Source organism: Lathyrus oleraceus, chromosome 3 (assembly GCF_024323335.1).
Source record: "Lathyrus oleraceus cultivar Zhongwan6 chromosome 3, CAAS_Psat_ZW6_1.0, whole genome shotgun sequence".
NCBI classification, from domain to species: Eukaryota; Viridiplantae; Streptophyta; class Magnoliopsida; order Fabales; family Fabaceae; genus Lathyrus; species Lathyrus oleraceus.
This window is the reverse complement of record NC_066581.1, coordinates 75275314-75419492: the sequence shown is the minus strand read 5'-3', so window position 1 is coordinate 75419492 and position 144179 is coordinate 75275314. Positions and strand designations below refer to the sequence as shown.

At 36.9% G+C, this 144179-nt stretch overlaps 2 protein-coding genes and 1 long non-coding RNA gene across 5 annotated transcripts; all 3 read right to left on the bottom strand.

The window, feature by feature from the left end:
• Positions 1 to 18290: 18290 nt before the first annotated feature.
• Positions 18291 to 19172, bottom strand: LOC127129758 (uncharacterized). The gene has a single exon (XM_051058884.1). It carries the CDS (start codon positions 19170 to 19172, stop codon positions 18291 to 18293), a length of 882 nt encoding a protein of 293 aa, XP_050914841.1.
• A 26258-nt stretch (positions 19173 to 45430) lies between these two features.
• On the bottom strand, positions 45431 to 47284 carry LOC127132674 (probable E3 ubiquitin-protein ligase BAH1-like 1). 2 transcript variants are annotated; one of them, XM_051061634.1, is made up of 6 exons: positions 46892 to 47284; positions 46547 to 46791; positions 46210 to 46464; positions 45981 to 46118; positions 45837 to 45895; positions 45431 to 45762 (listed from the first exon to the last, which is right to left on the bottom strand). In XM_051061634.1, exons 1-6 carry the CDS (start codon positions 47079 to 47081, stop codon positions 45657 to 45659), a joined length of 993 nt encoding a protein of 330 aa, XP_050917591.1. In that variant the 5' UTR covers positions 47082 to 47284; the 3' UTR covers positions 45431 to 45656. The 2 variants fall into 2 exon arrangements, with proteins under 2 accessions (XP_050917591.1, XP_050917592.1); XM_051061635.1 differs by lacking the exon at positions 45431 to 45762 and having other exon boundaries at positions 45837 to 45879.
• A 20878-nt stretch (positions 47285 to 68162) lies between these two features.
• On the bottom strand, positions 68163 to 108074 carry LOC127132672 (uncharacterized). 2 transcript variants are annotated; one of them, XR_007806792.1, is made up of 3 exons: positions 108041 to 108074; positions 107810 to 107831; positions 68163 to 68453 (listed from the first exon to the last, which is right to left on the bottom strand). It is a non-coding gene; the product is annotated as an uncharacterized LOC127132672 (long non-coding RNA). The 2 variants fall into 2 exon arrangements; XR_007806791.1 differs by lacking the exon at positions 107810 to 107831 and adding an exon at positions 96668 to 96689.
• Between the last annotated feature and the right edge of the window lie 36105 nt (positions 108075 to 144179).

Sequence of the window (144179 nt, the reverse complement as noted above, 5' to 3'; positions counted from 1 at the left end):
TCTCGGTGATGAGCTGATCGGCGATCTTCTTCTAAGCACCGGAAAACTGAGGGATACTAGAGGAAAATAAATTATATACCCTCTCTCTCTCTCTCTCTCTCTCTCTCTCTCTCTCTCTCTTTCTCTCTCTCTCTCTCTCTTAACTGCACGATCTTCTAGGATCTCAATAAGTGCATCTTTGTTTTTCATCTCAAGTTGCAAATTTACTTCCTTTCGATTCAAAGCATGGAACCTTTCTTCCCAAAGGTCCTTCTCTTGCTTCATCTTAGCTAGTGCGTCTTCCAACTCCTTTAAGTCTTGGTTAGGGAGAGTTGATGGCTCAACCACAACCATAAGTATAGGTCTTTCACAGGCATATGACATCTTAAGCTCTAAGGCTCTCTTCTTCACCCAACTAATGTAAGGTTCCAAAGATACGCAATTGCACGGTCCAAGCTCGGCTCTTCCCTTCATATGGATACTATGCCAAGCACGCACCATCCTACCCTTCAAGTTTTGGGGATCTTTACCCTCTTGATAGACCATACCTTCTAACTGAATGTTATTAGGTTTATCCTTCAAGGGGAACCCAAGTTAACTACGAGCCAAAGCAGGATTGTAGTTGATTCCTCCTTATGTAACAATGAGAGGCACATTAGAGAATTCACCACAACTATCAATAATCTTCAAGCCATCGCATATAGAATTATACCAAGTAATATCATCATTAGTGAGGGTCATAAGTCTTTGGGACCACCATAGACATTGCTTGTTCTATAGGAAGACTGGCGTTCGAGGCAAGTGTGAAATAAACCACTTGTACAGAAGAGGGATACAACACACAATGGTTACACTACTCTTAGAATTCCTTAGATGTAGGGAGAATTACATGTCACCCAACAAAGTCGGAACAAGATTCCCAATCAAGAAGATTCTAATGACATTAATATCGACAAAGTTATCAGTGTTAGAGAATAATGCTAGACCATAGATAAGTAATACGAAGATAGCCTCGAAGGTGTCCATACTACCGGTTTGAGCAAAAATGGCAGCTCTCGTAATTAGAAACTCAGAATTCAAACCTGGGATACCTCATTTCTTCGTCATATTTGCATCAATCTCAGACTTCCTCAAATGAAGAGCATCAACTATGACTTGAGATCTCGTAATTTCCTCTAATCCACTAAAAGTCACTTTTTCAAATATGGGTATACCCAAGATATAAGCATACTCCTCCAACATAGGCATAAGGTGATAATCGGGAAAGGTGAAGCACTAATAGAGAGGATCATATAATTGAACCAAAACTCTCAAGAGTCCTACAATAACTTTGGTAGATAGCACAAGCAAAAACTTCTCATGACGTTCTTTAAAATCTACAGGATCAACTATAAAAGGATGCTAGCTTCCTTAACTCTTTCAAATTTGGACATCTGAAACCATATTTCTTAGTGTTCCTTCGTCCATAATCCATGGTTTGAAAATAATTGCAAACACGACCTTAGTTCTTGGAAATTTATTTTTGTGATGAATACTATGATATGCATGTATGCATGAATGCAACAATCACACACAAGGGATCACACATAAGGCAAACACAAACAAAGGTCAAAGGATGGATCAAGTCATCGTCAAGATCAATCATCCATTTTGGTGGATTAGGGTTTTCACCCCATCAACACCCAAGATCCATTGATATTGATGGTAACTTATTGGATCAACCAAGAATTAATAGGTTTGTTGTGAAGAACCATCACAAAGGAGTGCACTAAGGATAAAAACCTATAGAGAATGTTTAAAAAAGTTCCTAGAGTCGTGATCCCATCTATCAGATACTATAGGTTTGGATGATTGACTCATCAACCCACAATATTCTTAAGAGAAACTTGTCTGAGTGTAGTATCGCGTAACAACTGTTATCAAGTCTACACTCGAATAGTCTTTGCACTACATCCTAAATAGGTTAAGTCGGGTTAAATGTTATATGGTTCTCAGCTTCTCAGACTCCCGGGTCAGATAAAGTAGTGCATATCCACGACTTACTCGCGTGGCACCAGTAACTCAAAAGGGGTCTCCACTGAGTGGGGGATATGAAATCAACTTTTTTAGGAATGACTCCATCGAAGCCAATATTGACTATACCCACTATCCTATCTTAGATTGCACTTAAGTTCGGATATATAACTTATCTTACCACACAGAGATCACCAAGCACAACACACATAAAATATCATACATACAATATATACAAACATACAAACATCAATAATCAACAAATATAATACACATAAAGTAGGCTAAACCCACTTGGGACTACTCCCCAGCAGAGTCGCCACTTTGTTTTCTGTAGCGGTAAATTCATGACCACTGAGCTATTGGTTAACTCAACGTTAATAAAACCAGAGTCGCCACCGCGCTTTTATTATTTCCAAAGGAAAAGGGAGAAAGTACGAACAAAACCCAAAGATAAGAAGTTTTTAAATCAAAACTAATAAATGTTAGAGATTACAAGTAAGGGGGTTGGTTACACATAGGGAAGGTATTAGCACCTAAAGTGTCCTAAGTACTTATAGGGAGCCATTTTTGTGTGTACTTGTTTTGGTTGAAAAGATGTTTGTTTTAAAATAGAATGAGGGGATGAGAAAAGAATTCATTATTTACATTTTGTGTCTTTGATAAGACTTTTGGTCTTATGCCTATGTACCAACATAAACAAGGGATCAAAACCTCGTAGTTCATGGTAAAAATTTCAAAGATGGGTGGATTGTGTCGCATCTCGAAAAATACGATTCCTCGCGATGGTCGCGAAAAAAATCATGTTCGAACAGAGTCGCCACCGAACTTTATTTATCCTAACAAAGGGATAGGAAAATATCGATAAAACCTTTAGGAAATGGAATAATGGTCGTCGCAACCATATTCGGATTCAGGAGTGAATTTACGTAAAGGGAAGGTATTAGCACCTCTTACGTCTGTTGTACTTAATGGGAACTGTTTAGTTCTAATTTGCGTTTCGAGTGTTAATTTATGTTTGTTTGTTATCTTTGGATTATAAAATATTGAAAATAGAAATGGATGAGAACCTCAGAAAGGGAGAGGGGAGGGTTTTTTATTAGTGTGCTCGCCAAGATCTAACAATCTCGTGCCTACGTATCCTTATAGTGTAATAAGAAAGTCAGAGCATTCGTAGTTCGGGAAACTACGGTTGGTTGGTGTTTTTTTTATGAACAACTGTTTAGATTATATCCTAAAGGCTAAACGTTGGCTTGTCTACTCTCGTCGGAGGCTTAAGCACTGGTTTGTTATGCACATTAGAAAAGATTAAATGGTGTTCTTTTTTAAAAGAGTTTAGGTCACACGGAGATGACAAGTTGGATTAACATGTTGGATGTTTTGATTGGTTGAGATGTTTTTTGGTTGGATGACGATTACTCGGATAGTTGAGTAAGACAACTCATATCCTAACAGTCGGGAAAGGGAATAGAAGACTGTAGACCACTTTCTTTTTCATCCTTAATCATATAAAGGATTTAATAATAATTAAGGTGCTTTGAATGGATGACGAATACTCGGATAATCGAGTAAGACAACTCATATCCTAATAATCGAGAAAGGGAATAGAAGACTCTAGACCGCTTTTTGTTTCATCTGAATATTTATGAAAATAAGGTTGTATAAGGTTGACGTATTTTAGAATGAACGACAAGTACTTGAATGATTGAGTAAGACAACTCATATCCAAGCATTTGAGAAGAGGAGTTGAAAGCTCAAAACCATCTCCTTTTTCGTATAGTTTGTTAAGAAAATGATTTGATTAAGTTGTATGTGTGCGAAAAATGACAATTGTTCGACTGACCGAGTAAGAGAACTCGTATTCGACCAACTGAGGAGTGAAGTTGAAAACTCAAAGTCAACTCCCTTTTCATTTAGCTTACTGTGAAAATATTTTGATTTAATCGGGGTTTAGAGGTTTGTAGAGGAACAACAATTATTTGACTAACCAAGTAAGAGAACTTGTATTCAAATAGTCGAGGAGAAAAATTGAAGACTCAAAGTCATCTCCCTTTTTATTTCTTAATGTAAAAGAATTTGATATATTTGTCCTTAAATGGATTAGAAATGATGATTATTCAATTAATCAAGTAAAAGAGTTCGTGTTTAAATAATCGAGGAGAGGAGTTGAAAACTCAAAACCATTTCCTCTTTTATTCCTAAGTGAAATAGTATTTAATTGTGACTAGGTATTTTAATTTAACTTTTATAGAGAATATTCGATGTCGGATCGAGGTTTAGAATTTGTATTTTGTGAGTGAATTTAGTGAGTAGTTCATTTGATCGATTAATTAAAACCGAATAAGTCTCATTGTAAGAAGGCCCAAGAGTAAGGCATGTGAGGTTGATGGCGATGCTTTTGCAAGCAATCGACTTACAAAGGTGTTTTGAAAATGGGCTCGACTTTGAATCGAGAAATATGTGATTTATTTTTGAAATTGGTTCGAATTATTTTAAATCGGTGAAAACGACATAATCTTGTCACAATTGTAACACACCATACATACGCATTCAAGACTTGATACAAATAAGTAGCTACAAAATAATAATGCACACACATTCCACAAATAAGTAATTATCTAAATTATAAGTGATAGTAATAAATATAATTATTTGATTAAATAATTAATGGATTATTTGATTAAATGATATAAGTAATTAAATAATAATAATATAAACAAATAATTAATTAGGTATTAATAATAATATTAACAATATATATATATATATATATATATATATATATATATATATATATATATATATATATATATATATATATATATATATATATATATAATTTTTAAAGATAGAAAATGAAAGAAAAACAATTATAAGTGATAGTAATAATAATATAATTAATTAATTAAATAACTAATAGATTATTTGATTAAATGATATAAGTAATTAAATAATAATAATATAAACAAATAATTAATTAGGTATTAATAATAATATTAACAATATATATATATATATATATATATATATATATATATATATATATATATATATATATATATATATATATATATATATATATATATATATATATATATTATATATATATTATATATATATATATATATATATATATATATATATATATATAATTTTTAAAGATAGAAAATGAAAGAAAAACAAAAAGAGTGAGAATAAATGGGTTTGAAATGAAAAGCCCAAATATCTGGACACTACTGAACAAACAGGGGGTTTAAATAAGAGGTAGTCCTTGGGCCCAATCTGGATTGGCCCAGAACGAATCCAGCAAGGCCCTTAAGGCCTGGTCAACGGTTGACCTTGTGTGGAGGTGTCTGGACCACTAGATCTGGGGACTTGGTCTTAGTCAACAGATCAAGAGGAAGGCTTGAGCAGATGCACCAACATAATATGGGGAGATCCACACAGGACCCCCTGGTTGACTCAATAGTCAACCGCGCGTGGCGCCTCCTGGAGAGGCCACTTGGCCTCCACGCGTCACCCTTAATCATCATATAAAAACAAACATTTGAAAGAGAGAGAGAGAGCATCATTTGCTCGTTTCATTCTCTCTCTTCACCTAAAGAACAGAGTTGCTTTGCAACTATCTCTTCCCTCTTCCGTCAACTCCACGACCATCACCTGCCAGAGAAGACGGTGGCGGCCAGCCAACCGTGGCGGCGCCACCTTCTTCTCCGGCTAGCCACCTCTCAAAACCAAAATGTCAAAACACAAACCCTACTTATTTTTGGCCTCTGAACCCAAATTCGACCTCATTTTTTTTCAAAATCTCTTTTAAATGGCCGGATCGTACCCCCCTCAAAATGGAGATTCAAATCTCTGTTCGTTTCTCAATGTCAAACAAGCATGGCAACCACTAATGGGTTCGACACGGTGCGGTAAGAAAGCTTTCAAGAAACCCTAACCCTAATTTTAATTTAAAAACCAACAATTACTTATGATTTTGAAAAATTAATAAAGCGATTTCGTTTGGTTTACAGTGATGAACAAATGACATGTGGATTTCAAGCAAGGAAAGGAAAGAAGAGAACCACTTGGCCTGAATTGCGTCCGACGACGTGAGCTTTTCATCGCTATTAAGATAAGTTCTTCTTCCCCTATGAATCTCTCTCCGTCTCTTTCTGTTCTTTCTTCTTCCTTTGGATGTTGTTGTTGCTTTGTTCGAATGTTAGGGTTTTGATGTTTAACAAATTATTTCTGTTTGCTTCTTCTTCGATTCTCCTGTTGGATGTTTTTTTTTGTTTTTTTAGGGTTTGATGTTAACAAAAAATATTTTGATTGCTTCTTCTCGGATTCTAAAAACCGTCTGCTACTGTTAATTTGTTGTTGATATATATGCTGAATTTTTAGGTCTTTAGATAACTTGTTAGGTTATCTTTTCCAGATTTTATGGGATTGTTATTCTATGGATTTAAAGTGGTTTGATTTGGTGTTCGTTATGGCCTCTTGGGCAAAGCTCTAATCTGTTCAGATCACCAATTTACTTTCCAATTGTTTCCTTTAAGTGCTTATTTGATAAGTCCTTTTAATCTCTAAGTTGGTTTTTGCAGGTTACACAAAGGTGATGTGACCTCTATCAAAAGGAAGTTATGCGCCAGTTTTGGGAAATGGATTTGGGGGCGCTGTGAGTTTCAAAAGGAGTTTTTGGCAATGTCTTTGAAGAGTTTGTACTCAACCTGCTGGATTTACAGCAATTTCTACTTTTTCAAATTTCTTCTGATGTAACATAGAACTTTTGGGACGTATTGTATTAATCTTTGGGGAATGTTTGTAACATGTACAGTTTTAATTTGAGACCTCTTTTGGATAATTATGTAACTATTTTGGATTATTATGTGCACTTGGAATTATTTGTAACACTTTTAAACTTTATGCAATTAATCTCCTTTTTTAACATTTTAAGATATCTCCATATTTTATTTATGTTAATCAGTTAAAATATTTAAACTTTATCTCAATTTGAAAATGGATTGGGCCATAATACAATTAAATTGGACTTTCAACTTAGTCACCTTTAGCACATTACTACTAACCAAAATAAAATGCGATAACCTTTAGCACATTACTATTAACCAAAATAAAATGTGATAAACGGTCTAAAATAAAACATGCCACAAATATTGCAATTTCAACCTTAATCACAAAACCAACACATATACATACATATGGTGACTTGATCTAAACCAACACATGCATACTTAAAAAAATGCAAATTTAGTTTAAGGAGTTATAAATGGTTTAGAAATTTGGCACATATATTTGAGATGTGAAAATGAGCTTAATAACAATTGATCATAAAAATAATCATGTCTCTTAATACTTACTGGTAATCAAATGGACTTTGGATCAGTGATGTAAAAAGATTTGAACCAAACTTTGCAATATTAATCATGGACATGTTTATGTGAATGGACCTTTTTAAAACCAAGAGTTCTCATGGATAAACCAAAATGGGCCTTGTTAACCAAAAAGTCCCAAAATGCACATACCATCCCATGCTTCAGTTAACAACAATAAGAGACAAATGCAACAGATATCTTCTTAAGGATCTCAATAGATGAAAATGTCAGTGAAGACTTGATGTCACTAAGGGTTGAGAAACCCTAAGATAGAACTTACGCCTTAAGATAGAGTTCATGCCTTATGACATCTGGTAGTGAATGCTGGTGAAAGATTTTTTCTTACCCGGACAAAATTGGGGTATGACAGATGCCCCTATTTAATTACCTCAAATTGGGAAGTAAGAATGAGAGCAGTCTTCGTACATTCACGGTGGGAGATAATTAAATAAAAGAAATACCCAAATTTTGTCCTAGGAAATGTAAAGAAGAAAATACAGGAAGAAAATGCAATGAGAAATAGTAAGAGAAATTATCCTAAAGTAAAAATGGAACAGCCAAGACTTTCTGGGAGTCGTCAGAACAGTATCGTGGATGTCATAGTCGAGATATGTTAGTAATGGAGTGACATCCCTAGCTAAATCTCAAGACTTTTTCCAGGATGCTAGAGTAGTATAAAGAAAATTTGGCGTGAGACTCTTCATTTTGATGAAGCAGCATCTCAAACAGTAAAAGTGAGATTCTCTGTATCGAGTCGAAACATCGTCTTATATGATAGAACTAAGATATTCCAGTAAGGAAAAGATACCTTAATTGAATCTAAGACTCTCAGAGGATATTAGAGCAGTATCTCTAAAAAAATCTGAAATGAGACTCTTCATATTGATGGAGCAGCATCTCAAATAGTAAAAATGAGATTCTTTGTATCGAGTCGAAACAATATCTTATATGATAGAATTAAGATATTCCAGCAAGGGAAAAATACCTTAATTGAATCTAAGACTCTCCGAGGATATTAGAGCAGTATCTCTAACAGAGAAATGAGATTCTTCAGATAAATGAAGTAGCATCTCAAACAAATAAATGAGATTCTTCAGATAAATGAAGCAGTATCTCAAATATTCGTCTGTTGGGGGAAATATGTAAGAAAGGACTCCTTTTGAGGGAGATTTACTAAAAATGCTCTACAGGGAGAAAAGCTCATAAGATACTTTTTACGGTAACCTCTGCTTGGGGAGCGATGATTATAAAGAAAAATGATGGGAATATCATTATTAATCATAAAGTTGAAAAATATTGGGGGGAAATGATCCCACGAGCATATGCAGGGTAATAACTTCATTTGGAAATGAGAAATGTCCAAGATACACATGAATGACCCTGGATCCTAATATTTTATATTTGATTTTTGTATGACGTTCCACTTTAGGTGGGAATTCCATGCATGGGATGGTGCATGGGATGTATGCAAGTACACAATTTGCTGGGGATATTTAGGACGTGTATGTAGGAATGCGAGTCGTATAAGGCTATGCATATGTATGCCAATGATTGGTATGATTATTTCTTGGTGAATTTTCCTATTTGGTAGGAAGATTATGTATGTAATTGATGTACATGGCGCATGTGATGTATGCGGGTATGCAAATGGGTAATTGGGATATGTCCCGGTTAAGACGTTTTTGCTTTGAGGAATGATGCCAGTAGTGGACTTTTGTTATTGGGGTGATCTAATGAAGATCAAGCTTTGATGTCCCATTAGGTGATTTTGGGAATATATTTGGGTTGCTCCAAGTTACTGAAGGGTTCAAACTTCTCAACACGCCATACTCCATCCATGATTTATTAATGTTTCTGCTGGAAATGCTATACCATGAGTACATTTATGAGAGGCGTGAATTAGTGGTTGAAAGGAACATAGGTATCTGCAAACAGTCCTACACCTTTATGAAGAACAAGAAAGAACTTGGAGACTAAAGGATTCAGCCGCTTACTGTTTCAAAAGCAGTTTTACCACTTTATTCAAACATGTGTTTTATTTTCTCCAATAGTTTTTTGAAAGTGATGTTTATCAAAAATAAAGGTGCTTCGCAAGCAAACAGATAAAAATACAAAAAATTACTCTGGCACACTTTTGTTGAGAAAATTTCTCTTTTATTGATTTGACCCTTAAATGGGCGATTGTACATAAAGATGCAATTCCTTAATGAGGTAATTGTTGTGCATAGAAACAAAATGGAAATGAAAATTGAGTTCTTATTGAGTTTCCACACTGCTATGATCTTTATGTCTTTGATAGTCCGAGCACTTTGCTTTTTAAAAGTGAGGTAGATTGATTCTTTGTCTTCGAGGGTATGTCAGATGTCTGTAAGTACAACTTTTTGCCTTGGAATTAATCCCTAACTTTTGCCTGGACCGCCCTTTCGGGTTTTCGATCCACCGGGATACCTATTTTTGCCTGAATCGCCCTTTCGGGTTTTCAATTCAGTGGGTCAATTCTTTTATTTTTATCCCTAATTTTTGCCTGGATCTCCCTTTCGGGTTTTTAATCCACCGGGGTATCTATTTTTGCCTAAATCGCCCTTTCAGGTTTTCGATTTAGCGGCTTTTATTATTCCACTTTTTTAGGCGAAGTACTTTTTAACAACATCAGTATTGGTGGGAAGCGGCAACTCATCACCGTCCATAGTTGCTAGGATCAGAGCACCTCTGGGAAAGGCTCTAACCACCACAAATGGGCCTTCATAATTTGGTGTCCATTTCCCTATGGAGTCCTTATGTATGGGCAAGATTTTCTTTAGCACCAAATCTCCTTCTTGAAACACCCTAGGACGAACTTTCTTGTCGAATGCCTTCTTGAGACGCCTCTGATAGAGTTGACCATGACCTAACACTTTCAAGCGTTTCTCCTCAATAAGGTTGATCTCGTCGTACCTTGATTGAACCCATTCTGCCTCGTCTAGCTTAGCCTCCATCAAGACTCTCATCGAGGGGATCTCCACTTCTATAGGGAGAACTGCTTCCATACCGTATACCAAGGAATAAAGGGTTGCCCCTGTTGAAGTTCGTACTGACGTGCGATAGCCATGTAACACAAAAGGTAACATCTCATGCCAATCCTTGTACGTGACAACCATCTTTTGGATGATTTTCTTGATATTTTTATTCGCAGCTTCAACAGCCTCATTCATCCTAGGTCGATAGGGTGATGAGTTGTGATGCTCGATCTTGAACGTTGTGCATAACTCCTCCATGGTCTTGTTGTTTAGATTGGACCCATTATCAGTGATGATTTTGTTAGGAATCCCATATCGACATATGATGTTGTTTTTTAAGAAACGGGCGACTACGTGCTTCGTGACATTCGCATAAGATGCAGCTTCCACCCATTTGGTAAAGTAATCTATGGATACCAAGATAAATCTGTGTCCATTTGATGCCTTGGGTTCTATCATTCCAATCATGTTGATGCCCCACATAGAGAAAGGCCAAGGTAATGCTATGACATTCAGCGGGGTAGGCGATACATGTGTTTTGTCAGCATAGATTTGGCATTTGTGGCATGCTCTGGTGTAATGATAACAATCAGTTTCCATCATTAACCAGTAATAACCTGCCCTTAGGATTTTCTTTGCCATGGCATGCCCATTGGCGTGCGTACCAAAAGACCCTTCGTGTATGTCCCTCATAAGCTGATCAACTTCGTGTTTGTCCACACACCTCAACAAAACCATGTCATAGTTTTGCTTGTACAATACCTCTCCATTCAAGAGGAATTTTAATGCCAACCTTCGGAGGGTCCTTTTGCCAAGGCTGGAAGCCTCTGCCGGATATTCCCGCTTCTCCAGATATTGTTTGATATCAAAGAACCAAGGTTTACCATCTGGTTCTTCTGCTGTCGTCAGGTAATGAGAAGGTTCGTCAAAACGCCTAATTTCAATGTGAGGCTGATGGTTGGGCCATATTAATTTGTACATGGAAGCCAAAGTTACTAAGGCATCTGCCATCTGATTCTCTTCTCGAGGAATATGAGAGAAAGTGATTTTGTCGAATTTTGGGAGTAGCTTTAGCACGTAATCTCGGTATGGAATTAGGTTAGCATGTCTTGTTTCCCAATCACCTCTAATTTGATGTATGACTAGCGCGGAGTCCCCCGAATACTTCTAACACCTTGATCTTCAACTCAATAGCTTCTTCCAACCCTAATATGCAAGCTTCATACTCGGCCATGTTATTTGTGCAGGTAAAACAGATTTTTGCGGTGAACGGTAGATGGAAATTCTTGGGAGACATCAATACTGCCCCAATTCCATGGCCTATTGCATTTGAGGCGCCATCGAACATGAGAGTCCAGCCTGCATTTGGCTCAAGACTTTGCTCTAATTCGGAGTCCTCAACATCCTTAACAACCATGATGTTCTCATCTGAGAAGTCAAACTTCAAAGATTGGTAATCCTCCAGTGGTTGGTGAGCAAGATGGTCTGCTAATATGTTTCCTTTGATTGCCTTTTGCGCAACATATTGGATATCGTATTCTGACAACAACATCTGCCATCGGGCAATTCTACCAGTGAGAGCTGGTTTCTCGAATATGTACTTGATGGGATCCATTTTAGATACCAACCAAGTCGTGTGAGTTAGCATGTACTTCCTGAGACGCTTAGCGGCCCATGCTAGTGCACAACAAGTCTTCTTGAGTAATGAATATTTGGTCTCACAATCATTAAATTTCTTGCTCATATAATAGATGGCATACTCTTTTCTACTAGTCTCATCTTGCTGTCCCAATACACAACCCATGGACTCGTCGAGCACGGTTAGATACATGATGAGAGGTCTCCCTTCTGCAGGGGGCATCAGAATCGGTGGCTCTTGCAAGTATTCTTTGATTTTGTCGAAGGCTATTTGGCAGTCATCGTTCCACTCCATGCCTTGATTCTTCCTCAGGAGCTTGAATATTGGTTTACATGTTGCAGTAAGGTGAGAGATAAACCCGGAGATGTAATTTAATCTCCCCAAGAAACCACAAACCTCCTTCTCAGTCCTTGGTGCAGGCATGTTCTGAATGGCTCGAACCTTGTCGGGATCTACTTCAATTCCTTTTTGGCTTACGATAAAGCCTAAAAGCTTCCCAGATCGAACCCCAAATGTGCATTTGTTAGGATTAAGTCTCAATCTAAACTTCCTCAGACGAGTAAACAGTTTCCCCAAGTTAGTGATATGTTCTTCTTCTGTCTGGGATTTGGCAATCATGTCATCGACATACACCTCAATCTATTCATGAATCATGTCGTGAAAGAGAGCCACCATGGCACGTTGAAATGTTTCCCCAGCGTTCTTTAATCCAAACGATATTACTTTGTAACAAAAGGTGCCCAAGGGGTAATGAACGTGGTCTTCTTCATGTCCCCGGGATCCATTTTAATTTGGTTATATCCAGAGAAACCATCCATAAAGGAAAACACGGAGAATTGAGCCGTGTTATCCACCAACACATCAATATGAGGTAATGGGAAATCATCTTTGGGATTGGCTCTGTTTAAGTCTCGATAGTCTACGCACATGCAGACCTTCCCATCTTTCTTTGGTACCGGTACAATGTTGGCAACCCATTATGGGTACTTGGCGACTTCCAAGAACCCAACGTTAAATTGCTTTCTCACCTCTTCTCTGATCTTGAGAGCCATATCTGGTTGAGTTCTTCTCAGCTTTTATTTGACAGCAAAGCATTCTTCTTTAAGGGGAAGCTTATGAGTCACAATATCAGTATCTAATCCAGGCATGTCTTGGTATGACCAAGCAAACACGTCGTCATATTCGTGAAGGATCTCTATCAATCTTGTCTTCACTATATCTTGAAGTGCGGCGCCTACCCTCACTTCTCTCTTATCTTCTTATGTTCCCATATTAATAACTTCAACGTCTTCCTGGTGTGGTTGAATGACCTTCTCTTCTTGTCTGAGTAATCTGGCCAACTCTTTAGGGAGTTCGCAATCTTCCCCCACTTCGTCTTCAGCTTGGTAGATTGGACAATCAAAATCACATTGGACCTTAGCAGTGTCGTTATCAATGGTCTCGGTGGTGTTTCTGCATGTTATGACTTATGTAGTTTATTTAGAAAGTGCGTGCATAAAAATTGATGCCATTTTTGTAACTAAATAAAAACGAAAGGAAAGGAACAAAAATTTGGATGCAAATTGTCATTTCATTGATAAAAACTCTTGAAAAATATAAAGGAGGCCCTACAACACGCCACTGTGCCTTGGGCAAAGCACAAGGTTTTGTCTAAAATAATAAAATTACTTTTAAAATATTTGGGGAACTTCCACAGCCTTCCAGTTTATCAGTTCTTCATTAGGTGCGGCCTGTCGCATCCAGCTAGACACCCCCTCTTCACGATCTCCATCACTGATCATCGCCACCTGTTTGCCAAATATGTGGCCAGCAATGGTGAACGTTTTCTCTATAGAAGGAATCTGCTCTTTGTCATGTTGGTTACCGACTTTATTTGATGACAGGTCATACCCTAGGCCAAACTTGTCTCGTTTCTCTTTCACTTCCACCACTTTGCCCCAGTCTTGAGCATTTTCACTTTCCATAACAGCCTTAGCTCCTTGCCACGAGGCCACAGATGGTCCTGATTTCGGGGTCTCCAATGTCTGTTGGATGGCCATCATATGTACCACTTCCAAGGATTGGAATGGTGTCTCAATTATATCTCCATCCACCTCGATATATCAGAAATATGTCAAGTGGCTAACTAAGATATCCTCCTCTCCTCCAATCACAATCATCTTGTTATTTGTAATGAATTTCAACTTTTGATGCAAAGTGGAGGTGACAGCGCCTGCGAAGTGAATCCAGGGTCTCCCAAGTAGGCAACTGTAACCGGGATGTATGTCCATGACCTGGAACGTGATATTGAAAATAGTTGGACCTATCTTGGTTGGTAAGTCAACCTCTCCTATCACTGCTCGCCTTGAGCCATCAAATTCCTTTACGATTAGGGTGTTGGGCTTCATACTTATCCCTTCCATTGGCAGCTTTATCAAAGTTGTCTTCGGCATGACATTCAGTGAGGAACCCGTGTCCACTAATACCCTTGATAGTATAATGTCTATGCATTTCAAGGAGATATGCAGGGCCTTGTTATGGTTATTTCCCTCGATCGACAATTCATCATCATTAAAACCCAAGAAATTCCCAGTGGTCACACAAGCTATCACATCGTTAAACTGTTCTATTGTTATGTACTTCTTGAAATGTGCGATGCTCAATACTTTCAACAACGAATTCCTATGTGCTTCTGAGTTGAGCAATAGAGATAACATGGATATTTTTGAAGGTGTTTGATTTAATTGGTCCACCACTTTATAATCACTCTTCTTGATTATCCTCAGAAATTCCTCGGCCTCTTCACGAGTAACTGCAGCTTTAGGAGACAGGTGCATGTCTTGCATTTCTTGATTAGGGACGGGGATCTGGACAACAACTTCCTTCCCTTTAGTCTTTGCAGAAGTATCAGGAGTTCTTGACACGAACACTCAGCCACTACGTGTCATTCTTGCTGGCCCCACAATTGAAGTGACATTTGGTTCGTTGATCATCAAAGGTCGGTCTTCCTTCCCCTGCTTAAAAGCTCTGGGCTAATATATCCACGGGACTGCCTTCTCATCTTTATATGCGAACAATGTTGGAAACTCTATCACCAATGAGCTTATAGGTATTTCTACTTTAACCTCATCATAAGGGATGTCCACCATGGCTACCTCTTCCTGGCGCTTGCTATTGACACGACAATTTATCTGTAACTCGCCTCGATCCAGCATTTGTTGTATAAAATTCCTCAACTTTTTATTGTTCTCTTCAACAACTAGCTCCTTCGGGATTAGACCACTCTTCAGCAACTCTGCTCCTATCTTGGTGATAAGGGTTTGAATCCCTTCAACCTTACGGATCAATTTGCCTTGATCACTCTCCTCAATGGCACTGACGGAAGCATCCTTATGCGTTGGCATAGGATTGGTGTTCACGTTCGGGCATCTCGGAGTGAATGAGACGGCTTTTGCTTCGATCAAGTCTTGTACCCGATTTTGAAATGCAAAACAATTCTCCAAGGTATGACCAGGTGCTCCCATGTGAAACTCACAATGGGCGTTAGCATCGTATCCGGGTGGATATGGAAAAACAGCTGGTTTTAACTCCCTTAATGTTAGAAGGCCCTCCTTTTGCAGATATGGGAATATCTGGCTGTAAGGTATTGGTAGGGGATTGAGTTGCCTTCTTGGAGGTCTTGGCTTGAATTGCCTTTGTGGCACGGTATTTTGTTGATGATGATGTTGCTGATGTTGTGGTTGATACACCTGTTGTTACTACATTGGTTGTTGATACGGTATGGGTACCACAGCAGCGACTTGGCCATATGAAGCCTGTTGCTTCCCCTTATAGATTTTGGATATAGCGTTTGTTTCACCTTCTCTTTTCTTCAAGAAGCCTCAAGAATACTTCTTCGGTGCGCTAGGGGCTGCCACAACTCCTGGAATCTTTCCATCCCTCAACCCTTTCTCTATGCGATCTCCAATTGTGACTAGATGTGCAAAGTCGGACGCCGCACTACTCACCAATCTATCAAAGAATGGGTCCTTCAAGGTGTCTACAAATATTCCGGTCATTTCCTTTTCAGACAATGGTGGCTCTACCTGAGCAGCCAACTCTCTCCACCGCTGGGCGTATTCTTTGAATGACTCATTTTCTTTCATGGCCATCCCTTGTAATTGCATTCAGTCGGGTGCCATATCTAAGTTATATTTGTACTGACGGAGAAATGCATCAGCCAAGTCCTCCCAGCTTTGAATCCGCCCTTGCTCTAAGCTCATGTACCATCTCAGAGATGCTCCACTCAGACTGTCTTGGAAACAATGTACAAGTAGTTTTTTGTTTTCGGTATGAGCAGCCATCTTCCTGAAGTACATTACCAGGTGACTTCTAGGACAAGTTTGTCCTTTGTATTTCTCGAAATCAGGAGTTTTAAATTTAGTCGGGATGACTAAATTTGATACCAAACGCATGTTCATGGCAGAGGCACCGAAGATATTATTTCCTTCTATGGCTTTGATCTTCTTTTCTAGGGTACGGAGCCTATCTGCAGCAGGATCTGGAAGTATCTTAGGCTTTGGTTGATCAGGCACATAGAAAGCATCGTACTGGTCATCTCCAATTTCGGATCCATGATGAGTAGACATATCAGAAGGTTCTGCACGATCCCCATCTCCTTTGCCTCCTACTGGTATCTGAACCAATCTCTTCTTGGTGGGGACGTAACTCTCATCTTGGGGGTTCAAACCTGGTGTGCCATCATTCCTTTTTGCCCTAGCTTCTTCCTCCTCAATCCTCTCTCTTTGAGCAATTGCGAGCATTGTCTCCAACAGTTGATCCATTTTCTCTTGGATCGTATTGATGTTTGTCCTCATGGTAATTTGGTTAGCCTCAACTTGCTCTAACGTCATCTTGTAGTTGCTTCGCGTCTCGTATCGGTGTTGATTAGTCAGTGTGGCTGGATAAAGGGTAAAAAGATTGGGTAAGTTTTTTTTGAATTTTTATGAAGCGTGGTGCATAATGAAGATGCGAATGTCATGCGTATTTTATTTTCAGGGAATCATTCGATTTTCATTAGTTGTTAGTAATTCGAAGAAACAAGAAATGCTTAGAATAATAATAATTGAGTGATTTTTAAACGTCATTCATTCAAGTACATAACATAAGGGTCCAAAAAGGCCATATTTCAAAATACATTTGTTTAAAGGAACAATATAAGACATAAGAAAATTAAACTGCAGGCTTTCTGGCTTGAATCTCTTCTAGTTCCTCCTTGAATCTCTTCAGCAACCCTCTACAGAGCAGAATGAAACTGATTATGGCTGGAGGAGTGTTATCTTTCTTCAATTCTTCGACTGCGTCTCTTAACTTCCATGGTAATTCTTTAGCCGCCCAATTACATAACCCCACTAGCCCATCGAGCTTTGCACGGAACTTATCCCTATCTCCTTGCAAGAAGTTTATGATCTTCTTAAAGGATTCATAATCTTCAATCACATAGTCTTGTTCCTTCAACCATATGGAGTTGTCTCGGCGTAATGACTCTAACTGGTTCTTCCAATAGCTGGCAGACTCTTTTGCATCTCTTACTTCTCGACACTTCTCCTCCCATATCATGGGTGAAACCCTAGAAGCTTCGGTGGCTATGTTCTTGAGTCGGTGTTCCTGATCTACTTCAGCCTTTACATGACGAACAAAATTGGTGAGTTCTTTTATCTGAGCCCCAAGTGTATCTCTTATCGTCTTGTTTTCCTTTGTGGCTAGATGCCACCAACGCTCATTGTCTTGACATTCTTTCTGAGCTCGTCGTAGTTGACCCTTAAGAGTATATAAACAATGGTAAGCTTGTTCTAATCCCACTTTGATATTTTTCCTCTTATGCTCCTCCTTGTTGAATGTTTCCACATGTGCTTGAAGTTGTGCATCCTTTCTCTCAAGCTCCCACTTCATGGTGTTTTTCTCATTGGTGATTTGTTGGAGTTTTATCTGCAACTCTTCATTCTCTTTTTCTAGCTTTGCCATGGTGGTCTTGAGTTCCTCCACTTCTTCAATAGGGGCATGGGTAAGCTTAGGTTCAGGAAGAGGTGCAGGTGTCCGAATGACAAATGGAATTTTAATCATCTCCATCCTTTCCTTTACCCAATGAAAATATGGTTCTTTAGTAATCCCATTTGCTCTCCCCAAATCAGCTTTCCCTTTTCGATTGACATTCTTCCAAGCCTCTTTGATTTGTTGGAACAAGCTAGGATTCTCAATCCCAAAGTCAAGTAACAAGAAAGCTTCCAAAGACCTCGCCTCTGGAGGGCCTTCCATTGGGTAGCCAAGTTATCTGAGTGATAGAACCGAGTTAGCATTCACACATCCTTGAGTTCCAATAAGTGGTAGATTTGGGAAATCCCCATAGCTGAGTATGATGTCCATGTTGATGTATTCTTTGGAATACCAAGAAAGATCTTCGGATCGGAGTGATCCCAATCTCTGAGGCCAACTAACATCTGTCTGTTCAACCCAAGCACCTGTCTTCGGAAGATGTTCGAGGAACCACTGATATAATAAAGGAGCACAACAAGCAATCATTCCTTTCTTCTTAGTGTACCTATGGCTCATGTAATAGTAAACATCAGCTAACAAGGTGGGCATTGGGTTTCCAGTAAGGAAAACACAAATAGCAGCCATGTCTATGAAACCATCCATATTTAGGAATAGGATGATACCATAGATGGGTAACGCAATAGCAGAGTAACAGGCGTCCCAACTTTCTGCTTTTAATAGGGTATGAGCTCTTTCCAAGAGAAAACTTAGCGAAAATCCTTTGGTATTCCCTTTGGTCTCTAGGTTAGCCTCTGCTTCCTTTTCATCCATGTGAAGCGTGCTAGCAATGATCTCAAGGGGCAAAGATTCATCTATCCCTTCAAATAGTGGCTTGTTCTTCATAGGAGTCCTAACAAGACGCTCGAATTCTTCCAACGTTGGTGCTAGCTGGAAGTCTTGGAATGTGTAGCATCTTAACGGTAGGTCATAGAATTGGGCCAAAGTGATTAAAGTTGTATGGTCCACTTGTTGATTGAGGATGTTGAGCAGATTGCCATAATTCTTCCCAAAGTTGATTATGTATACCGAGTGCATCTGAGAGACCAAGTCACGTAAGCTCCTTAGATCGTGATCTTTGAACTTGAAAGAGTAAATGTTTCTTTTGCTTGATTCCATGTTTCTTGAATTCCTGCAACTCATGACACTCAGATCCCTTAGAAATAAAATAATATGAATGTTATGTTATGAATGATGTTATGCATGCCACAGGTAGGTCAATATACATGTCATGAGAGCGGGTATCCTTGGTTACTAAACAAAACCCTTTTGGGAGGATGCTAAAGTTAAGAGGTTCCCAAAGTCATCAATCACTATTTAGGAAGGTTATTGTCATGACGAAAACTCATCTGCAAATAACATCCTCAAAAAGAGTTTCTTCTGGGTGAGGCCTTCGTATGGTCCCAAAGAGGAAGACTCCTAGTGGGTCCATACTACACAACTCTCGAGTCCAAGGTTCTAATAAGGTTCTCAGAGTCCTATATCGAGGTTGGGAATACCACTGTAAGGTAGTAATACGCCCACGGGATCTCATCTGATTGGGGCTTTCGTATTAACCCAATAAGTCTGGGACTTTTCAGGTAAATACTACATAACCACCAGATATAATGGGTTAAAAGGTCCCTAGAGTCATTGATCCAACTTGAGAATACCATCGTCGTGACAAAAACTCGTCGGACAATAATATCTAAAGAGAATCTCCTCTAGGCGGGGTCTTCATATCCTCCCAACAAGGAAGACTCCTTGTGGGCACCCACTACGCAACCACCAACTTAATCTTATGGTTTTTCTCAGACTCGGGTGGAGAGCCTATCTCACAAAGTATCACCAACCAGAGAACCCCAATGATACATTGCCAATAAAAACACCAACAAATGACAGCAAAATAATAACAGAATAAATAGCAAACAAGTAAACAAAATTAACAGACAATACATCAACTAAACTAAATTAGGCTTCACTCTCTTTTGCTTGGAGCTAGTCCCCAGCAGAGTCGTCATCTGTCTCATCTCGAAAAATACGATTCCTCGCGATGGTCGCGGAAAAAATCATGTTCGAACAGAGTCGCCACCAAACTTTATTTATCCCAACAAAGGGATAGGAAAATATCGATAAAACCTTTAGGAAATGGAATAATGGTCGTTAGAACCATATTCGGGTTCGGGAGTGGATTTATGTAAAGGGAAGGTATTAGCACCCCTTACGTCCATTGTACTCAACGGGAACCTTTTAGTTCTGATTTGTGTTTCGAGTGTTAATTTATGTTTGTTTGTTATCTTTGGATTATAAAATATTGAAAATAGAAATGGATAAGAACCTCAGAAAGGGAGAGGGAAAGGTTTTTTATTAGTGTGCTCGCCAAGATCTCGCAATCTCGTGCCTATGTATCCTTATAGTGCAATAAGGAAGTCAGAGCATTCATAGTTCGGGAAACTACGGTTGGTTGGTGTTTTTTCTATGAACAACTGTTTATATCATATCCTAAAGGCTAAATGTTGGCTTGTCTACTCTCGGCGAAGGCTTAAACACTGGTTTGTTATGCGCATTAGAAAGGATTAAATGGTGTTCTTTTTTAAAAGAGTTTAGGTCACACGGAGGTGACAAGTTGGATTAACATGTTGGATGTTTTAATTGGTTGAGATGTTTTTTGGTTGGATGACGATTACTCGGATAGTTGAGTAAGACAACTCATATCCTAACAGTCGGGAAAGGGAATAGAAGACTCTAGACTACTTTCTTTTTCATCCTTAATCATAGAAAGGATTTAATAATAATTAAGGTGCTTTGAATGGATGACGAATACTCGGATAATCGAGTAAGACAACTGTATCCTAATAATCGAGAAAGGGAATAGAAGACTCTAGACCGCTTTTTGTTTCATCTGAATATTTATGAAAATAAGGTTGTATAAGGTTGACGTATTTTAGAATGAACGACAAATACTTGAATGACTGAGTAAGACAACTCATATCCAAGCATTTGAGAAGAGGAGATGAAAGCTCAAAACCATATCCTTTTTCGTATAGTTTGTTAAGAAAATGATTTGATTAAGTTGTATGTGTGCGGAAAAATGATAATTGTTCGACTGACCGAGTAAGAGAACTCGTATTCGACCAACTGAGGACTGAAGTTGAAAACTCAAAGTCAACTCCCTTTTCATTTAGCTTACTGTGAAAATATTTTGATTTAATCAGGGTTTAGAGGTTTGTAGAGGAACGACAATAATTTAAATAACCAAGTAAGAAAACTTGTATTCAAATAGTCGAGGAGAAAAATTGAAGACTCAAAGTCATCTCCCTTTTTAATTCTTAATGTAAAAGAATTTGATATATTTGTCCTTAAATGGATTAGAAATGATGATTATTCGATTAATCAAGTAAAAGAGTTCATGTTTAAATAATCGAGGAGAGGAGTTGAAAACTCAAAACCATTTCCTTTTTTATTCCTAAGTGAAATAGTATTTGATTGTGATTAGGTATTTTAATTTAACTTTTATAGAGAATATTCGATGTCGGGTCGAGGTTTAGAATTTGTATTTTGTGAATGAATTGAATTTATTTAGCGAGTAGTTCATCTAATCGATTAATTAAAACCGAATAGGTCTCATTGTAAGAAGGCCCAAGAGTAAGCCATGTGAGGTTGATGGCGATGCTTTTGCAAGCGATCGACTTACAAAGGTGTTTTGAAAATGGGCTCGACTTTGAATCGAGAAATATGTGATTTATTTTTGAAATTGGTTCGAATGATTTTAAATCGGTGAAAACAACATAATCTTGTCACAATTGTAACACACCATACATATGCATTCAAGACTTGATACAAATAAGTAGGTACAAAATGATAATGCACACACATTCCACAAAAATAAGTAATTATCTAAATTATAAGTGATAGTAATAAATATAATTAATTGATTAAATAATTAATGGATTATTTGATTAAATGATATAAGTAATTAAATAATAATAATATAAACAAATAATTAATTAGGTATTAGTAATAATTATAACAATATATATATAATTTTTAAAGATAGAAAATGAAAGAAAAACAATTATAAGTGATAGTAATAATAATATAATTAATTAATTAAATAATTAATGGATTATTTGATTAAATGATATAAGTAATTAAATAATAATAATATAAACAAATAATTAATTAGGTATTAATAATAATATTAACAATATATATATAATTTTTAAAGATAGAAAATGAAAGAAAAACAAAAAGAGTGAGAATAAATGGGCTTGAAATGAAAAGTCCAAAAATCTGGGCGCTACTGAACAAACAGGGGATTTAAATAAGAGGTAGTCCTTGGGCCCAATCTGGATTGGCCTAGAACGAATCCAGCAAGGCCCTTAAGGTCTGGTCAACGGTTGACCTCGTGTGGAGGTGTCTGGACCAATAGATCTGGGGACTCGGTCTTAGTCAACAGATCAAGAGGAAGACTTGAGCGGGTGCACCAGCATAAGGTGGGGGGATCCACATAGGATCCCCTGGTTGACTCAGTAGTCAACCGCGCGTGGCGCCTCCTGGAGAGGCCACTTGGCCTCCACGCGTCACCCTCCATCATCATATAAAAATAAACATTTGAGAGAGAGAGCATCATTTGCTCGTTTCATTCTCTCTATTCACCTAAAGAACAGAGTTGCTCTGCAACTCTCTCTTCCCTCTTCCGTCAACTCCACGGCCACCACCTGCCGGAGAAGACGGTGGCAACCGGCCAACCGTGGCGGCGCCGCCTTCTTCTCCAGCGAGCCACCTCTCAAAACCAAATTGTCAAAACACAAACCCTACTTATTTTTGGCCTCTGAACCCGAATCCGACCTCCTTTTTTTCAAAATCTCTCTTAAATGGCCGGATCGGCACCCCCTCAAAACGGAGATTCAAATCTCCGTTCGTTTCTCAACGTCAAGCAAGCATGGCAACCACTAATGGGTTCGACACGGCGCAGTAAGAAAGCTTTCAAGAAACCCTAACCCTAATTTTAATTTAAAAAGCAACAATTACTTATGATTTTGAAAAATTAATAAAGCGATTTCGTTTGGTTTACAGTGATGAACAAATGACATGTGGATTTCAAGCAAGGAAAGGAAAAAAGAGAAGTACTTGGCCTGAATTGCGTCCGGCAACGTGAGCTTTTCGTCGCTATTAAGATAAGTTCTTCTTCCCCTCTGAATCTCTCTCCGTCTCTTTCTGTTCTTTCTTCTTCCTCTGGATGTTGTTGTTGCTTTGTTCGAATGTTAGGGTTTTGATGTTTAACAAATTATTTCTGCTTGCTTCTTCTTCGATTCTCCTGTTGGATTTTTGTTTTGTTTTTTTAGGGTTTGATGTTAACAGAAAATATTTTGATTGCTTCTTCTCGGATTCTAAAAACCGTCCGCTACTGTTAATTTGTTGTTGATATATATGCTGAATTTTTAGGTCTTTAGATAACTTGTTAGGTTATCTTTTCTAGATTTTATGGGATTGTTGTTCTATGGATTTAAAGTGGTTTGATTTGGTGTTCGTTATGGCCTCTTGGGCAAAACTCTAATCTGTTCAAATCACCAATTTACTTTCCAATTGTTTCCTTTAAGTGCTTATTTGATAAGTCCTTTTAATCTCTAAGTTGGTTTTTGCAGGTTACACAAAGGTGAAGTGACCTCTATCAAAAGGAAGTTATGCGCCAGTTTTGGGAAATGGATTTGGGGGCGCTATGAGTTTTAAAAGGAGTTTTTGGCAATGTCTTTGAAGAGTTTGTACTCAACCTGCTGGATTTACAACAATTTCTACTTTTTCAAATTTCTTCTGATGTAACATAGAACTTTTGGGACGTATTGTATTAATCTTTGGGGAATGTTTGTAACATGTACAGTTTTAATTTGAGACCTCTTTTGGATAATTATATAACTATTTTGGATTATTATGTGCACTTGGAATTATTTGTAACACTTTTAAACTTTATGCAATTAATCTCCTTTTTTAACATTTTAAGATATCTCCATATTTTATTTGTGTTAATCAGTTAAAATATTTAAACTTTATCTCAATTTGAAAATGGATTGGGTCATAATACAATTAAATTGGACTTTCAACTTAGTCACCTTTAGCACATTACTACTAACCAAAATAAAATGTGATAACCTTTACCACATTACTATTAACCAAAATAAAATGTGATAAACGGTCTAAAATAAAACATGCCACAAATATTGCAATTTCAACCTTAATCACAAAACCAACACATATACACACATATGGTGACTTGATCTAAACCAACATACGCATACTTAAAAAAATTGCAAATTTAGTTTAAGGAGTTATGAATGGTTTAGAAATTTGGCACATATATTTGAGATGTGAAAATGAGCTTAATAACAAGTGATCATAAAAATAATCATGTCTCTTAATACTTATTGGTAATCAAATGGACTTTGGATGAGTGATGTGAAAAGATTTGAACCACACTTTGCAATATTAATCATGGACATGTTTATGTGAATGAACCTTTTTAAAACCAAGAGTTCTCATGGATAAACCATAATGGGCCTTGTTAACCAAAAAGTCCCAAAATGCACATACCATCCCATGCTTCAGTTATCAGCAATAAGAGACAAATGCAATCGATATCTTCTTAAGGATCTCAACAGATGAAAATATCACTGAAGACTTGATGTCACTAAGGGCCGAGAAACCCTAAGATAGAACTTACGCCTTAAGATAGAGTTCATGCCTTATGACATCTGGTAATGAATGCTGGTGAAAGATTTTTCCTTCCCCGGACAAAATTGGGGTATGACAGATTGATTTTAACAAAAGCTTAAAGATCTTTTGCTATCAACAGGAGAATACTCAACCAAACATCCACCGATAATGAGGGCTTTACAACATTTAAGAGGGAAGGCTCCAACTCGGATTAAATCAACAAGTATGCCTCTAACCCCTAGTAAATGGAAAGTCTTACACTAAACGTATCATGGAATGGGAGAATTAAATCTCAACCAAGGATAACTCAAATCTAAATGCTTTATTTTTGAAAAGTTTAAAAGGAAAAAGGCACCAAGTGGCCAAAATGATTAGATGAGGTTATTAGTTATTTTTGGTATTTTTGAAAATAAAGTCAATATGATTACGTCTTTTTACAAGTCTGATTAAGAAAATAGTTTGAAAATCAATGGCATAAGGCCAAGGTTTCTATTCATTAAAACAAGTCTAAGTTGAAAAATAACAATCAAAGAAGTTTTGAAACTGAGAATGAGATTTTGAAATTAAAGAAGAAGAAGGTGGAGATGAAGAGGTTATCCTAGACAAGATTAAGAGTTTTGAGTTGAAAAGATATAACCCATGAGAAGCATCCACAAGATAATAGTATCAGATAAAAACCATTTCCTTTGGATTGTCAAGCAAACAACAAATCCATAATCACCCAAGTAATTAATAAGAAACCCAATGGTATCAAATAAAGATAACCAACGAATCATCCAAGCTAGCACTCCAAAGCAAGCAATCTTCTATGTCCTTTATGTGTATCAGATGAAAAATCCCTTGAAACATACTTAAAATAGAAAACATCAAATAATACAATAAGATCAAATTAACAATTTAGACAAAGAGAAAGAGTGTATCGGATAAACCCAAGGGAGTCTCTCAAGCTTGTGTCAGATGAATGACATTGGCCATGTTTTGGTCTTAAATTAATTGCATTGGCCAAAATTTTCTTCCATAGCTCAGGAATGTTGCCTACTCTAAATCCATAGGTCCAAATCAAGTCACAGACAAAGCCAATAGTCCACCAATGTGTTTTTTAGTATTTTTGTTTTTATTAAGTTATTTAAGGTCCTAAGAACACAAACAAAATATGATCACAAGCACAAAATATAATGACTCAAGTGAGCAAAATGAAAATAACTTAAGCATAAACATAGGCCCAAGTGGGCAAAGAGAAAATGACTTAAGCATAAACAATTTGCATGAATGCAATGACAAGGAATGATAAAGTGCAAGAATTTAAATTGCATTAAAGTAAATGACAAGAAAATTAAATGTTACTTATCAAGTTAGTATGTTAATTTGTGCCTTGAGGCAAATTTAACGCTATGTTAAGCAATCGTAAGTAGGCTTATGTAGAAGTCATACCTATCTGAGACCGGTCAGTAATAATGTTGGTATTAATGCATGCTAGACAAGGTATCCAAGACCAAGCTCCTAAAGCATACCACACACAAAAATAAGATAGGATGGGCATATCTCAATCAAGCTTATGTTGATTCATCTGACACAAGGTCATTGATGAATTAACTAGCTAATGATCCATGAGAAGTCATTGACCAAGAGATGATTTGGGAATAAATGAGATGAAAATGGAGAGATGAAATGAAGGAGATCCCAAATTGGTCAAGGAATGAACTTCACTTGATCAATACCATTCATTCATCTTGAGGGATGAAGTTTTAAACTTCATTAACCTCCTAAATCCAATGGTATTGACCAAGTTCATGTCCAATTTAACAAAGACTAAAGCCAAATAGAAGTAAGGTCAACACAAGGTCAATACAAAAACTCATCAAAGCATTAAATCAATTAAAATATTTTAAAACATGTATTAAAAATGAAGAAAATAAGTTTTCAAAGATCAAAAACCTAAAACCCCTTAAAAACACCAAAGAAATGTCCAAGGGATTTATCATAGGTCAAGTAAGGTCAAAGGACCATTGACTAATTTTTTTGGCATTTTTCAAAAGTCAGAAGTAATTAAAAACTAATTAAAACAAGTTTAAAAAATCATAAAATTCACCAAAAAATATCAAACTTAATCCAAAAATTAATTTTAAATCATAAATGGAAAGAGGAAAATATTTGTGAATTTTTGGTGTTGGTCCCATAATTTTTCGATCAAAAGTGAATTTATGGTGAATTTTAAAAGAAAAAGCTAATTAAAAATCAAATTAGAAAAATAAAATAAAAAGGAAAAAACCGGAGCCATCAGATCTCCCTCATTAATTGAGGTGGAAAATCTGATTTTCTAAAACATGCGTTCCACATATGCCATAGTCAACGCGATCACACGTGTGGTAATCATGACCAAAGGCCTTGATTAGAAGATGGAAGTGAGATCCAAGGGTGGGAGCAATGCCACGCCACCACCGGAGCCATAGCTCCGATCTTCTTCTTCGGTGAGGGTCACCGAACTGTCAAGCATAAACTTGACCAGAAATTTATGGATCATACATCACTTTAAAGGAAAATTGCAAGGATCGCGAATATGGCCTCCATTTATTCCATCTCTCACTCTATAATCAGAAAAGTGAAGATGAAAACCGAGGTGTCCAACCTGAGTTGCTTCAAATCAAGCTTAAAATAACTTACTCGTGTTGCCTACATTGGTAGGACTTCAGCCAACACAAAATTTAGTTCAGATCTAGAGTGTGGAGGGAGAATCAAAGAGATGAAGTCTTGAGAAATTCACCTCCTGTGAGCAGCTTTTGCGCTTGATTCTTGATGCAATGGTTCGTGCTTTCTCTTTCTCTTACTTGCAGAACCTTAATGGAATGGAAAAGGGAATGAACCTTTAGAGTTTCTGTTCACAAACTCGAGTTGAAAAAAAACTTTATTTGAAAATAAATCTTCAAAGAACTCTATGGATTGAGGTTATTGAAATGGCTAGCAAAGCTTGGGCAGTGTTCTCCTTCAATTTTAAGCAAATGCTCTTTGATTTATAGGCCAAGCAATTGATCTCTACGCCTTTCAAAATTTGAATGAAATTGAGAAATTCTTGGTGAATGGGTGCATGTACAGGCCCAATTCATGATTGAAATCCACTCCAAATCGTGCAAGAATGTTTCTGAAGTCATCACATAAGGCCATGCAAAGGTGTGCAATGTTTGGAGTTCAAATCTTTCCAAAACAAGCCATAGAAAGACCTCATACGCAAGTCCCTCATTTCTCATCTAAATGATGTGATATTAGACTCTTTAGAAAGATATAATCATAGGTAACAACTTTGATGTTGTGACCTTTTCAATTTGAAGCTTTGAAAATGGAGAAAGTTGGCCTTGAAGATGGAGGTATCAAAAATACTTAGAAATTTTTCTAAGTTATAAGCCAAATGATCTCTCTTTCCACCTTGAATAACTTTTGATGTGAGCTTCAAATGAACTTGTCTCCTTCTACAAAGTTGTATCTATTTCAATTATATTCAATTTTACCATAAATTTGGAACCCTTTGGAATTTTTATGATGGAGTTATGGATTTTAAAAGTTGAGGAAATTTGCTTGTTCAATGATGAGGACCAAAATTGACCTATAATGTTTCCTCATGGCACATGACTTTTCAAGTAGAATTTTATCTTTATAAAAGAAGAAAAGTTGAATAAGACATCTTTAAATTAATCATGAAACTTGGATCGTATTCATATCATAAAAAATAAGGAAGTTATGGCTCTTGAAAGTTGACATTCTATCTAGGACACTGACAAAATGACCTATAATCTTTCACCATAATAAATGGCTTTCCAAGAAAAATTAGATCTTGAGGCCAACATGAAAGATGTTTGGAATGTCATATAGAGTAAATTTGATCTTGGAATCATTTTCATATGACAAAATTATAGAAGATAGGGTCTAGGAAACCCTAGATTTGACTAGTTGACTTTTCTGGTCAACTTCCTTGAATCAACTTGCACACTTGAAATTTCTTTGCTCTTAGGGGCTCATGGAGGATAATATATAATTATGATGATGTAAAATGAAGTATCCCTTGACATATTTGACCAATTGTTGAAGAAACTTGCTGAGGAAGGCACACAAGATACCCAAATGAATTATGGCTTCCTTGACAAACAAGCTTCAAACTCTTGATGAACTCTTGATCAAAATGACAAATAAAGAACATGGGGATTCATATATTATGTTTAGAACCGATGTGGACCTTTGCTTGCTTGATCTCTTACATTAAGGATTGTTAGATGCCCAAAAGTGCTTAGTCTCAAACCCTAGTTGTGGGCTTGGTGGGGCATAGATAGACACACTCACTACGTACAAAAGAAACAAATCTATACTAGACATATTTTTGTATTTTGGTTAGTAAACAAAGAAAATAAAGTATGATACAAACATATATGCTTGTTGATTGTTAGGGACCAATTAGTACTACTTTTTATATAATTTTATTGGTCCCTTTTACCAATTTTTGATGTAATTACACACTTTTATTCTCACTATTTTGTATAAATTCAATTAGGTTTAATTGATGTTGTTTGAGTAGTTATTTCACATATTTGTTAGTTTTGTAGAATTTTTGGGCAAGAGAGCTTCAGAATGCATAATCATAATTTGGAAGAAGTGTTGAATGCAATTTGGAGGCCTATTTTTGAAGATTAATATTTGGAAGAATCATTGGGTGATGCTTGCAAGGCAAGGAAGCTGAAGTAGCTTCAGTTCGCGCCGCGAACCTTGCGAATCCAACAAGCTGTTTTGGCCAAGTGTGATGTTTTCAATGCCAACTGTGTTTGACAATTTTGTATCTATTTTAGGGGGCTTTTCAGTTTTAGATGAAGATGAGCATTTTAGGAAAGGTCAACCCTTTTTAGAAAACAGAATGGAAAATGTTCATTCATTCATTCATAGTTTGATAGTTTGTAAGAGAAAAACAGATTTCTTATCATTGCCTTGTGCTTTCCAAAATGATGATGAGGAGCTAAACCCCATTTTGTCAAGATTGGAGGTAGAAGCTATTCCTATTTGTTTATGTATTTCATTTGACTCTTATATATGATAAAAGATTATTGATGTATTGAATGATATTTTTGCCCTAAGTTGAATATTAGATTTGAGTAGTTGTTGAAAGAGATTATTTAAGTCTTGACATAAAATATATTTTCAAGTAGTGAATAAGTTGTAGAAATAGATTTATTCACTACTCTTCTTTTGTATCAACTATTAAAGATTGCTATATTGATAGTTAGGTGGAGAAATCGTCTAAAGATTAATATAGTGATTATCACAATATCATTTAGACATAAATGATATTGAGAGGATACTTGAACATCATCAATAATCTTAAATCTATATAATTGTCATAAGGAATCATAAGCAATTTGAATAGTGAACTCCAATCTCTCCAAGCCTTTTACATTTTATTAAAACTATTTCATTATTTTAGTGACATTTTACTCAAAAGATAACTTTTCAAACAAAACAATTTGGTTACTTTTTAAACTTATAACAATTTGGATTATAGAACGGCGGTAATAACAACCAATCTCTGTGGATACGATATTAAAATATTTTCTGAAAATATACTTTTCAACAAATTGGCGTCGTTGCCGGGGATTGGTGTTCGATATTACAAGCATTGCAATAATTCATTGTTCTAAGTTTTGTTTCTTTTATTACTATCACTCTTGCGTTTCACTTGGTTTGTTAGTTTTGTAGATTCTAGTGCATGCAAGGAAAAGCTACCGAGGAGCAATTTCAATTCGATCCCGAAATTGAAAGAACACTTCGAAAGCTCAATAGCAAAACACGAAGAAGAAGGAAACTAGCCGAAGAGAGGAACCGAAGAGAAGAAGCATCTACTTCCACACTTGTTCAAATCGAAGAAGTGGTTGTAGAGGCTTGTGAAGGAAACATGGCGGATGACACTCCTACCGAAATGTCCGCTAATAGTCCAAGAAGGAATGCTCAATTTTCTCGTGGAGGAAGGAATACGGAGATGAAGACCGGAATCCTCCAACTTCTTTATGCAAATCCATTCACCGGAATGGACCATGAAGATCCGTATACCCATTTCATCAAATTCTATGAGATTGCGGGTTCTACAGGAATAGACGAAGCGGGTGAAGAAACATTATTCAAGAGAATGTTCCCACACTCCTTAGTGGGAAAGGCAAAAGAGTGGTACCTTGATCAAGCACCAAGAGTGATGACGGATTGGAATTTGCTAGAAGAAAAGTTCTTAGAAAGATATTTCCCTCAATCCCGATTGATGGAAGCCAAAATGGCTATTACGGTATTCACTCAAGGAAGCAATGAGTCTCTACATGAGGCTTGGGAAAGATTCAAGTCAATGTTGAGAAAATGCAAGGGCCATGGTTTTGATGAGCTCACTCAAATCCATATTTTTCTAAATGGGCTCCAATCAACTCACAAAACACTTTTGGATGTTACCGCGGGTGGTTCTCTTATGTCAAAGAATGCGGAAGAAGCAAAAGTCATTATTGACCGGATGACACTCAATGATCGTCAAAGTCAACATGACCGTAGTCCTTCACAACGGAAACCGGGAGTTCTTGAATTAAATACCAATGATGCCATTCTTGCTCAAAACAAGCTACTTTCTCAACAAGTGGAGTTGCTTACTCAACAAATGGCCAAGCTTCCACAACAAATGAAGGAAATTCAAGTGTCTCAAGTTCGACATCAAGTAGCATGTTGCGAATTATGTCAAGAAGATCATCCAACCGGTTATTGTCCTCCACTAGAAGAAGTGAGTTATGTGAACAATCAAAATCAAGGCTATCAAAGACAACCTCCACCTAACAATAACTCATATCAAAGGAACAATCAAGGTTATCAACCATCAAGGTTCAACAACCAAAATTTTCAGCAGCAAAGTCCTTATCAACACCCAAATTCTCAAGAACAACAATCGCAAGGAGGAAATTCAAAGCTAGAAGACACTCTCCAACAATTCATGCAAGCCTCCATGGCAAATCAGAAGAGCAACGAGGCAGCAATCAAGAATTTGGAAAACCAAGTAGGTCAACTTGCGAAACAATTGTCAGAACAAACTGCGGGATCCTCCTTCTCCGCTAACACTCAAACTAATCCAAAGGAGCATTGTAAAGCAATTTTTACTAGAAGCGGTAGAGAGTTGACAAGTGGAAAAAGTGAGGAGATTACAATAGAGAATGAGATGGATGTTGTATATGAACACGAAGGTGTGGATTGTGAAAAGGAGAAAGTGGCAGAAACTGTTCAGTTCGCTCAGCGAAAAAAGCAGAACCAGCAATTGATAGCAGAACAGTAGTGTGAAGCGGAAATGAAGAAGGAAATCGAACCGAGAAAAAAGAAAAAAAGAGACAAAGGAGTGAATGTCATTCCAGTTCAACATCAACCCTATCCACACGCACCATCAAAGAAGGATAATTCTAGACATTATGCATGGTTTATGGACATATTCAAACAACTTCAAATCAATATTCCATTTGCCGATGCATTAGAGAAAATGCCACGGTATGCAAAGTTCATGAAGGACATTCTCACAAAGAAAAGGAGACACGTGGAAGACGAGACAATCTTGCTTGATGCACGTTGTAGTGCCATCATTCAAAAAACTCTCCCAAGGAAGGAATCTGATCCGGGCCGAGTCGTTTTACCGGTGACCATTGGAAGCACCTACATTGGTAACAGTTTGATTGACTTGGGATCTAGCATCAATTTAATTCCCCTATCCATTGTCAAAAGATTGGGAAATGTTGAGATCAAATCTACAAGGATGACTTTACAACTAGCCGATAAATCTACCACTTCACCATATGGAGTTGCTCAAGACATGTTAGTGAAGGTGGACAAATTCTTGTTTCCGGTAGATTTTGTGATAGTAGACATGGATGAGGATCGTGATGTTCCTCTAATTCTTGGAAGACCATTCATGAAAACAGCCTGAATGATGATTGACATTGATGATGGACTAATGAAAGTAAGGGTGCAAGATGAAGAGGTAGCCTTCAATCTTTTTGAAGCCAAAAAGCATCCTAATGATAAGCATGATTCTTTCCAAATCGATGCCACCAAGGAGGAACTAGTGGAGGTCGCAAACCAGGTTCATGTTTCTAATCCATCAGAGAGATCTCTTATCGGAGTCTACAAAGTTTCGACCGAAAATGAAGGAAAAGAGATTAAAGCAATGTTGCATGAATTAGAGTCTTGTGGAGAGCTTGTTTATCATGAAGAGACAAACGAAGGCTTGGATATGACAAAGAAAGTGGAAGAGCCAAAACTAGAGCCACACTTGAAGTATGTGTTCCTTGGTGATGATTATACTAAATCGAAGATCATTAGCAATACCTTATCCACAAAAGAGGAGAATCAATTGATACGAGTGCTGAAAAAGAAGGAAGTTGTCGAACTATTGGAGGTCGGGATGATTTGTCCTATCTCCGATAGTGAATGGGTGAGTCTAGTGCAAGTAGTTCCGAAAAAGGGTGGTATCAGATTTTATCGAAGGTTCATCAAGAACCTCTTGAAGACAACAAAACCCTTGAGTAAGTTGCTCAACAAAGCCGGATCGTGAAGAGAATCATTGAACCGTCGAGCTCAAAACGATGTTAAACAAAGCGGTTGTTGGGAGGCAACCCAACGTTGTAAGTCTGCATTTTAAATTTTGTCAATTATGTTGTCATGATATTCTGTTGTGTTCATTTTTGTGAAACTTGAGTCTGTCCACTGCAAATTATTTTTTTCAGAAATTCCTTCAGTTCGCCCCGCGAACTGAATGGAAAGCTTCAGTTCGCACCGCGAACAAAGTTCTCCCAGCGAACTGAGCGTGGCAGAACCACTTAAGTTCTATTTAAGTTATTTTCTGTCCACTCTTATTTTCACAAAACAATAACTCTTCTTCAACAACCCCACTTCCAAAACTTCCAAAACTAAAAAATTTCCCTCTCCATCTCCCAAATCCCAACTTGTTAACATAGAATCAAGTCAACTTCAACAAGGTATGTTTGTTCATTTCCTCTCCATTCCTTTTGGGTTTCTCACTTAGGTATGAATAGGGTTTTGCAAAGATTGGAATTTGATACTTGAAATAACCTTGCATGTCTAAAGTGGATTCAGATTAGGATTAGGATAGGGATTGTGATTATGACTGTGGTGGTGCAAACCTTAGGAGCCCTAGAAGGCTCCTGGAATTTTCCTAGTTCGCAGGGTTCGCGCCACGAACGGGCCTTCACGCCGCGAACTGGGAAATTCCAGTCTCATGTTTTATGCTTTTGATTGCTAACTCCCTTTATGGTTTGTTGTGTGGTTGTTCTGATTTTTATTGCAAATGTCTAAAAGAACAAAAACCATGTATTCCAGCCCTTCTCGTTCATTGAGACGGTTCACAAGTGATGAACATGAAGAAATATTTGAAAAATTAATCAAGCAAACCATCCAACCCGAGAGATTCATCCGATTGTCGCCGGGTGGAACTTATCAGAATTTGGTATCAAATTTTGAGAGGAGAAGATGGAGCAAACTGTGTGAACCAGAGTCGGCAATAAACTACAACATTGTGCGAGAGTTTTATGCCAATGCTCTGCATCTTGAAGAGGGAGTAACTTTCCATTACCAAACGAGAGTGAGAGGCAAGATTATTTCTTTCGGCAGAGATACAATTAACACATATCTTGGTAATCCTCTCACCTTGGGAGAGAATGAGCGGTGCGAGTATCGTACCAAGGAATTGGCCAACGATTGGGACCTTCCAACGGTGAGCGCTACTTTATGCCTTGAAGGAAGGACATATGACTTAAATGATCAGGGGTTTCCAAAGTCATGGAAAAGAGAAAATCTTAATCTGGAAGCAAGGGCATTTTTGGTGCTGCTGTTGAACAATATCCGGCCAAGGAGCCACAACACCACTATCCCTTTGGATGTAGGGTGTTTAATGTATTACATCATGATAGGAAAATCTGTTGATATAGCATCCATTATTGCGGGGGAAATGCGCAAGATGGCTATAAGCGGAACAAAGTTTGGTGGAAAAGCAGGTGTTCTTGCATATCCGGGGCTGATTATGGGACTTTGCCGAAGAGCGCATGTTCCCATTCCGGATGAGGTACATTTGTCTATCACTAGTGTTATTAATGATGCTTATTTGAATAGGTTATGCCAGAGCCAGATGGACAGAGCCGAAGGAGCTGAGACTTCGTCCTCTAGACTCCGAGCCCGCACTACTCCAGTATTCTATCAGATGGCGTTTGCTAATTATTGCTGTGAGAGCTTTGACGCCTCTAGAAGGTCTCAATCATTCATCTTTGATGCTATGCAGCAACAATTTCAGAACACTTTCCTTGCACCTGAAGCCCGCACATTTCCTTCCCAGGCGAAATATGTTGCTTATGCTAATTGGCCTGAGGGCAGGCCAACTTTTATGGGGGGTGCAGGAGGTGGTGCAACCCATGACAATGAGATGGAGGACATCCTTGGATCTGTTGGTGGTGGCCAAGAGGAGGAAGATTGAGGAGTTTGTTGAATTTTAGAGTTTGTTTTTATTTTGAGTTTTCTTTGTATTATCATTGCTTTTGTTAAATTTTGATTGTACTTTTGGGTGGCTCTAGTTCACCAAAACTTTGGTTTATTAATTTGTCTTGTTAATTGCATGAATACTCTGTGAAATTTAAGTGTGTTATAATGAATTTGGTTTACCAACATTTTTTTGTTTAATTGTTCTTAATCTTAAGTCAAGCTTAAAACAACCAAGAAATATTCGCAAAGAAAGAAGCATAAGACACTTCGAGTGGTGATGATAAGAATTAGTGTCGGCATTTCAAGGTACACTTTATCGCTTTCTAGACTTAACATGAGTAGTTTGATGGTGTGTTGCAAATTCCATATCATAAATTCATTGAAATACATGTCATTTTTGAATCAAAATAGGACTTAACCAATTATGAGGAGGCTTTCCATTGTACACTAAAATGCGGGAAACCGAGCATTATTTCAACTCATTCTTATCATGCTAAATCATGCATCAATCTATTTTTGTGTGAAAATATTGAAAATGATAGAGGCATTGTTTGTTGAGAAAAACCACTTGACCAAAAAGTTTTGAATCAACGAACCTTGTGAGGAGTAATCCTTAGTTAAACCCCCTTTGAGCTTACTTTAGGATTCATTTGATAGATAAGTGGAAAATTAATTGAAAATCTTGTGAATAAATGAATTCTAATTTCTTTCGTGTCAATTGAACCCTCAAACCGAGTTGTTTGCAAATTTTGCCTTTTGCTTATGTCTAAGTAGGGAGCATTATTGAATAAATTTGGTTTTGGAATCTAAAGTTGGGGGAGTAAAGTAAATAAAGTTGATTAGAAACTTGAAAAAGTGAGTTTTTATGAAAGGGTGGAAATATGAAAAGAAACAAGAAAAAGAAATCACCCTTGAAACCATAAAGCAAAGAAAAAGAAAAGAAAGAAAAAACAAAGAAAATGTTCATGGTTGTGTGGATGTAAAAAGAAAAAGAAAAGAAAAAGACGGGGATCAAAGAAATGGAAATTGTGTAGAGTTGAATGTATGAGAATGCTCCCTTAGGATAAGCAATTTTGTTGAATTCTCTTAATCATATCCTTTCTTGTAACCCAAGCCACATTACAACCCTTGAAAGACCTCTTGATTCTCATTTTTCACACGATTTGGTATTTGTTTTGATGATCTCATGATTTGAGTTGTTGTTGATTTAATTGCTTGGATGAGTGAAAGTAAACCTTCATGTTTATTCATCATTATTATGATGTGTGTGTAGGTTTGATTCAATTTTGACATATATGGCTTTGAATTCCTTGGTATGATTTTTGCACCCAACCATTGCTCTTATTCATATTTTGTCTAGCATTGAGATAGGTGGATTGATAAAGTGCCATACACTTTTGAACCATTTGAATGTCCTTGGTTAATTCTTGTTTCAATCTTTTGTGTCATTGCTTTGGTTGTGTTGGTGGAAACTTTTGTTTAGGGACAAACAAAATGCCAAGTTGGGGAGAGTTGTTAGGGACCAATTAGTACTACTTTTTATATAATTTTATTGGTCCCTTTTACCAATTTTTGATGTAATTACACACTTTTATTCTCACTATTTTGTATAAATTCAATTAGGTTTAATTGATGTTGTTTTGAGTAGTTATTTCACATATTTGTTAGTTTTGTAGAATTTTTGGGCAAGAGAGCTTCAGAATGCATAATCATAATTTGGAAGAAGTGTTGAATGCAATTTGGAGGCCTATTTTTGAAGATTAACATTTGGAAGAATCATTGGATGATGCTTGCAAGGCAAGGAAGCTGAAGTAGCTTCAGTTTGCGCCGCGATCTCCCTTCGCGCCGCGAACCTTGCGAATCCAGCAAGCTGTTTTGGCCAAGTGTGTTGTTTTCAATGCCAACTGTGTTTGACAATTTTGTATCTGTTTTAGGGGGCTTTTCAGTTTTAGATGAAGATGAGCATTTTAGGAAAGGTCAACCCTTTTTAGAATACATAATGGAAAATGTTCATTCATTCATTCATAGTTTGATAGTTTGTAAGAGAAAAACAAATTTCTTATCATTGCCTTGTGCTTTCCAAAATGATGATGAAGAGCTAAACCCCATTTTGTCAAGATTGGAGGTAGTAGCTATTCCTATTTGTTTATGTATTTCATTTGACTCTTATACATGATAAAAGATTGTTGATGTATTGAATGACATTTTTGCCCTAAGTTGAATATTAGATTTGAGTAGTTGTTGAAAGAGATTATTTAAGTCTTGACATAAAATATATTTTCAAGTAGTGAATAAGTTGTAGAAATTGATTTATTCACTACTCTTCTTTTGTATCAACCATTAAAGATTGCTATATTGATAGTTAGGTGGAGAAATCGTCTAAAGATTAATATAGTGATTATCACAATATCATTTAGACATAAATGATATTGAGAGGATACTTGAACATCATCAATAATCTTAAATCTATATAGTTGTCATAAGGAATCATAAGCAATTTGAATAGTGAACTCCAATCTTGCCAAACCTTTTACATTTGATTAAAACCATTTCATTGTTTTAGTGTCATTTTACTCAAAAGATAAATTTTCAAACAAAACAACTTGGTTACTTTTTAAACTTATAACAATTTGGATTATAGAATGGCGGTAATAACAACCAATCTCTGTGGATACGATATTAAAATATTTGCCGAAAATATACTTTTCAACATTGATCTCTCCCAATGCAAACCCAATGAATGATAGGTGTGGAGAATACCAAGGTGTGATCCTAATGCCAATGCAAAGCTATGAGATGGCATGAGGGACCTTAGGGGTCAAAATTGGGGTCTTACAGTTCCCACCTATTTCAAAACCCAGTTGCAATCTGGCAAATCATTTCAAACCCAATTATTGTATGGAAAACCATCTAAAAGCTCAGTTCCCGGCTGACTAAGCCTAACTTCCCCATGATAAACCATGTTTAAGTCTGGTTATCACCTGACAGTCAAATCAATTAAAGACCACTTCTCGCCTGGCAAGAAAATCATCAATTAGCCCATGCATTTCATCCTACACATCATTCTAACAATAGGCGTGCATTAACAAAATCATCATCCCAAAGCATATCATGCATCAATACCATGCATCGACATGCATACATAACATGGATACATAGCATAGGCTAAGACTTAGTACCCATCATAAGATTCTAGATCAATCCCTAAATAAGCCGATAATAGATATCTATCCAAGCTTCTCCCTAACTCTTTCCTCGTTATACATCCCATTAAGTTAGTCTTAAGGACAATCCCCCAAACAAGTATCCTTGGAACTCATTCCTCAAGAAGAAAATACTTAGCAACATTGTCCTTAGTATGCCCTAAGGATATACAATTCCCTCACCGGATCCTTGCATGGATTTCTTAGGACTTTCCCTGACACTCACGCTCTTAGGGAACCTTGCCTAGAAGCATATTCCCCAATAGACAATCATCTTACGTGACACCAGTCTTTCCTAGTAGAGACATCAAGTTCTTCTACCAATCTCCTTTTTACTTCGCTCTTCTGGAAGAACTCTCCATCAGAAGTTCTTGCTCTAGTACCATCCATGATAATATCCCCATCCCTCTCCATGATACTTTTATTTCTTGAGTACCACAGTAGTGAGAGGTTGGTTTAGGAGTCCCCACGAAATTCCAATAGGGATCTCTCCCAAGTATACAAGTACCTTGATATATTGTTGTTTTTATTTCTGGTTCTTACACCACCAGTCACTTCGGTTCTTACACCGTTGTCATCTAGTCACTTTGGGTCTTACACAGTTGTCATCTAGTCACTTCGGTTCTTATACTGTTTCCACCAGTCACTTTGGTTCTTACACAATTGTCATATATTCACTTCGGTTCTTGTACCGTCGACACTCAACTAGGTTCTTATATCATGGTCACTACTTTGGTTCTTACACCATTATCTTCGGTTCTTACACCATCGTTCGTTTCGGTTCTTATACCGTTGGTTTATATTTTGCGATTCTTACAACATTTGTCGTTTCATTTATGATTCTTATACCACTGTTATTTCTTTCGGTTCTTATACCATTGTCACTACTCTTGGGTCTTACCCCAGTTTTCTTGCTGGTTTAGCATCAGTTTTTATACCAATGACGATTGAATTCCAATCCCCAACTATACCAGTACAATCCCGAGTAGGAATGCTTATTGGTCTTCCCCAGTAAGTAAACGTCTTCACAAAGTCTTTTCAATAAAGGATTTCTCCAGCAAACTCACTTATGATGATTCTTCAAGAGAACCTATCCAGTAGCAGGTCATCCTGAATGATCGTTACCAGCCAGTGAGCGGGTTTTCACCTCTCACATCCCCAGCTTAATAACCCATCCCTCAAATATCATAGTTTCATCAAACAACGACTGGAGGATCGTCAGAGTCCTACCAAAATTTAAAAATGATTCGATGATAATAGGAATTGCAACGACCGGAGGATCGTCAAAGTCCTACCAAAATTCTAAAATGATCGAATGATCGTAGGAATTGCAACGACCAGAGGATCGTCAGAGTCCTACCAAAACTCCAAAATGATCGGATGATCATATGAATTGTAACAACTGGAGGATCGTCTGAGTCCTACCAAAATTCCTAAATAATCGATGATCATAGGAATTGCAATGACTGAAGGTTCGTTAGAGTCCTACCAAAATTTCGTAAAATGATCGGATGATCATAAGAAGCAACGAGCGGAGGATCGTCATAGTCCTACCTGATTCCCGTAAAACAATCAGACGATCATATGAATCGTATACAAGTTTCAATCAGAGGGGTTGAAACTGATCAAAAGGGTTCTACCAGGGTTTTATCAAACAACGACTAGAGGATCGTCAGAGTCCTACTAAAATTCCATAAAATGATCGGATGATCATAGGAAGCAACGCTGGAGGATCGTCAGAGTCCTACCCGATTCCCGTAATATGATCGGATGAACATAAGAATCGTATGCAAGTTTCACCCAGAGGGGTTGAAATTAATCAAAAGTGTTCTACCAGGGTTTCATCAGAGTTCCACCAGGATTTCATCAAGGTTTCATTAGTAATGACCACAGGATCGTCAAAGTCCTACCTAGATTCCGTCAAGTATGATCGGAGGATCATTGGAATCGTATGTGGATATTACTAAGAAGGGTTGAAACCTATCAAGTATTTGGGTTCCATCAAAGTGTTGCATGGATTCTCCAAGGAACGGTCCATAGATTGGAGTTCCACTAAGGGTATCATCCAGGTTCCATCAGATTGGATATGTGTTCATTCACACGGATTCCATCAAAGGTTGGTTTGAATACTAACAGAGCACTAGAAGCACTGAGTCCTTATTAACCCCTCATAGTTTACTAACTCTGTGATCAAAATTAGGGTCCCTCTCTATATTTAATCATCTTCCACCATGAGAGGATGAAGACTCACCGTCATCATCACTTCAGTTCAAAGGTGATTAAATAGAGCCAACTGTCGTACCCTAAATTTTGCTCATTTTTCATATGCTTTCTAGTGCCACTTTATTTCGAATGTGTGAACATCACAATTGATAGAAAAGCATGTGTAAGGAGTTACAAGGGTGAAGTCCTGAGTTCGAGTCCCGTCTTTCATATCTATAATGCTTTTCTCCTTTTTTTTTAATTTTTCTAGACTTTTTGCATTTTTCTTTTTAGAATTATATTATTATTATTAGGATTATTTTATTAGCGTTATTATATTACTAACATCTTTTTTCACTAAAAATAGAATTATAATAGAATTATTTTATTATTACTATATTTATTTAAGTTTTTACTATTAATATTATTATATATGTATCTATTATAGTTATTGCTGTTATTATTAAAAAAATGCATTTATTATCATTTTATTTAATGTGTATTTTTTAAAATTAAGTCATTTTCACTTTTGTTTCACTTTTTGTTCAAAAAATATAAAAAAAAAGGATAAAAAATATACTGTGATTATCACAAAATAGTTATCACAATATAGTTAAAAATCAAAAGGGTTAATTGTAATTATAATTATAATTTTTTTATTATGTTATTTTATTAATTAATTTTTATTTTTTTATGTTTTATTTCATTTTTGGTAATTTTATTTTAATTTAAAATCATAAAAATCAAATATTTTGATTCATGGTATAAAATAAAATAAAAATATTTCTATGTTAAGTAAGAATTCATTTATATTAATTATTTATTTTATTTTTGATTTAGCTTTTAATTTTATAATTAAATATTTTAACCTAATAATTTGATATAAATAGAAAAAAGATTTCCACATATTGAACTTTCTCCATTTTTAGAATTTTTCTTCTTTTTATGTTTTTACCTTCACTTAAATTATTTTAAAATTAAAATTTATACTTTTTTAGTTTTTCATTTTAATATTCGAATTTTTTATTAATTTATTTTTAATAATTATTATATTATTTATTTTTCATGTATTTTAGTCTAAAAATCAAGAAAAATTAATATAAAATAAAATAAAGATTCTTTTATTATTACCTTTATTACAATATTTCTCATTATTATTATTATTTAATAAAATTATTAAAATCAATTTTATTTAATCATTTTTGCTGTTACATTTTATCTGAGCCAGATTCATTGGCTTGGTCCCTAAAAAACAAATAAGATCAAATCAAATGAAAAACCTTCTTAATCCGACAAATCTCATTCAACTCTTGACCTAATTCTACCATATAAAAAATTCGACCCTTAAAGATTGTTGCTCTTCACACTCAAGAAGGAGGAGGGAGAAAAGTACAAAGAAAAAAAATAAAGGAAGGAAAAAAGACGAAACTTAAATTGGTCATGACACTGCAAGCTAACAACTTTGACCACTTTTATAGTTCCAAATGACGTGTTTGGATTATCTGAATTTTGGATTTGTTTGTAAATTCATTTTTTGTGTGTGTGAATTTTGATTTTATATGATAATGATATTAATTGTCTTTATATATATATATATATATATATATATATATATATATATATATATATATGTTTAATATTTTTTTGTTGATATAATTCATTTAGTGTTTAGGTTTCTTTTTTTCCTTTTTATTTTATAGTCAATTTTTAATTATTATCATTATTAAAAAACTACATAAAATAATAATAACCTAATTCTTTTTTTAATTCACATAACCAATTTCAAATCAAATTCAACTAAATTTACAAATCAAAATTTTAAACTAATCACAAATCAATTTAAAAAAAAAACATAAATCAATTTTCTTTCAGTGAGATATCCAATTTTTTAAGACTAAATCCTAACATAAAACCATTCAATACAATACCTTAGTAAAAGTTTTTTAAAACAAAAAAAAAATCATATCAAAACCAATAACTTGTTTCAAACTAAAATCATATATCAACCTTTTTTTTAATATCATGAAACAATTTGTAAAAATCAATTTTATTGTTTTTTAACAACTCATTTAATGTCAGGAAGGCAAATTTCTAAACCCTTATTCTTGATTTAATTAATTTAACTTAATTTAATTTAATTTAATTTAATTTTAGATTTTATTTTATTTAATTATTTTTGATTAAAATTCCAAATGAATCTTCCTCTTCATATACAAAATACAAAAAACATGCTCTCTTGTTTTTATAACTATTATTAGTATCATCATTATTTTTTTAAATTTTTTGTCTTAATTAATAAATTAAGTTAATTAATTAATACTTAATTCTCTTAATATATTGTTTAGTCCGTTAACAAAAATTCTAAAAATATAAACAAAGTTTCAAATATTAAAAATACAAAAAAAATGTCCCTTTTACTTCTATTAGGATATTTAGACAAAAAAAATATTAATTGTCCCATTTAATTAATTTAGTGTTGATTAGTTTTTCTCTTTTTTATCTATGTTATTTTATTTATCATAAAAATGACAAAAAAAATCTCTTTCATCTTTTATACCTTGTATTTTTTTCATTAATCTTATTTAATTTTAAATTCACAAAAGAACAAATTTACTTCTCTTCTCTGTAACTCAATATTAAAAAACAATAAAAATAATAATTATAAAAATCAAATGGATTGACTGGTGTCACACCTTATCAATTAGAGAACAATCTAAAATCAATCCAAATCTACCTAATTAACGTGTTCTCTACCCTTGTGCATTGTGGCTTTTTCAAACAAACTTTTCTCTGTCCCAGACGCATTGAAATATTTTCACAATTAAAAATAACAAACACACAACATTTTTCTAGATGAATTACGGTAGATAGACATAGAGTTGAAACACTCTATCAAGTACCATTATAAAAAACTTTTTTTAGTCCCTTTTATAATTAAATCATCTATTTCTTAATAAATAATAAAATAATCTTCTTGAAACAAAATAAAATAAATTATTATGCAAGAATAAATAACATAAGTAAACTCACATTAAGCAAACATAGTTAATCCTAGAACTAGAGAAGACTCCCATTGAGTATAATAGAAGTGATGTGTGCCTAACACCTTCTCCTTACTTAACAGACTCCTAAATCCTAGGTCTCACCCTTAACTTTTAGGTTTTATCAATATTTTCCTGTTGCTTAGGAACGAATAAAAGATGATGACAACTTTGTAATTTTTCAGTTGCGATACTATGTTTGATTGTTGTTGAAGGTTCTAGGGCTGATCCTTTAAAAACTAAAGTCTGATTTTAATGGAACTCTCAAGAGGAAATTCTTAAGGAAAGTAGTAGAACAAATGGTTAGACCGAAACTATATAAATCTCAGATGTCTTCTCTCTAAAGTCTTCTCTCTTTAATTCCCATTGATTATTTTATGTACGTTGTATATCTCTCTTCATCTCCATCTTTCTTCTATCTAATTCATAATTTCTAAGGTAAACGTTTTCAAAGATAACACTTTATATATATCAATCACAAATTTTGAATATCATAGCTCACCGTCTCCCACACTATTGCGTTTGGAGTCACTTGGTTAGGAAAGTTAACTACTATTATCTTTTCATCTTTATTTTTCTAATGTACCACCTCCCTGAAAGATGCGTTGTCATCATAAAAAAAAGGAAGAATGTGGTTGTATGTGTTGGGCAGGTTATAAAACCTTATATGGTTTTGATGACGACAAAAGAACAAAGCTAAGTCAATCATAAACATCATCAATATAAAAGATAGAAGTTATCAAAAAGTGAAGTTGATCAAGTTTCAATGTTGAGAGCAAACATAAGTTAAGTCAAATTCAAATATCAACAAAAAAAATTGAAGTGAAAACTCATTCGATTTGGCGCTTTATTGTTTTATTTTGTTTTGATCAGTAATGTGTAAAATAAGCAATAGTAACTCTTGAAGTACCAAAGCAATACACACAAACTAAATATTATTTTCAAATCTCTTGAAAATTGCTTTTGAAATTTACCTAATCAATTATGGTCTTTATCTAATCGATTAAAGATGGGTTATGACCAAATAGGAAAGCAAAAATTGTTGTCTAATCAATTAGAACTTGCATCTAATCGATTAAGGAGCAAACTCGTCTCCTAATAGATTAGAAAGTGTCATTGACTTAAATATTTTTCATTTTGCTAGATCTAATCGATTAACACCACATGCTAATCAATTAGAGAGCAGCGATTAGAGTCCATGAATTGTTTCCTTTTAAAGTCAATTATTTTCCTATATAAAGAAGTCTTGTGTTCATTTACAAAACACGATTTTTCTAATTTACCACTCTCCTTTCTCACTTATTCTCTTATCATAAATTGTTTTTATTCACTATAAATAGTTTTAGTACTTAGAAAGCGAAAGATTTATATACAAAGTTGTGGAAAGAAAATTGTTGAGTGATCCTAATGTAAAATTTCAAGATGTTTTAGTGAAAATCTTTTAAAAAAAATTTATGGACAAAAGTAAACAACATGGTTTAAGATCGAACTATTATAAATTTCTGATATAATCTTTTTATTTTTATCATTTATTTTTTTGATAACTTATTTTCCGCATTTTCCATTCCTTAATCTCTCCTTTTTTTTCCTTCAAAATCAATCAACCCTAAAATGAATTATTTGAGAATCTTTTTCAAAAAATCAAATAACATAATTCACCTCCTTTAATATTTGAATTGACTTGATTAACACTTCCACATCTAAAAGAAGCAACAAAGCTAAAAGTAAGAGAGAAGATTGCAACAAAACCACAGCAACACGAAACTCATATCACATGTTTATCAAGTCTATGCGAGAACAAGACATGACAAACTCCAAATAGATAGTTTGAAAGCATACTAATTATTAAACACATAACACATACAATCAAACAAATGTGTATTCACAATTTCAGCCCATAAACCACTCCTGTACACTACCATAGAAGTTTGATGATTTTCTCAAACGCCCATAAAAGCTCTACACTGTGAATCCCAGTGTGCCTTTATTTGCTTAATCCTTTCTACCCTCTCAGATTGCAGCCTTTGTTCCCAGTATTCCTGGCAGCTGTAAAACCATCCAAATTATCAGAAACAGTATGATTATACAACATTTAAACGCGATCGATCGATCAATCGTACCTTCGGCCTAACAGAATATTTAGTTCTTCCAAATGCACAGCACCTTCATAAGCCGCACGCTATGATCAACAAAAGTATAACTATAACTTGTTATTATAACATTCAAATGGTTCCTATCATATCATGTAGCTTAATTAATATTACCTCGCGGCATAGAGGACATTTTTCTTTAGGATTCGCGGCCTTAAGTCCATCGACAATCGACACCGATGCAGCCGAGCAAGCGCAGATGTAACAGAATATATGACCACAAGTCAGAGAAACTGGATCAAACACTGTGTCCTGTCATAAAAGATCCAAATGAACAATGTCAACATAATGTCATCATAATCTCTTAACTTGACTAGATCTTCATCTTCCAAAATTAACTTACCAAGCATATAGAACAAGTCAAGTCAATATCAATTTTGACAGAATCAAAAAGCTCACAAGTAAGTGATGGTTTTCCATCCTTAAATGTTAGAGAACATTCATCGAACAAAGCTGTTTCCTTCCTTGAGTCCACCTTAGTTTCTCTCAAATTGATGTGAAAAGCCATGAGTTCACAAAGCCATGGACTTTGAAGAATTTCCTTATGCATACTTTGTACCTGTGACTTAAACAATTGACCTTGTTTCGAATAATGAACCTGCAATCACATTAGAAGACCAAATTAATCTGATATTCATTCATCATCATCGTTGTCGTCATCATCGTCGTTATGATCATACCTTATCATATTTCTTTAGAATTTTTCGAATTGCGGTGGCGTTGATGAGTGCATAAGTAACAAGATCTTCACCTTCTTGAATAAGAGCAGTGTGATTCTTATGAAATTTCCCTTTGAACCATAAAAGATACTTTCTGAAACCAGAAGCAAGATGAAGCTCAAGCAATTTCTGTGCACGTTGATTAAAGCATCCAACTATCTCAGACATTTCACTGAGAAGCGAAGGGAAGAACGTTCCATCACACACTGAATAACAAACCATTACACCAAATTATAGATCCAATACTTTTGAAAACAGATTAATCATGATATTCAGAAAGAAAAAAAAATCAAACTTTTTGATAACCTGAGCACTGGTTGGGACAGGTTTGAGATGCTTTATGGGATTGAGATTGAGATTGAGAATGAGAATGAGAATGAGAATGGTCGCTACGGCACTTCTTCAAGATCTTCTTGAGCTTCTTGAATCCAACTTCAGGAAGCTTCTTGTTCTCCTGGCCTTGCATGTATTGCTGGTATTTTTTGCAGAACTTCATGTTTTTCAAGAAACATTAATCAGCGATCCTGTGTTTTTTTTTGGTTGAAAACGATGAATCTTTCACATTAATAAATGATTCAGTTTGTGTTGTGTCTATATAGTGAATTTGTTGTACTTTGGTTTCAAGTTTGTAGTGTTGCTTACGTTAATAATAACAAAAACATTTTAATTATGTGAAAAAGATAAATTCCAATGAATCGAATATCAGATAATGGTGAAGAAAAGAAGAAAAAAATATAGCCAAAATTTATTTTTTAACTATAAATTAATGTGTAATTTTAATAAAATATTAATATTTATTTTCTACCATATAATCATTCAACATAAAGGAATAAAAGTACCGGCAAAAAAAAGATAAAATTAAAGTGGTATGATGTAATTATAATGCCGTCTACTTTTATTATTTTATTAATTGATTTTGTCAAAAGAAGAAAAGTGCTAAATTGTTAATTTTATATTGTTCGATGAATTGCTGGCTAACTTTATACAAAGCGTGTTTATCTTCTAGTATTGCAGAAATAGCAAAATAAACCGAACGATTATTGAAAATGTATAACTTTTTTTTTGTTTCTTTCCAAAATATCAAAAGAAAAGCATCTGTACCAACTTGAATGTATAAAAAATTAAAATTAAAATTTATTACATATGTTATCTATTTTATTGTTTAAACCTTACGAACAATACTATAAATATTTTTTATGAAACATAATTTTTCGATAATATTATGCTACTACTTATACAAAAAATATATAAGTAATTATAATTTTTTTATTTAGTAATTTAGTGATAGGAATTTCAACTCTAAAAAATGAATAATTGAAAAATCACGGGTGTAAAACTATTGAAATCCCCCAAAACCATGAAGAATTTCAAGCAATCTTAATGAACAAGATTGTTATTATCCATACAATAGCAATGAAAAAAGAAGAATAATGGAGAAAGAAAAAATGTAAAGAACGATGAAGGAGAAGAAGAATTAAAATTATGCATAGTTTCTCTCTGTCCACAATCTGTGGAAAACTTCTCATTCACTTTGCAACTGCAAAATAATGTGAATACAATGTTATGAATACTCTATTCACTTCATTACAAATTTATAGATTTAGGTTAACTTGGACCTCAAACCAAAGTCCAAAACTATAAAAGCCCAAAAAAGCTAACACTACTAAAATAGGCCTAAGTCGAAATCAGGTGTGAAGCAATGCTTCGACACTTCGACACACTAACACAACTTAATACACTGTGGTTCGACACTTCCTTGTTCCTGTTGAGCAACATGCTTCGACACAAGGAATTATAATTCAACACACCACCTAATTCATTGTATCTAAGCTATCTACATTCATCATAGCTCTTAGTCTTCTGAACACTTCGACATGCACTCCCTTCGTCATGATGTTTGTAATCTGATTCTCAGTTCTGCAGTGTTCCACATTCATCTTCCTATCTGCTATATGCTCTCGAAGATAATGGAACCTTATTTCATGTGCTTGCTTCGACCATGTGCTATCGGATTCTTCGCCAGATTAATAGCTGACATGCTGTCGATCTTCATGGCAATTGCTCCATGACTCTTTGTTGTTATCTCTTCGATCAGATTCACCATCCACGTTGCTTGACATGCACAAAGAGAAACAACTCTGTATTCTGCTTCGCACGACGATAATGCCACTACTGGCTCCTTTCTCGAACTTCAAGCAACTGGTGCACCACCTAGTATAAACATATAGCCAATTGTGGATTTTCGATCCTCCGTATCACTACACCAACTTGAGTCAGTGTATCCCACTAGTTTGCATTCTTTTCCTTCATCAGCTGTAGGAAACAAAATACCATAGTCGAGAGTTCCTTTCAGATACCTTAATATCCTCTTCGCTGCTGCTAGATGTGATGCCTTTGGCTTCTGCATGAACCTACTCACCATACCTACATTGTATGCTAAGTCAGGTCTTGTATGACAAAGGTATCGAAGTGACCCAATAAGTCTTATATATTGGGTTGTATCAACATCATCTTCATCTGAATCTTTCGACAGTTGTAATCTGGGCTCAGCTGGAGTCGAAGTTGGGTTGCATTGTTGCATCTCAAATCTCTTGAGTATTTCGCATGCATACCTTCTTTGGTGTATCATCAAACCTCTACCACTCTTGTAGAGTTCGATTCCAAGGAAATATGAAATGTCACCTAGATCTGACATTTTGAATTCCTTGTTGAGATCACCTTTGAAGTCGTCGATCTCCTTCTTGCAGCTACATGTTATCAACATGTCATCGACATAAAGGCACAGTATAAGAAATTCACTCTTGCTTATTCTTACATATACTCCACGTTCAGATTTGCACTTCACGAATTCCTTCTCCCTTAGAAAACCATATATCTTCTTGTTCCAAGCTCTTGGAGCTTGTTTAAGTCCGTACATGGCTTTATGCAGCCTGTACACCTTTCTTTCTTTGCCATGTTTCACAAACTCAGCTGGTTGTGCAACATAAACTTCTTCTTCTAAGGGGCCATTAAAGAATGCACATTTTACATCCATATGACACATCTGCTAGTTGTTCATGTTTGCTAGACCAACAACCATCCTAATCATTTCGATCCTAGCAACAGGTGCAAAAACTTCATCTAAGTCGATTCCTTCTTTATGAAGAAATCCTTTCGCCACAAGTCTCACCTTGTGTCGAGTCACTTCTCTTTTGGGATCCAACTTCACCTTGTGTACCCACTTCACATCGATTGCCTTCTTGTCTTGGGGCAATTCGACAAGTGACCAAGTGTTGTTGACTTCGATTGACTTCGGTTCTTCGTCCATTGCTTTCATCCATTTCAAATCTTTCAATGCCTCAGCTAAATTGACAGGTTCGACATATGCGTAGAAAGCATAGTATACCATCTCACCTTCTTCATCAACCATATCATCTGATGTAATCACACATTCTTACAACCTTGTAGGTATGCGTCTTGTTCTTTGAGGTTTGCTTGGGCCTACTTCACCTCTGACTTCTTCCTGACGAACTTCTCTTTCGACTTCACTAGCTGGTTCATCACAAAAGATTCTTACTGAACCTTTCTTGACATTCTCAATCGAATCCCACTCCTTAAGCTCATATATGATCATGTCCCTGCTGATCACCACTTGCTTATTCACTAGGTCGAACAACTTGTATCCTCCAGTCAAATGATATCCTATCAGGATCATCTGATTCGACTTGTCATCAAGTTTTCTTCTCAACTGATCTGGCACATGTCTATGTGTTATAGATCCAAACACCTTCAGATGAATCAAGCTAGGCTTGACACCAGACCAACATTCTTCTGTCGTGATTGCTTCTAGCTTTTTTAGACAATAACTAGAATAGTGACCATACTTCTGACAATTGTAACACTGAATGTGACTCTTGTCTGGCTTTTGACCACCACCCCTTCCTCTACCTGCAACACTACCTCTTTGGTTTCCTTGGTTCCAGGGTTTTCTCTGATTTAACCAGTTTCCTTCTTGCTGATTTCGACCAGTTGAATTGTTGTAGCCTCATCTGCCTTTGTTGCCATTCCAGCTTCCTTTGCCTTTCCTTTCTTTTGCTGATTGAGCCTCCAAAGCCATGTCACTCTTCGACTTTCCTGCAACTCTTTCAGCCATTCTTTGTTCATGAGATTCAAGTGTCTCTTGAAGCTCTTCCTTTGTCAATTTTGACAAATCTTTCGACTCTTCTATGGCTACTACCACGTGGTCGAACTTTGGAGCCAACGACCTCAAGATCTTTCCAACAACAGATCTTGATTGCAATACTTCTCCACATACCTTTATTTAATTCACCAGTTTCGTAACCTTGGTGAAGAAATCCGTTATGCTTTCATTGTCTCCCATCTGAAGCAATTCATACATTCTTTTGTGAGTTTGTAACCCCACCTCTTTCACCTTTTATGCACATCCAAACGATTTCTCCAGAATTTGCCATGCTTCTTTCGCTGACTCTGCATCACTAACCTTTTCAAAGTTATCTGCATCAATACATTGATGGATTATAAAAAGAGCTTTATAATCTTTCTTCTTGAATTCTTTATGTGCAACCTTTTCTTGATTTGTCGCGTCTTCTACAAGTGTTGCTACTCCTTCCTTCACAATATCCCAAAGATCTTGATAACAGAACACAATATTTATCTGCTTGCACCAATTCTCATAATTGTTGTTCTTGAGAATGAGAAGATTTGCTGGAAAATGCCCGTTTGGATGATTCGTTGCCATGTGATTTTCTTCCCACGAGTCGATTAAATCGGAGCTCTGATACCAGATGTTGGAAACCCCCTAAAGCCTATGGAGAATTTCAATCAATCTTGATGAACAAAATTATTATTATTCACATAATAGTAATGAAAAGAGAAGAACAATGGAGAAAGAAAGAGTGTGAAGAACGGCGAAGGAGAAGAAGAATTAAAATTATGCAGAGTTTCTCTCTGCCCACAAACTGTGGAAAACTTTTTATTCACTTCGCAACTACAAAATACTGTGAACACAATGTTATGAATACTCTATTCACTTTATTACAAAAATAAGAGTTACTCCCTTTATTTATAGATTTAGGTTAATTTGGACCTCAAGACAAAACCCAAAACTATAAAAGCCAAAAAAAACTAACACTACTAAAATAAGCCTAAGTCGAAATCCTGTGTGAAGCAATGCTTCGACGCTTCGACACACTAACACAACTTAACACACTAGGTGGTTCGACACTTCCTTGTTCCTGTCGAGCAACATGCTTCGACACAAGGAATTACAACAAAAACCAACTCCAAGTAAATGGATGTCCTTGAGATTATCAATTTAATTTAGTTGTCTTAACTAGATCAACAACTTATTCATCTATAAAATTGTAATGAATTTTATTTAATATATTTTTATTTTAAAGTCAAAACTAAATTCATTTCAAAAAAATAATATACAAAAAATATAAAATCAAATAACATATATTATATCAAACAAAATATTCACTTTAGATTTTGGAAGACTTAATTACAATTTTAATTTTTTATTTGATCTGATTTATGAAATTGATCATGTTGTATTAAATTTAAATAATTTTTATATCCCTATTTTAAATTTAAACAATTTTGATGTTATCATTTTTTCAATGATAAGTTATTTATGAAACATAATAAATCATCATATATAAATATATTGTTGAAGTTTATAGATAAAAATATAAATTAAAATATTTCATCAATTTTTATAAAAAATGTGAAAGAAACTAAAATTATTTAAATTTGAAATATAAAAATTAAAGTTATTTAAATTTAAAATAGATGAATTAATTTTGTAAAACATCAAAGAAAACAAAACCGGAGACCAAGTCTATAACTTAACCATTTTTGAATGAAGTAATTGTATACATATTTAACCTTTTGGAATAATCTATCCAAATATATCCTTAGCGTATTTTATTCGGTCAACGTTTTTAATTTGCATTAAATAATTATTTAGAAGAACTTTCATGGTAATATACTAAAGTTTTAAAAGATTACCACATATAGCTGAAAAATATTATTTTTATCATATATAGCAATTTTTTTGTACAACATACTTCATTATCTTTTTATATCATTTTCCCAACATTCAATGTATTTAGACATTTTTGTCAAGAATACATGTATTCAGACATAATGTTCATTTTGTGAAACCATTGTTGTTATAATTTATCGAGTACTACTTTACCATATCTATAGCAAATTTGATTATATTTTAGGAGATTTTATAATTTAACACACACACACACATATACATATATATATATATATATATATATATATATATATATATATATATATATATATATATATATATATATATATATATATATATATATATATATATATATATATATATATATATATATATATATATATATATATATATATATATATATATATATATATATATATATATATATATATATATATATAATTTATTGAGTATTATTTTATTATATTTATAGCAAATTTGATTATATTTTAGGAGATTTTATAATTTACCATATATATATATATATATATATATATATATATATATATATATATATATATATATATATATATATATATATATATATATATATATATATATATATAATTTATTGAGTACTACTTTATTATATCTATAGCAAATTTGATTATATTTTAGGAGATTTTATAATTTATCACATATATATATATATATATATATATATAAAATTTATTGAGTACTACTTTATTATATCTATAATAAATTTGATTATATTTTAGGAGACTTTATAATGTACCATATATATATATATATATATATATATATATATATATATATATATATATATATATATATATATATATATATAGATATAGAACATCACGTAAAAATATAAGATGTTCTTAGTTTTCGAAAATATTTTTTCAAATGCAATTTATGTATACATAACTCATTCGTTTTTGAGTTATAGTTCAATTTTATAATTAAATTTAGTTCAAATATATATTTTTAGAATTTTTCCAAAAATATACTTCCTAAAACATATTTCCTAAAAATATATTTTTGAATTTTTGTCTGATGCTCTAGTAATATATATGGTGCATTAAGAAATTCATATATTTTACCGTTGAGAAATGTAGTTGAGTGATGCTCTAGTAATATATAGCGTGCATTAAGAAATTCATATATTTTACCGTTGAGAAATGTAGTTGAGTATAGAAGATTATATCTAAAATAACTTATCATAAGCATCTTGGTATTGCACCCTTAAAATAATCTTTAGACGCGTGCCGATGTGACCCACTCTGATACCTGCGAGTACAAGCTCTCAACAATATCCTCTAAGTATTTTATTATGTACTTTATTATTTTAGTTTTGATAATTTAGAATATAAAATAAGTGATTAATATTTTGATATTTTGATTTTGTATTTATTGTTTAAAATATTTGTATGAAGTTTTTTGGGATTTATTTTATTTTATTATTTATAATGTAATTTGATTTTGAAAAAATAAATATTTTCATTATAAAAATTGATTTTATTAAATAGATTGTGGTGGAGATACCAAAACCCAACCCGAACCCGTTTGGGACGAGTTTGAGTTTTAATTCTCCATCCTTAATGGAGATTGGGACACAAAATGGTGATTGTTTTAGGATTCTGGTTTGGGGGAGATAAAAATCATCTCTGACCCGCTTTCTTGCCATGCATAGTTGTCATTGGTGCTGACAAATTCCAGTAAAAAGAAGGAGGTTCTCATCTCCAGGTGACCTTGGTAGTGATTGTATGTAAGGCTACGGACTAGGTGGAGTTCTTCTTTAATCTTTTGACAACTCATCGCTCAAAAATTTGATGGGATCAATGGGTGATTGCCACAAACAAAGACTGTGAGTAGATTGGTGAAGCTGGAAGATTCAAGAAGCGATAGTCGAGTAAAGATTTCACATAAGATTTTGACATTAAGATGTATACAAGTTAAGATCCAGATATCCGATTTATTTTTCTCGGCATTATTGTGCATTAGTGCATCAAAAGTCAATTGTGCCATGAATGACTTCTGAGTCCTTTCCTTCCATGATGTGCATCAATTCAATAGTCATAGTCTGGATATGAAATGGAGAGATTTCCAAGAATTAGGTCAAAAAGTCAACTGTTCCATGATGTCTTTTGTTCCAAGTAAACCCACCAAGAACCATATCATCAAATGGAATTCACAATATCTTGTTCCATAAGTAACAAAAAGAGCGTCAATCATAGTTATCTGATCAAATCCTCAATATCCCAAATGTCGAAACAATCCAGTTGAAATCATGAACCTCTTGAACCAATGATTTTACCTTATGCAAATGAATGAAAATGAATGATTTCTAAATGAATGCTTAAGAGGACTATGTAGATGAATTGGAGACCATGCCAGATAAAATGAGAATCGGTGGGATAAAATTTGGGGTATGACAAATATCAAGCAGGCGAGGCTCTTTATTAAGAAGAGAACTCGGGGTCGAGTTCTTCAGAGGTGGAGTAGACAGATGTAGGAAGAGTGGTTGCGCGTATCGAAGAAGTCGCACACCGAAAAGGTTCAGCAAAAATTGTACAGGTTTAGCATCCGATATCAGAATGACTATTATTATACCTTTCTGCATATGGAATCGACTCACTAGTCCAACACACTGATTTGATGTGATATAGGGGTCTTTTAAGGAAAGTCTTATTTTATACCTCTACTATTATCCTTATACCCTAATATTTATCAAAATATTCCATTTCTATCCTTTTTATTTATTAATTAAATTTTTTAAAATTGAAATGTTTTTAACTCCTACATTAGTTTACCGAAATACTTGACAAAAGAGTTTCAGTAGTCAATTTTTAAATCTTTAATATACCAAAACACTTGACAAAAGAATTTCGGTAGATAGATTTTTAATGTACCAGATCACTTGGCAAAATAGTTCTGATAGTAAAAAAAATTTAGTGTATCAGATAACTTAATTAGACTGTTCCGGTAATTTTCAAAATCTTAACCGAACAACTTAATTAAAGTGTTTTGGTGTTTTTTTTTCTTCTCAAAATTACAGGTTTTATTAAAACCGTGGCTGAAAACTGTGTAATTAAAATTTTAGACGATTGTTCACTTTAGACAACGATTTTATTGTGGCGCCTAGACTCATAATGTTTTATCAAATAACTTAATTAAAGAAATCCGGTTAAGTTTGTTACTTTAGTTACACTGAAAGTGTTGCTAAAAGACTAATGTTGCATTAACTCATTTTGTTTTATCGGAATGTAATATTTTTACTTTTCTAAACATAATTTATTTATTTAAGGATATTTTAGTCCAATTATATGTATTGTAGAGGTAGGGAAATAATTGTTGGGGGTATGAGGTAAAATTTTCTTTTTTAAATCATCCAAGTTTATTTCAAGCCTAAATATGATATTTTTATATTTTTCGTAATTTTCTATTTTATTTATGTTTTAGATTAAGAGCCCACTAGATTTTTTCTTTTTTATTTTGGATTAAAAGCCCATTAGAATTTCGATTTATGAATTTAAACATCTTTTGGTATGGCCGTCAATGTTGTTTTTGATTCTTTCTAATGGATTCCAGAACATTATCTTTGTCATTTGCAAACTTGTTTTTCGTTTCAGGTTTACGATTTCTAATCCTTCGTGATTCTGACTTTGTCAACTTCAACAACAACAAAAAAAAATAACAATTAATTCCTAAAATGGTTTCAGTTTAATTAAAAATCAGTTTAGATCAATTTATAATCTGTTTAAATTTATAAATTGGTGTTGTATTTCAATTATTTTTAGAATTTATTTTTCTAATATATATATATATTCAATGATTTTTTTCCGTTTCATTAATTTAAAAAGTAATTTTGTTTAAAAAATATTCAAGTAGTAAATATTTTTTTTTATTTTTCATTTTTAAAAAAGTTTTTTTTAAGAATATGAATTTTTTAATAAACAACATATTTTATTTTCAGAATTTTTAAAAACTTTTTCCAGAAAAGAAAAAACATTTTTTTTTTGTTTTTTTCAAATAAAATATATTTTTCTAATGTTTAAGATATAACTATTTAGTTAATAGTGTGCAAAACGTCTAAAGTACATGATATCACATTTTCTATAGTTAACTATAGTTAAATAAAGATAATAGAAAAATTATAACCAAATATACCATAGTTATTTTGTTACAATTGAATAGTAACTAATCAAAAGGTTTTTATTCGTCGGTGCACTTTTTGGTATGACAATCACCTTTGTTTGCTCTTACATTGCGTCCACGAAATCTCAAAGGTTTTTATCTTTTTTAATGGTTGCCAACTTTAATAGGATCATTGACATTTATTGTTCTCATCTCAATTCATGTTTATCTCGTTTTTATAGTTCTATCTTCACATGCAAACCAAACATGTCAATCTTTCAATCCTCACAAAAAATACTATTTCATATCTATCATAAAAAGAACATTTCTCTTTTAAGGATAGTAAATTTCAAATTGGTCCAAAAATCATTAATAAAATTCAAGAAAAATTATAAATAAAGAGAAAAAAATAGTGCAACCGACGGTTTAAATTATTATCAGCCAATAACAATAATGTATTCAACCAAATCAATCTATACAATTTAAATTATTTATATAATTTAACATTTTAAAAATATTTTGATTATATTATATGTAATATTTATTTATATTGACCGTGTACATTTATTAAACTCATAAATAAAATAATATATTTATTCAAACATGTGTTGATTAGTTGATGAATTAGGTAATAACCCTCTTGTGAATATTTGTATTTGAAATGACAAAATTCATAACCCTCTAGTGATTTTTTTTTTAAAAATTCGAAAATAATAATTTTTTCAAAAAAACATCAAAATAACCAAGTTTGGTAGAGGATGCGCCAAATAAATTGGCGCACCCCATACCATTAAGAGGAGGTGCCAGTAGCATTGGCGCACATGCGTTGGGCCTCATGAGGAGGCGCCAATGCTTGTGGTGTCTGCATTGGCCCTCACGAGGAAGCGTCAACGCCTCTGGCGCCTGAGTGTATTTTGCATGGTGGACGCCAATTCATCTGGCGCTTGCATGTGATGGTCATATGGGCGCCAATTCATCTGGCGCCCACGTGGTTTGTCCAATACATGTTCCGTCTCTATAAATACCACGCCTTGTATACAATTATTTTCACTCAAATTCATCTCCTAATACCATAAGTTGTCTAGTTCAACCATCGATTTCAATTCTCTCTGTTTCAACAATGTCTGTATACGTTCAGAAACGAAATACTGATGTAATGTTTTTTGCCGTTGCGGCTCTGATACAAGTTTGACTTTGGAACACAAATACGTTTGAATGTCTTAATCGGACGTTGTACAGTTGGCTAGAGGGAGAAATTGGAGAGGGTGAACGGATTAGAAGAATACAATAACTTGTGTCCACGTTCAACTAACACAGAGAAGTGCGCGAATGGATGGATATTAAGACCGACCAAGACGCTCGTAGGATGATGCATTACATGTTCAAAATTGTTTTGATGGTTGTAATCGCATAGTTTTTGTATTCTAGTTGTTTTAATTGTTTGTGTTATTTTTTATGAACAACTATCTTTTCGTCACAGACGTCTACTATGAAGTAAATTTAGTTTTCCATATATTGCAACAGAGGTACTATGAAATAAATTTAGTTTTTCATATATAGAAACAGAGGTACATCTGAATTTATCTGATTGTGCTCGTTCCAACACTAGGACAGTTATTACGATTGTGACCTGGTTGACGGCATGAACTACATAGTCTAACCATTTTGCTCGCCGTATCCATTTCGGTTCGAATCCGGGTGCTGTTAGGGCGACCCTTTTTCTTCCTTCGCATAACTTCGTTGTGTCAGACGATGTCCCCTTGATATTCTGGCCAATAATCCTCTTTTGCCACTACCGAAAAACTAATTTTATAAACATTTAAAAGACTGGCGACTTTGTAAACTTCAGATAGCAAGTATGATGGATCCCTTCGAACCTTTGAGCACGCTGCAATGACATGGGAGCAGGGGGTACGAAAGGTTTGGAACCTTCCGCAATCACACCAACCTCTATCTAGTTCGACTTTGTACTGTCCCATCGGCATGCTCTCATTGTGATCCATGGACTCGGCAACACTAAACCAAACTTTAGTTTGGTCAAATACCGTAACCATGCGTGTGTTTGCTCTGGTTGCTTCATGTCTAATGAATTTCATTGAAGCATCACTGAACAATTGTCCAGATTGCAACACTGAACTCCATTTTGAGCGTCTGGTTTCAAATAACGCTCCTAGCCTGAAATATGTAGCCTGCACCAAAGCGGTTATTGGTAGGTTACGGATGCCTTTGAAGACAGACTTCATTGATTCCACAAGATTTGTTGTCATGTGGCCCCAACGCTGACCGTTGTCATATGCCCTAGTCCACTTCTCCAACGGAATACTATCGATCCACCGTACCGCATCTTTGTTCGACAATCTTATTTCCTCGGCGGTAGTGTTTGAAAGAAGGTTTTGATAATGCATAACCTGCATTGACAACCTTCTTACGCAACGTCTTATCTTTGATTTCCCACATGAAATTATGAGAAATATGTCTAATACAAAAGACATGCGTCGAAGGAGGATTTTGCCAGACATTGTCAATGTTATTATATGCACTGATGATTTAGGGGTGTCTATCAGAGATCAAACACAAGTTAGGTTGAGGTGCAACGTGCAATCGGAGATTTCTTAGGAAAAAACTCCATCCCTCAGCAGTCTCCCTTTCAACTAGGGCAAAGGCGATTGGAAAAATATTGATGTTCCCATCTTGTGCCACTGCCATCAGTAATGTTCCTTTGTATTTTCCATATAACCATGTACCATCAATTTGTATAATTGGTTTACAGAAAGAAAAACCTATGATACACGGTTGATACGCCCATAATAGACGGTGAAATATTCTATTTCCAACAGCACACGTACCATCTGGTGTATATGCGGGTAATGTTTCCATCTTGACAATTGTCCCGGGAGCATAGTGTTTTAGAGCCAACAAATATTTTGAAAGTTGTTTGTAAGACTCCTCCCAATTGCCAAACACTTTTTCAACAACTTTTGTTCTAGCTATCCATGCCTTCCTATATGATGGAGTGTACTCGTACTCTGCCCTAATATGCGAGATTATTGTACTCACCATTAAACATTGTTTCGTACTCGGTGGACTACAAGTTCATTTTGGCTTTGTTGGAGAGGTGGAGACCCGAGACCCACACATTTCACCTTCCGATTGGTGAGTGTACCGTCACACTTGAGGACGTGTACATGTTGTTGGGTCTCCGTATAGACGGAAAGGCAGTGAATGAGCGAGTTAACCAAGACAACAATATATGCAATGAATTATTGGGTGCCCCTTTGTTAGACGACGAAACTGAGGGAGACACATCCGGTCAAGCAAGGGGGCAATGTATAAATTTAAAATACCTAAAATAATATTATGCTAGTATAGTATTGTCCGACGATTCAACCGAGTATGAGAAAATAATAAAAGCTCGATGTTATATTATGATTTTATTTGGTAACTTTTTGTTTCCAGAAAGTACAGGTAATTCTGTGAATATAATGTATTTACCTTTGTTACGCAACATTAATAAGGTAAACACTTATAGTTGGGGTTCAGCTATGTTGGCCCATCTATATAGTGCAATGTGTAGAACTGCAAAAAATAATACCTGTACTTTTTTTCATGTGCTTATTTGCTTCATGCTTGGGGGTGGTCGAGAATGCCGTCGCTCGCCCCGATAAATGAGCGCTCATTCGTGTTCCCGTTTGCAACCAAGTAAGTCTAACACTTTACCATTCACTATTTAGTTAATTATATTTATTATTATAATTAACAATAAATAATATTTTTCACTTCTTTTTATTATCTTAGGTGGTCAGTAAGGGGAATGAACTACAATAGGTGTCTGAAATACGCTATTGTAGTCTATTGAAATCTATTGGACCACATTGGACATGACGATGTAATAATCCTACAAAACTATATTTTAATTTAAAAATACTTCTCAAATTATTTTCCATCTAACCATTTGGTATTGTTTTACAGTTTGTTTGGAGGCCATATCTAGGTCTGAATCATGATGTGAACCATGACGATGCTGCAGTTTGGACAACGAAGACACCGATTATCCGATTCACTACGGTGGAAATGCACCAAAGTGATCGAGTCAAACTGCAGTTCGGAATGCTACAACAAATTCCATAATCTCCCACGTGTTTGGGGAATTGGCATCAAAAAAGGGTCGATGCACAGTGGGATTATTCTGACTGAAGAGACTTTGCAAAAGACATGTGTCGTCAATGGAGGAATCGACGACAACACATCTTGAACGAACCAGTCACCCAAGGTGCAAGACCCACTCAACAATATATGGCATGGTTTAGGTCTGTAACAACTCAGCAATTTGTATCTGAGCCGCGGTATTTGATGGATCCACGCCAACTTGCTTCGTCATCGTATGCCCCACATCAATTCACCACCCAACACCAATGTGAACTCACCCAAACCCAACAACCAACCACACAACATCAACCGACCACATACACACAACAACCAAACACCCAACATCGCAACCCGTTCATGCCAACCACCCAACAACCAACCATCCAACGTCGCACCCCGTTCATACCACCCACCCAAACACAAAACCAAGAATCAAACCCCGCATCCACAACCGTCTACAACCCAGATAATTCATATGGGTCACTTCATCGTAGCCCCCCACCAATGAACACCCAACCACTGTTTAATTATAGTACGCCCTAGGAACCATTGCTTCGTTTTCAAAACGACTCAATGGCCCAATTTGGGCAACTATACCGTCCCCAATTCACCCAACCCCAATGCCCTAACTACGATGCCATGGGCACCAAACTCCATTACGGAAGCGCCGTTGGTCAGAGCCCCTCCGGATATTGGGAGCAAATGATGACACATCTATCAAATACCGCCGGGACTTCCGCCGGACCTTCCAACCAGCCATCGCTCGATCAGGTCAGCACCCGAAGACCACAAACACCTCAAGAAAATCGTGGGAGACCTCGGAGACAAACTAACACACCGGGATGTGGAACCGGAGGACGTTATAATCGGGCGGGTCATTACTTTTTTGTCTGCCCAATATAACCAATTATTACATATTTAATGAATTAATTTTTTTTCATTATTATTTCTTATGTATTAAATAATAAATATTAAATATTAAAAATAAAAAAGTTAAAAAAATTAAAAAACTAAATAAATATAAAAAAATGAAACGCATACACCCACCATGCAAAATACACTCAGGCGCCAGAGGCATTGGCGCTTCCTCATGAGGGCCAATGCAGGCGCCACAAGCATTGGCACCTCCTCATGAGGCCCAATGCATGTGCGCCAATGCTATTGACGCCTTCTCTTAGTGGTACGGGAGTGCGCCAATTCATCTAGCGCATCCTCTACCAAACTTGGTTATTTTGGTATTTTTTTTTGAAAAATTGGTTATTTTTTATTTTGTTTTAAAAATATTGGTTATTTTGAAAAAAAAAATCCAACTAGTAAAATAGCGAGTAAGTGACTCAGTTTTTATTAATATTATAACTATTTTAATTTTGTATAACTTTTTTTACCACTTGCTCTTTCTTTTGCTTTTAATACTAGTAAAGTAGCAAATTCGTGCCTATATGGGGTGTTTTTTTTGGGTGGAATATGACTTTAGACGCACATTCATTTTCAAACTGTAATAAAAATAAGAAGTTAATTTAAAAAAAATAAATAATAAATTTAAGTTGAAATAATAATTAACATAAAAAATAAAATGTAATTAACAATATTATAAATAATATGATTAAAAATTGTATTAAATAAATTAATCGTTTTAGTTTTTTATAAATATATTTATTTTATAAGAGAGAATATAATTTTAAAATATCTATTTAATATTTTTAAAGCTCCCTTAATTTTCTCATATATTAAAAATAAATGGTCGATAAATTTCTATTATTCAATATTTGAATCAGTATTAAAGTTGTTCTTGTTTATAATATTAGTATTTTTTGTGTATATAAAAATATTTGAATCAACAATTTTTTTCTTCCGTATATAAATATTATTTTTGTTTAGATATTATTTATAAAATTATTTGAATCAATAGTAAAGTTGTTCCCGCATATAAAAATATTTGACTCAACAATATATATTTTTTCATATATAAATATTTTTTTATTTTAAAAATATTTATAAAAATATTTGAATCAATAGTAAAATTATTTCCGTATATAAAAACATTTGAATCAATAGTAAAGTTATTCACATATATAAATAATATACTTGTTGATGTGTTACTTCCAGATATGCAACATTTATTTCCATGTCATTTTTAATTATTTTTTATTTGCAAATGGTCATAAAAATAGGAAATTGAATTTTTTTTTAATAATAATGATAAATTAAAATTAAAATAATAATATATGTAGATGAGTCTTCCCCATTCAAAACATATATGAAATCTTTTATATCAAGTTTTTCATGTAGAAGAAGAATAATAGGCTTAAATTCACTTTTCGTCCCCCTTGTTTGGGTGTTTTAGATAATTGGACCCCTATTACAAAATCAACGATTTTGGTTCTTTAATTTTGATGGTCTTTGGATTTTTGCGATCCCCCTCCATTTTTGCATATGTGACAATGATGATTAGAATAAAAAAAATATTTTTAATTACCTGTCATTGACTAAGATATTTTAATATTTAATAATGTTCTTAATTAATTTAATATTTTTAATAATTTTTTAGAGAATTCATAATTTAAATTGATATTTAATTAATTAATATTTTAGAAAAGTATCCAATGCCTAAAACTCATTTCATTGCAAGATATGGTTAACTTACAAAGCCCCACTTCCATTGCCAGCAACTTATGCAATACACTATATTTGATAAAGCTTTATAAACCCTTCCGCAATATAAGAAGAAAACAATGTGGGACTTTGCAAATACATGAGTAGTAGTAGAAAGCTTGGTTGGATGATAAATATGGCATAGAAAGGTTGTTATGCTTCACTAACTGAGGGCATAGTATAATAAGGCATTTCAGCCATTAATATATTACGCTGAACATTGAGTACTAATGCATTGTAACTTCTAGCATGTTCCTCGTTAAAATCTAGTAAAACAACTTTCTTGATGCATGGTGGAATACTTTGTAAATCTATCTTTCTAGAACTAATAAGGCATTTCTGAAGTAAATTCAACAGGCGAGATCGACCTTCTTCCATCTCTGCCTCAAACAGCTTAAGCACGCCGGTTGTAGATGTGTAAGTTGGATGTCATGAGTCTTAGGTGTTGGAGTTCCAATTAGTATCCATCGATTTGAAGTAACCAGTGAAATAGCCATTTGTAACTTATTTGTTAAGCTCCAGCTTGAGTCAAGACTATGTCCCTCGTCTAAAATTATCGTAAACCAATGCATTTGCATTAAAGCACTCATCTTACGTGGCCCCCACTCTGTACTCAAACGACTAAATATAGTGATGACAACATCATAATCCCAGGCAAGAGAGTGTGCAGATAGTTTTTGATGATCTTTCCAAACATAAACCTGCAATTAACCAGGACTAACATGCTTCACGAGGTTTAGTGATTTGTTTTTGTAACACCCCATACTGCTTTCAGGATTATCGACTAACCCCACAAACTAACACGGGCCTTTTCAGCATGTTTCTGTCCCCACTCACATGCTTTCTGGGAAACTTCCCAGAAGGTCACCCATCCCAATACTACTCCAAGTCAAGCACGCTTAACTATGGAGTTCTTATTGGTTAGGCTACCGAAAACAAGATGCATCTTCTTTTCGATAGCCTAACCAATAAGAACTCCATAATTAAGCGTGCTTGACTTGGAGTAGTATTGGGATGGGTGACCTTCTGGGAAGTTTCCCGAAAAGCGTGCGAGTGAGGACAAAAACATACTAAAAAGGCCCGTGTTGGTTTGTGGGATTAATCGATAATTCTGAAAGCAGTATGAGGTGTTACAGTTTTCACCTACAGAACATGATTAACAGGGTTTAGTGATTTCCTAACAAGGATTTAACAACATGGCACTTTTCGAGGAGTAATCATGGTTCTCATTATTTTGGCACACATCCCTCTTACCTCCGCAAAAATCTTTGATGGCAGGAACTTCCTGATGACTATATCATCGGATATAGTATTTACATGAAAACTAAAGCCATCGTCAGTTGAAAGAGCTACATATAAAGGTGATAAAACAAGGTGATACAAAGGACATAAAGCTTCAACCAGTCATTTCCAGTAGCATTTGCAAAGTCTCGCATCATTTTCTTCTTGTATTATGGAAGAATTTATAAAGTTTGATCAAGTATAGTGTATTACATAAGTGGGTTGGAATGGAAGTGGGCAAGCATACCTTGCAATGAAATGAGCTTTAGGCCTTGGATACTTTTCTAAAAATACTAAATTAGTTTAAAATATTATTAAATATTAAAATATCATACTCATCAATAACAAATAATTAAAAATAATTTTTTTATTCTAATCAGCAGTGTCACGTATGCAAAACTTGAGGGGACCATAAAAATTCAAAGACCATCAAAATTAAGGGATTAAAATCGTTGGTTTTGTAATACGGTGACCAATTATTTAAAACACTCAAACAAGTATGACCAAAAGTATATTTAAGCCACAATAATAATTGATTGCATGCCATCTATTACTATAAAGTTTAATATATGCGTAACAACGCATATGAAATAATTCTCCATTCAAAACAAATCTATAAGGTGATATCCTATCGAATAAATGATCAATCAATCATCATTGGTGCTACAATTATCAACCGTTAATGTTAACAATTTCCTATCAATATTCCAATCCATCAAACAAGGTACCAAAAAATCACAAAAGACTTCGGTAGTGTGTGGTGCTGGCACATAAATAAATTGTAATGAACATCACATACGATAACCACATTTTAATAATAGCATAAACTTTGTCAAAAAAATAGCATAACTGGAGTAAATATAAATTATAATACCTACCTGATGATTCGATTATGTAAAATTCAATTTTCATCGATGTAATGAGTTATAACGGTCATATATCCTTTGTTCTGATTGCTAGAAGTCCACATGTCAGTTGTTATAGCTATGCGACTTTTGTTCTTTGCAAGTAACTTCATTTGCTTTGTCTTCTCACTTTCAAATGACTTCATTATATCATTCTTTATGGTATTGCAAGAAGCTATCTTGAACATAGGTTGAAGAGAATGTATAACATTTCTAAAGCCAATATGGTTAACCATCATGATGGGATACTCATGCAATGCATGCAAATGTATTTGCAAGTTGATTCCTAGAAACATCTTGATTAAAAGTGTAATTTCCAGACAAAAACAATTCTCGTCTAGGTTCCAATGCTTGTTGTCGCACCTCGAAAAATGGGGATACGACTTTAAGCGAAGACGCGATCGCACGCTCACAATGATGGACTGAACAGAGTCGCCACCAAACATTATTTATTCCTAAAAAGGAAAGGGGAAATATCGATAAAACCTAAGACAAATCGACAATGATTATGGTCGTTGCAACCAATATCAGGGTTCGGGAAGTCGGTTACGCAAGGGGAAGGTATTAGCACCCCTCACGTCCGTTGTATTCAACGGGAACCGTTTAGTTAGTTTCGTTTTGAATGTTAGCTTATGTTAGTCTTCTCAAGTTATGATGAGGGAGAGAAAGAATAGAAGAGAGGAGAATATTTTTGGATTTTTGACGAAAGACTAAACCTAAGTTTTTTATTAGTGGGCCTGACAAGATTTACAAATCCTGCTCCTACGTATCTCAAAAGAGAAATCAAGGCTTACGTAGTTCTGGGTAGAAAAAATATTTGTTTGTTGGTCGATTTTAGAGAAATCTATATTGTATTAATCGACGAAAACATTATTTTACCCAAAACAGATGAGGAGCAGACGTATACCACATATCGAATGGATTTACAAATCGACATTCGGAAAAACGTCACTTATCTCGACTCAATAATTGTGGCCGAAACATTGTTTTGCATCACCTTAAGACAAATATATCTTTCATTTATGAAAAAGGTTTTCTGATTAGTCGCACGACGGCGAGAAAGAGTTTGATTGGTTGAATTTATTTTGAGTAATGGCGAGAACTTGGATGAGCGAGATATCCATCTCGAATCCTAGCCTCAGGAGTGCACGGTATACACCATGTTCCATTTCCATTTTTATTGAAAGAGTGTTTAATAAAGATTAAGTGTTTTGAATTTGATTGAGAAAGGGGTTTGAAGAAACCGCATTGACAATTTTAGACGATGGCGAGAGCTAAGATAGGCAAGGCATCCGCCTTGAATCTTAATCTCAGGAGTGCACGGTATACACCATGTTCCATTTCCATCTTTATTGAAAAAGTGTTAAGGTAGGAATTAAGTATTTTTTTTTAATTTGAAAGACGAATGTTTAAGAACGAGACATAAGCCTCGAGATCAATAATTCAGGGTTCCACCGGAATGCTAGATTCCAATGGTCCTTTTTCATTCAAATTATTTAAGAAAATTATTTAATGAACGACGAACACTTGATGAAAATCAAATGTTCAAAGGGTTACGCCAGAATGCTTGATCCCAACGGCCTTTATTTTTGAATTTATTTAGAAAAAGGTTTGGATATTGTATTTGATTTTAAGAAATATATCTCAATATGTGATCAAGGATGGATTCACATAAATGATTTGAGACAATTTGACTTGGTTACGGAAATTATTTGAAGTCGAAATTGAAATGGTTTAATGGAAAATGAAAACTCAATAAGAACGAGACATGTGCTTTTGGACTCAATTGTTCAAGGGTTACACTGGAATGCTAGATTCCAACGGTCCTTTTCTTTCGAGTTTGTTTAAGAAAAGACTTTTGTAAGTTATAGTAAGAAATTATAAAAGATATAAATAGAACAACAAGTATAAAAAATAACACAAATAGAAAAAAGACAATTGAATATTACACTTGGTTTAAGAGAGGTCAATTGGTACCTGGTCAAGGTTTAATTCAAATAAATTGAGACAAGATTTAAATTGAAATTGGAATGGTTTAAAATGAATTGAATTTAGACATGATTTAAATTGAAATTGAAATGGTTCTAAAATGAATTGAATTTAGACATGATTTAAATTGAAATTGAAATGGTTTTAAAATGAATTGAATTTAGACATGATTTAAATTGAAATTGAAATGGTTTTAAAATGAATTGAATTTTAGACATGATTTAAATTGAAATTGAAATGGTTTTAAAATGAATTGAATTTTAAAATAAATTAAAATTGAAAAAATAATTTAATTTATGATCAAAATGAAACAATGACCTTAATTACTCATCTTGGCGATTAATAATTAGTTATATGAATTAAATAACCTAATTGAATTTTTTTAATAAATTGGAATGGTTTAAAAGGTTGGATTTTTCAGTAAAGTCACCATTAGGCATATCAATCAACATGTTAATCTAACAGTCCTATTCAATAAATCTAACAATCCCAATTAACATTTGCATCATCTAATTAACCAACATTCACTAACCAATGCTTGGTACAACAACTTAACATAGGATTAACATGATAGAAGTACAAATTAACGACATCACCACAAATCAACACCAAGTCAACTTACTAAACCAAGACCTGCAGCAAGGAACTGGTTGCAGAACTGATGCAACCTATGAACCTGCAACAAACATGTTCTAAACTCAAACCAAACTTGTAAGGTCCAACTTGCATCAATCCAAACCTTTAAAACCTATCTCAAGCACATTAGCACACTGCAGTCATTAAACCAAACAAGTGAACCAACACCATATGAACCAGATCATGGCAGCAGTATGCTATTTACAAATCAAACTCATTATATTGCTATGCATCCAATAACCAGATCTTAACAAGAATGCATGATTGAATCGAACAAACAAGTCGAAAGTATTGGCAGCAGCAATAAACAAGTCAAAAGTATTAAAACGTGTGAAACACCAACCTAGGTTTCTCGTGTTTGTTGTTAGAGTAACGGCGGATTTGACTCGTCGTCGGGGAGCGAGCGTTTGAAGGATGTCTTCGGGAGAGTTCTGTATTGGCGGAGATAAAGAACGTATGTGCGTGAAGTTAGCTTTGGGGATATCGGCGACGAATGGTTCGCTGGATGGCCTTGGATGGTCGAAACAGGTGATGAGCTTTCCATTTAATCCACAACCCCGAGCCAAAATCGCCGAAGTGATTTGACCTGTAAAAAAGAAATAAATCTTAAAAACCAGTGTCATTCATTCACAGCTGTCATACGGTGAACTGACTTGGGGTATTTTGCTTTTTATCGCAATGTCGCGGATAGCAAGAGTCGCCACCGACTTTTCTTTTATCCAATAAAGAAAGGTGGAAAAGAACAGGAAAGACCTCAATAGATTTTGGGTTCGGGAGGTACATTATACAAAGGGAAGGTATTAGCACCCTTTGTATCCATGGTTATCCATGGGCTCTTAATTGCTGGATCACTTATATTATTGTTCTTGTCTGAAAAAGTGCTTGTGAACGGCTTAGAAAAGGTTTTGAAAAGAGAGTTTAACTTTGTAATGATTCTCGTATGAATGTATACAAAGTGGTTATCTCGTTTAGTTTTGAAAGTTGTTTGAAAAAAATATAACTCGGTAATGATTCTAGTATGAATGTATACCCAGTGGTGATTTTCCAAAAGAGGTTTTGAAAGGTGTGAGGTGTTGAAAATATTTTAGGTTATGATCCAGTAATTGAGAGTTATACCTTCCTAAGGTCGTTATGAACGTTTCCTATCCTTATAAGGGTAAAACTGTCCTTACTATTGAGAAGTAAGTAATTTTACCCTTTGGATGTTTAAGGGTCATCGTAGGGTCATCGATAGGTCATTGAAGGCAACAGTTGTAAGGATACCTTAGCATTCGAAGGGACGATCATCATTTAACCGTAGGCTACACCGAAGGGTCATCGAGGGACAAAATCGTATTTTCGAAGGCAACATCCGAGGGACTATGATTTATTTTATGATGATTTAATCGAAGGGCCATTGCTAAGTGTATCCCCACATTCGCGGGACATGACCGTGGTACCGTAATATCGTAAGGCAAAAGAGAGGTCCAAGATCACATATTTAAAGGCCATGTTTTAAAGTTAATTAGGTAATTAGGGTGAATCTCCACATTAAAATCAATACATTAAAAATAATACATTAAAAATAATACATTAAAATTAATACATTAAAATTAATTAAGCAATTTAGGGCAGCTCTTCTCAAGGGTATCCCACAAATAAAGTGGAAGACCTAAACAACAATCTTTTCCTGGGGTGTGTGAACCTTTGCAACATTCAGCAAACGGGTTAGAATACCAAATCAGGGTGCAATCGAGGATTACACCGCAAAAGAAATCACAACAGTAATATGATCAAATAAACAATGCCTGGCTATGATAAAACATGAATGAAAAATCAGAATAGAAAAGTCGGCTACTGTCAGGTTCGCGCCTGCCTCGCCTAGCGAAGGCTTAGCGAATACTCGCTGCATGCTCGCTTAGCGACGTGCTAGCGAGCGACTGCGGATTCTGGTTTTGATATCAGTACAATTTCAACCAATTTTATGCCTTATGGCTTTCATTACAGCAATTATATGGTTAATCATTTAAGGTATTCAAGTGCACGCTACAATTCACATGACAAACTTAAGATATTTTCATAAATTTAATCATAATGCCATATGCAAATTAAGAACATAAGGTAGTAATAGCAATGCCAACCTGTTTGTAATCGAATTGTAACCTTGAATTGGCCGACCGAATCGAATTGAGCGGAAGTGACCTTGCTGCCGCCGGCTTTTCCTTCAGGGTTTCTCGGAATTCTTAGGGTTAGCCTCCAGGGTTTTCCGTCTGTGAGCGCGAGGGTTTGCTTGCTAGGGTTCTACTTTCCTCCTTTTTCGTTCTCCCCTTTCATTACTGAAGTGCTGGTATTTATAATGCTCTTTTTTGTGACCTAATGGGCTCAGAATGAAGCCCAAAATTTTCTGTTGTCTGTCAGCTTCGCTAGGCGAGCTGGTAGCGAACGCGTAGCGAACGTTCGCTAGGCGAGTGTGTAGCGAACAGGCCAGTTTGGGCCATTTTCTGTATTGGGCCATTCGTGAGCTGAGCCTTTGTTCCTTTAAGATCAGTGTCATAAAAATGAGTCGGAGTGCCCTGAAAAATGTCTTGAAATATTAACGGGCAAATTTTGGGGTATGACAGCTGCCCCTGTTCAATATTCTTGAACCGAGAGAATCAGAATGGTATGTACGCCATTCGTGGTCTGGAGGTGGAAGATTATTGAACACTTAGAACGCCCCAAAAATTTGCACTTGTCAATTAGTTAGTCTTGATGGAGATGGGCTTAAAGATGCCATCTAGGAAGTTTGATGATGAGAGCTTCAGAGTGCGTCGTACGTTAGAAGATATCTGAAGTCATGGGTGTCACTGGGTCATACGCCAGACCGTATAGTGAGTCATTCATTAGGCCGTCGACTTCACTGGGGAGTTAGAATGGGTCATATGCCGCTGGGGATAACAGATCAGAATGGATCATACGCTAGATCGTATCTGAGTTGCAGAATGGGCCGTCTGTTAGGCTGTATCTGACGAAAAGTAGTCGTACGCTAGACTACACCTCGGGATGTACCGTACGCTAGGTAGTATCTGAGGAATGAAGATCCGAATGGGTCGTATGCTAGACCGTATCGGACTTGTTGGAGGAGTCGTATGCTGTGCCGAATCAGGATGAGATAAGAATCCGAATGAGTCATACACTGCTGGGGATAAAGGATCAGAATGGATCGTACGCTAGATCGTATCTGAGTTGCGGAACGAGCCGTCCGTTAGGCTGTATCGTTACTGGGGGTGAAGGATCAGAATGGATCGTATGCTAGATCGTATCTGAGTTGTAGACTGAGCCGTTCGTTAGGCTGTACCTGATAATGAAGGGGGTAGTCATACGCCAGACTACACTTCAGAATGTACCGTACGCTAGGTAGCATCTGAGGAGATGAAGGTCTAACTGGGTCGTACATTAAACTGTATCTGAGCAGAATCTGAGGACTTGAAGGTCTAACTTGGTCGTACATTAGACTGTATTTGAGTGGTTGAAGATCAGAATGGATCGTACGCTAGATCGTATCTGAGTTGTTGAAGGTCAGACTGGATCGTACGCTAGATCGTATCTGAGTTGAAGGAGCCATATGTTGAGCTGAATCAGAATGAACCGTACGCTAGGCTATATCTGTTAGTATTTGTATATGTTGTATTTGCAATGAATGTCTGGGATGTACTTATAGATGCCACCGTTAGGAAGATGTCAGAATGAATGTTGACACGGAGTATATCTGAAAGATGTATCTGAAGAAGAGAGTAGTCGTACGCTAGACTGCACCTCGGAATATACCGTACGCTAGGCAGTATCTGAGGGATATAGTTAAATCTTGAATGTAATAGATAAAGATGCCCGTCTGAATGGACCTTTGTTTTGATTGTGTCAGGAGGATAATTGACCTGAAAAATAAAGTTAGCTTCATGCTATGTCATGATGCATGAGATGTTTTATGCCTGCGAACATAACTACGAACGATGTATGCATGCGTATGCTGTGAAATGATGTAATGAATGAATTATGCATCTGAAAAGTTCTTCCAGAGGACTCTACTGGGGAAAACAAATCTCAATCTTCTGGTTGGGAGATACTGGTATCGATGACCCTTTCTTAGCCGGGGATGCTTGATTTCTGTCTGATGGTAGAAATGTTCAACAGAAGCCTGGCCGGGGGTGGAAGAGATGACCCATTTGTCTAGTAATGCCACTCTCTTCTGGGAACGACTGGCTTTGCTGGGGAATAGGATTAGCAACGGATTCCTTGGAAAGCATGATTAGACCTTCTCCTCGATCCTGAAGCCTCGTAGTAATCGCTATTTCTATTTTAGGCACGCATTTTTGGTAAACATCGATCATATCCAAATGCATATATTAATTCGAATTAAATCAATGGACGTTTATGCAAACAAAACAGAGAAAGTAAAGCAAAAGCATTTTTTTTTTTGAAACTAAAATTATATTGATTTCGAAAGAGGGCCTATAAACAGGCAATTTGTGTACAAGGAGACAAAAAATCCTAGTAAGAGGAAATTGTCAAGAAAACAAATAGAAAGCTATGCCGAAAACGTCCTATTGACTTTAATTCCACTACTGCCATTATGTCTCCAAGCCTCTCATCTCCTGCTGTCGGATAGAAGTGATTAGCTTGTTCAGTCCTTTGAACTTGGATGAAGCTGTCTGAGAACGAGACATAGTCATACGCTTTGATCCTTAATTTTTGCCTGGACCGCCTTTTCAGGTTTTCAGTCCACCAGGATACCCCTTTTTGCCCAAGCCGCCTTTTCAGGTTTTCGACTTGCCGGGTGTACATTTTTTTTTATGTTTATCCCTAAATTTTGCCCGAACCCTTTTGGTTCGCCGGGATGCCCTTACTTTTGCCTAGATACGTCGACCTAGCGGGTCTCTTTTATGCGTAGTATCTTTTGACTATGTCTGCGTTCACGGGATGCGGGAAGTCTTCGCCATCCATCGTAGTAAGTATCATGGCTCCACCAGAGAATACTTTCTTAACCACAAATGGCCCTTCGTATGTGGGAGTCCACTTGCCTCTGGGATCACCTTGTGGTAGAATGATACGCTTGACCACCAAGTCGCCGATTTGATACACCTGTCTCTTGACTCTTTTGTTAAATGCCTGGGTCATGCGCTTCTGATATATCTGTCCATGACACACAGCCGCAAGTCTCTTCTCATCGATCAAGTTTATCTGGTCGAGTCGAGTCTGAATCCATTCATCTTCATCTAAGCCCGCCTCTTTCATGATTCGTAGAGAGGGAATCTGAACTTCCACTGGTAAAACGGCTTCCATTCCGTAGACCAAAGAGAAAGGAGTTGCTCCTGTCGAAGTGCGTACTGAAGTGCGATAACCGTGAAGAGCAAACGGTAATATCTCATGCCAGTCTTTGTACGTCACCGTCATCTTTTGTATGATCTTCTTGATATTCTTATTAGCAGCTTCTACAGCGCCATTCATCTTTGGTCGGTACGGAGAAGAGTTATGGTGTTTTACGTTGAACTGCGTGCAGAGTTCAGTAATCATCTTGTTGTTCAAATTAGTACCATTGTCAGTGATAATTCTTTCAGGGATGCCATACCGACAAATGAGATTATTCCTGATGAATCGTGCCACCACATTCTTGGTGACAGAAGCAAATGAGGCGGCCTCTACCCACTTAGTAAAGTAATCAATAGCGACAAGGATGAAGCGATGTCCATTAGAAGCAGTAGGTTTAATCTCCCCAATCATATCAATGCCCCACATTGCAAAGGGCCAAGGTGCGGTCAACACGTTCAATGGAGCAGGAGGTGCATGTACTTTATCCGCATATATCTGGCACTTGTGACAGGTTCTGGAGTGATGATGGCAATCAGCTTCCATGGTAGACCAATAATACCCTGATCTCAGAATCTTCTTGGCCATCGTATGTCCACTAGAATGAGTCCCAAAAATACCGTCGTGCATATCTCCCACAATCTTTTCTGCTTCCTTTTTATCCACACAGCGAAGCAAAGTCGAATCGTGGTTACGTTTGTATAATATTCCATTACTCAGAAAGAACTTAGCGGAGAACTTCCTCAGGATTTTTTTGTCATTGATGGATGCCCCTTCAGGGTATTCCTGAGCTTCTAAATATCTTTTTACTTCGTGGAACCAAGGTTTTTCCCGTACTCCCTCAGTGTTAAGTTCATAACAGTATGCCGGTTCATCTAGTCGCTCAATGGTGATCCTGGGAGCTTCATTGTCCCATCTGACTCTGAACATAGATGACATGGTAGCTAATGCGTCTGCCAACTGATTCTCTTCTCGTGGGATATGCTCGAATGTAATCTCTTCAAAGTATGGGATTAATGTCATCACCCGTTCTCGGTAAGGGATGAGATTCAGATGCTTAGTGTCCCATTCTCCTTTGATCTGACTGATTACTAATGTTGAGTCTCCGTACACACTCAAAAACTTGACCCGCCGGTCTATAGCAGCCTTGAGTCCCAAAATACATGCTTCATACTCAGCCATATTATTGGTACAATGAAAACATAGTCTAGCAGTGAAAGGTGTATGGTAACCCTCGGGAGAAATGATTACCACACCAACACCATTGCCCAATGCATTAGAAGACCCATCGAAAACCATAGTCCATCGGAATCCTAGTTCGGGTCCTTCATCCGGTTCAGGTTTTTCATAATCAGTAACAAGCATGACATCCTCATCTGGGAACTCAAAATTCATAGATTGGTAATCATCCACTGCTTGATGAGCCAAATGATCGGCTAGCACGCTTCCTTTGATTGCTTTCTGGGTAGTATACTGGATGTCGTACTCTGTTAGAATCATCTGCCATCTTGCTATTCTTCCGGAGAGAGCGGGTTTCTCAAATATGTATTTGATAGGATCCATTTTAGAAATCAATAAAGTGGTATGATTCAACATGTATTGTCTTAGTCGGCGAGCAGCCCATGCCAAAGCACAGCAAGTTCTCTCGAGCAGTGAGTATCTTGTTTCACAGTCGGTAAACTTTTTGCTAAGGTAGTATATGGCATGCTCTTTTCGACCAGACTCGTCATGTTGCCCCAACACACACCCCATTGAATTTTCTAACACGGTCAAGTACATGATTAAAGGTCTTCCTTCAACTGGTGGCATCAGAATGGGAGGTTTTTGAAGATACTCCTTGATTTTGTCGAAAGCTTCTTGACATTCATCATTCCATATCATCTCTTGATTTTTCCTCAGTAATTTGAAGATGGGTTTGCAAGTAGCGGTCAAATGGGAGATAAATCGAGCAATGTAGTTCAACCGTCCCAAGAAACCTCTGACTTCTTTATCCGTACGGGGAACTGGCATTTCTTGAATAGCCTTCACCTTAGCCGGGTCAACCTCAATCCCTTTACCACTGACAATAAATCCCAGGAGTTTACCGGATCTTACTCCAAAGGTGCATTTGTTCGGGTTCAATCTTAGCTTGTATTTCTTCAACCTCTCGAACAATTTGTACAAATGATCGAGATGTTCCTCCTCAGTATGAGATCTGGCTATCATGTCATCCACATATACTTCTATTTCATGATGGATCATATCATGGAACAAAACCACCATAGCACGCTGGTATGTTGCCCCTGCATTCTTTAAACCAAATGGCATTACTTTATAACAGAACGTGCCCCATTGCGTCACAAACGTAGTTTTCTCCATGTCCTCAGGCGCCATCTTAATCTGGTTGTAACCTGAGAATCCATCCATGAATGAGAACACCTTGTGTTGAGCGGTGTTATCTACCAGAACATCAATGTGCGGGAGTGGAAAGTCATCCTTGGGACTCGCTTTATTCAGGTCTCGGTAATCTACACACATTCGCACCTTACCATCCTTCTTTGGCACTGGTACCACATTAGCAACCCATTGAGGATAAGAAGTAACAGCCAGAAAACCTGCATCAAATTGTTTCATCACCTCGGCTTTGATTTTCTCAGACATTTCAGGACGCATGCGACGAACCTTTTGCTTAACAGGACGACATTCTTCCCTCGTTGGCAGTCGATGCACTACTATATCGGTATCCAGTCCTGGCATGTCTTCATAAGACCAAGCAAAAATCTCTACATAGTCATGCAACATCTGAATCAACCTTCTCTTGACACTGTTTTCCAAGCCTGCTCCTATTTTGACTTCTCTCTTGTCCACTTCAGTACCCAGGTTTACAATTTCGATTGACTCTTCATGCGGCTGTATAGTCTTTTCTTCTTGCAATACCAGTCTGGCAAGTTCTCCAGGTACTTCACAATCTTCCTCACTTCCATCTTCGGCTTGGTAGATCGGATTTTCAAAGTCATAATGGACAGTAGCGGAACTATTATCAACAGGATCCAGAGTGGGTATGGATCTGCAATTCGTTACGTGAGTGTGTGTAAGAAAACATAGCTCGTTTGGAAGATGACGGAAAAGATAAAGAGCGCAATATTTGAATGCAAAAAGTCCATTGATTTATTGAATATGAATATGCTTATGAAGATGACAAAACCCTTAACAAATTAGCTATTGTGTCCCGGGCATAGACACAACGCTTGGAGAAGTTCAATTGTAAAAAAACAAAAATTTGCAACACTAAAATAGACAATAACAATTACTCCTGACTAAAGGAAATCGGGATAGTGTCTTCAACCTTCCAATTATTGAGTCCGTCACCAATTGTTGGGAAAATCCAGCTATCCAGATCGCAATCGCTATCAATATCTTCTACAGCATTGATTTGACTCTTGTCAGAGCTGAACCCCAGGCCAAATTTGTCAGACTTGTAGGGTACGTTGATCAGTTGACCCCAACCAGTACGACCACCATCTTCAACCACAGCTTGAGCGTCCTTCAGGGAGATCATAGCAGGAGGAGTCCGAATAACCTTGGGCACACCGGAAGTTGGCTTAAGGACAGGATTGGTCGGAGGAACTACTTCAAATGACTGACAAGGAGTCTCAATGAATTCACCATCCATCTCGACGTATCTGAAGGTATGCACACTACTGACAATGTACTCTTCTTCTCCACACACGGTGACAATTTTGCCCTTTGTGGGATACCTCAACTTTTGATGGAGAGACGAGGCTACAACGCCTGCCCCATGAATCCAAGGGCGTCCCAGCAAGCAGGAATAGGCAGGACGCATGTTCATTACATGAAAGGTAGTATTGAAGACTTGAGGTCCTATCTTGATAGGGAGGACTACTTCGCCATGGACAACACTCTTCGCACCATCGTAAGCACGTACCACAATGTCACTAGGTTTCAGTTCAATGCTTTTACAATCCAGCTTATCCAGCACAGCTGTCGGCAGCACATTCAAGGAAGAGCCATTATCGATCAACACATGAGACAAAGTGATTCCCCTACACTCAATGGAGATATGCAGGGCTTTATTGTGATTCTTTCCCGCTGGTGTCAGGTCAGCATCGGAAAAGCCTAGGCCATTGTCAACAGCCAAGTGAGCAACATAATGTTCGAACTGATCGACAGATGTCTCCTGAGGTACATGAGCGGTCTTCAAGAATTTTATCAATGCATTGGCATGAGATTCAGAAGATAACAGCAAGGATAACATCGAGATCTTAGACGGGGTATGCCCCAACTGTTCTACCACATCGAAATCACTCTTGCAAATGATTTTCAGCACTTCTTCCATTTCTTGTTTGGCAACATCTTCGGGAGTAACTTCGACCGGTGTCTCTGACTGAGAAGGATTGACTGGTTCCTTTCCTCGAGTTTCAAGGACAGGAGGTGAGATTTCTGGAGAGAAGATCCTTCCGCTTCGAGTAATTTTACTAGTCCCAACAATGCCACTAGTATTAGCAGCATTATCCACTTGCTTCACGCCATGGATGTAAACATCACCGCCATAATTCCACGGAATAGCTTTGCTTGAGGAATACGGGATCGGGCCAGGTGCAGTGATGATTAGGGGAGCAATCCTGGGCTCAGCAGTAATCTTCACAGGCGCCCTAGTAGCGGTAATCTTCACTGGAACTTTGGACCTAGCAATCACAGATATTTCTTCAATAGGGTTTTCCGCCTTAGGAATCCTTTCGAAGAGAACTGTACGATCGTCCATCAGCCGTTGAATACCATTCTTCAATTTCAAACAGTCCTCGGGCCGGAGTATGCAGAGATTGCAATCTTCAGCACAACCTGGAAATAAACCAGCTTGCAATAAATTCCTCTTTATGATCGGGAGAGGAGATGTTAAGTCCGCCACATTGGAAATGTGAGAATCGTCATCCATAGCATTAACAGTCTTGTCATGGTTAGGCATAGGAGCAGTGATGACATTAGGAGTCTCCGGAGGCTCAAACTCAATTTCTCCAGCTTCGATCATATCCTGAATCTTATTCTTCAATGACCAGCAATCGTTTGTATCATGCTCGGGGCTATCGGAGTGATATGCACACCTGGCATTGGGATTATAACGAGAAGAGGTAGTGTTGGGATTTGTAGGAGGATCTCTAAGGGTGATCAAATTTGCCTTTAGCATTCCCTGCAGTGCCTGTGCCAAGGTCATATTGATCCTGGTGAACTGCCTTCTTGGCCTGTCTTGTTTGGGCTGGAAGTTTTGAGGTGGTGGTGCTGCAATCGTAACTGCTCCAATGTCGTGGTCACGGTTTTTCTTGTTACGACCCTTTTGACCGTACACAGCATTTGATTCGTTCCTCCCCTGATAGGACCTTTTGGTGCTTGCAGAGGTAGCCGCCTGTATCTTTCCACTTCGGATGCCGCTTTCAACACGTTCACCTGTTAATATAAGTTCAGTGAAACCTGATGAAGAACTTCCCAGTAGATGGCTGTAGAATGGGCCGGTCAGTGTGCCCATGAACATGTCCACCAATTCTCTGTCAGTCATAGGGGGTTTGACGCTGCCAGCCAAATCTCTCCACTTTTGAGCATATTCTTTAAAGCTTTCTTTAGATCCCATAGTCATATTCTGCAACTGTAGCCGGGTAGGCGCTAGTTCAGAGTTATACTGGTACTGTTTATAGAAAGCTGTTGCTAAATCAGTCCAGGTGCGGATGTCAGAGCTCTCGAGCTGATAATACCATTCCAACTGTGTGCCAGACAGGCTCTCTTGGAAGAAATGGATCCATAGCTTCCTGTCAGTGGTATGCGACTGAATCTTTCTCACATAAGCTCTCAGATGCATCTGAGGACAAGACGCACCATCGTACTTAGTGAAAGTGGGGATTTTGAATTTGCGAGGAATGGTCACATCGGAGACCAGACCCAAACTTTCGAAATCCAGACCGGGCGCCTTCTGACCCTCCATAGCTAGCATACGTTCTTCCAGCAACTTGTACTTATCATCTCTTGGAGAGTACTGTTCATTTTCATAATCTTCATCGTCATCCTCAGGGTTGGAGAAATCAACATTCTCTTCCTCTGAATCATTCTCCGCCCCCTCTTCTGGACCATTCGGGATTCCAAACTTGACTCCTGCGGCCTGTCCTTTACGCCTTCTTCCTGGGTTAATGAAACTCACAGCTTTCTTGTCTTTCTTCTTTTCGAGCAAAAGAGCCTTCAGTTCCTCCTGCCCCTTGGATAAGCTTAGCATCATCTCCTTGAATTGAGCATTCTGAGTCTGGAGGTCTTTGACAGTTTGTTCGAGATCCATTTTTCTGTTTAGAAGGAAGACCGTGAGAACATTGAACTTGTAGAATACCTGTTATGCAGTGTTATGTTATGTTATGCAATGCATGAAATGTTTTCAAGGACTTTTGGAATTTAACTTTGCGTAAATCACCAACAAGAGAGAAATGTTTATTGCTAATTTCTTTGACCAATGTTCATTACAAAAGGAATAATAATAAAAATACAATGAAAGCTCAAGTCTCCCAGGGGCGGCTTCTTTTTGGGCGAAGATACGCATTGAGTCTTCGTTCCTCATTAAGCTGACTGGTAAGTTCTAACACTTTCTTCCTTTCTGCGACGAACTGAGTCTCGAAAGTATCCCTTTCTTCTCTCAACTGGATCCAGGATCTCTTTAGTTCCTCAATATTGGTAGGCATATCTGGATAAGGAATGATCTGAGGAGCACCTCCTTCAGCTTCAGGTTCGACAATCTGAGGTCCGATTGCAAGATATGGCATGACAAGTTCACGAGCTCTGGCGCGTACCCATCTGAGATAAGGTTCCATAGGAATAGAATTTTTCTGTCCTAACGTACCTCTCTTCACCATGCCCCAAGCTCGTACAAATCTTTGACGGAGGCCTTGGGAATTGTTGTCATAGTCGAACACAATGCCTTCGATGATCATTTCATGTGGACCATCTCTTCGAGCACAACCAAACTGTCGCAGAGCTAAAGCAGGATTATAAGTAATACCTCCTCTTATTCCTAGGAGTGGTACATTAGGGAACTCACCACAATGGTCAATGATGGTAACATTTTCCTTGAACTGAGGACACCAACAGATGTCTGGGTGGGAGAGCGACATTATCCTTTGAGACCATTTCAAATTCTGCTCGTTCTTCAAGACTGATTGAGGAAGGTGCGAAATAAACCACCTAGACAACAAAGGTATGCAGCACATGAGAGTCCCTTGCTTCTTCATGGTACGAGTGTGGAGGGAATGCAAAATGTCTCCCAGCAAGGTAGGTACAGGGTTATGAGTGAGAAATATCTTAATAGCATTCATGTCTATGAATTGGTCTGGATTAGGGAATAACACCAAGCCATAGATTAGCAATGCCAGGATGTCTTCGAAAGCACGGACATTCATAACTTTTAAGAATTCTCGGGCCTTATTTGTCAGGAATTTGGCAAGTAAACCCTTAACCCCACTCCTTGTTACCCAATTAGCTTCAATGTCGGACTTCGTCATGTGTAAAGCTGCGGCAACTTCTTCAGACTTCGGAACCTTTTCTAAACCACTGAAAGGTATTTGATCAAGGATAGGTATCCCAAGTAGTCTGGAGAATTCTTCCAGTGTAGGTACCAACTGATAATCTGGGAATGTGAAGCAATGATGTTTAGGGTCGAAGAACTGGAATAAAACTCTCATCATATCTTCTTTGAACCCAGTGGTAACTAAATTGAGAAGAGAACCATGTCTCTTGATGAACTGCGCATGATCGGAAAGTTCTGACACTAAGTTCTTGAGTTGAGGAGAGATTGCTACAAGATTAATCCAGATGGTCTTCTTGGGAGCCATAGCCTTACAAAACAGAGCAAAGTTAAATCCCTAAGTCCTTGAAATGATGTTATGATGTTATGATGTTATGATGTTATGATGTTATGTAAGTAGCAAACATAAACCAGTCACACAATCATTCCTAGGTTTTAAGGCTTGCATGAGTTCCATAGGTAAGTACCCTCCCCACTGAAGTTTGGTTGGTTCAACCTGTCCTAGAATAGTAACCGGGTTCTAGAAGGATCTCCAATCATTGACCTTCCTTTAAGTCCACTTCAGTGCAACACCAAGTGGTTGACCGAAGCTTCCCTAAAGTCCAATCTCAAAGAGTGTAGTATCGAGTCTCAACCAACCCCAGTCGGAACCGAAGTCAGTTATCTCACTACTTTCTAATGGCTAGGATGAGTCAATTAGGGTTCTAAAGGTCTGGTTAATGCTTTAATGACACCACGCGGAAGCCAAATTTTTCCTCAAATGAACATGAGGAACATCAGGACATCCAAAGTGTCACATTAACCGTAGCCATCATTTTAACCATTCCAGTATACGCCGGATAGTCGCGATGATCTATTGCTACTTACCTAAGGTACACTAGATCCGGGTGTAGGATCTTTCACTCAAAAATACCCAAGCAATCCGTTAAAAGTAAATCAGACAATTTGGAATAAGTGATCTTGTTTTTAAGGTAACCTCTCTTTTTAAAGTATCCCCAGCAGAGTCGCCAGTTCTGTCATACGGTGAACTGACTTGGGGTATTTTGCTTTTTATCGCAATGTCGCGGATAGCAAGAGTCGCCACCGACTTTTCTTTTATCCAATAAGGAAAGGTGGAAAAGAACAGGAAAGACCTCAATAGATTTTGGGTTCGGGAGGTACATTATACAAAGGGAAGGTATTAGCACCCTTTGTATCCATGGTTACCCATGGGCTCTTAATTGCTGGATCACTTATATTATTGTTCTTGTCTGAAAAAGTGCTTGTGAACGGCTTAGAAAAGGTTTTGAAAAGAGAGTTTAACTTTGTAATGATTCTCGTATGAATGTATACAAAGTGGTTATCTCGTTTAGTTTTGAAAGTTGTTTGAAAAAAATATAACTCGGTAATGATTCTAGTATGAATGTATACCCAGTGGTGATTTTCCAAAAGAGGTTTTGAAAGGTGTGAGGTGTTGAAAATATTTTAGGTTATGATCCAGTAATTGAGAGTTATACCTTCCTAAGGTCGTTATGAACGTTTCCTATCCTTATGAGGGTAAAACTGTCCTTACTATTGAGAAGTAAGTAATTTTACCCTTTGGATGTTTAAGGGTCATCGTAGGGTCATCGATAGGTCATTGAAGGCAACAGTTGTAAGGATACCTTAGCATTCGAAGGGACGATCATCATTTAACCGTAGGCTACACCGAAGGGTCATCGAGGGACAAAATCGTATTTTCGAAGGCAACATCCGAGGGACTATGATTTATTTTATGATGATTTAATCGAAGGGCCATTGCTAAGTGTATCCCCACATTCGCGGGACATGACCGTGGTACCGTAATATCGTAAGGCAAAAGAGAGGTCCAAGATCACATATTTAAAGGCCATGTTTTAAAGTTAATTAGGTAATTAGGGTGAATCTCCACATTAAAATCAATACATTAAAAATAATACATTAAAAATAATACATTAAAATTAATACATTAAAATTAATTAAGCAATTTAGGGCAGCTCTTCTCAAGGGTATCCCACAAATAAAGTGGAAGACCTAAACAACAATCTTTTCCTGGGGTGTGTGAACCTTTGCAACATTCAGCAAACGGGTTAGAATACCAAATCAGGGTGCAATCGAGGATTACACCGCAAAAGAAATCACAACAGTAATATGATCAAATAAACAATGCCTGGCTATGATAAAACATGAATGAAAAATCAGAATAGAAAAGTCGGCTACTGTCAGGTTCGCGCCTGCCTCGCCTAGCGAAGGCTTAGCGAATACTCGCTGCATGCTCGCTTAGCGACGTGCTAGCGAGCGACTGCGGATTCTGGTTTTGATATCAGTACAATTTCAACCAATTTTATGCCTTATGGCTTTCATTACAGCAATTATATGGTTAATCATTTAAGGTATTCAAGTGCACGCTACAATTCACATGACAAACTTAAGATATTTTCATAAATTTAATCATAATGCCATATGCAAATTAAGAACATAAGGTAGTAATAGCAATGCCAACCTGTTTGTAATCGAATTGTAACCTTGAATTGGCCGACCGAATCGAATTGAGCGGAAGTGACCTTGCTGCCGCCGGCTTTTCCTTCAGGGTTTCTCGGAATTCTTAGGGTTAGCCTCCAGGGTTTTCCGTCTGTGAGCGCGAGGGTTTGCTTGCTAGGGTTCTACTTTCCTCCTTTTTCGTTCTCCCCTTTCATTACTGAAGTGCTGGTATTTATAATGCTCTTTTTTGTGACCTAATGGGCTCAGAATGAAGCCCAAAATTTTCTGTTGTCTGTCAGCTTCGCTAGGCGAGCTGGTAGCGAACGCGTAGCGAACGTTCGCTAGGCGAGCGTGTAGCGAACGCGTAGCGAACAGGCCAGTTTGGGCCATTTTCTGGATTGGGCCATTCGTGAGCTGGGCCTTTGTTCCTTTAAGATCAGTGTCATAAAAATGAGTCGGAGTGCCCTGAAAAATGTCTTGAAATATTAACGGGCAAATTTTGGGGTATGACAACAGCAAATAGCCTGATTTCCCACTAAGGTTGGCAACGGAGGTGTATGTGTGGCGGCGTCGAAAAATTATAGGAGATGGAGCAGTGGTCGGTTGAAAGTTGTGGTGGTCATTTGTTGAAGGAAGGGCGACGATTGGGATTTGTGCGGTGGTTGTTGTGTGGTGGTGTGGAGACGGAGGGTTGTTTGAAGGTTGTGAGAAAGAAGAACTGTGTCGTGGATGTGAGTTCTGTTACGGCTGTGAATGGTGGCGAATGGTGGTGATTGAAGTGTGGTTGAAGAGCAGAAACCCGTTTTTGGTGGGTAGCGAATAGATAGATGGTGATGGTGTTGAAGGTGGAGGTGCGACAACCGAGGGTTTTAAGGGTGGATGAAGGGTTTCAGTGAAGACGGTTTTAAGGGTTTTGAAGGGTGTGGCGGCGGATACAGTGAGAAGAGAAGAGGAGCAGTTTCTTTCTTTCTTAACTTTCTCAGAGAAATGAGAGAGAAGAGAGATGGGTTTAGGCGACGTTGGTTTTTACTGTGTAATGGTCCTTTTTCTATTTCTTGCAACATCCTTTAATATATATAGTGTTTTATTAGGGTTACTAAGTTTCAAAAATGCCAATAGTACCCTTAATGTTTATTTTAGAGACAAATTCAATTAAAACTATTTAAAACAAAATAAAATTAAACACTTAAAAATAATTAAAATAAAATTAAAATAAAAATACAATTCTATTTATTTTTTCTAAATGCTTTGACAAAAACACAAAAATAAAAGAGGCAAAAATGAATAAAAATCGAGCGTAAAAATGCTCAAAATAAATAAATTGAATGTACCAAAATGATCAGCGTGAAATAAACTTCTCGGAAACATATAGGTTTTGATCAAATTTTGAAATGGAAAACGCCCGGTTAAAATGCTCAGACGGACCAAAACGTGACCGAAAAATTAGCCGAAAAATAATTCGAGCATACCAGATTAAACTACGCGAAACGTAGATTAATAAAATTGATGTCTAGAAACTTTGATTTTAAAATTTTCCGTTCACTGATTTGACGCACATCCGTTGATTAATTCAACCGATTTGTCTGTAGATCCGAAAAATTATTTCGACTGATATTTTAGGCACTATGTGGTATGGAATGCATGGTATGCTATGTAGACATGCAATAGCTATGATGAATGCATTGAATCAACGATTCAGGGTCAAAATTGGGGTGTGACAGTTGCCCCTATTTAAGTATCTTCAACTAGAGAATATGAAGCACGACACTCTTCATATGATCATAGTGGGAGATAGTTAAATACTAAGAAAACCCGAATTTTGATCCTGAATCCCTATGACATGATATGATATGATATGCGCTGATGCAAGATTCTCTTTTTTGTAATTTTTATCTGCTAGGGATATGGTGAACCCTTAACAAGAGATGCTACTAGACAGACGAATCTGTGGGGAATGCCGATGGTCCACAGGGAGACAGACAAATGGCAAAAACCAACTCGCTGGGGAAAACAATCCTGTTGGAGAATCAGACACACACTGGGGAGTAATCGAAGTGAAAGTTGATAAACAATACTTAAAGTACAAGAGATTTCGGTAGTAAGTTCACATATGTCTTACTAAACCCGAATATGAAAAATTTCTACAACAGGTTCATACATGACCTGACAACACCGAAATAATCATAGAGAAAGATTCTTCAAAACAGGTTCATACATGACCTGGTAATACTGGAATAAAGCTCAACAACAGGTTCATATATGACCTGACAACGTTGGGGAATATCAAGAACCTGGTAATACTGGAATAAAGCTCAACAACAGGTTCATATATGACCTGATAACACTGAAACAATCATAGAGAAAGATTCTTCAAAACAGGTTCATACATGACCTGGTAATACTGGAATAAAGCTCAACAACAGGTTCATATATGACCTGACAATGCTGGGGAATATCAAGAACCTGGTAATACTGGAATAAAGCTCAACAACAGGTTCATATATGACCTGATAACACTGAAACAATCACAGAGAAAGATTCTTCGAAACAGGTTCATACATGACCTGGTAATACTGGAATAAAGCTCAACAATAGGTTCATATATGACCTGACAATGCTGGGGAATATCAAGAACCTGGTAATACTGGAATAAAGCTCAACAACAGGTTCATATATGACCTGAAAATGCTGGAACAATCATAGAGAAAGATTCTTCAAAATAGGTTCATACATGACCTGGTAATACTGGAATAAAGCTCAACAACAAGTTCATATATGACCTGACAATGCTGGGGAATATCAAGAACCTGGTAATACTGGAATAAAGCTCAACAACAGGTTCATATATGGCCTGACAATGATGGGGAATATCAAGAACCTGGTAATACTAGAATAAAGCTCAACAACAGGTTCATATATGACCTGATAACACTGAAACAATCATAGAGAAAGACTCTTCAAAACAGGTTCATACATGACTTGACACTTTATAATGCATCTGATAGTTCTGGAGATTTCTCATAAGAAATTCATCCGATCAAAGATTTTGGAGATTCCTAATAGGGAATTTATGCAAAACAAAGATAAGCAGGAGTCTTCTTATAAGTAGATCATCCGTGCAAAAGGCTATGATGATTCTTTATAAAGAAATCAAACAAAACCAACATCATTGGAGTTTTCTAACACGAAAAACCTCCAAGCTTCTGGGAATTCCTCAAGATGATGAGTCATACATGACTTTCACGGAACCATCAGGAAAGACAGGGTAATTAAACTCTTTGTACGTGCCAACAACAATTGGACTTTTCACCATAAGTAATGGATTACAACCAACTTTTAACGGATTTTGCCAACAACAATTGGACTTTGACTGTAAGCAATGGATTACAACCAACTTTTAACAGATTTTGCCAACAACAATTGGACTTTGACCGAAAGCAATGGATTACAACCAGCTTTTAACAGATTGGTGCCAATAACAAAATTGGACTTGAAAATGACTGCGAAAAACGGATGTTGGTTTAAGGGCACCAAATACAGACTGGAATTAGAGGTTGTCATACGGTGAACTGACTTTGGGAGTTTTTGCTTTGGAAAGCAAATGTCGCGGATAGCAAGAGTCGCCACCGACTTTTCTTTTATCCAATAAGGAAAGGTGGAAAAGAACAGGAAAGACCTTGATTAGATTTTTGGGTTCGGGAGGTACATTATACAAAGGGAAGGTGTTAGCACCCTTTGTATCCATGGTTATCCATGGGCTCTTAATTGCTTAATCACTTATGTTTTTCTTGTTTGAAAAAGTGTTTAAGAACTGTTTAGAAAATGTTTGAAAAGAGAGTTTAACTTTGTAATGATTCTTGTACGAATGCATACAAAGTGTTTATCTCGTTTAATTTTGAAAGCTGTTTAGAAAAATATAACTTGGCAATGATTCTAGTGCGAATGTATACCAAGTGGTGATTTTCTAATAGATGTTTTGCAAAGTGTGAGGTGTGAAAGGTATTTTAAGTTGTGAGTAAGCATTTAAGAGTTATACCTACCCAAGGTCTTTATGGGCATTTCCTATCCTTATGAGGGTAAAACTGTCCTTACTATTGAGAAGTAAGTAGTCTTATCCTTTGGATGTAAAGGGACATCGTCGGGTCATCGATTGGTCATTGAAGGCAACATTTGTAAGGATACCTTAGCATTCGAAGGGACGATCATCATTTAACCGTAGGCTACAACGACGGGCCATCGAGGGACAAAATCATATATTCGAAGGCAACATCCGAGGGACTATGATTTATCTTATAGGGACGTGATGATTTAATCGAAGGGTCTTTGCTAAGTGTATCCCCCCGTTCGCGGGACATGACCGTAATACCGTAAGTCAACAAAGAGAGGACCAAGATCACATGTATTCAAAGGCAACATTTGTAATCAGTTAGATAATTAGAATAGAACTCCACAAGGGTATCCCACAAATAAAGTGGAATACCTAGCAAGCTACCTTCTTCGGGAGTAAGTGAACCCTCACAAAAAGTCAACAAACGGGTTAGAATACCAAATGGGGTGCGATCAATAGTTGCACCGAACAAAGGAATCGCAGCAGTAATAATGTCAGGAAATAATACATAGCTATGATAGAACATGTCAGATAAGCACAGAACAGAACAGAAAAAAATCAGCGACTGTCATGTTCGCTACTGCCTCGCCTAGCGAAGGCTTGGCGAACACTCGCTACATGTTCGCTTAGCGATGTGCTAGCGAACGACTGCGGGTTTTGAGTTTAATAACAGTACGATTACAGCAAGCTCCAAACCCTATGGCATCCATTACAGAAATTACATGTTTAAACATTCAAGACATCCATGCAGACTTAAATCCACATGCAAAACCTAAGATACATTTATAAATTCAATCATAATGCCACATGTAAATTGGGAGCATAAAGCGGTAGTGGTAGTGCAAACCTGTTTGCAATTGAATTGCAACGTTGAATTGGCAGATCACTCTTAGGGTTGGTGTCGGATTGAGTTGGGCTGAGGTAACCTTTGTGCAAATAAGTTTCCTTCAGGGTTTCCTTTAGGGTTGTTCTGAATTCTCTTGGTTAGCCTCTAGAGTTTTTCCGGTTGCCTCTGTTAGGGTTTGCTTGTTCCCTCTCTCTCCACCGTCTGTTCCTTTTTCTGAATGAGGTCTTGGTATTTATAATAGTTTTTGTGACCTGATGGGCTCAGAATGAAGCCCAAAATTTCTGGTATTTGCAAGCTTCGCTAGGCGAGTGGTGCAGCGAAGAGTTCGCTAGGCGAAGGATTTTCTCGCCTAGCGAGCATGCCAGTTTGAGTCATTTTCTGGATTTGGCCACCTGTGAGCTGGGTCTTTGTTCCTTTAAGATCAATGTCTTGAACAATTTGGAGTGCCTTGAAGAATGTCTTGAAAGATTAACGGGCAAATTTTGGGGTATGATAGAGGTCAAAGGGTATAGGATCAACAACAAGACCTGGGTCAATGCAAAATAAGCCCGAAGTACATTTCGGCTATGTATGATTTAAATTTTTTATGCATGATATATGAATGATCGTGATATGAAAATGCTGACACCTGAGTGGACAGGGAGTTTGTAAAGACTATTTATGGAGATCATGATTCCTCAACACCGAGAACTCAACCAAATATTTTATGATAGATGTTATCAAAGGAGAACTCTATCAAGCTTGACACCACAACTTAGCCAATGGGATCCTTTTGGAGGATTAATGAATCATGCTAGCATAGTTTTTGGGCACTCGTCTCAAAACCAATAGTTGTTGACATATGGCAGAATTTGTTTGATCAATTTGAAAGCATGAAGGGGGTCTGCCCCTTTGTGGCTCATCTTGCCCCAGTTTGTTGGGTCTTTGAAAATGTTCACCTTGAAAGTGAGTTTGAAACAGCTTGACATGAGACGATCTCAAGATGGCTTGCCCCAAGTGTTCGAGACTTGCAGTGGCCTGACCCTAATTCACAAAAACCTGGAATGGTAGACTTCTGATTGACTGTCTTTGGATAGTTGGACTCAATGAGCTTCTGGGGTGGCTTGCCCCGGTCTGAGTCTTGAAGCAAATCACTTTTTGCTAAGTGAACCTTGGGTGATTGGATCGGATTGAATGACACTCAAAGTGATTTTCCCATGACTGGACTTTTTTCACTCCATCAAATTCCTCAACTGTGTATTATTGGAATTTCTTCGATGCTAAGTGTCGAATCGCAAATAAGATTGTTCATTCAAAAACGGTAATTTTAATGCAATGTTTATGCAAAAATTTGAATTCAAAGTTTATTGATATGAATGGGTGAAATACAGTGAACGAGTCATTGAGAAGAACACAATGGTGATCAAGTCATTCACAGTATGCAAGTTGGGCGATCAAATGATTAACAAAGATCGTTTGGAGTCAGGTTAACACAACCTTATTGTAGTATGCTTTCAAAATAGACTCTGCCTCAATTATGTCTTTTAAGGGTTGTAACGTGGTCTGGTTCACGGTTTTTTTTGAAACAAAAGGATATAAGGCTCAAAATTTTGTTTTACCCACCCCTTCTTCTTGATGATCTCCAGTTCCTATGTTCAGTTAGTTCAATACATGCATTCGACTTCGAAGGTGCGAAAGTGACAATGAGGATTCAAGGTGAGATTTTCTTGAAATGGCAGTCACCTTATTTTGTTTTTGTTGAGGATTTAATGACCTCTTTTGATTGATTTCCTTTATCCCTGATTTTGCCTGGACCGCTTCTTTGAAGTTTTTGGTTCATCGGGATGCCCTGACTTTTGCCTAAGTCATTTTGTGGTGTTTGACTTAGCGGACTTTTTTCTATTTTTTTTACGTGTTGATTGCCAGGTTATTGGTGGATGAGGATAAACCAACACTAATTTTAGCTTTTCTCAACTTCTTCGACACTTCAACATGTACGCGAAGGATAACATGCGATTGAACCTCATTGGAGGGTGTACATATGGATGATTTTTTTGAAAGATCGAATGCATGACCAAACTATCTGAACACAACTACCCTACCCCAGGTTAAGATTAAGGGTTTCAGATCCGAAATAAACACCGACTTCTAGGCTCAAATTGGTTGACTAGGGATTAACTCCTTATCTCTTCAGTGTTTGGGGATTTGAAACAATGTCTTACATCATCGGCAAGGTTTTACTCAAAAGAATACCACAATAATTTCATTTGTTTTTTCATCATCCTCCTTCCAATCTTTGTTAACACAATGGTTTGATAAACAAAAGTGAATGAGAGGAGTATTTTTGTTTTTAACATAAATGAAAAACGAGTGAATACGAATGGATTAATTCAAAAGATGCATAAACATTTCATTAATCTTACCAATTCAAATAAAACAACAATGCTTAAAAGCAAATAACAATCAACATGCGAGGAAACTACAAAAGAAGTGTTGAAACAACCAAATGATTGCCAGCTTTAGGGAATAACTTCTTCAAACTTGATCCATTAACCTATGGGGACACCCCTTGAGACCTTCGCACTTATTCGGCCGATGGGTTAACGTTTACCACCAAGCTTCCTTCTTGAAAGGCTATGTACCCGTTGTCAATCAAATGTTGTACTTTGGCTTTGAAAGCGCTGCATTCTTCGGTTGAATGCCCTTCTGATTCGGCATGATATCCACATTGTACATTTGGGTCATACCCGGGTGGGTAAGGTTGTGGAACCGACTTATGAGACTTGGGAACCACCAACGAGTTTTGAATCAAAGGCTGCAGAAGTTGGCTATATGTCATGATGATTGGATGACGAGGATCACTTCTTCTTTCCAAGTTATTTTGAGGCCTATGCTGGTTTTGATATCTCGGGCCTTGGGCTTGTTGATTTGGATGAGGAGAAAACCAGGATTGTTTGTAATGAAGACCAAATGGTAGTGTTTGCTGGTATGGCACTTTGGGCATTGCTAACTGCTCATTTTCAGCCACTTGAAGGTTGGGATCAACATGCTTTTTGACATTGGCATGATGATCTTCAAATTCTTTTCCTTCAATCTCATCGTTGAACGCAACCCTCTTGGATCCACTACTCACTTCTCCTTTTCTTTCATTGGTATGGGTCGTGACATTGGAAATCCAAGGCGGTATCTCAATGCTCTTACCAGGAAACAATGATAGCTCATTAGCCACATCCCTGACATCTTCCTTGTGGAACAAAACCTTGAGGGGTTTCAAGGGTCCTTTCCCTTTCTCATTACCTGGCCCAGAAATCAAGGTATATGTACCTAAGCCTTCCTCCTTGAGTGTTGGTGACCTTATGTCAATCAATCTTTGCAGCTTGAGCTTAAAACTCTTGCATTCCTCGATGGAGTGCCCCATTGTTCCAGTATGGTATCCGCACTTGATCTTCGGGTGATCTTCTTCAAAGACTAAGCTCTTTTTGTTAATCAGTTATCGTACTAAGGCTTTTAACACTAAGCAAGAATCCAGGTCATGTCCCACTGCCTCTTTATGGAATTCACATGTTGCATTTGGATTGTACCATGGCAGGTATGGTGACGTAGGTGTGAGAGCTCGAGGGGTCACCAAAGCATTCTGGATCAGCTGTGGGTAGAGCTTGCTATATGGCACCGGAATTGGGTCATTGTGATTTTTGTTCCTCTTGTTCCGATTCAGATTTTTGTTCTGAACCTGACTTCGGTGATTTTGAGGAGGAATAGCCAGAGGATGTTGATGATGACGTCTTGAGGGAGGGCCATATGCCGGTAGATGAGGAGCTTCCACATCGAATTTCCCTTGACTTGAGGTAACACTAGATGGATGTGGAGTAGTAGCTATCTTTGTTACAGCAGTGTATATTGGGTGACCCTCTTTTCTCAACAAGACTTGCAGGGTTTCCAAGACCCATCTCATTTGGCTCTTCAAAAGATTAAGTTCCTCCTTCAATGCTTCTTGACTTTTCCTTAGCTCGTCCATCATCTCCTGAGACATGGTTCTTTGTTCTAAACGCGTGTTGAGAATCACTTTGCTGATCATGGACAAAGGATGGATGAGTTTTTTCTGGTATTTTCGAAAAAGGATATGAAATGCATGATGACGAATGTAGATTCAATGGTATATGAATGGATGCAATGCATTTTTTTGTGTTTTGGTATGCAAATAAGATGCAATGCAGGTAGTTAGGGTCTGGGATAACGTGAGTAACTCAGAACAGGTTTCTAGGTAGTCTCCTTAACAGATAGTTCTAGGTTTTCTACCCATAAACCCACTCACGGGATAGTTTCTACATTTTTGATAAGGTTCCCAGAGTCATGGACCATAATCGTATCAACATCATGCAACAGGCTTGCCGCTTTAGGACAAGAGTGACGAAATGTCTCTTCTGAGCGAGGTTTTCATGTTGGGTGCAACAAGGAGAGGCCCTTGGAGTCCATCATTGCGCAACCACCAAAGTAATAATTTGTTATAAGAGGGGGTCCTAGAGTCATGGACCCTTCATGAATCAACGTCATGCAACAGGCTAGCTGTCTTATAACGAGATCTACAAATAGGCCTAGTCTAGGGGAGTCTTCAATCTAGGCACGCAAGGAGTGGCCCTTGGGGACTAACACTACACAACTTCCAATTCTAAACTTATGTGTTCTCTCTTCTTTTTCCAAAGCTCGGGTGTAGAGCTTTATTCATGATATCAAAAATCCCAAAGCCCACAAATGAACATATATACAGATATACAAATGCGATAAAGTAGTGATAAAGAAATCACATAACAAAGGAAGAAAAATAAACAAACAAAGTTAACACACATACTAAAACTTAAATGAACTAGGGTTGACTCACTTAGGGATGTTGTTTTCCCCAGCAGAGTCGCCATCTGTCGCACCTCGAAAAATGGGGATACGACTTTAAGCGAAGGCGCAATCGCACGCTCGCAATGATGGACTGAACAGAGTCGCCACCGAACTTTATTTATTCCTAAAAAGGAAAGGGGAAATATCGATAAAACCCAAGACAAAACGACAATGATTATTGGTCGTCGCAACCAAATCAAGGTTCGAGAGTCGGTTACGTGAGGGGTGCTAATACCTTCCCCTTGCGTAATCGACTCCCGAACCCTGATTTGGTTGCGACGACCAATAATCATTGTCGTTTTGTCTTGGGTTTTATCGATATTTCCCCTTTCCTTTTTAGGAATAGATAAATTTCGGTGGCGACTCTGTTCAGTCCATCATTGCGAGCGTGCGATCGCGCCTTCGCTTAAAGTCGTATCCCCATTTTCCCCTCCCGTAACCGACTCCCGAACCCTGATTTGGTTGCGACGACCAATAATCATTGCCGTTTTGTCTTGTGTTTTATCGATATTTCCCCTTTCCTTTTTAGGAATAAATAAAGTTCGGTGGCGACTCTGTTCAGTCCATCATTGCGAGCGTGCGATCGCGCCTTCGCTTAAAATCGTATCCCCATTTTTCGAGGTGCGACAGATGGCGACTCTGTGTGGGAAAACAATCCTGCTGGAGAATCAGACACACACTGGGGAGTAATCAAAGTGAAAGTTGATTGAACAATACTTAGAATACAAGAGATTTCAGTAGTAAGTTCACATATGACTTACTAAACCCGAATATGAAACATTTCTACAACAGGTTCATACAAGACCTGACAACACCAAAACAATCATAGAGAAAGATTCTTCAAAACAGGTTCATACATGACCTGGTAATACTGGAATAAAGCTCAACAACAGGTTCATATATGACCTGACAATGCTGGGGAATATCAAGAATCTGGTAATACTGGAATAAAGCTCAACAACAGGTTCATATGTGGCCTGATAACACTGAAACAATCATAGAGAAAGATTCTTCGCCATCTGTCGCACCTCGAAAAATGGGGATACGACATTAAGCGAAGGCGCGATCGCACGCTCGCAATGATGGACTGAACAGAGTCGCCACCGAACTTTATTTATTCCTAAAAAGGAAAGGGGAATATCAATAAAACCCAAGACAAATCGACAAATTATTATGGTTGTTGCAACCAATATCAGGGTTCGAGAGTCGGTTACGCAAGGGGAAGGTATTAACACCCCTCACGTCCGTTGTATTCAACGGGAACCGTTTAGTTAGTTTCGTTTTGAATGTTAGCTTATGTTAGTCTTCCCAAGTTATGATGAGGGGGAGAAAGAATAGAAGAGAGGGGAATATTTTTGGATTTTTGACGAAGGACTAAACCTAAGTTTTTTATTAGTGGGCCTGACAAGATTTACAAATCCTGCTCCTACGTATCTCAAAAGAGAAATCAAGGTTTTCTGATTAGTCGCACGGCGGCGAGAAAGAGTTTGATTGGTTGGATTTATTTTGAGTAATGACGAGAACTTGGATGAGCGAGATATCCATCTCGAATCCTAGCCTCGAGAGTGCACGGTATACACCATGTTCCATTTCCATTCTTATTGAAAGAGTGTTTAATAAAGATTAAGTGTTTTGAATTTGATTGAGAGAGGGTTTGAAGAAACCGCATTGACAATTTTAGACGATGGCGAGAGCTAAGATAGGCAAGGCATCCGCCTTGAATCTTAATCTCAGGAGTGCACGGTATACACCATGTTCCATTTCCATCTTTATTGAAAAAGTGTTAAGGTAGGAATTAAGTATTTTTTTTTTGAATTTGAAAGACGAATGTTTAAGAACGAGATATAAGCCTCGAGATCAATAATTCAGGGTTCCACCGGAATGCTAGATTCCAATGGTCCTTTTTCATTCGAATTATTTAAAAAAATTATTTAATGGACAACGAGCACTTGATGAAAATCAAATGTTCAAAGGGTTACGCCAGAATGTTTGATACCAACGGCCTTTATTTTTGAATTTATTTAGAAAAAGGTTTGGATATTGTATTTGATTTTAAGAAATATCTCTCAATATGTGATCAAGGATGGATTCACATAAATGATTTGAGACAGTTTGACTTGGTTACGAAAATTATTTGAAGTCGAAATTGAAATGGTTTAATGGAAAATTAAAACTCAATAAGAACGAGACATGTGCTTTTGGACTCAATTGTTCAAGGGTTACCCTGGATTGCTAGATTCCAACGGTCCTTTTCTTTCGAGTTTGTTTAAGAAAAGACTTTTGTAAGTTATAGTAAGAAATTATAAAAGATATAAATAGAACAACAAGTATAAAAAATAACACAAATAGAAAAAAGACAATTGAATATTGCACTTGGTTTAAGAGAGGTCAATTGGTACCTGGTCAAGGTTTAATTCAAATAAATTGAGACAAGATTTAAATTGAAATTGGAATGGTTTAAAATGAATTGAATTTAGACATGATTTAAATCGAAATTGGAATGGTTTTAAAATGAATTGAATTTAGACATGGTTTAAATTGAAATTGAAATGGTTTTAAAATGAGTTAAATTTAGACATGATTTAAATTGAAATTGAAATGGTTTTAAAATGAATTGAATTTTAGACATGATTTAAATTGAAATTGAAATGGTTTTAAAATGAATTGAATTTTAAAATAAATTAAAATTGAAAAAATAATTTAATTTATGATCAAAATGAAACAATGACCTTAATTACTCATCTTGGCGATTAATAATTAGTTATATGAATTAAATAACCTAATTGAATTTTTTTAATAAATTGGAATGGTTTAAAAGGTTGGATTTTTCAGTAAAATCACCATTAGGCATATCAATCAGCATGTTAATCTAACAACTCTATTCAATAAATCTAACAATCCCAATTAACATTTGCATAATCTAATTAACCAACATTCACTAATCAATGCTTGGTACAACAACTTAACATAGGATTAACATGATAGAAGTACAAATTAACGACATCACCACAAATCAACACCAAGTCAACTTACTAAACCAAGACCTGCAGCAAGGAACTGGTTGCAGAACTGATGCAACCTATGAACCTACAACAAACATGTTCTAAACTCAAACCAAACTTGTAAGGTCCAACTTGCATCAATCCAAACCTTTAAAACCTGTCTCAAGCACATTAGCACACTACAGTCATCAAACCAAACAAGTGAACCAACACCATATGAACCAGATCATGGCAGCAGTATGCTATTTACAAATCAAACTCATTATATTGATATGCATCCAATAACTAGATCTTAACAAGAATGCATAATTGAATCGAACAAACAAGTCGAAAGTATTGGCAGCAGCAACAAACAAGTCGAAAGTATTAAAACATGTGAAACACCAACCTAGGTTTCTCGTGTTTGTTTTTGGAGTAGCGGCGGATTTGACTCGTCGTCGGGGAGCGAGCGTTTGAAGGATATCTTCGGGAGAGTTCTGTATTGGCAGAGATAAAGAACGTATGTGCGTGAAGTTAGCTTTGGGGATATCGGCGATGAATGGTTCGCTGGATGACCTTGGATGGTCGAAACAGGTGATGAGCTTTCCAGTTAATCCACAACCCCGAGCCAAAATCACCGAAGTGATTCGACCTGTAAAAAAGAAATAAATCTTAAAAACCAATGTCAAACATTCACAGCAAATAGCCTGATTTCCCACTAAGGTTGGCAACGGAGGTGTATGTGTGGTGGCGTCGGAAAATTATAGGAGATGGAGCAGTGGTCGGTTGAAAGCTGTGGTGGTCATTTGTTGAAGGAAGGGCAACGATGGTGATTTGCGCGGTAGTTGTTGTGTGGTGGTGCGGAGACAGAGGGTTGTTTGAAGGTTGTGAGAAAGAAGAATTGTGTCGTGGATGTGAGTTCTGTTACGGCTTTGAATGGTAGCGAAGGGTGGTGATTGAAGTATGGTTGAAAAGTAGAAACCCGTTTTTGGTGGGTAGCGAATAGATCGATGGTGATGGTGTTGAAGGTGGAGGTGCGACGGTCGAGGGTTTTAAGGGTGGATGAAGGGTTTCGGTGAAGACGGTTTTAAGGGTTTTGAAGGGTGTGGCGGCGGATACGGTGAGAAAAGAAGAGGAACGGTTTCTTTCTTTCTTATCTTTCTCATAGAAATGAGAGAGAAGAGAGATGGGTTTAGGCGACGTTGGTTTTTACTGTGTAATGGTCCTTTTTCTATTTCTTGCTACATCCTTTAATATATATAATGTTTTATTAGGGTTACTAAGTTTCAAAAATGCCAATAGTATCCTTAATGTTTATTTTAGAGACAAATTCAATTAAAACTATTTAAAACTTAATAAAATTAAACACTTAAAAATAATTAAAATAAAAACACAATTCTCTTTATTTTTTCTAAATGCTTTGACAAAAACACAAAAATAAAAGAGGCAAAAATGAATAAAAATCGAGCGTAAAAATGCTCAAAATAAATAAATTGAATGTACCAAAATGATCAGCGTGAAATAAACTTCTCGGAAACATATAGGTTTTGATCAAATTTTGAAATGGAAAACGCCCGGTTAAAATGCTCAGACGGACCAAAACGTGACCGAAAAATTAGCCGAAAAATAATTCGAGCATACCAGATTAAACTACGCGAAACGTAGATTAATAAAATTGATGTCTAGAAGCTTTGATTTTAAAATTTTCCGTTCATTGATTTGACGCACATCCGTTGATTAATTCAACCGATTTGTCTGTAGATCCGAAAAATTATTTCGACTGATATTTTAGGCACTATGCGGTATGGAATGCATGGTATGCTATGTAGACATGCAATAGCTATGATGAATGCATTGAATCAGCGATTCAGGGTCAAAATTGGGGTGTGACAGTTGCCCCTATTTAAGTATCTTCAACTAGAGAATATGAAGCAGGACACTCTTCATACGATCATAGTGGGAGAAAGTTAAATACTAAGAAGACCCGGATTTTGATCCTGAATCCCTATGACATGATATGATATGATATGCGCTGATGCAAGATTCTCTTTTTTGTAATTTTAATCTGCTAGGGATATGGTGAACCCTTAACAGGAGATGCTACTAGACAGACCAATCTGTGGGGAATGTCGATGGTTCACAGGGAGACAGACAAATGGCAAAAACCAACTCGCTGGGGAAAACAATCCTCTTGGAGAATTAGGCACACACTGGGGAGTAATCGAAGTGAAAGTTGATAAACAATACTTAGAGTACAAGAGATTTCGGTAGTAAGTTCACATATGACTTACTAAACCCGAATATGAAAATTTTCTACAACAGGTTCATACATGACCTGACAACACCGAAACAATCATAGAGAAAGATTCTTCAAAACAGGTTCATACATGACCTGGTAATACTGGAATAAAGCTCAACAACAGGTTCATATATGACCTGACAATGCTGGGGAATATCAAGAACCTGGTAATACTGGAATAAAGCTCAACAACAGGTTCATATATGACCTGATAACACTGAAGCATTCATAGAGAAAGATTCTTCGAAACAGGTTCATACATGACCTGGTAATACTGGAATAACGCTCAACAACAGGTTCATATATGACCTGACAATGCTGGGGAATATCAAGAACCTGGTAATACTGGAATAAAGCTCAACAACAGGTTCATATATGACCTGACAATGCTGGAACAATCATAGAGAAAGATTCTTCAAAACAGGTTCATACATGACCTGGTAATACTGGAATAAAGCTCAACAACAAGTTCATATATGACCTGACAATGCTGGGGAATATCAAGAACCTGGTAATACTGGAATAAAGCTCAACAACAGATTCATATATGACCTGACAATGATGGGGAATATCAAGAACCTGGTAATACTGGAATAAAGCTCAACAACAGGTTCATATATGACCTGATAACACTGAAATAATCATAGAGAAAGACTCTTCAAAACAGGTTCATACATGACCTAACACTTTATAATGCATCTGATAGTTCTGGAGATTTCTCATAAGAAATTCATCCGATCAAAGATTTTGGAGATTCCTAATAAGGAATTTATGCAAAACAAAGATAAGCAGGAGTCTTCTTATAAGTAGATCATCCGTACAAAAGGCTATGATGATTCTTTATAAAGAAATCAAACAAAACCAACATCATTGGAGTTTTCTAACACGAAAAACCTCCAAGCTTCTGGGAATTCCTCAAGATGATGAGTCATACATGACTTTCACGGAACCATCAGGAAAGACAGGGTAATTAAACTCTCTGTACGTGCCAACAACAATTGGACTTTTCACCGTAAGTAATGGATTACAACCAACTTTTAACGGATTTTGCCAACAACAATTGGACTTTGACTGTAAGCAATGGATTACAACCAACTTTTAACAGATTTTGCCAACAACAATTAGACTTTGACCGAACGCAATGGATTACAACCATCTTTTAACAGATTGGTGCCAATAACAATTGGACTTGAAAATGACTGCGAAAACCGGATGTTGGTTTAAGGGCACCAAATACAGACTGGAATTAGAGGTCAAAGGGTATAGGATCAACAACAAGACCTGGATCAATGCAAAATGAGCCCGAAGTACATTTCGGTTATGTATGATTTGAATTTTTTATGCATGATATATGAATGATCGTGATATGAAAATGCTGACACCTGAGTGGACAGGGAGTTTGTAAAGACTATTTATGGAGATCATGATTCCTCAACACCGAGAACTCAACCAAATATTTTATGATAGATGTTATCAAAGGAGAATTCTATCAAGCTTGACACCACAACTTAGCCAATGGGATCCTTTTGGAGGATTAATGAATCATGCTAGCATAGTTTTTGGGCACTCGTCTCAAAACCAATAGTTGTTGACATATGGCAGAATTTGTTTGATCAATTTGAAAGCATGAAGGGGGTCTGCCCCTTTGTGGCTCATCTTGCCCCAGTTTGTTGGGTCTTTGAAAATGTTCACCTTGAAAGTGAGTTTGAAACAGCTTGACATGAGACGATCTCAAGATGGCTTGCCCCAAGTGTTCGAGACTTGCAGTGGCCTGACCCTAATTCACCAAAACCTGGAATGGTAGACTTCTGATTGACTGTCTTTGGATAGTTGGACTCAATGAGCTTCTGGGGTGGCTTGCCCCGGTCTGAGTCTTGAAGCAAATCACTTTTTGCTAAGTGAACCTTGGGTGATTGGATCGGATTGAATGACACTCAAAGTGATTTTCCCATGACTGGACTTCTTTCACTCCATCAAATTCCTCAACTGTGTATTATTGGAATTTCTTCGATGCTAAGTGTCGAATCGCAAATAAGATTGTTCATTCAAAAACGGTAATTTTAATGCAATGTTTATGCAAAAATTTGAATTCAAAGTTTATTGATATGAATGGGTGAAATACGGTGAACGACTCATTGAGAAGAACACAATGGTGATCAAGTCATTCACAGTATGCAAGTTGGGCGATCAAATGATTAACAAAGATCGTTTGGAGTCAGGTTAACACAACCTTATTGTAGTATGCTTTCAAAATAGACCCTGCCTCAATTATGTCTTTTAAGGGTTGTAACGTGGTCTGGTTCACGGTTTTTTTTAAACAAAAGGATATAAGGCTCAAAACTTATTTTTACCCACCCCTTCTTCTTGATGATCTCCAGTTCCTATGTTCAGTTAATTCAATACATGCATTCGACTTCGAAGGTGCGAAAGTGACAATGAGGATTCAAGGTGAGATTTTCTTGAAATGGCAGTCACCTTATTTTGTTTTTGTTGAGGATTTAATGACCTCTTTTGATTGATTTCCTTTATCCCTGATTTTTCCTGGACCGCTTCTTTGAAGTTTTTGGTTCATCGGGATGCCCTGACTTTTGCCTAAGTCATTTTGTGGTGTTTGACTTAGCGGACTTTTTTCTGTTTTTTTTACGTGTTGATTGCCAGGTTATTGGTGGATGAGGATCAACCAACACTAATTTTAGCTTTTCTCAACTTCTTCGACACTTCAACATGTACGCGAAGGATAACATGTGGTTGAACCTCATTGGAGGGTGTACATATGGATGATTTTTTTGAAAGATCGAATGCATGATCAAACTATCTGAACACAACTACCCTACCCCAGGTTAAGATTAAGGGTTTCAAATCCGAAATAAACACCGACTTCTAGGCTCAAAGTGGTTGACTAGGGATTAACTCCTTATCTCTTCAGTGTTTGGGGATTTGAAACAATGCCTTACATCATCGACAAGGTTTTACTCAAAAGCATACCACAACAATTTCAGGTGTTTTTTCATCATCCTCCTTCCAATCTTTGTTAACACAATGGTTTGATAAACAAAAGTGAATGAGAGAAGTATTTTTGTTTTTAACATAAATGAAAAACGAGTGAATACGAATGGATTAATTCAAAAGATGCATAAACATTTCATTAATCTTACCAATTCAAATAAAACAACAATGCTTAAAAGCAAATAACAATCAACATGCGAGGAAACTACAAAAGAAGTGTTGAAACAACCAAATGATTGCCAGCTTTAGGGAATAACTTCTTCAAACTTGATCCATTAACCTATGGGGACACCCCTTGAGACCTTCGCACTTATTCGGCCGATGGGTTAACGTTTACCACCAAGCTTCCTTCTTGAAAGGCTATGTGCCCGTTGTCAATAAACTGTTATACTTTGGCTTTGAAAGCGCTGCATTCTTCGGTTGAATGCCCTTCTAATTCGGCATGATATCCACATTGCACATTTGGGTCATACCCGGGTGGGTAAGGTTGTGGAACCGACTTATGAGACTTGGGAACCACCAACGAGTTTTGAATCAAAGGCTGCAGAAGTTGGCTATATGTCTTGATGATTGGATGACGAGGATCACTTCTTCTTTCCAAGTTATTTTGAGGCCTATGCTGATTTTGATATCTCGGGCCTTGGGCTTGTTGATTTGGATGAGGAGAAAACCAGGATTGTTTGTAATGAAGACCAAATGGTAGTGTTTGCTGGTATGGCACTTTGGGCATTGCTAACTGCTCATTTTCAGCCACTTGAAGGTTGGGATCAACATGCTTTTTGACATTGGCATGATGATCTTCAAATTCTTTTCCTTCAATCTCATCGTTGAACGCAACCCTCTTGGATCCACTACTCACTTCTCCTTTTCTTTCATTGGTATGGGTCGTGACATTGGAAATCCAAGGCGGTATCTCAATGCTCTTACCAGGAAACAATGATAGCTCATTAGCCACATCCCTGACATCTTCCTTGTGGAACAAAACCTTGAGGGGTTTCAAGGGTCCTTTCCCTTTCTCATTACTTGGCCCAGAAATTAAGGTATATGTACCTGAGCCTTCCTCCTTGAGTGTTGGTGACCTTATGTCAATCAATCTTTGCAGCTTGAGCTTAAAACTCTTGCATTCCTCGATGGAGTGCCCCATTGTTCCAGTATGGTATCCGCACTTGATCTTCGGGTGATCTTCTTCAAAGACTAAGCTCTTTTTGTTAATCAATTCTCGTACTAAGGCTTTTAACGCTAAGCAAGAATCCAGGTCATGTCCCACTGCCTCTTTATGGAATTCACATGTTGCATTTGGATTGTACCATGGCAGGTATGGTGACGTAGGTGTGAGAGCTCGAGGGGTCACCAAAGCATTCTGGATCAGCTGTGGGTAGAGCTTGCTATATGGCACCGGAATTGGGTCATTGTGATTTTTGTTCCTCTTGTTCTGATTCTGATTTTTGTTCTGAACCTGACTTCGGTGATTTTGAGGAGGAATAGCCAGAGGATTTTGATGATGACGTCTTGAGGGAGGGCCATATGCCGGTAGATGAGGAGCTTCCACATGGAATTTCCCTTGACTTGAGGTAACACTAGATGGATGTGGAGTAGTAACTCTCTTTGTTGCAGCAGTGTATATTGGGTGACCCTCTTTTCTCAACAAGACTTGCAGGGTTTCCAAGACCCATCTCATTTGGCTCTTCAAAAGATTAAGTTCCTCCTTCAGTGCTTCTTGACTTTTCCTTAGCTCGTCCATCATCTCCTGAGACATGGTTCTTTACTCTAAACGCGTGTTGAGAATCACTTTGCTGATCATGGACAAAGGATGGATGAGTTTTTTCTGGTATTTTCGAAAAAGGATATGAAATGCATGATGACGAATGTAGATGCAATGGTATATGAATGGATGCAATGCATTGTTTTTTGTGTTTTGGTATGCAAATAAGATGCAATGCAGGTAGTTAGGGTCTGGGATAACGTGAGTAACTCAGAACAGCTTACTAGGTAGTCTCCTTAACAGATAGTTCTAGGTTTTCTACCCATAAACCCACTCACGGGATAGTTTCTACATTTTTGATAAGGTTCCCAGAGTCATGGACCATAATCGTATCAACATCATGCAACAGGCTTGCCGCTTTAGGACAAGAGTGACGAAATGTCTCTTCTGAGCGGGGTTTTCATGTTGGGTGCAACAAGGAGAGGCCCTTGGAGTCCATCATTACGCAACCACCAAAGTAATAACTGGTTCTAAGAGGGGGTCCTAGAGTCATGGACCCTTCATGAATCAACGTCATGCAACAGGCTAGCTGTCTTATAACGAGATCTACAAACAGGTCTACTCTAGGGGAGTCTTCATGCTAGGCACGCAAGGAGTGGCCCTTTGGGACTAACACTACACAACTTCCAATTCTAAACTTATGTGTTCTCTCTTCTTTTTCCAAAGCTCGGGTGTAGAGCTTTATTCATGATATCAAAAATCCCAAAGCCCACAAATGAACATATATACAGATATACAAATGCGATAAAGTAGAGATAAAGAAATCACATAACAAAGGAAGAAAAATAAACAAACAAAGTTAACACACATACTAAAACTTAACTGAACTAGGGTTGACTTACTTAGGGATGTTGTTTTCCCCAACAGAGTCGCCATCTGTCGCACCTCGAAAAATGGGGATACAACTTTAAGCGAAGGCGTGATCGCACGCTCGCAATGATGGACTGAACAGAGTCGCCTCTGAACTTTATTTATTCCTAAAAAGGAAAGGGGAAATATCGATAAAACCCAAGACAAAACGACGATGATTATTGGTCGTCGCAACCAAATCAGGGTTCGAGAGTCGGTTACGTGAGGGGTGTTAATACCTTCCCCTTGCATAATCGACTCCCGAACCCGGATTTGGTTGCGACGACCAATAATCATTGTCGTTTTGTCTTGGGTTTTATCGATATTTCCCCTTTCCTTTTTAGGAATAAATAAAGTTCGGTGGCGACTCTGTTCAGTCCATCATTGCGAGCGTGCGATCGCGCCTTCGCTTAAAGTCGTATCCCCATTTCCCCTTGCATAACCGACTCCCGAACTCTGATTTGGTTGCGACGACCAATAATCATTGTCATTTTGTCTTGGGTTTTATCGATATTTCCCCTTTCCTTTTTAGGAATAAATAAAGTTCGGTGGTGACTCTGTTCAGTCCATCATTGCGAGCGTGCGATCGCGCCTTCGCTTAAAGTCGTATCCCCATTTTTCGAGGTGCGACAGATGGCGACTCTATTGGGGAAAACAATCCTGCTGGAGAATGAGACACACACTGGGGAGTAATCGAAGTGAAAGTTGATTGAACAATACTTAGAATACAAGAGATTTCGGTAGTAAGTTCACATATGACTTACTAAACCCGAATATGAAACATTTCTACAATAGGTTCATACAAGACCTGACAACACCGAAACAATCATAGAGAAAGATTCTTCAAAACAGATTCATACATGACCTGGTAATACTGGAATAAAGCTCAACAACAGGTTCATATATGACCTGACAATGCTGGGGAATATCAAGAACCTGGTAATACTGGAATAAAGCTCAACAACAGGTTCATATGTGACCTGATAACACTGAAACAATCATAGAGAAAGATTCTTCGCCATCTGTCGCACCTCGAAAAATGGGGATACGACTTTAAGCGAAGGCGCGATCGCACGCTCGCAATGATGGACTGAACAGAGTCGCCACCGAACTTTATTTATTCCTAAAAAGGAAAGGGGAAATATCGATAAAACCCAAGACAAATCGACAATGATTATGGTCGTTGCAACTAATATCAGGGTTCGGGAGTCGGTTACGCAGGGGGAAGGTATTAGCACCCCTCACGTCCGTTGTATTCAACGGGAACCATTTAGTTAGTTTCGTTTTGAATGTTAGCTTATGTTAGTCTTCTCAAGTTATGATGAGGGAGAGAAAGAATAGAAGAGAGGAGAATATTTTTGGATTTTTGACGAAGGACTAAACCTGAGTTTTTTATTAGTGGGCCTGACAAGATTTACAAATCCTTCTCCTACGTATCTCAAAAGAGAAATCAAGGCTTACGTAGTTCTGGGTAGAAAAAATGTTTGTTTGTTGGTCGATTTTAGAGAAAGCTATATTGTATTAATCGACGAAAACATTATTTTACCCAAAACAGATGAGGAGCGGACGTATACCACATATCGAATGGATTTACAAATCGACATTCGGAAAAACGTCACTTATCTCGACTCAACAATTGTGGCTGAAACGTTGTTTTGCATCACCTTAAGACAAATATATCTTTCATTTATGAAAAAGGTTTTCTGATTAGTCGCACGGCGGCGAGAAAGAGTTTGATTGGTTGGATTTATTTTGAGTAATGGCGAGAACTTGGATGAGCGAGATATCCATCTCGAATCCTAGCCTCAGGAGTGCACGGTATACACCATGTTCCATTTCCATTTTTATTGAAAGAGTGTTTAATAAAGATTAAGTGTTTTGAATTTGATTGAGAAAGGGGTTTGAAGAAACCGCATTGACAATTTTAGACGATGGAGAGAGCTAAGATAGGCAAGGTATCTGCCTTGAATCTTAATCTCAGGAGTGCACGGTATACACCACGTTGCATTTCCATCTTTATTGAAAAAGTGTTAAGGTAGGGATTAAGTATTTTTTTTTAATTTGAAAGACGAATGTTTAAGAACGAGACATAAGCCTCGAGATCAATAATTCAGGGTTCCACCGGAATGCTAGATTCCAATGGTCCTTTTTCATTCGAATTATTTAAGAAAATTATTTAATGGACAACGAACACTTGATGAAAATCAAATGTTCAAAGGGTTACGCCAGAATGCTTGATCCCAACAGCCTTTATTTTCGAATTTATTTAGAAAAAGGTTTGGATATTGTATTTGATTTTAAGAAATATCTCTCAATATGTGATCAAGGATGGATTCACATAAATGATTTGAGACAGTTTGACTTGGTTACAAAAATTATTTGAAGTCGAAATTGAAATGGTTTAATGGAAAATGAAAACTCAATAAGAACGAGACATGTGCTTTTGGACTCAATTGTTCAAGGATTACACTGGAATGCTCGATTCCAACGGTCCTTTTCTTTCGAGTTTGTTTAAGAAAAGACTTTTGTAAGTTATAGTAAGAAATTATAAAAGATATAAATAGAACAGCAAATATAAAAAATAACACAAATAGAAAAAAGACAATTGAATATTGCACTTGGTTTAAGAGAGGTCAATTGGTACCTGGCCAAGGTTTAATTCAAATAAATTGAGACAAGATTTAAATTGAAATTGGAATGGTTTAAAATGAATTGAATTTAGACATGATTTAAATTGAAATTGAAATGGTTTTAAAATGAATTGAATTTAGACATGATTTAAATTGAAATTGAAATGGTTTTAAAATGAATTGAATTTAGACATGATTTAAATTGAAATTGAAATGGTTTTAAAATGAATTGAATTTTAGACATGATTTAAATTGAAATTGAAATGGTTTTAAAATGAATTGAATTTTAAAATAAATTAATATTGAAAAAATAATTTAATTTATGATCAAAATGAAACAATGACCTTAATTACTCATCTTGGCGATTAATAATTAGTTATATGAATTAAATAACCTAATTGAATTTTTTTTATAAATTGGAATGGTTTAAAAGGTTGGATTTTTCAGTATAATCACCATTAGGCATATCAATCAGCATGTTAATCTAACAGTCCTATTCAATAAATCTAACAATCCCAATTAACATTTGCATCATCTAATTAACCAACATTCACTAACCAATGCTTGGTACAACAACTTAACATAGGATTAACATGATAGAAACACAAATTAACGGCATCACCACAAATCAACACCAAGTCAACTTACTAAACCAAGACCTGCAGTAAGGAACTGGTTGCAGAACTGATGCAACCTATGAACCTGCAACAAACATGTCCTAAACTCAAACCAAACTTGTAAGGTCCAACTTGCATCAATCCAAACCTTTAAAACCTGTCTCAAGCACATTAGCACACTGCAGCCATCAAACCAAACAAGTGAACCAACACCATATGAACCAGATCATGGCAGCAGTATGTTATTTACAAATCAAACTCATTATATTGCTATGCATCCAATAACCAGATCTTAACAAGAATGCATAATTGAATCTAACAAACAAGTCGAAAGTATTGGCAGCAGCAACAAACAAGTCGAAAGTATTAAAACATGTGAAACACCAACCTAGGTTTCTCGTGTTTGTTGTTGGAGTAGCGGCGGATTTGACTCGTCGTCGAGGAGCGAGCGTTTGAAGGATGTCTTCGGGAGAGTTCTGTATTGGCGGAGATAAAGAACGTATGTGCGTGAAGTTAGCTTTGGGGATATCGGCAACGAATGGTTCGCTGGATGGCCTTGGATGATCGAAACAGGTGATGAGCTTTCTAGTTAATCCACAACCCCGAGCCAAAATCGCCGAAGTGATTCGACCTGTAAAAAAGAAATAAATCTTAAAAACCAATGTCAAACATTCACAGCAAATAGCCTGATTTCCCACTAAGGTTGGCAACGGAGGTGTATGTGTGGCGGCGTCGGAAAATTATAGGAGATGGAGCAGTGGTCGGTTGAAAGCTGTGGTGGTCATTTGTTGAAGGAAGGGCGACGATGGTGATTTGCGCGATGGTTGTTGTGTGGTGGTGCGGAGACGGAGGGTTGTTTGAAGGTTGTGAGAAAGAAGAACTGTGTCGTGGATGTGAGTTTTGTTACGGCTGTGAATGGTGGCGAAGGGTGGTGATTGAAGTGTGGTTGAAGAGCAGAAACCCGTTTTTGGTGGGTAGCGAATAGATAGATGGTGATGGTGTTGAAGGTGGAGGTGCGACGGTCGAGGGTTTTAAGGGTGGATGAAGGGTTTCGGTGAAGACGGTTTTAAGGGTTTTGAAGGGTGTGGCGGCGGATACGGTGAGAAGGGAAGAGGAACTGTTTCTTTCTTTCTTATCTTTCTCAGAGAAATGAGAGAGAAAAGAGATGGGTTTAGGTGGCGTTGGTTTTTACTGTGTAATGGTCCTCTTTCTATTTCTTGCAACATCCTTTAATATATATAGTGTTTTATTAGGGTTACTAAGTTTCAAAAATGCCAATAGTACCCTTAATGTTTATTTTAGAGACAAATTCAATTAAAACTATTTAAAACTAAATAAAATTAAACACTTTAAAATAATTAAAATAAAATTAAAATAAAAACACATTTCTATTTATTTTTTCTAAATGCTTTGACAAAAACACAAAAATAGAAGAGGCAAAAATGAATAAAAATAGAGCGTAAAAATGCTCAAAATAAATAAATTGAATGTACCAAAATGATCAACGTGAAATAAACTTCTCGGAAACATATATGTTTTGATCAAATTTTGAAATGGAAAACGCCCGGTTAAAATGCTCAGACGGACCAAAACGTGACTGAAAAATTAGCTGAAAAATAATTCGAGCATACCAGATTAAACTACGCGAAACATAGATTAATAAAATTGATGTCTAGAAGCTTTGATTTTAAAATTTTTCGTTCACTAATTTGACGCACATCCGTTGATTAATTCAACCTATTTGTCTGTAGATCCGAAAAATTATTTCGACTGATATTTTAGGCACTATGCTGTATGGAATGCATGGTATGCTATGTAGACATGCAATAGCTATGATGAATGCATTGAATAAGCGATTCAGGGACAAAATTGGGGTGTGACACTTGTTCTATTACTTTTAGCAAAGCTTGGTTTGGACCTCTTTTTATCACGAACTAGACATATTCGAAGATGGTCACGTAGATGCGTAGTACATGCTGTGTTACCGCCAAGTTTCTTATTACAGTATTTGCATATGACCTTCCAAGCACCTCTTATTTTTTCCCTTTTGAAATGGGATCAAACATCTGACTTTAGTCCTTTTTTGTTAGGACTTACATTCAACTCAACAATAGCTTATGCGTCTTGATTTTCCATGTTTTTCTCATTCATGATCTCCGCCCTGAAGTGTCATTGAGGAAACTTTTACCTCCATCCCCATCCACGCGGAGGAAAATATCCCCGACTTTGAAGCTCCAACCAGATAATCCCCACGGAGATCCCAGTTAACATATACAAATTGACATCCATATAGAAGACGAAATGTAAACAATAATGTTATGATTAATATGATTAAAAAAATTATTAAAACTTTTATTAGATAAATCATTTTTTTTAGTTTTTTTACAAATAAGATAATTATTTTATGAGAGAATAAAATTTTAAAATATCAACTCAATCTTATTTAATAGACTCAAACTAATTTTTTACATATTCAAAAAAAAATAGTTGATAAATTTTTATTATTCAATATTTAAATCAGTTGTACAATTGTTCCTGTTTATCAATATTATTTTTTCTCATTTCTAAAAACATTTTAATCAATAATTTTTTTCCAGTATATAAATATTATTTTTATTTTAATATTATTTATAAAAAAATTGAATCAATAGTAAAGTTGTTCTGTATATAAAAATATTTAATTCAACAATGTGAAATGATTGTATTAAATAATTGATAAATAACACGTATTTAACAAAAACAATTTAATCAATTTATATTTGACATGTATTTTTTCGTATACACATTTATGCCATTATTTACTTTTATAAATATCAATTAAACTTTAATAGTTCATTTTTGTCGGTTTTGAATGATTAACTCACTTTTCTATTTATTTGATGTATTTGTAACAATTACACACAAACCATGAAATTGCATTATCTTTCATTCACAAATTGATGTGAAAATATTTTAAATTAAATAATAAGTGTTACCACGAAAAATCTCTAAGGCATGCTGAAAGCGTAATTAATGAAGGAGTCCTGTGAATGTGGGGGTTATACCCCATAAAAAGATGAAGAGATGTTAAAGGTAAGCAAGAGTAAAAAAAATACAAATCGAACGATGAAGCCGACAGGGGAAGCTGGCCTTGTCGACAGGCCATTTCTGTCGACCAACGTAAAGTTTGGGACTTAAAAGAATTACAACCAAGTGAGCAGAAGACAGCGTCGCCCTAACGTCTGGGCGGGAGAAATTTGAAATTTAAAATGACCAGCAGTTATAAAAAGAATAAGAGCGCCAGGATGTGGGGCAGTTAGCAAGACATGGGTGCAGCGGTTGTGCAGATCATGTGACATAACATCTGCTAGTTTCTAAGAGTTTTAGCTTATGAGCAGTTTCCTCTAGTTTAGTATAAATAGAATGTCCCACAAGGGGCTCAGGGTGCTCAGGGTGTTCACTTTGTACATAAAATCACTTGTAAGAAAACTTCTCATTTCCAGCGCGAGGAAGAAGAGTTTTTTGAGAGTGTTATGTACGTGAATCACCACCTTTATTTCAATGCAATTTCCTTACTTTTCAATTGTTCCCGTTGAACATTTTATCTTAATTTCATTTACTTTTGAGTTATCATTTTACGTTGTTGTTGTAGTTTACGCTGTCGACACTGATTCTATTACGATAATAGAGTTTACCAAAAGTGTGTTCGTCGTATACCTCTTTTGAATGTTATAGCGCTGTCGGTCACGAGTCACCTATATGCGATAACATTATCTAAACCGTTCGTGTGGAAACCTTACGCTTGTTCGACGTTTTGTCAGGAGTCGTTCCTCACAAAGTCATTTTGTCGAGTTGGACAAGCCTCACTTGCACTAGCACATATCCTAGAATCAATTGGTCGATCCTGCAAGTAACCATTTGTTTTAAAGCCTAGGGAGGACTAGCAGTTGTTTACCAATTTCCACAGTAAACAAAAAGACACTTTAATCAATAAAATTTAAGATACTTTTTATTCTATAAAATTTAAATGTTGAGTTATTATGAAAAAAATTCAAACTTTAATCAGTAAAATATCTATTTTACATTAACAACTATTTATTTAACCTAATAACTCCATCAATATTTTAAATGCACATAAAAATTGAGTAATTAAAAATAATGATGTTACATCTCAAATGACATTTTTTTAATATATAGTTAATTTGAAAAAAAAAACTGTTTTTAGTATTTTTATGAATTGAGAAAATATCCTTCAAACTTTATTCACTTATTGATTATTTATTTAATACTATAACTACAATATTTTTAATACATGAATAGTTTGAAATAATGATATTAAATATATATTACATTATTATCAATTAAGGAATTTAAACCAAAATCATTTCAAATAATCTAGATAACTTATATTTTAAGAAGAAAATAAATAAATAAATTACATTCTAAATATATAATGGCAATGTTAAATATATAATAGCAGACCTATAAAATCACACTTATTTATTATATATAAATTGATGTTAGAACTCTTAAAAATATTTTTATAAAATAATAAATGATATGAGATTGTTTAAGATTTGATAGGAAACTGGCAAAGAGAGCACTTTTATTAGAAGGATACAGCTATAATTTGTAGTAAATAGTGTTAAGTAGATTTTACTACAAGAAAGCAATATAAAAATGAGAGGAAATAAGATGAGCCGCCAAAACATGATAATTTTGTGACTTTTTTCTTGCAGTGCCCTTTATTTGAAATTAAATTTCTATTTTGTCCCACTCTAAAATTTTTTTTTCAATCTGTCCCATTTTTTTTACTAGACTCGTCTATTCATTGGACGAGGGTATGAAGGTCCATTATGCCTTGTGTAGGCTCGGCCAATCAATGGCCGAGGATATGAAGGAGTTTTTTTTTTTTAATATTTTAAATATTTTATTAAATAGTTTTCTAATTATTATTAAATAGTTTTTTAATTAATTCTATATATAATTAATATAATTGATTTTTTAAAAAATAATAATAATTTTTTTTATAAAAATATTTAAAATAAAATGCAAATAATAATAGCTTTTTATGATAATAAAAAATTTTGATATTATTTTTTTAAAATATTAATAATAAAAATGATTATTTTTTAGAATATTAATAATAGAAATAATAATTTTTTTTAAGAATTACAATGGAAGAAATACATTTTATTTATAGTGACCGTCTGCTCCACATCTTGTGCCAACTTTTTTGCGTTTTCCCTTGCCCAAGTCTTCTTGTCTTTGTCTTGCGGGAGACGGAGATGAGTCGGAAGACAATTCATCAAGGGCGTTTTGTTGTTGTTGATGTTGTTGACTTTGATGTTGTTGTGATGTGTTTGGAGGCATATCCATACCGTCGAGTTCTTTAATGCGAAAAGTAGGCATACTCATTAAATGGTCATCGGTGAGGTCAAAGTTGGGTAGTGAATGTGTGGCTTGTGTGTAGGTTTCGGGTTAGGTGTGTTGGATAGGAGGATAATACACATCATCAGGGTTGTATGTGGGAGTGGGATGTGCGAATGTGGTGTTAGAAGGTTGGGGTTGAGAATGAGGGTTTAAGTATTCAAAGTTGGGTTGAGGAATTGGAGTGTATTGTATGGGTGGGCGTATGTTGGTTTGTTGTTGATATTGTTGGTTGTAATAGTAGTTTGTTTGAGGGAATGGAGTGTGGGGATTATGGTGTTGGGTTGAAGTGGAATAAATTGTGTGTTGTTATGTGGTCTGGGTGTGTTGGTATGTTTGTTGAGCTGAGGATGATGGTTGGTTATGTTGTTGTGGGGGTGATGTTGTTTGTTGGGTTGAAAAAGCTACACGTTGATGGGGATCATTCAAAAACTGTGTCGGAGCAACGTGCATAAAAGGAATTGATAAAAACCAATTCATGTATTCTCTATCCGGCTTAGACTCACCAATTACCGAGTTTCCTTGTAACACCAAATGCCTTCTTCTTTTCCATTCTTTCAGCTCTTCTTTATTTAAATCTTGTCAATGTGTGTCCCAAGCTTGGACCATAGTCATGTTATGGTGTTCACTTAGACATTTTGTCGGAGACGATATTTGTTGTTCAAATCCAAATTGGAGTTTGACTCAATCCGTCTGATGCATCTCAACGGTAAAGAAACATATCATATATGTTGTTGCACTCCAGACTCGGCTGTCATTATAATCAGGCACTAGATATTGTATGTACGGCCTCCAAATAAACTGTTAAAAGAAATATAACTATTAGAATGTATAAAATAAATTTAAATAAGTTTAATATTATAATTAATCATTCTTACATCATTTTCTTCCATGTGTTCTATTGCAACACGGTACCCTCGTAGATGATGACGAGGATTATTTCCATAATTCATACCTCGTTTGCACCATCTTGCATATTAAAAAAAATACGTTAAAGCGAATTATAAATAATTTTGATAAATATAAATTGCATTTAAATGAAAATCGTTACCTTAATGCATAAGGATGTGATGGAACCTCGTTACTAACTGGGGCTAACAAGGGTATGCGTGTGAATGCCTATACAGTTAGTAATACAACACATCTTCCTATGCTCTTGACTCCTTTATGGGCCGCCTTGCACATATGTCTATATAGTGTCGCCAAACAAGCAGAACCCCAACTGTATGTACTACATTTTCAAGGTCTCCTACTAAAGGTAACCAAGAAGAATGCAACAAATTGTGACTCTTATCTGGCATTAAAAAAGTAGCAATTAAAAGTAAAATATAAATTTTTGCATGTAGAATATTTTCTGCCTCGGACGGGTTAGGGTTACTTTTGAGTTGTGTTAATACTGCTTCTAACCAAACTATTTTGACAGAAGCCCCATTTTTATCCGAAGTTGTTGGTTCGATGCCCAAATTTTCCAGGTAAACATCATTGGTTACGTTTGTTGGGCCATTAACAGCTTTACCATGGATTCGGAGACCGAGTAACATACTCACATCCTCTAGTGTGATAGTACATTCACCTGTTGGTAAATGAAATGTATGTGTCTCCGGTCTCCATCTCTCTAACAATGCACTCAATTAGTTTAGAGTCTACTTTTAGACTTGCAATCTTGGCCACATTTGCAAAACCTGCTAGTTCCAAATACGGTATTATAACCGCACTTGGTTGAATGTATGTATGCGAATGGACCCGAAACCTACCGTCTTGCTGAAATTAAAATAAAAAACGGTAATGAATATTTGATCTGATAAAAAACGGAAATAAAAAGCGGTAATAAAAAACGATAAATTTGAAAGAGACTTACGTATTCGGCAATGTTTGCCGCCGTCCCACGGTGTGATTCGCCCATCCATAACAAAGACATCTTGGAAGGAAGTGTAGAAATTGAAGAGAGTAAATATTTGAAGAGAGTAAGAATTTGTGAAATAGAAATTGTAGGTAGATGATGAGAAGGAAGTGTAGAGGTATGGATTATTTATAGTGGTAAAATATAATAAATAAATTGGTTAAGATTTTAATGGGGGATTTGACATTGCATGGAATGCATGCAAAAAAAAATTGTAAGGAATCCTGCAAAATGAGATTCCCATGCTTATGGGAAATTGCACTGCGCAAAAGTCTGTCTTAAGGCTCGTCACTTTGATGGACGAGCTATGCTTTGGTCTTTGTGAGCTCGTCCAATGGAATGGCGAGGTGCTGCGTTTTCCGTATTGGCTCGTCCAATGGAGTGACGAGTTTACTCTTTTAGGGTTTTTCCTCGTCCAATCAATGGACGAGCTAGTACAGGCTATGGATCACGTGTTCTCTTCTTCTCTCTCTTCCTATTAAATGAAAATCAGCATGTGATTTGTATACATTCATATATTCACATCAAACCAAATACACATTCATATCTCCTATAAATACCACTAACATCCTCATTTATTCTCACCAAGCCAAATATACATTCATATCTCCTAAACTAAATCAAATATTACACATCCATGGCTCAAAGAAATTTAATTGTTTCTATCCATTCCGAAGGGTCACTTTTCACAGATCCAAGTGAGGGATTCTCATTTTGCAATACGAATTTAACTATGTTCAAAATCCACATCAACTCCGACTTTCATCATTTAAAAGACCGTATTGAAAAAGTTGCAACGTTATGTTGAAGACATCATTTGTCGTCAACCATTATTTAATGGAGATGATAATTGTAACACCCCAAGACAAATAAGACACTTATTTAATTTAAATTAATATTTAATTTATTAATTTAATTAAATAATTGGAATTTTGGATTTATTATTATTATTATTATTTTGGAAAAAATATATAAGTTGGAATCAGTAAAAAGATTTCATTTTTTTGGAAAAGAAACTTTTCACGTGAAAAGGGAAAGGAGGCAGAAAAGGGAAAAGGGCAAAAAGCCAGAGAACGAAGGTTGAAGAAGGAAGAGCTTGAAGCTTACAGAGTCGCCGGATTAACTCAGGTAAGGGGGGTTTATCGTCGATTAATGGGTATTATGGGATAATATGTAGTGGGTAGTGATAAGCCGTTAAGTTAGCCCTAATTGGAACTGTATATGCTGAAATTGATGTTGGCTAAACTGTGTAAAATCTGTAAATTGAATCGGTAGTTGTGTGAGTCTTGAATGTTAGACTAGGGCACGAATCCCAATTGAAAACTTGAATCGGCGCTACCAATTTACCGGACGAATTGTTCTGTTCAGAGATGGTTGTAGTGGAGGAAACGACCGGAAAACCGGATAAACGTAAGCTGACGGAAACCTGGAAATAACTCAGAAAATCTGAGTCTGCGCGCGAGCGGTCGACCATAGGGTCGGCGTGCGCTGACCCGTGAGGCATGCGCTGACTGCATGCGTCGACGCATGGTAGTTTTGCGCCGACCAGTAAGCTAAGCGTCGACTGTATGCGTCGACGCATAGGGCTTTTGCGCTGACTCCCTCCAGTTGAGCAGAGTCTTTGCGCCGACCTGTGAGCTTTGAGCTGTGGAAAAAAATTGATATAGTATGTTGCAGAGTGGAAAAATGGATATTTTAATGTTGTGTGATTAATTGAGAGCTGGCCTATGTTGGCACATGATGTGATAGGGATTATACCCCGCTGTTGTGAGCAGTATAAGTATTAGTGGAGAATGCTAATACTGTGTTTAATTGATTTGCATAATAATGATGTGTCGATGATGTATGATGGCATGCATAGTGAGGTGAATGTATATATTATGTCTGTGTTGTGAATGGACTGCTGTATGGCTTATATGTGTGAGCTTAGGTCCGTTGTGAATTGTTGTTGATGCTGCATTGCTAGATGATTAGCGTGCATAGCATAGCCTTCGGGGCTGTAGCTAATTCCCATGGTGAGGAATTAGTGAGTGAATCAGTGTGGATTTGTTGTTGATGTTTGCATGCTAGATGATTAGTGTGCATAGTCTAGCCTTCGGGGCTGTAGCTAATTCCCATGGTGAGGAATTAGTGAGTGAGTCATTAGATCTCAATGAGTGGGACTAGTGGGCTTAGTAGCCGTATCTGGATTTGATCGGTGAGCTTGAACTATATGTTCGAGAAGAGTCGGTACCGCATTTCATGGAGTCTCATTGCATAATGAATGCATGGCATAGCCTGTGGGGCTGTAGCTAATTCCCATTGTGAGGGATTAGTGAGTAAATCGTTGTGTTGTGTTGTTGGTGTTGAATATGGTTTGAGGATTATACATATGAGATATATTATTGTTGAATATGATGTTGGGACGGATATTGCCGTTGCTGAATGCGTAGTCTGGTTAGGGTGAATTGATGTGTTATTTACTTAGCATTACATGTTGTTCTATAATGCTTATTATATTGATTGAGGAACTCACCCTTACAACCTATTTTTCAGGTAACGAGAAATGAGTCGAGTAGAAGCTAATGCTTGGAGTCTAGAGTAGTTCCTATGGGTCATGCTCTGATAGATGTAACATCGGGCGGGAACACTTTGATTATTATTGTTGTTGTTGTTGAACTAAATTACATGTGATGTTACATGTTTTGGCATGATTGAGTTGATCTCTATCCGCTGCGTAATTGTGCAAATACTTTATATTTAAATTAAATAAAAGAGCATGACTGTTATATTGGCTATGGTGCGGAATGTTTGTGTGACACCCTTGGTGCACTAGTACTCTGATTTTATGTTTATTATTTTAATTAATTTTTGGGGTATTTAGAAGGGTGTTACATTAGTGGTATCAGAGCATAGTCGGTCGTGTCGAGTCGTAACTATTCTAATTCCCCTGTACGGGATAGGTGTTGTGTAACCCTATCAGTACTTATTGTTTCGCTTGTTGGGTTTCAGAATAGAGATGGCTGGAAGAGGTAGAGATGATGCTGCGATTGCTGAGGCTCTGGGTATGCTAGCTGGAGTACTTGGAGGAAATCAGAATGTTATGGGAATGGGAGCTGCTCGTCAACTGAGTGAGTTCCAGAAGAACAATCCTCCAATGTTCAAGGGAGCATACGATCCAGATGGTGCTCAGAAGTGGTTAAAGGAGATCGAGAGAATCTTCAGAGTAACTGAGTGTGCTGATAACCAGAAGGTCAGGTTCGGTACACATATGCTGTCAGAAGAAGCTGATGATTGGTGGGTTGCTACCCGCACTGAGTTGGAATCTGCTGGGAATGCTGAGATCTCTTGGGCTGTGTTCAGAGAGAGATTCCTGAGGAAGTACTTTCCAGAGGATGTCAGAGGAAAGAAAGAGATAGAATTCCTGGAATTGAAGCAGGGTAACCGGACTGTTACTGAGTATGCTGCTAAGTTCACAGAGCTGTCAAAGTATTATACTCCCTATAATGAGGCTGCTGGAGAATTTTCGAAATGTGTGAAGTTTGAGAACGGGTTGCGTCCCGAGATCAAACAGGCTATTGGATATCAGCGGATCAGGGTGTTTTCTGACTTGGTTGACTGTTGCAGAATTTTTGAACAGGATTCCAAGGCTAGAGCAGAGAGCTATCAGCAGAGGGTTGATAGGAAGGGTAAGAATCAGATGGATCGTGGAAAACCGTATGCAGCTGGCAAAGGTTTTCAGAAGCAGAGTGGGATGAAGAGGCCTAGTGGGGGAGACTCTAGTGCTCCTGCTAAGTGTTATAGATGTGGTCGGGCTGGACATCGTGTTCATGAGTGTACCAGTGCTGAGATGAAGTGTTTCAAGTGTGGCAAGGGTGGTCATTTGGCTGCAGAGTGTCGGTTGAAGACTGTAACTTGTTTCAACTGTGGAGAGTTGGGTCATATTAGTCCACAGTGTCCTAAGCCGAAGAAAGAGAATCAGTCAGGAGGCAAGGTCTTTGCTTTATCGGGTTCTGAGACTTTTGCAGATGATCGTTTGATCCGAGGTACGTGTTATATTAATGGCTTTCCTCTTGTAGCTATTATTGACACAGGTGCTACTCATTCTTTTATATCTGTGGATTGCGCTGTGAAGCTTAAGTTAGAGATATCTGAGATGCGTGGAAGTATGGTGATTGATACTCCTGCAAAGGGTTCAGTGACTACTACTTCTGTTTGTTTGAGTTGTCCTTTGAGTATTTTTGGTAGAGACTTTGGGATAGACCTCGTGTGTCTTCCACTAGTGCAGATCGATGTTATTCTGGGTATGAACTGGTTGGTGTTTAACCGAGTTTCTATCGATTGTTTTGATAAGACTGTGATATTTCCTGAGGTTGAGGAGGGAAAGAGTTTGTTTCTATCAGCCAGGCAGGTGAATGAGGAAGTGGCAGATGGGGCAGAGTTGTTTATGCTGTTGGCAACTTTAGGGGCTAAAGATAAACTGGTGATTGGTGATCTAGCAGTGGTGTGTGATTTTCCTGATGTGTTTCCGGAAGAAGTGAATGAATTACCACCAGAACGTGAAGTTGAGTTCTCGATTGATTTGGTACCTGGTACTAGACCGATATCGAGGGCTCCGTATCGTATGTCTGCTGTTGAGTTAGCTGAATTGAAGAGTCAGTTGGAAGATTTGTTGGATAAGAAGTTTATTCGTCCAAGTGTGTCACCGTGGGGTGCACCAGTGTTATTGGTTAAGAAGAAGGAAGGTACTATGAGGTTGTGTGTGGACTACAGGCAACTGAATAAAGTAACGATCAAGAATCGGTATCCTTTGCCGAGGATTGATGATTTGATGGATCAGTTGGTTGGTGCGAGTGTGTTCAGCAAGATAGATTTGAGATCTGGGTATCATCAGATACGTGTGAAAACTGAGGATATTCAGAAGACTGCTTTCAGAACGAGGTATGGACATTATGAGTATTCTGTGATGCCTTTTGGTGTGACTAATGCGCCTGGAGTATTCATGGAGTACATGAATAGAATTTTCCATCCGTATCTAGATCAGTTCGTTGTGGTGTTTATTGATGACATTTTGGTGTATTCGAAATCTGAAGAAGAGCATGCTGAGCATTTGAGAGTGGTTTTAGAAGTTCTACGAGAAAAGAAGTTATTTGCCAAACTGTCGAAGTGTGAATTTTGGTTAGAAGAAGTTAGTTTTCTTGGTCATGTGATTTCAAGAGGTGGTGTTGCTGTTGATCCTTCTAAGATAGAAGCGGTATCTAAGTGGGAAGCTCCTAAGTCTGTTGCTGAGATTCGAAGTTTCCTTGGTTTGGCTGGTTATTATAGGAAGTTCATTGAGGGATTTTCCAAGTTGGCGTTACCATTGACGATGTTGACTAGAAAGGGGCAAGCGTTTGTTTGGGATTCAAAATGTGAAGAAGGTTTCCAAGAGTTAAAGAGAAGGTTGACTACTGCTCCTATTTTGATATTACCAAGTTCGTCGGAATTATTTGAGGTTTATTGTGATGCTTCATTGTTGGGTTTAGGTGGTGTGTTGATGCAGAATAAGCAGGTTATAGCTTATGCTTCGAGACAGCTGAGGGTTCATGAGAGGAACTATCCGACGCACGATTTAGAGTTGGCAGCTGTGGTATTTGTTCTGAAGTTATGGAGGCATTATTTGTACGGGTCAAGATTTGAAGTTTTCAGTGATCATAAAAGTTTAAAGTATTTGTTTGATCAGAAAGAGCTGAATATGAGACAGAGGAGATGGTTAGAGTTTTTGAAGGATTATGACTTTGGTTTGAATTACCATCCGGGTAAAGCAAATGTAGTGGCTGATGCGCTGAGTCGGAAGTCATTACATATGTCTATGTTAATGGTTAGGGAATTGGATTTGATTGAGCAGTTTAGAGACTTGAGTTTGGTGTGTGAGAGTACTCACAATAGTGTTAAATTGGGAATGTTGAAATTAACGAGTGGTATTCTGGAGGAGATCAGAGAGGGTCAGAAATCTGATATGCTTTTGGTTGATAAGTTGACTTTAGTGAATCAAGGCCAAGGTGGTGAATTCAGAGTTGATGAGAATGGTGTTTTGAAATTTGGTAGTCGGGTGTGTATTCCGGATGTTACTGAGCTTAAGGAGAGTATTCTGGAGGAAGGACATCGTAGTGGATTGAGCATTCATCCTGGAGCTACGAAGATGTATCATGATTTGAAGAAGTTATTTTGGTGGCCGGGGATGAAAAGGGAAATTGCTAGTTTTGTGTATTCCTGTTTGACTTGTCAGAAGTCGAAGATTGAGCATCAGAAGCCGTCTGGGCTAATGCAACCGTTGTCTATTCCAGAATGGAAGTGGGACAGTATTAGTATGGATTTTGTTTCTGGTTTGCCGAGGACAAGTAAGAATCTTGAGGCTATTTGGGTGATTGTTGATAGATTGACGAAGTCGGCTCATTTCATTCCGATCAGAATGGATTATCCGTTAGAGAGATTAGCCGAGTTGTATATTGAAAAGATTGTAAGCTTGCATGGTATTCCGTCGAGTATTGTTTCGGACAGAGATCCTAGATTTACATCGAAGTTTTGGGAAGGTTTGCAGAGGGCTTTAGGAACTAAGTTGAGACTAAGTTCTGCATATCATCCGCAGACTGATGGTCAGACTGAGAGGACTATTCAGTCACTAGAGGATCTTTTGAGAGCTTGTGTTTTGGAAAAAGGAGGTGCTTGGGATTGTTATTTACCTTTGATTGAGTTTACCTACAACAATAGTTTTCATTCGAGCATTGGTATGGCACCGTTTGAAGCTTTGTATGGTAGGAGATGTCGGACACCTTTATGTTGGTATGAGTCCGGTGAGAGTGCTGTGGTTGGACCGGAGATTGTTCAACAAACTACGGAAAAGATTAAGATGATTCAGGAGAAGATGAGAATTGCTCAGAGTCGTCAGAAGAGCTATCATGACAAGAGGAGGAAGTCACTTGAGTTCCAAGAGGGAGATCATGTGTTTCTTCGTGTTACTCCGATAACTGGTGTTGGTCGAGCTTTGAAGTCGAAGAAGTTGACACCTCGATTTATTGGTCCTTATCAGATTTTGGAGCGGATAGGGGAGGTAGCCTATCGTATCGCTTTACCGCCGTCGCTTGCGAATTTGCATGAGGTTTTTCATGTGTCTCAGTTGAGGAGGTACATTCATGATCCGTCGCATGTTGTCCAAATAGATGATGTACAGGTGAGAGATAACCTGACTGTTGAAACATCACCTATGAGGATCGAGGATCGAGAGTTGAAGCAGTTGCGGGGTAAAGAGATTGCTTTGGTGAAAGTAGCTTGGGGAGGACCAGCAGGTGGCAACGTGACTTGGGAACTGGAAAGTAAGATGAAGGAGTCTTACCCAGAGTTGTTCGCTTGAGGTATGTTTTCGAGGACGAAAACTCTTTTAGTGGGGGAGAGTTGTAACACCCCAAGACAAATAAGACACTTATTTAATTTAAATTAATATTTAATTTATTAATTTAATTAAATAATTGGAATTTTGGATTTATTATTATTATTATTATTTTGGAAAAAATATATAAGTTGGAATCAGTAAAAAGATTTCATTTTTTTGGAAAAGAAACTTTTCACGTGAAAAGGGAAAGGAGGCAGAAAAGGGAAAAGGGCAAAAAGCCAGAGAACGAAGGTTGAAGAAGGAAGAGCTTGAAGCTTACAGAGTCGCCGGATTAACTCAGGTAAGGGGGGTTTATCGTCGATTAATGGGTATTATGGGATAATATGTAGTGGGTAGTGATAAGCCGTTAAGTTAGCCCTAATTGGAACTGTATATGCTGAAATTGATGTTGGCTAAACTGTGTAAAATCTGTAAATTGAATCGGTAGTTGTGTGAGTCTTGAATGTTAGACTAGGGCACGAATCCCAATTGAAAACTTGAATCGGCGCTACCAATTTACCGGACGAATTGTTCTGTTCAGAGATGGTTGTAGTGGAGGAAACGGCCGGAAAACCGGATAAACGTAAGCTGACGGAAACCTGGAAATAACTCAGAAAATCTGAGTCTGCGCGCGAGCGGTCGACCATAGGGTCGGCGTGCGCTGACCCGTGAGGCATGCGCTGACTGCATGCGTCGACGCATGGTAGTTTTGCGCCGACCAGTAAGCTAAGCGTCGACTGTATGCGTCGACGCATAGGGCTTTTGCGCTGACTCCCTCCAGTTGAGCAGAGTCTTTGCGCCGACCTGTGAGCTTTGAGCTGTGGAAAAAAATTGATATAGTATGTTGCAGAGTGGAAAAATGGATATTTTAATGTTGTGTGATTAATTGAGAGCTGGCCTATGTTGGCACATGATGTGATAGGGATTATACCCCGCTGTTGTGAGCAGTATAAGTATTAGTGGAGAATGCTAATACTGTGTTTAATTGATTTGCATAATAATGATGTGTCGATGATGTATGATGGCATGCATAGTGAGGTGAATGTATATATTATGTCTGTGTTGTGAATGGACTGCTGTATGGCTTATATGTGTGAGCTTAGGTCCGTTGTGAATTGTTGTTGATGCTGCATTGCTAGATGATTAGCGTGCATAGCATAGCCTTCGGGGCTGTAGCTAATTCCCATGGTGAGGAATTAGTGAGTGAATCAGTGTGGATTTGTTGTTGATGTTTGCATGCTAGATGATTAGTGTGCATAGTCTAGCCTTCGGGGCTGTAGCTAATTCCTATGGTGAGGAATTAGTGAGTGAGTCATTAGATCTCAATGAGTGGGACTAGTGGGCTTAGTAGCCGTATCTGGATTTGATCGGTGAGCTTGAACTATATGTTCGAGAAGAGTCGGTACCGCATTTCATGGAGTCTCATTGCATAATGAATGCATGGCATAGCCTGTGGGGCTGTAGCTAATTCCCATTGTGAGGGATTAGTGAGTAAATCGTTGTGTTGTGTTGTTGGTGTTGAATATGGTTTGAGGATTATACATATGAGATATATTATTGTTGAATATGATGTTGGGACGGATATTGCCGTTGCTGAATGCGTAGTCTGGTTAGGGTGAATTGATGTGTTATTTACTTAGCATTACATGTTGTTCTATAATGCTTATTATATTGATTGAGGAACTCACCCTTACAACCTATTTTTCAGGTAACGAGAAATGAGTCGAGTAGAAGCTAATGCTTGGAGTCTAGAGTAGTTCCTATGGGTCATGCTCTGATAGATGTAACATCGGGCGGGAACACTTTGATTATTATTGTTGTTGTTGTTGAACTAAATTACATGTGATGTTACATGTTTTGGCATGATTGAGTTGATCTCTATCCGCTGCGTAATTGTGCAAATACTTTATATTTAAATTAAATAAAAGAGCATGACTGTTATATTGGCTATGGTGCGGAATGTTTGTGTGACACCCTTGGTGCACTAGTACTCTGATTTTATGTTTATTATTTTAATTAATTTTTGGGGTATTTAGAAGGGTGTTACAATAATACCGTCTTTTACATAATGACACCCATTGAGACCGACGAAGATGTCAAGTCGATGTTTCAATGTCATGTAACATTATCTCAATTACCCAGCATTGAGATATATGTTCGTCTAGTCGATAATCTTGAAGAACAACCGAGTCACAATGAAGATGTCGAAGAACAACCGACTCACAACGAAAATCACGGTTATCCAACGCAATCTGTACAGTCACACGACTATGGAATGAGTCAAGCCATTGACAAAGAGCCGACTCAAAATAATGAACCTTTCATACCAAATGAAGAGGTAGGCGAGAATAATTAGGATGATCTTGAGAAGGTTCGATTTGAAGATCTATTTGGTGTTAGCGATGACGATGGCAATAAGGACATATTCGACACACCGACCGTTACACTGAGAGCGCAACCAATTAGTTTATACAACCCACCTGCGCACATGCAAAACATAAGTTTGGATGATGCTGAACCAATCTCCGTTTTCGGCAGTTTCATACCAACTCACAATTCTGACGAAATAGAGGAGGGCATCGAGTATGAAGATAAGGAAGAGTGTGTTCTGGCGTTGCAACAATGACATATAAAACGTAGTCTAGATTTTTCTGTGGTTAAATCTGACAATGTATGTTTTGTCATAAAATGTAGAAATTCAACATGCAATTTCAAATGCAGGGTCTCTTTGCGCAAGGGCAACTCAAGGTGGAGAGTTGGTAAGTCTAGTGGGCCTCATACGTGCACAACCACTTCCATGTCACAAGACCATACAAAACTCAGTTCAGAAATGATTAGCAAGAGCATAATGGAGCTTGTAAATCGGGACGCTTCTCTTAAGATGAAGGTTATCATCGCTCATGTTGTTGATAAATACAGGTATATCATATCATACAAAAAGGCATGGATTGCAAAGTGTAAGGCAATTGAGTCGCTGTATGGAAATTGGGAGACATCTTACAACGATCTTCCACAGTGGATACTGGTAATGAAAACATATATACCAGGTACCATTATAGAATTAAAATCCTTACCTGTGATTTCAAATGATGGTTCATACTTGGGTGACCAAAGGATATTTCATCGTCTGTTTTGGGCGTTTAGACCATGTATACGTGGTTTCATGTATTGTAAACCAATTGTGCAGGTTGATGGAACTTGGTTGTATGACAAGTACATAGGGACTCTGTTGATGGCTGTGGCACAGGATGGGAATGGGAACATATTTCCAATAGCGTCCGCATTGGTTGAAAGTGATACAAAGGAAGCCTGAAGTTTCTTTCTTAAGAATTTGAGAATGCACGTTACCCCCCAAGCAAATCTATGCCTAATATCAGACAGGCATGAATCGATAAAGAGTGTATACAACAACCCGAAAAATGGATGGCAGTTTCCTCCTTCATCACACGTCTATTGCATTAGACATATCGCACAAAACTTCATGCGCGAGATTAAAGACAAGGATCTGCGGAAAATAGTTGTTAACATGGGTTATGCGTTAACAGAGGCAACATTTAACTACTATCGGGGGGAAATCCGAAGAACAAACAACGACGCTTTATCATGGATAGACAACATCCCTCGGGAGAAGTGGGCAAGGGCATTTGACGGAGGGCAACGCTGGGGTCACATGACAACTAACCTAGCAGAAGCAATGAACTCGGTGCTAAAAGAAACCCGAAACCTTCCAATCACTGCATTGGTCAAATCTACGTACTATCGTTTATGATCACTATTTGGTAGAAGAGGCCATCAGTGGACAAAAATGTTAGCCTCTGGGCAGGTTTTCACTGATAACTGCAACAAGGGGATGGCTGAGGAAGTCATCAAAGCTAACACGCACAACGTCATGCAGTTCGATTGAGAGAGATTTTATTTCATGGTCCAAGAGAAGATTAATCATAACGACGGTCGACCAACCGGAACGTTCATCGTTGATCTGAGAAAACAACACTGTGACTGTGGGAAATTTCATGCATTTCACTTACCTTGCTCCCATGTAATCGCAGCATGTTCGAGCATACGCCAGGACTATTCCATTCACATTCCAGACGTCTTCAAAATTCTTAACATCTTCAAGGTCTATCAGGAGAGTTTCCTAGGACTTTCCCATGAGGAGAATTGGCCACAATATGAAGGAATTACTCTTTGCCACGACGACTCTATGAGAAGGAGGAAGAAAGGGCGCCCAAACAGCACCAGGATTAGAACCGAGATGGACGACGTTGAGAAGGAAAAGAGAAGGTGTGGAATTTGCCGTGAAATAGGACACATGCGTAGGAAATGTCCTAATGTTGCAGGACCATCCCAGCGACCATCCAGATGATTATGTTGTTGTTTTAAATATCCGTCCAAATGATTATGTTATTTTTTTATTTATTAACTACTATGCCTGTAATATATATAAACCATTGTGTATTTCTAATGTCTTTTGGGAACAAACAATTATGAAATACATTTGTTAATCAAAGGCTTATGGTTACAAAGTACGACCACATTAACTAAACAACAACAACAACCAACACAACTGGTAATTAAAAAACTAATCAACAACAACAACCAACACAAGTGGACCTTCAACTCCTCTATTAACTTCACCACTATGTGCCGAAAACATACACTGGACATCTTCATCATTTTCTATACGATCTAGGTAATACATGTACGTACCATCGGGGCTTGCATCAGTCAATGTTACGTATGGACAACGATACTCTACTTTCCTGACGCCCGCCCAACTATCGGAAGCCAATGTGGATGGCTGAAATCAGTGTTCTGAAATTCCATTACGGATCAAGGCAAACACTCATTTTGTCACCGTGTCCATAAAATACAAGACCACAAATAGACATTCTGACCAAAAGAAAGGATTTTGTGATCTGAGTTACATTTCTACAAGTTCTGCTATTTATAGAAAATTAATACTTGAATACTCGGCCAATCATTGGCCGAGACAGTACAAACACAAAAACTTTTTGGCGGGAAATATATCATTCCCAAAAAATTATTGAAATTTTGGAGGGAAAGATATCAATTTTATTATTAATGTATAAGAAAAAAATTATTTATATTATTAATATTCTAAAAAATAATCATTTTTATTATTAATACTTAAAAAAAATAATATCATTTTTTTTATTATCATAAAAAACTATTATTATTTACATTTTATTTTAAATATTTTTATAAAAAAATTATTTTTTTTAAAAAAATCAATTATATTAATTAAATATAGAATTAATTAAAAAACTATTTAATAATAATTAGAAAACTATTTAATAAAGTATTTAAAATATTAAAAAAAAAATTCTTCATACCCTCGACCATTGATTGGTCAGGCCTATACAAGGCGTAATGGGCCTTCATACCCTCGTCCAATGGATGGACGGGCCCAATAAGAAAAATGGAGCAAATTGGGAAAAAAAATTCAGAGTGGGACAAAGTGGAAATTTAATTTCAACTTTGGGGCATACGGGGAAAAAGTCTAATTTTGTGAGGGCAGAGCCGTTACTCCTGGCACATTAAGAGATGTCAGTTTGTGAGATTGTGCGATTGAAGATACACTTATTCAATAAATAACACAATAAAAAATAATTTAAAAATATTTAGATTTTTATTGATAAATGAAAGTTAAAAATAAATAAATAAAATTGAATTTCTTAACAAAAAAAGGTATGTTGGATTATAATTATAGATGTTCATGGTTGCGAATCGATCCACGAACCCATTGACTCAAAGAATATTTTACCTTGTACCCCTACAATTAACCCCATATCCCTACAAAAATTTAAAAATTCTCATTTTACCCTTAATTGGTTTTAACCAATTTACCATTTCATTTTTACCATTCAGTTGAAAATTGCAAAAATTACACTTTCACACCCCTCGCACCGGAACTCTTGCAAAAAGACTTCCGGTATGTATTTTTCCAAACCGGAAGACTTTAGGAAAGACTTCCGGAACACAAAAAAAGCAAACCGGAACACTTAAGGAAAGAGTTCCGGTTCAGATAAAAAAAAATTCAAAAAAATTTGCATACCGGAACTCTTTGGAGAAGTGTTCCGGTATGCATTATGTGTGTTCCGGAAGTCTTTCCTAAAGTCTTCCGGTACGTTTTTTTTTTAATTTTTTTTTTTTTTTTACAGAAATGAGGGTATTTTGGTCAAAAAAAATTTAATGTAGGGGCATGAGTACAATTGTAGGGGTATAGGGTAAAATTTTCTGACTCAAATCAATCCAAGTCATAAATTATTCTAACTCATTCATTTACGGATATATCTAATCCAACTCATAACAAGTCTTATAGTTTTGGTTCGATATCGGGTTTAAGTGTTGCGGTCCAACTCATAACAAGTCTTATAGTTTTGGTTCGGTATCGGGTTTAAGTTTTGCAATCCGCAGATCCGTTGACCTAACTCATTGACGTAACTTTAGTAATTTCTTATTATTTTTATTATTATTTTAAATAAAAATATAAAATTTATGTGTCACTAATAACCATAATTTTTTTTAAAAAAAATATTTTCCACCAATAATACTATTACCAATGAGTTTACGTAACTCTAAGATTAAATATCCTTTATTATTTTATTTTCATCATTTTCATCTTATATATTTTATGAAAATAATATGTCTGTTGAATTTTATATTATTATAAAGTGTTATATCGTGTTGATGAATTTTATTAGATATTATATAATGTGTTTAATTGAATTTGAATGTTATAAATGAATATGATTCTATTGAGTTGTGTTACATTTTTTTTAAAATCGACAAAAAGAATCATAAAAAATATTTGTTTTATTTGAAACATAGTCCGCGAACCTAACCAAACCTAACCCATTAATGAACGGTTCGGTTCAGATCGATTTTGACAATGAAATTACGGGTTGCACGATGGACCAAACCTGTTGAAGTTTGAACGGATTGGATAACGGGTTAGGTCAAACTCGGTCCAATCCAACCCACCGTGTACACCCCTAGTTATAATAAAATTAAGGGAAATGCTAACGAAAACTCAAACGTTGATTAAGAGATTAAAAAGGAAAGTTGAGCATTATTTAAAATATTAAAAAAAAAAATTCTAAAAATATGTGTATTTAATATATTAAAAATTATAAATAATCAACTTTTAAAAAAAATATTATATATATTCAATATACTCAACATAAAATATTTTTTTAGTGAGAATTCTTAACTAATGTTCGGAACACCGGTTGACAACGACCCTAACATTAAATTACCCCCTCTTTCTACAAAATAAACTGAACAAAAACTGACAACTCCCAAAACACTCCAATAAACATATGGAGACGAGAGAAGCATTGCATAGTTCTACATATCCAATATTGTTCAACATTTAAGTAATACTATAAAAAATATTAACTCTAATATTAGAAATTGATTATACAATGATACCTAATTATAATTATATATTAATATTAAGAGATAAATACGGTAAATTGACATAAAGGTCAAACTTAAGGGATTTGATTCTCTTCCATGACTTTAGAGTCCACCTTAAAACCTATATTCAAAATATAAAAAAAATGAAAATGTTTGGCTTTTAAGGAATGAAAATTCCGGGGAGGTAATCCTTTCACCAAACTTAAACACCAAAATAAAAAATTCTAGTCACTTTCTATACTCAATTGTATCAAATAATATTAAAATCAATGGTAATAAAACTCATAAATAAAAAATATAAATTGTCAAATTTCTTTTTCATACGAAAGCAAAATTACTTCTCACAAATATATACTTATATCAATAACATCAATAACAATAGCATTACAATTACTTCTAATAGATATATATTAAAATCAATAATATTAACGCTAAAATATAAATGCAAAATTAATTTAAACAAATATATATTAAAAGCAAAATTCTTTCTGATATAACAAATATGTATTAAAATTAATAATAGTAAAAGTAAAAAAATTTACTTTATAGATGTGAAATTTATGTTTAAACCATATAATCAAACATATTTCATGAGGTAATAACCCTCTTGTAAAAATTTGTACTTGAAATGACAAAATTCAAATTCTCTAGAAAGTGGTATTAAACCAACCAATAAAATAGAGAATAAGTGACTCCATTTTCATTAATATTATAATTATTTTTCTGCTAATTCTGCATAACTTTTTTACAACTTGTTCTTTCTTTTAATATATGCCAATTGAGGTTGCAAAAATATCCCAAATCTACCGTAATAAATCATTGCAAAACTGAATATCTGGCATGAGTCAAATTCATAATTGTTCACCCATGTACACAGCACACAGAAAAATCTTGCTCGTAGTTTTCCTTTGAACTCTTGTAGTTTTATTGGGTCCCAAAAGTGGTACCTTTATCAAAACACTATTTTATATTTTACCACATACTTAGAGCTATCAAAACACCCTTATTAGTGGCACGATCACCACTAATTTTCAACCAAAACAATTAACAAAGGAAGTGCCTAAAGTTTAGACCCATAGATTGTGTCAAATGCTATTTGTCACCTTCAGTACTAATAGGAAATTGAGGAAGTAAAACAGTGCCCAATATAAAAGATTATACGTGAGCATTTTTTATTAAAAAGAATTGTATATGCCCAATAAAAAAATAGTTGATTTTAGACTTTAAAAGGATAGTTGTATTAACACAATAAAACAAAACCGTATTACAATACGGTGTCTGCAGTCTAAGGTGTGTCTTATGAAAAAGACAGTATTAATGATCGATGGAATGAAAATAAGGTTGAGAAATGGATATTACAAAAGTCCACGTAGAAAATAAAATAGATGGACGGACATTTGCAGGCTCAAAATATTGGCATGTTTTGTTAAAAAAAATCTTTAAAAAATTGTTTAATATACTTTAAGTATTGCTTTCTCACTTTAGTGAAAAATTAAAATTATTTATAAAATTTAAAAATACATATTCGAATGCGATTTATTCATATGATTTTTAGTCGGATCTTAAGGTTATGTTAAATAATTTACAAAGATGCATCAGACGCAAATAGCGTCAGAGTCACTTCTCTTTCCTCACTTCTACAAACTCTCAAAACTTTTCGACTCTCAAACTCTCTCATCTCACAAACTCACAAACTCTCAAACTCATTTAACACGCTTCCAAGTTTCTACCATAAACATTTGATCGATCAAAGAATTTAACATGAAACTCACATTTGGTAAGTTTTTTATTTCTCTATACTTTTTTTATTTCAATATACATTTGTAGAAATTGAGCATTAGGTTGTGTTATAGGTAATTTGGATATGCTATTTAAATGAGTAATGTGTTTGATAGGTCATTTTCGTCATATATGAGTTGCAGGACATTACGGAGATGCATCTTTGAATTTTTTCAACGTTTTTCCATAATTCATAGATGCATTTATGGATTTTTTTTATGTTTGTATTGTTTGACTTTATTTCATTGTGTTTCATCTATATAATACTTGTGTGGTTTAGTTATAGGAATTATGACTGATAACCAAGATAGTTGAGGCACGACATAGTTGCGTAACATGCATCGGTTCACAGGGAAAGAGCTCGACCATTGCAGGCCATATCGGTTCTAGTTCGATTGATGCAGAGGCGTTAACTTCAGGGATTCATGCATCTCCTCCTTTGTCTTCCCTTAGGAGGCAGGTGTCACCTCTTGATTACCCAGAAACTCCAGCGGTACATGTTGAGGCACCCTAGGGGTTTGGATGAGGCCCACCTTGTAACATCTCAGTTTTTCGAGTTATTATTTTAATTGGTTTATTTGTATTTTAATTTAATTGTTATGTGAGATAATTGAATTAATTTGGGGGATGAGGTGTGTAGCTCTGAGGTTGGGGTGTAGAGATTAAGTAGAGGTTAGTGGAGTTTATTTAGAATAATTGGAATTTATTTTAATAATTAAAATAATAATATTTTAGTGAATTTATTTATTTACAAATAAGAATTTAGAGAGTTTGAGTTCAAATTGTAAATTAAGAGAAATAGATGGGAGGAAGGAGTAAGAGTAATTGTTAGTAAATGACAAAATTATAATTATGACTATATTACCCTAATTATATAATGTTAAGAGATAACCTAGGTTTAAGAAATTTTCTTATCAGTATGCGAAAAGAGGATTAGAGGCACAAGGGATGTAGAAGCTTAGAGCTTTGGAGAGAGAAAAAGAACAATCAAATACCAGAATTTTGTTATTATTGCTAGAAAAATTAGGTAAGGGGTGAGAACTATATCAATAATGGGTATATGCATGAGGGGTAGAATTAAGGAGTTCTTAACCTCCAATAGGGTAATTGAGATTTTGATTTAATTCTGAATTTTGATGATGTTATGATGTTTTATGCTATTTTGGATGTTGAAATTTATGCACTAATATGTGGATAGATTTTGTTTGGATGTGTATTCATATTTTCACCATTGTTATGTGTTCGAAGGTTTTTGGAATAACACAAATTTATGAAAACTGCGGATTGAAAGTGTTGAATTAATGTAATTGGATGTACTAATGAATTATAACATGTGTGATGTTTCTGTGTCGAAATATTATTGGTGGGATGAGAAAATAAGAGTTATGTAGTGAACTCCATTAGCATAAGAGAATTATGCAAATCACACGACGTTGACGGGCTTCAGCACCGTGACGGGTAACCCGTCATGTTGCCCAAGCTTGTCTTTCAAGCCGGTCATCAACTGAATCACGGTCTGGATGTTTGAGGTTGGTGATGGGTGCCACTACTGTCTCGGGTAACCCATCATGGGTCTGCAGTGAGTGTGAATGCTTGTTTTGATGGTGATAAAGTGTAATTTTTTATTTTTCGACTTTTATAGATGTTTTGGCACTGTTATGTTCTGTTAGCTGTTGTTTTAAATGATGGTTGAATATGAATGAACGATTAAACATGAATTTAATTGAATTGTGAATTAATTATTAATGATGGAGATGTGTAAATGTGATGATGATGTTGTGATAATTTTGTGAATCGTGATGATAATATGCTATTGTATGAGCATGAATTATGTTGTTGAATTATCATTATATTGGTGTGGGATTATAGTTCGGGATGGGAACTATTATCGTTGGGTCAATGCATATTTAGTTTATTTCCGGGAGGAGACTTTAAACATTATATTGTTGTTGCATTGATGTGTTGTGACATGTATTCATTATGTCATTATTGTTGATGAAAGAGGCAAGTTGCAATTCGAGTAGAATGGATTGATGACTTGTCCCGAATCCGAGCAGGGAAGATTCAGGGTTTGAGCAGGGTGAACCCGATTCTTGAGTGAACTAATTGATGATGATATGGTACCACATGCATATGAGTCTAGTTGAAGTTGAGAGTCTAATTGCATAATTAAATGATGGATATGTGATTGTTGTGTATGTTGATGGACTGGGTGTGAGAATGATGTTGTTTGATTGTTGTTGAATGTATAGATGTTTGAATTCTACCTTGCAGTTTATACTGTTAATTTATTGATATAAATTCTCACCCCTTTTGCTTTGATGTTGTCCACCATGAACATCTTGCAGATAATCAAGATTAGAAGTTGTTGTTGTGAATGGACGGTATCTTTCGAAGTTATTTACATTTAGTTTCGTTGTTTATTTAGTGGATATGCTTTGATCATGTAACATTGGGGCATGGGCGCTCGTTTAATTTTTTAATTTGAATTAATGTTTTTGAGGAGTTTTTATGACGTTATTTTGAAGTTAAGAACAAACATGATTTTTTTGAGTATTTTAAATTAATTTTCTGTTGTTATTTGAATAAACTTGAGATGCTTTGAAGTTGGTAACACTTTAATCACCGTATAACGATTGTTATATAAGTTTCGGGGTTAGGGAGTTCCAATAGTGGTATCAGAGCAGGTCGGTCCGTCCGGCCAGGTTTTTGCATGAAAGTTGTTCCATAGTACGTGGCATGTGTATGTACACTGTTGATGCATTGGTTCTTTAAATGTTTGTTTGATGGTGGGCAGAAGAAACGATCGTGCAATTGTTGATGTTTTAGAGGCAGTGGCTCAGGTGTTGCCTGGGTAACAAAATCAAACCGGTGATGAGTTCTAAGGCTTGGGAAAGTTTCAGAGGAATAATCCATTGACGTTTAATGGTAGTTGTGACCTGGAGGGTGCTCATGTATGGATGAAATAGATTGAAAATATTTTTCGAATAATGGCCTGTACTGAGGAGAAAAAGGTATTATTTGGAACTCACATGTTGTTTGAGAAAGTTGAGGATTGGTGGAATAACACACGCCAGAGGCTAGAGGTTACTAGTACTGAGGTTACCTGGGTTTTATTCATATAGCAGTTTCTGGAGAAGTATTTTCTTGTGGATGTGTGTAGCAAGAAGAAGATTGAATCTCTTGAGTTAAAGCAGGAAAATTCGACAGTTCCAGAGTATGCTAAAAAGTTTGAAGAGCTAGTGAAATTCTATCATCATTATAATAGTGTTGATGTTGAAGGTTTGAATGCATCAAGTTTGAGAGCGGGTTGCATCCCGAGATCAAATAAGTTGTTCGTTACCAGGAGATCCATCGCTTTTCTATATTGGTGACTAATTGCATAATCTATGATGAAGACAACATAGCCTAATATGCTCACTACAAGAGCATTAGTGAAAATAAAGGGAAAGGACAGTATTGACACGGGTGCAACACATTCTTTTATTTCGCTTGATTGTGCTAAGAGATTGGATTTAAAATTGACTTCTATGATTAGAAGTATGGTTATTGATACCCCATCCGGTGGTTCAGTAACTACTTCATTGGTGTGTTTGAAGTGTCTAGTGTCTACTGACTATTCATGGTAAGAGTTTTGCATGGACTTAGTCTGTCTACAATTGAGTCAACTTGGTGTTATCCTTGGAATGAACTCGTTGGAGTTCAATCGTGATTATATCAACTGTTTTTCCAAGACCGTGATGTTTCCAGATATGGGAGAAGATGCAGAGTTGATGTTTATATCTGCTAAGCAAGTAGAAGAATTCTTGAAAGAGGAGGCGCAGGTGTTCGCTTTATTTGCTGCTTTGGGAATCGACAGTAAAACTACAATGGAAGATATGCCGGTTGTGTGTGATTTTCCCGAAGTGTTTCTAGATGATATTAGTGATTTTCCGCCAGAGCGCGGGGTGGATTTTTCTATAGACTTAGTATATGGTACTAGTCATGTATCAATGGCTCCTTATAGAATGCTTGTTGTAACACCTCAAAATTTGCCCTCCTCTCTTGGGACTAGCTTTGCATTTTTGCATATCATTTGTAGATCATTAGGCATTACATAATTGCATATCATGTGGTTACATTGTGCAAGTCATCCTCCTAAGTCTTAGTCAGAAGATGAAGAGGTTTGAGATATTCAAGCTGAGGGTTTCATTGAATGGATTGATCATTAGCCATCTGAGGGTGGTGGTACAAATTAGGGTTTCTTGATTCTCAAGGAGGTTGAGCTTGATCTTGGTTGCAATGATACATCATCATCGTCATGGTCTTGTTATCATCCAAGAGATTCAGAGATTGATCAGACACCTTGAGATTAGGGTTTTGACCACTGGTCAACCCTAATCAGTTGTATTGGGCCAATCAGGGCTTGGCGAGGAGATGGGGTTTTCAATGGATATGGGGGTCATTTTATCATTATATTGAGCTTATGGAAGTTAGGGTTTCATCATTGAGCCATTTCATCAGGAGTTTGAGGCTCAGCTTGATCAGTGCATAGCCAAATTCATCTATCAGTCAGAAAAGTCAACTGTGGTCAACTGGGCTTGAAATGATGGATTTGGAGGTGGGAGAGGGTTGGATACACTTCATTCATGTTGAAACAAGTTTCATTTGGCATTTCAAACATCAAGAATGAAGAAAATAAAGTCAGATGAAAAGTTTCCAAAAATGGCAGGTGACCTGTAATTGGAAGTTTCCAAAAATGGAAAGTTTTTCATCTCAAAATTACATGTCCAAAAATGATTCAAATGAAATTTTGTCCAACATAAAAGTTGTAGATCTTGCTCTCACCTTTCCAAAAAGTCCAAGAACTTGAATTTCTCATGTATGGTTGGCAAGTTGTGATCAAATCATTTTCCAAAAATGCCTAAATTCAAAGTGGCATAATTTTCACATGGAATGGCCAAAATGGATGATCTTTCTTTGAGCAAACCACATTTAACATGTACTTTCATGATGCATGGTCAAATTTCATCAAAAATAATCATGGCAAAAAGTCATTTTTCAAGTGGATTATTTGAAAATTGGTGGGGAAAATGGTGAAATTTTAAATTACATGGATTTTGCACACAAAGCCTATTCCAACACATCACAAATGATCAAAGTAACTTGCTCCAGCTGGTTTTTACTGTTACATTGGCCTAATTTGCAAAAGGACCCTTTGGCACTTTCACATAAAAGTTGCATTTCACTAATCTCATTCCAATTTGCTAATTGTGATTAGTAAGTGGATTAAGCATTGGTATAAGAGGTTAATTATAACAGAATTGATAAACACACTTCACATTTCTCAAGATCTAACAGAATTTCCCTCCAATTCTCTCCAAATTCTCCAAAACTTTTTTGACATTTTTCATCATTTCTCATCAAGTTTTGCATCAATTTGGCTCGTTCTTGTTGGATCCACCTTCTACAATCATCATTGAAGAACTATTTCACACATTCAAGGCCAAAGGAGTGAAGATTCGCAACTGTTGAAGGCAAGCTCATCCATGGCAATTTCATGATTCTTGGATCTGAAGCATCATTGAGCTAAGCTATCCGTTCCAATCAACTTCTACATCAAGAAGCTTCATCTGTTTTGGCTGTTCGGACCTTGAAACTCACAAATCAACATCTGCCATCATCAAGAGGTAAAAACTCGATCTCAACCATTGCTTGAATTGTGATATGGTTATGATAGAGCTTTCAACGTAGAGTATCATGCTGCTTGTGGTTTTGATTTTGGTTGAGAATTGGATGAGAAATCTCGATTGGAAGTTTGATGTGCAAACCTATTTTCGCTCGATCCGGTTAACATGAGTAGAATTAGGTCAAACTAATTTCATATTCATGATGTACGTGATTTGCTGGTGATTTTGATGTATGGCATGTGTGTTTTGGTTGAAAATTGTGATTGAGCATTTTCTGGAATTTTCTTGTTGTTCTTGATGAAGAACGTGTTCATATGCGCGTTTTGATCCGTGTTTGGCTTGGATGAATTTGAATTCGTGTTTCCCTCCGGATCCAACCAATAGCAACGCGCCATGCAGTTTAATGGAGCGCAGCGTTTTGCTCCCTGGTTCACGTAATTACGAATATGCCATTTTCAGCATTATTTCATCATATTTCATTTCTTTTTCAATTTTATTTCATTTTGATTCATGAACTTCAAAAAATCATAAGTTCTTCATTTTTTGTCCAAATTTGATGAGACTTTTTGCATATTTCTCCTTGTGATGTGTAGTTTTTTATGGTGATTTTTAATATTTTTGTGAACATGTGAAAAAATAAATTGCTTAGGGATTGTTTGGATGTGTTCAATTTGTATATGCCTTGCCATTTCACTCATAAAATGATGATGCTTCCATAGAAATTCATGAAATTTTTTGTGCATGTTCTGGACTCTTTGCTGGTGAATTTGATGTATAGTTTGCAATTTTTGGATCCCTGGTTGATGAGATATGGATTTTTGATTAGAGGTGTGACAATTTGTGTCACACCATGCTTGGTGAATTTCATGATTTTATTTGATGTGCTTAGGGACATTGGATTGAGCCAAATTTTTGCATGTTTGAACATATGTGTGTTAAGATCACATGAGAATTTGTCTGGATTTATTGATGGCATTTCCTATTTGATTGGAATTTTCTCTTCTGTTTGGTCATTTGGTGATGTTTTGTGACACATGTTGGCATTTGGCTTGTGAAATTCTGGTTATTAATTGGATGGATGTGAAATTTGACATGTGAATTCTAGACAGATTATAGGTCATTGTGGTTTTGATCCCATTCATTTATCATGTTTTGTCACTGTTTTATGATTGATGGAAGTTGATGCTTGTTTAGATGCCTTGTGTTGGCTTGCTTGAATTTGTCTGGACTTTATGAATTTAATTTCCCTACTTCCACTTGTCCAAATGAGCTGAAATTTGATATGCTATTCATTGAATGTGTTCTGTTTAGACTTGAATTTTTGTGGAATTTATTGAAATGTTTTGATGTTGATTTGATTGAGATCATTCTGTTTGGTCCTTTGAGGTTGCAAATTGCATGTTTGATGCCTTTTCTTTTATGAAATGATGATAATGAATGATGTGAGCATGGGACCAATTGGTTTTGTTTCTAAATTGTTTGATTGTGATTTTGGATAATTTTCACTTGCTGTTTTGGATTTTTGATCTCCTTTTGACCCTAGGCTTGTCCTAGTGGTCTTGTTTCTCATATTTGAGTTTGGCTTTTCAGGTAAAGATGCAAATGCTTTAAGGAGATTAATGCAAGTTGATTGAGTTTGGTTTATATGCTTGTTATGAACTAACTTGGTTTATTTTGTAGGATGCTTGGCTCACTTGAGTTGATTATGCTTTGCACATTGCATTGTTGATTGAACATTGACTGTTGGTTCTTATACTGTCTGTTTTGCTTTTGTGATTGGTATACTGATGGTATTTGATTGATTTCAGGTACATTAGTTGCTAATAGTTCCTTGAGAACTTGCTTGTTGTGCTTGGTTGTATAAACCAATTGAGGTAGACTCTCTTGTCTCCATGTAGTCTAGAAGACCTGGCCTGTTACTTGGCCAGGCAACTGTCTGAAGTCCTCCTTAAGAGGCGATGTTTGTGATTGTTTAACTTTGTCCCCAAGCAGGAAAAGACCTTGATTAAGGCAATTGGCAGAACCCAAGGGATGTGCAATCCATCCCCTGCTATTCTTGTTGAGTCATCCCTCTGCTCACACCACCGTGTTGATGCATTGGGACATTAACCCAAGATCTTGTACAGTTGTACAGTTGAGTCAGCGTCTTGAGTGTAGAAGGGTTCCTCCTTTCTGAACCCACACTCCTTTGTCTGAAGCTCTCCCTGGCCAGGGATAAGAGCTGTGAAGTCTAATCTTCACTCACCTTTCATCTGGCTTCACCCTGACTCTCAATATCAGGGTTAAGAGCTAACACCACCCTTGTACAGATGACTTGCCTTGGCAGTCTGACCCTTTGTTTGAGCCTCACTTGACTGGATATAGTGTGTGCTACTTGAAATGTTTGCTTTGTTTTGTTTATGCTTGTATGCTTTGCTTTTTCCTGGTTAGGATTAGCTTGTTGTTGTGCAAGTAGGTAGAAACCATAACATAGGGCAATGATGCATGATAACACCTAGGCTCGAGTCCAGCTCCCTAGTCGTGTCTCCCTTTGTTATCTGGTTAGTCTTTCTCCCCTGTTGAGGGGAACTACGTCGCCCTGATCCTCATACCAGATGAGGTACGTAGGCAGGAGACCGTGCGAGGTCTCTCCGGGCACTTTTTTCCTTTTTTGTGTGTGTTTGCTTGACAGCTGCTAGGCTCGAGTTCCCGACTCCCTAGTAGCTTGTTTGCTTGTTAACCCTCTTGTGTGTCAGGATATGGATGTAAGCCCAGCGATTGGCTGTCCGTATCCTGATTGTGTTTGTTTGGTTCGGAAGCCGATGTAAGTCCAGCGATTGGCGTTCGGGTTCCAAGTTTGCATGTGTTTGTGTGTGTCTTGTTTGGCGTGCGTGAGCCGAACTACGGCAGCTCTGATTCTCGTTCCAGACGAGATACGTAGGCATAGGACGCGATGTCCTAGCGAGCCCTCTCCTCTTTTACCCCACCTGTTTTGTCTTCGGTGTGTGTGTGTGATGTTTGTTTTAGCAACCTTAACCTATCTTTTAGAGCGTGGATCCCGTCGAGTACGACGAACGTGAGGGGTGCTAATACCTTCCCCTTGCGTAACTGACTCCCGTACCCTTTCTCTTTGGTCGCGAGACCATGCTTTTTCCCAGGTTTACTCTGAGCGTTTCCTTTCCCTCTTTTGGGATAAATAACATACAGTGGCGGCTCTGTGTTGTTTTGTTTTAGCCCGCCGGTTGTTTTTCGCGGATGCGACAGTTGGCGACTCTGCTGGGGACAAGAAGTTGACCTGTTGCTGGTCCATCTTCCCTAAGCGAGTCTCTCCTAGTGTTCTAGGATAGTTTAGGTTGCTTGTGCTGTTATTTATTGCATTTATTATTCTGACCGTGTATATATTTGCATAAATGTTTGCATGCATCATACTATCATTCTGCTGTCCTCTGTACAGGTGGTTCCTCTGTTTGGGGTGGGTGTTCTGAGTGGGGCTAAAACCCAGGCCCGAGTGTACACCTAGGATTAGTGTGGTCTCACGTTCCTCATTTGCTTTATCAGCATATTGTTGCAACGTGACATACCACGAGCTGGACGAGGTTCATTTGATAGTGCCCTTCCTCTGTGGAGTATCCACTTTGGTTGTGTCACTTCATCTGAACTATTGACTTCGGTGACCGATCATTTCCCGGATCTTTGGTTTAGACGATCTCAGGAGAGCTACAATGGCACACCCGAAAGGGCAAACCCATTGAGTATCTCTGCCCGATTGTCGAGACTATTATCCGCCTTAGGATGACCTGATTAGAATTTACCTGTGAGGGGAGGGTGATTCTTACAGATGCATGTTCAGATGGTGACTTTGATAGTGACTATCGATTCAACAGTTGATCAGAGTCATATTTATAAGTTGGATTTATGGACCTTTTTTTCTGAGACACTGGAGTGTTGTCCGTGTTATTTATCAGTGGGGATCCGTTTATTTCAGGATTCCCCGGGCCGATTCAGAGATGGTTATGGGTATCTGCTCAGAGTTTGTCTGATGATGATGATGGTGTATCTTTCAGTTCCGTTTATTTCGGAGCCCTTGAGTTAGGATTTGTGGTTACATTTTCCTTCAGATGGTTGTGATCGGTTCAGAGATCAGGGTTTCAGTGCAACAGATGATCAGATGACTTGGAGGATGGCACAGTGCATTGCATCCATACATCTACATCATTCTGCATTCATCTGCATATAGTCTACGTCTAAGCCATATGGGGAGCATTATTGATTGAGAATCTGGTTGAGAGACATCTTAAATGTAAGAATGTGGATATCAAAATATTATCTGTCTCGATGAAACCAGGATCGAAAGACAGAAGCTTCCTCGTATGGATAGACGTCGCATTCATGCATATTAACCTGTTTGCTATTTTGCAGGTATCAGTTCTAACGTTCTTGATTGTTTCAGGAATCATTGCTCGTGCTCGTAGAGTTGTACCTTTGCACTCAACACGCCCTCACAGATACTTCACCAGACGCAATACTCCCAGATTAATGGATCTCCCAAATACAGATATCCTCGAGTTGAAGGACAAGATGAATGAGCTGATCAACATCATGCAAGGTTTTGCAGTTGGTCAGAAGGCTCTAGCTGACAAAGTTGAGAAGCTCGAGCGGGCTTCAGCGGCTAATAGTGGTGTGAACCTGGATGGTGTCTCCAACCAGGGGCTGGGTGGTTCCAGAGATGGTGGCAAGAGAACAACAGTGGGTATAGTGAACAATGCCGCTGGTTTCGGTGCTGCGGGTGGTCAACCTGGTCAAAACATGAAAGACAGTTTGTTCCCTCCATTCTTCGGGGTCGATGATGACAGAGAGGAAGACAGGGAGGCTGATCAGTTCTCGATGCACAATGAACCGTTTGGACAGTACGGTGCCCCACCACAGAACAAAGAGATTCAGCTGCTGGCTGAAAAGATCAGAGCCTTGGAGAGCTATGCCACTCCTGGGGTGGTTAATATGTCAAACATAGGGCTAGTGGAGGGGATTGTGATCCCGCAGAAATTTAAAGCACCCGCGTTTGATCGGTATAATGGGAGTTCCTGCCCCGGGACTCATCTGCAGGCGTTTGTTCGTAAGATCTCAGCTTATACCATGGACCAAAAGCTGTGGATGTACTTCTTCCAGGACAGTCTGTCCGGAGGCTCACTGGAGTGGTACACCAAGCTCAAGTCCTCAGATATCAAGAATTGGCAGGATCTGGGGGACGCATTCTTTAAACAGTATCAGTTCAACGCTGATATGGCCCCGAGTCGTACCCAGCTGCAGGGTATGTCTCAAAAGAATAACGAAGGGTTTAAAGAATACGCTCAGAGATGGAGGGAATTGGCTGCCAGAGTGCAACCTCCACTTGTGGACAGAGAGATGTATGATCTCTTCATGGGCACCCTGCAGGGGTCCTTCGCCGAAAGAATGGTTGGTTGTCCGGTCACCAACTTTTCAGACATTGTTGTGGCTGGTGAAAGGATAGAGAGCTGGCTGAAGCTCGGAAAGATACAGGGTAATGCTTCATCTTCAGGATCGAAGAAGCCCTTCAGTAATGGCCAGAGGAAGAAAGAGGGTGATACCAGCGCGGTATATGCTCAGAGAGGACCCAGTAGGGATCGTTACTTCCAGCACACTGCTGCGGTAACCATTCCTGCTGATAATCAGCATCAGCAACAGCAGCAACAGCAACAACCTCAACAGCAAAGACAACCATTTCAGCAGAGGCCTCAGAGGGCTGGCTATCAGGTGCGGGGAAGAATGAATGACCGTCAGTTCGACAGGCCACCTGTGACTTACTCTTTCTTGTTCAAGAAATTGCAAGACTTGGGGTTGGTACAGTTAAGGACTCTGGCACCTTTGAGACCTGATCAAAGGCCAGCCAATTATGATGAGAATGCAAAATGCGAATTTCACTCAGGTGCGCCCGGACACAATATAGAGAACTGCAAAGCTTTTAAGCACACAGTTCAAGACCTGGTGGATTCGAAAGCGATCAACTTTGCATCATCTCCCAACGTCAATGCTAATCCCATGCCCGCGCATGGTCAAAGGGGGGTGAATGTTATTTCTGAGGAGAGTAGGGTTGGGCTGTCCACTGTTGATCAGTTGAAGACTCCGTTGGCTGAGGTCAAACGGCAGTTGATGTTGAATGGGGTTCACCCGGGCTGTGGTATTGATTGTGCTGAGTGCACTGTTGTTCAGAACGGGTGTGAATTGTTGAGAGGGACTGTTCAGGGCCTGATGGATGAGGGGAGTATTTTGATTGAGAAGGTTGATGTGGGAAAGGATGAGGTCTCCACCATAACGATTTATTTTGACCCGGTGGATTTGTCTACTCTAGCGGAGGCGGCTCTAGTTACCATCACGGTACCTGGACCAATTCCGTATGACAAAGATGATGTCGTGCCTTGGCATTATGGTGGAGAAGTGTACTGTAATGGTGAGAAGGTGGAAGATCAGACTGCAAGTGAAACCACCGTTTCAAAGGTGGATAATGCCGGTCCCAGCGGTTTCACTCGCAGCGGAAGACTGTTTGCTCCTGATGCGTTGAGGAGAGAAGAAGGAGAAAAAGAGAAAAAAGAAAAGGCCGAGGCTTTAGCCAGGGCAAAAGGGAAAGCAGTGGTGAGTGATGGTACTCCAGTAGTGACACCGGCGCCGGTTGGGTCGGAAGAGAAGCTTGACGATGATGCAGAGGAATTCTTGAGAATCATCAAGAAGTCTGAGTACATGTTGGTTGACCATCTGCAGCAGACTCCCTCCAAAATATCCATTTTATCTTTGCTGTTAAGCTCTGAGGGGCACAGGGAGGCTTTATTGAAAATTTTGAAGAAAGCCTATGTTCCTCAGGAGATAACAATTAATCAGTTGGAGACGGTTGTGTCTAATGTGTATGCCAGCCATGGGTTGGGTTTTACGGACATGGATCTGACGG

What these genes read in the sequence shown, in the direction of transcription:
- LOC127132674 (XM_051061634.1), bottom strand. Translation starts at nt 47,081, where the DNA reads ATGAAGTTCTGCAAAAAATACCAGCAATACATGCAAGGCCAGGAGAAC. An exon ending in CTGTCCCAACCAGTGCTCAG is followed by an intron (nt 46,792 to 46,891) that starts GTTATCAAAAAG and finishes TTTGTTATTCAG; the next exon opens with TGTGTGATGGAACGTTCTTC. An exon ending in TTCTAAAGAAATATGATAAG is followed by an intron (nt 46,465 to 46,546) that starts GTATGATCATAA and finishes ATGTGATTGCAG; the next exon opens with GTTCATTATTCGAAACAAGG.
- LOC127129758 (XM_051058884.1), bottom strand. Translation starts at nt 19,172, where the DNA reads ATGGAATCAAGCAAAAGAAACATTTACTCTTTCAAGTTCAAAGATCAC.